This window comes from Ochlerotatus camptorhynchus, unplaced genomic scaffold, assembly GCF_037179485.1.
Source record: "Ochlerotatus camptorhynchus isolate MF236.1 unplaced genomic scaffold, CSIRO-AGI_Acam_v1.1 ptg000434l, whole genome shotgun sequence".
NCBI classification, from domain to species: domain Eukaryota; kingdom Metazoa; phylum Arthropoda; class Insecta; order Diptera; family Culicidae; genus Ochlerotatus; species Ochlerotatus camptorhynchus.
In genome coordinates, this window is record NW_027040920.1 from 1 (window position 1) to 103,035 (window position 103,035).

Below are 103,035 nucleotides of genomic sequence, written 5' to 3' on the forward strand. Positions count from 1 at the left end.
TGATCAAAATAACGTCAAGATAAAAATATTTGAAAATACTTAAAAATACTTAAGAAAGATTTAACAATACTTAATGAGTATTAGAGCTAAAGTTTAGAGTGGGATGCCCCTAGGCCAAAACGAAAACGACATAAGAAATTTAGTAGTTTAGTAGTAGTAGTTAGGCTTGTCAATGTTGAAAAAATCGAATTTTGCAAAGTATTGCACACACAATTTTTTGCACTCGAAAGAGTGTCGAAAAGTAGAACATTACGGCAGTGGATGCTGAAAAATAGTACTTTTCAACACTGTTGTGCTATGAAAAGTAGGCCATTATTCAAAACAGTGAAAGTGACACTTTTCAGTAATGAGTGCTAAAAAGGAAGTATACATGCATGAATGTTTGCATGCATTATTGATGTTTATCGTCACAAGAGAAAATCATACATTTTTTCTGTGTACCAAAATAAATAAAAAACCTCAAAACAAAACCTTATTAGTCATTTGACTTTTTAGAAAACTATGCATCACAACATACCGTTGTGACATGTGATATCGTTTGCTGTGTATACGTCTGATGAGAGTAACTCAGTAGTTGATTCGAATTCAACTCAACATTGAAAAAAAGTGTAGTTACTCAGTGAGTGAGTAACATTTTCTTCACTTTTCTGGGAAAAACTGCTTGAGTGTAAGGAAGATCGACCAAAATTTCACTCAGTCTAGGAGTATACAAGGGCCGTTCGCAATGCTGAGTTTCAAAATTGTTTCGAAATACTTGACAGTTCTAAAATTTAAAAAACTGTCACCAATGAAACTGCAACACGATATTCATCCCTACATATGTGAGCGTGTAGTCTGATAATTTTAAGTATGTTTGCTTCGGTGATTTTAGCACGAAAGAAGAAGGCGATTTTGATTCAAGAACATGTTTCCTGGAACAAGATGGTTACAACAACGTAATCCAGTGTCAGGTAACGTGTTCGAAACATGGAATAAAATCTGGAAGATGTGACTTTTGAAGATGATGTCTGATGTCTAGAAAAGATATCCAGAGAACTTTATAGAAATCTTCAAACAGATTTTTGGAATAATTTCTGTGCTTCCAGGTATTATATGAAAGAATATCTGAGAGATGTGATTTGGATTACTGGATAGATGGGAAGCTTCACGCATTATACATGATCAACCTGAAGTCTTGAAAAACGCACCCAGAGAAGTTTTTGTAGACCTGTGAGCACCTGAAGGTCTTTGCAATAATTTCTGCGGCACCTGATATCATGAGAGAATCTCTGAGCGACGTGATTGTAATTGTTGGACAGTTAAAGATCTTCAGAATAATACTTGATCATCCTGAAGTAATGAAAAAATATTCTGAGAAGTTTATAGAGACTGAGCTCTTAACGGTCTTTGCAATAATTTCTGAGTAATGGTAGGTACATGATTTAATCTTGCCTTCAACCCCTTCATTTGATTGTTGAAAAAAATGAGGCGATAGTTCGATCACAGACAAACAGACATAACACATTGAATAGTTTCCACTGTAAACCATCGTCACTAAAACACTACCGCCATCTGTTGAGAACACTGTCACAGGTAGCATGCTCAACAGGTGGCAGTAGTGTGTAAACGTCAAACGCAAGGAAATTTACTATGGGCGCCACCAGCCAGTGGATGTGCTATCAACTAATCGACCGTTAAATGCGTGTTCGATGTACACGATGCGAGTGTTCTGTCTGTTTGTCTGTGGTTCGATGAAGATTTGCAGGTTTTCAAAAGATATTGTTTTCGTTATTAGTGACCTTCATGGCCTATAAAATGCTGAATTTATTTTTCAAAGTGCTAATTTTATAAACGACGATTTCTTGTTCATTTCTTATTTTTTGTTGAACGTTTTTGAAATTTTCCCTGGGACATTCATTGTGCTTTTTGTGTGTTTTTTACCTTTATATTGCTCAAACGACTATTTTAGCGCTATTTTGATTTTGTTTAATGATACCTTTTTCAATGAGACCCACATTCGTTAATCTTCTTTATCGACATCGCCTTTGTTAGCCAAGACACAGTATCATTACTTATCCCTGTCTTGAAAATTGATCTGGGTTATTGGCTCATAAACTTTCAGTGTTCGTTTTTAATTGCTCATTTTTACTTTCCTTCATGAATTATTTTCTTTTCTTTAAGAACGATTCATATTTTACGATGGCTCATCCTCATGTTCAAGCATGCATTTATCTCCTGGTTTCTGGAACTTTTTCAGTTTTTAAAAGATATTTTCATTTTCTTTTTGGGATGCAACTTTTTTTTTTTTGTTTATTGGTGCACCCCTGTAGTATTTAGTGGCCAATTTGAGATTTTTTATTGCTTGTGCTTTGTTGATTAGGGTACGTATATATTTTAGTCATTTTTTTTTTAATTTCTGTGCAGTTTGGGATCTTCAGAATACTACCTGGACAACCGGTAGACTTGAGAAAATATTCTGAGTACTTTAAAGAGATCTCTGATTACCTGAAGGGTTATGAAACACTTTCTGAGTCGCTTGGTATCATATGAGGGATGTGATTTGGATTGATCATTATTTATGGAGATTATATGTAATATCACCTTATGGTCTTTGAAATATTTTTTAATCAAACTAGTATCGTGGGTGAATATCTGAGAGACGTGATTTGAATGATTGGACAGTTGAAGACCTTCAGAATAATACAGCCCTGCCAATTTAGAATCGGTACGCTTTCAATCGGGTGTATCTCAGAATATGTGTGGTTTTAATAAAACTTTATTTGAAGAAATTATTAAGTATTTATTGTAGTTTAAAGGTACAATATGGGTTTTGCGAATTCATGCTTTGGGCTTGATACGTGCCATCAACTTCTGTACAAGCCGCTGGCTATATCCTTCTGAAAAGAGCTGGGGAGTTAAATGGAGCTAGCTTTACTTTGATCAGACGTCAATAAGTGGTCCATTTTACCCGATTACCCGAAATTAAATACTTGGAAAGCAGAATTTGACGGACATAAAATTGAACTTTATCCACTTAACTATTGTACAATTATCCAAGGAATTGAATGCTGTGAAGTTCACCAAGTGGTGAACATTGTAAAACCCCATTTCATCCTATTTCCTCCCTCAAACTTGAACAAGCTCATATATCATGTGGTTTTATAGATAAGCGTCATAAATATTACACGCAGTTGCACTATACTTACGTAAAAATGTCCGGAGAATAGAATGATGATGGTTTAGAAAATCAGCGATGTGTTTTTTTTTTTCGTTTATAAGTTATATTTTTTGAAGTTATCAAAGTGTTTCAAAAAGTATGAATTCTATGAAAAAGGCTGAAAATTTTCAGAATTTTTCCTCATGACCAAAAATTACATTTTGCATCTTCAGACCAACCATTTTAAATCAAGTATTAATTTTTCGAGACGTAGTGGATTTAAAGTAGATTTTTTATAGTGTAGGAAGTTTTTGGCCATTTTTGAATGTATTTCGTGTACACAAAAATTTCTCTTGATGAATTTTTTTAGAGCGCAATTTTGTTTTCAAATAGTTCCAGATGTCCTCTACAACATTGCCAGAGGTACCAAACTGATATGACAAACATTTTTCGAGTAACAGTTTTCTGTAGATAAGCTTAACATTTTCTATAGGCCTTTTTAAATATTAAAGCTCGATTTAAAATGGTGATCTGAAGATGCAAAATGACACTTTTGGTCATGATAAACGTTTCTGAAAATTTTCAACCAAATAAAAAAAATACGAAAATGAAATCGTTTGTATTTGATATTGTTCAACAAATCATAACCCGAAAACGTCACTTCCTGTCGAAATGACGCGACACAAAGTTATAGGAAAAAATAATCGTTTTTCACAAAAAGTGTACTCAGTAAAAAGTTTCTAAAATGTTGGAAAAATATATATAAAGTGTCCAATATTTGAATAATTTAGGCTTCTCAAAAATACTATTTATGTATAAATATCAAGTTGGACACTACAAAAATCATAAAACAAAAAGTTTGGTTAAAAATCTTGAATTTTTTGATTTTTTTTTTGTTAATTTCTGCACAGATTTTTTTTAAATTCCGGAAAATGGGTTTCAAAGTAAAATTTAATAAAAAAAATCGTTTAAAAAAGTTAAAAAAATGTGTCTAACAGATGTTGCTCGACGATGAACTTGAAAATTTCACGGAAGATAAAAATTTTCATAAGGTTTAAAATGAAAAACATTTAAAAATATTCAAGAGGGTGATTTTTGGTTATTTAAGTTTTAAACACTTTTTTGGCTTTTTCCCTAAAATTATTTAAAATTTCATAAAAATGTATTTTCCTAAAAATAAAATTTTAGCTCAACCACAGAAGGTCACATCAGATCGATTCGTCATTTGGCGTGGAACTGTTCTAAAGCTATAATAACATATTGATTACTTATTTTGTTTGTTATTAACGAAATTACTAATATCAAATCGCAAACATGGATTTGTTATCAAGAAAACAACCTGAATACCTTATTAACTACATGGTTGCACTTACCTCCATTGTTGAAAGACATGCTTTTCTCACTTTTCGGATCTGCTACGGGAATGTTGAAAAAAAAACTTCACTTCACTATAAAAGGATTATTTTCTAAGTAATATGCGTTTAATGCAGCAAAACCGATCAATGTGTGACCAAACCTTGTTATATTATCACTGAGCCTACTTTGATTCAGTCTTTGTCAAATACGCGCTGTCACTGAACTACGACGACCGTTTAAAAATACAAAACAATCAACGAGGATACTAAAAGTGGCAAATTTTTCAAATGAATTTGAAATCACTTTTGAACAAGCTTTCATTGTATTCAAGATTCATCTGCCGGATTTTGCCGGATTTTTGTCTGTGAGGGCACAAAATATGTAAAAAAATTTTCTAAATTTGTTAATAACTCAGCTTGTGTGATCGATACCTTTTGGACGTCTTTAACAAAGTTTGGTATTTTGATAAAATACAAATATTTGCACAGCATTATAGTCTTCTAAAACCTATAGTTTTTGAAATATGTTTTAAAAACTGAAAAAAACTTGATTTTGTTGAACAGTCATATAAAACGCTACGTATCTCAAAAACTAAGGAATAAAGAGGATAAGTGTGTTTAGCAAAGATTTTTGAAGTATTTTTTTTTTTTTATCTTTATTAAGGAGACTTTTAGCCGTTGGCTGGCTCGTCTCCGATTTTTGAAGTAAAATTATCTACAACTATCTTGTAAATGTAAAAAGTTAGATTTTGCAGCGCCGCTTGTGGTGGAGTTCCGAACTAAAACCTGTCACTAGTCTTTGCGCCTTATTTTATACAAAAACTCTTTAAAATACATCATAGTGAAAAAAACCGACATTGAAGGCGCAAATAAAAAAGTTCGTGATATTGAGCATTCGAACCACTGTGCAACGGTGCCGCTATAGAATATTTTGAATTGAAATGGGGTAGTTTTTGACGTTGGGGGTTTTAGAGTTAAACAACCAAAGAAGAAAGGCCAGCTGCACTATGCCCTGAGTGATCTAGTTAACTCTCGTCCATGCTTTCGACCTATTCCGACTCTCTTCGTATGTACTTGCTCACATATAACTGATAATACATGTTTTCTCTTTCCCATTTCTTCTATTTCACGCTTTTCCTTCATTGTAAAAAAATCGACTTTCCAACACAAACAAACTGCTCCACACTACTCAACCTCAACTGCAATGATAACAACAATGACACCGACGACGGAAAACAAACGCACCACACTCGATTGGCGGGAATAAAAACAGCAGCAGCAGCAGCAGGATATCCTCTCAGCATAAAGGACGCAAGAATGCGAAAGCTGAAGGAGCGCAAACTAGCAAAGTCGACAACATCCTACAGCAACGGGAGTCCCAACCGTGGCCAAAACACCAGCACCAGCAGCAGTCCCAACCCCGGGAGCTGCGGGAGCAACAGTAGCAGCACCGATGCACGATTAAAATCGCTGGATGCACTCGCTGTAAGTACTAGACTCTATGTATGTATGCCTATATGCATCTACACTCACAAACCTACACCATCTGGGTTGGGGTCGCTCCTGAGCTTGGAAAATTATGATTTTTCCCACATTACTTTTTTTTTGTTGGTTCGCAACGTTTGCTCTGGGTAAACAAGGATTTTCTCCCGGGGAATCAAAAGTGGCTCGTTCCTTCTTGTTTTTTTTTTGGCCAAAATATCGATTAATTTCAACCAAACATACATACACACAACCCATTTCAACTCTTCCGAAAGCGAAAGAGTGTGTAGGGCGGGCGCCAACACTGCGTCAATGACACCGTGCCCGATGAGGGTGGCGCAACGGGGGAGGGAGCGCGAGCAGTTCTGGGCTCGGACGGATGATGGGTTTGTGCAAAATTCGATACGAAAAGTGTGAAGTAGGAACACCCTGAAAAGTTTTCTGTACCTACTACCAGTGTGACACAGCCAGCAGCAGTAGCATAGGCAGGAAAATTTTCCATGGATCCACCTACCACCGACCACCGCAGTAAATATTGATTTGTTTTCCTATGCCACCGACGACGAAGCTGCTGCTACTGCTGCTGCTTTGGATGGTACTGACTTCAGTTGGTGTCTCGAAAGTTTGGATAGGTACATAAGGCTCGAAAAGAGAGGTGACAAGGAGACTGTGACTGTGGAAGGTGGGACCAATGTGCTGGCGGTAAGCTGGGTATCCCCAATAACAAAGTTTTGATTGCAAAATTCCAATTTTGGATTTCATCAGCCAATTGGGAATTGAGCAGGTAAAAGTCAGAGCTGATTCATAGTCGAGCGATGAATTTTCTTCCGTGAGTCAAGTGAAGATCTTTCACGAAGGTTCTTGTACTTACAGAAATTTTTTTTAGACTTATACTCAGTTCCCTGAGCTCAAAAGAGGCTCCCCGAACTTCTTTCCAAAACGTTAATCCAAAGTTTCCTTAGCCTAGAAGAAGTTCCCTAAACATGTAAAATGCTCCATAAACTTCTACGGTTTTCCATAGCTCATGTAAAGTTTGTGGAAATTCACAACCAAGTTTGCAGAATTTAGTACGTAGAATTTAGAAGTTAGTACGAATTTATAGCGGCGCTGGTGGTGTAGTGGTAAACGTGATTGCCTCTCATCCCAAAGGCCTGGGTTCAATCCCAGTAGGCGCCGTCGGGATTTTCTGAAGCATATAATCTCTGATCACGCCTTCCTAATAGTAAAGTCGTTGGTCCCCGGTCTATAAGTTTATGGGTCGCAGTGTTGGAAAAGTTCGCGATATTTCACGAAGTTCTCCAAGGGAAAAGTTCTCGAGTCATAGTGATTTTTTGCGAACTTTTCCATCACTGATGGGTCGATAGGTAGGGTCCAGGTGTGGGAGCTGACTCTCTGGTGTCTATTATGTGAGGTGCCTGGGGGTACCCGGAACATGGCGTGGTCCTGAATGCTCCAAATTACTAACATTAAACTGGTTTTGAATTCTCATGTGATTTGAGACACCGCATGATGGATTTTGACCCTATTCAGAACTGGTCACTTCTGCGGGGGTACCGAAACATTTCCGAATATAGTCAGTGTAATCCTGGGCACTTCAAAAGACTACCATTAAACTGCATTCTGCATTCTCATGTTATTTGATGTGTCACATTATGGGTTTAATTCACTTCAGGTCGGATTTAGTAACAAAGCCCATACAAACTGGACGCATGCATAAATGACGTAGCATTTGTGGGGAGAGGGGGTTCAAAAGTTGTAATCAGCCATGTATTTGGTATAGCAAAATACGCTATATATACAGGTCTAAAATTGGTAATAAAATATGATACGTCATTTATGGATCGTCCCAAAATGTTTCGGCCATGTCTCCAGAAGCAGTTGACCGATTCCAAAACTATTCAAAAGGGTTCTATGAGACCATGATATCTTACATTTGATGGCTATTAAGTCCAGTTTGGTTCAGTGGTTGCTAATACATACGACTTATTTTCTGTAATCCGTATTCATTTGAACTTGTTCGGGCCATATCTTCAGATCCAGGTGTCCAGGTGTCTATGAGACCATTAACCTTTGATTTGATGGTTGTTACGTTCAATTCGGTTTAGTGGTTGCCAAAAAACATCAATTAAATCCCAAAATCCGTATTTTTCGGATTTTGTACCGACCATGTTTCCGGAACCGGATGTTCGATTATAAAACCATTCATTGCAGTTCTATGAGATTATTATACCTTTCATTTGATGGTTGTTGTGTCCAATTCGGATTAGTGGGTGCCGAGAAACACAACTTCATTCGCAAAATTCGTGTTTTACGGATCTTGTTCCATCCAAATCTCCGGAACCAGTTGACGGATTCCAAAAATATAAAAAAAAAGTCTTATGGGACCATGGAACCACAGACAAACCGACGTAACACTTAGTTCTGGATAATCGTTCACGCATTTAACGATTGATTTAAATATTATCATTTGCGCGAACTTCTCACCGCAGCGCAAGCATCGAAACACTTTGACGTTTCTATGTATTATGTTTACCTTGCATGCAACATTGTTAGCGACATAGCGAGAAAGCTTATTTTCCGCTAGAAGCTCGAGAGATGTTACTGGTGTCCTATTTATTGAGGTACAATGTTTTCAAGGAAAACTTATTCAAAGAGTTACTTCTGTTTGTCTGTGATGAAACCTTTCATTTGGTGGCCTCTGAGCCTCATGAAAGTCGGTTTTCTAAGCAATGTTCGCATACTAAAACGTTCCCTAATATTCTACCAAGTTGTGCACATTTGTACAAAGTTCTCACTTTTACGAAGTTCTTGATTTTTGTCAAAATTCCCTAAATTTTTACGAAGTTCTCTAAAGCTCTACGGAGCTCCTAGAATTTCTATGAAATTTCCTGAATTTTAACGATGTTTCCTGAACTTCCATAAAGTTCATGAAGTTTTACAAAATCGCCTGAAGTTGAAATAAAATCCCTGAACTTCAATTTCAACTAAATTCACTTCTCTAAAGTTCACCAAATGTCTACACAGGTCGATGAAGTTTTACAAAGTTTACTGAACTTCTACAACATTCAGCTACTGAAAAAAAAATCATCTTACTGGGGCTTAACTAAATCTATATTTTTTGACGGAGCTGGAGCACAAGAATAAATAACATTGTTTAACTAATCTATCCAACAAATTTCAGCAATCTCGTACTGAAACAACAGTAAATTTATTTTCATTCAGTTTCCACTGATAATTCAGTACTTTTCAGCTGTATATTGTTCAACCAGCAGCCAATTTTGCTTTTCAATAACATTTAAAAAATACTTTTCCGTCTACATTATTCAAACCAAACCTGCAAAATCATAAGATTGTTTCTATTAATCAAAACTTACCAAACAATGTCTTGAAATCCCAGCTGTCTGGCGTCAGTCTTTGGACACCAATTTACATTTCCCGCTCCAGTTTTACACAAAATTGTATAAGCTCATATAATTATTTAAAAAATACACACCGTGTTCAGCAGGGATGGATCGATTTTTGGAGCAACGTTCATTACTTTTTAACATCAAAAGACGAATGGTTCCGTTTTCAGGCCACAACTGCAAATCGCTTACCTAATCATGGCCTTCTTCACCAACTTGTCGGCAAACACGAACTTGAATCTTCCCGACACATCCCCACGTCCAGTCGCGATGTAAAACTTTTGACCGAGAAGCTGCTTAAAATCGAGTTTGACGTATGTTTCGTCATCGATCAAAGTGCAGCCCTTGTGTTTCGTCAAAACACGGTCGTACAAGATCCTTGCACGCTTTTCCATTTGTCCGAAAGTAATTTTTTTTTAAACTGAAGTAGTTGAAGTTCCAGCTCTAGTGTGAAGACAGAGTAGGATCAGGAATATTCAGCGGTAGCGTGCAGAGAACAATAGGCCTTCCGTCAATAATGCGATCAAATCGGCTGTTATCGGGGCGAGTACAATAAATGACCTGATCATTCTGTCCGACTCGACTAGCTGTCTTCAAGCAATAGAGAGTGGCAAATCGCAGCAACCTTGGATCCAAGAAATTGAATGTCTGCCTCGAAACCATCCGTGGCAACGAAGAAGCGAACCGACTCACCGGAGAAGCACGAAATTATCCGCCACTCAACATCGGTATTGCAGGAAAAGATGCCATTAAGGCAATGAACCAAGCCGTTCGTCAACAGTGGGAGGCACGATGGGCGCAACTTAAAGAAGTCAAGCTGAAAGATATAAAACGTGACACGAAAAAGTGGATCGATCAGAACAGTTCTGCCGACCAACGAGTACTCACTCGTCTGCGCATCGGTCATACCAGGCTGGCACACGAATTTCTATTGAAGAAATCATCGCCACCGACATTCGAATGCTGTGGAACGGTTATGGATGTCCGGCACGTAATTCTACACTGCAGGACGAAACATAGAATCGATCCAACTAGTCTTCACACGGCATTATGCAACGCTGATGACAGTGGAAAGCGATTGCATGAAGCTAATATTCTATCGAACATGGTGAAAATGGGGTAAAGAGAGAAGCGGATTCAGAGGACGTTACGGACAACAGAAGAAAACAGAGGATGATGGAGAAGAAACATACAAACTGGGAGCAGAAGAAGACATGAATGGAAAATAAGATTAATAAAGCGGGGCAAAAAATCAAGAAGACGAAGGAGAGGAGTTGCCGCTGCCTGATGACGTAGAGGGCGAAGCAAAACGAAAAGGGGTGAAAGAAAACGGAAAGGTGAAAACAGACTCAAGCACGGATGAAGAAGATGGCGACAAAAAAGGTGAAACCGGAAATCAAAAGAAGCGGAAAATCGGAAAATGAAAATCAGAAGTGGATGGAAATCCAAGAAGCAGGAAATATGAGATGACGAAGGGAATTAGCAGCAGGCGGAGAAGAAGAAAGTTTAAGATAATTTTATGGTGGCGAAATTAATGAAATGAAATTTAATCTGAAGTAATGAATATGTAGTAGAACGAAGCAAGAGAAGAAGATGCTGTATGTAGCAGAATCGATGAAATCTGGACCGGAGGGCGCACAGTCGCGGTGACACGGTGTATGGGATTACTGCTCTGCTGACGGCGTTAAAGGTGCCCTCATCTTGACACATTTCTTCGACCACATTCTCCGTGCTAAGGGCGAGCATCTCCTCTCGCACAGCATCAAATCTAGGACATTCGAAGACTACGTGCTCTGGTGATTCTTCCACATTCCCACACTCCGGACAGAAGGGTGACGTTGTGTGTCCGAACCGATGCGATGAAGGTACTTCCTGAAGCAGCCATGACCAGACAAGAACTGCGTCAAGTGGAAGTTGACTTCTCCATGCTTCCTGTTCATCCAGGTCGAAAGAATCGGTATTAGCCTGTGTGTCCATTAGACTGATGCAAAATTTGAAATTTTCGCTCCACAGTGTTCAAACGGTTTCAAATCGGGTCCTGATTAGCCTTCGAAAGTTTAAACTCATTTGATAAGAAACTGACTTGGCACAAACCATTTGAAGTTTGTATGGAAATTACTATGGAAAAACAAAACTTGTTGTTCATTGTCTTCTAGCCTTTTTACATATTGTACTGTTAACAAATTCTATTGCTATTGTCATGGGAATTTTAATAAGCTACAACTTCGCAGAAAATCGTTTTTAAAAGTCAAACGTCACATTAAATAGTTATTAATTGTTTAAGAGATTGATAATCTCAAGACCAACAATTGAAATGGCCCTAACTCCATTTTGTAAACAAACCTGGTAAGGCCATTTTCTCGCGGAACGAAGTCCGCAAAGGCAAACCAACATAATGAACAGGTAGGGGAAATTCTCCTCTACCCGATTGTGGTTTAGGTTTGCGAATGAAGGTTTCGTTTCGCGAGAGAATGGCCTTACAAGGTTTGTTTACAAAATTGAGTTAAGGCCATTTCAATTGTTGGTCTTGATCTTATGGCAACATTTAGCAACTATATTGTGGGCAACACTGTATTCTGCAGTGTGACATAGTAGCCATGATTTTTGTCCTCAATTCTACGCGAAAAGTGGTCTTGAACAAAGTTGTAGCTGAGAAAATTTTCAACAAGCTCAGCTATCATTTTCTAAAGAAGAGTGAACAGGTGAATTTTGAGATAGATATGAACCGAAATTATGGTTTCTCCATAGTAATTCCCATACAAACTTCAAATGGTTCGTGCCATGTCAGTTTCTCACTAAATGAGTTCCAATTTTGGGAGGCTAATCAGGGCCCAATTTGGAACCGTTTGAGCACTGTGGAGCGGAAATTTCAAATTTTACATCAGTCTAGTGTCCATCTACCGTTCTTTGCTGCATCTCACTCCTACTGCCACTTAGCCACCGTTCTCACCATGTTTCGTACTCCTCTGGTTTCTCTCGTCATATAGCACTACTAGTGCTATGCTCCGCCAAGGAGATGTCGATTGGGATCATACCGGCGATAACGCATACTGCCTCCATCGAAATGGTTCTGTACGCACTCACGACTCTCATGGCCATGAGCCGGAACGTACTGCTCAATTTCCTTTGGTTCTGCTTCGTTTTCAGCGCTTCAATCCAGGCTGGACCTCCGAACCTTAGTATCGATGAGGACACACTAGCCAGAAGACGCCTCTTGCTGCTGCTTGGACCAGAATTGTTCGGCATGATTCTGGCTATTGCGTTGATGACCTTCGCCGCCTTCTCGCAGGCATATTCGATGTGGCTGTTAAAGCTTAGCCGGTCGTCGATCATCACTCCCAGATACTTCAGCACGCGCTTCGAAACAATGGTGTGCTCTCGAACGGTGATTTCTGCCCACTGCATTACTTTGCAGTCACTGACCAACATCACTTCTGTTTTGTGGTGGGCTATCTGCAGCTTCGCTCCTTGTATCCAGTTACCAATCGTATCTATCGCCTCGGCCGCCATCATTTCCACTTCTTCCAGTGGCTCACCGGTTACCGTCAAGACGACATCGTCCGCAAAGCCAATGATCTCAACTCCCTTGGGCAGCTTGTGCGTCAGCACGCCATTGTACATTCCATTCCACAGCTTGGGACCTAGAATGGAGCCTTGTGGAAATCCCGCCTTGATACTAAGCGATTTCTGCCCCGTGTCTGTCTCGTAGACCAGGACCCGGTTCTGGAAGTAACTACTTAGAATCCTGCAGAGGTAGTCTGGAACCAAAGATATCTAATTAACAAGATATCCCACTAATCAATTTCTCATCCAAGGCATATAGTGACCACCCTTATGTGATGCAGTGCTATCTGTTGAGTGCGCATGGAAACTGTTGAGAGTTCCCCGCCAAATTTACCACCAGGGCTCAATAACTGACAGATGTCAGCATGACAGTTGTCAACGCGGACGTTGATGATCAGCTGAGGGAATAGGACGATATCATCCTTGAAGTCATCATCATTATATTGATGAATCTACGTTACGGTCGACCAGCAGATGGAAATGATGAGAAAATGAAAATGACGTTTTGCTACCTGTCAAATCGTATGGAATATTTTTTAGTACATCATCACTTTTGTGGTTTTGGATCTCGAACCTAGGTGTCGCATGCACTGGTGCAGTTTCGCGTTGATTCATCGATTGCGATAGTAAGATTCTTACTTGTTTGTGATTGCTTCGATTTTCAATCATTACCACTTTATACGCAACAGAAACACTTGAGAAGACAATCACACATCCAAGCGCGCATCATGATGTGCTTATAATATGTTTTGATTTCGAGCGAAAAAGTTTCCACTATACCACCCGTTTCAGTAAGATGCAAATCTCTAATAGTAATGATTTGTGGAGCTGTTGTTCAACATAATCTTAATAAGCATAGAAGTAAACATGGGAAAAACCTCTTCACTCTCTCTAAAGAATTATTCCACTGCCACTGGAAATACAACGTATCTACATCTACATCTAAACGTAATAAAATATGCCGTCTTCTTTGACTAACGCAGCACGCATTCTATTCAAAAATTACGTTGGAATAAACATTACTTTCCTATTTTTAATGAAGTATTTGACAAAGCCGCTGAAAACAAACGCAAACGAGAGTAGCTGAAGCTGAATGATGACGATGACAGATGACACCGCTTGGTGATTTGATTTGCGCTGTATCGTCCGCTCAGTTGTGTGGGTTCGTACATGTATAGATGTTGGTGTGTGTGTTTTCTTCCAACGCAGCAGTTCAACGTTGTCTCGTCACAAACCGTTTGGCGCTGTTATCTGTCTCTATAAGTTTCAAAGAGTGAAGGGGGTCTGCTGGAACCCTCATTCTAGGGAGCGCCTTGGTGATGGCCTCCCAGCTGGCGCTATTGAATGCATTCTTCACATCAATCGTAATCACGGCGCAGTATCGATTTCCTCTCCGCTTCTGTTTGGAAGCTTTTTCGGCTCTGTCAATCACTGTCCGAATTGCATCCACCGTCGATCTCCCTTTCCGGATTCCGAACTGCCTCTCCGACAACCCGTGTTCACTCTCCGTGCATTTCATCAGCCTATTCAGGATGATCCCCTCCAACAACTAACACTTACACCACATCATAAAACACACTGTACCAAGGGGTAATCAACTATGCACACTGTGCCGAAACACAGCATGGCACACTATTCGGCTCTTTAAGACAAACGTTGACAAGTAGGATACAATCAACATAATATAAAACGGCATCACTGTCGAGAGTTGACGTTTGGCAATCGTTGCTAAGGTTGACTTCTTTGTTTACTCCATTGGGCTTCACATTGGGTTCGGATTCCAAGGAAAAATGCTGTGATTATTGCCTGCACCTGTCTGCACCATGAAACTAATAGCGAGTTCGTTTACCAGTTCCAACCCAGTGCGAAACCGAACTTTTTGTCAGAGCGAACCTCAACCTGAGCTGGGTCCTAAAAACAAACGATCAAACTGACGTTTGTCAGAAAACAAGCAGACCCAATCTTGATACCCGATCCAGGTTGGAACTGAATAATAAACGAATTCGCTATAAGTTTATCTCATCCGATTCATAGTGAAAATCCCAGCGGCTCGTGGTTTCGTCCAGAATAGCTTCACGCCAACAGCGTTCTTCCACACCATGGTTGGTCCATCGACCATGGACAGTCAAGATGGCCAAAATGAGTTTCCTCCAGCAACGGTTGGTAAAATGCTTGTAAGATCATCCAATACGACGGTTCGGTGCGGAATACGATCGACGAACTGAATGGAAAAAAAAAAATCCTCTGAACGACGACAATATTGTGCCAGCTGCGGAGGATTTTTGTTTTGTTTTACAAGGTTGTTATGCAGAACGAACGATAAAGCTGGGTTTAGACTAGGCAAGTCAAATGATCAACTCAGTTGAATTTAATTGGCTTGAAAAGTTGAGTCTGATTCAACTTTTTTCAATTCAAGTGAGGTGATCGAGTCAGTTGAATGGCATGCTATACACGTTCAAGTCAGTTGAATTCAACTGACTTGATCAATTGACTTTCCCTGTCTAAGCCCAGCTTAAAGAAAAAAAACACATCATAGGGGGTGTGTGTGATGGGTTTTGTATTTCGGCCAGGTTTGAATCGCGGTCTTGCCAAGGGTCTTCCGGGATGAAATTTTTTTATCGTTTTCTCCTATATTTTTCCTTAGGTACACAGGACTTTATAGGGAAGTCTCAGTACTTACTGCGGGAAGTCGATACGTATTAACCCTAAATATTCCATCTGGTCTGGACGATTGCCTTAGCGAAACAGTATAGGATTTATAGGAACAGATCGATGCAATCAAAAATGCAATTACATTCTATTTCGTGAGTACACCCCATCACCAGCGATCCAATCTGCACTCTTCTGTTGAACTAGTTCGTCTCAAAAGGATCCGGTGCAATGGGTGGCCTACCAATCAATCAATTATAAGGCCTTGCGCAATCTCGAAAGTGCATGACGCATGGCGACACTAAGTAATTTGCTGTTCTGCAAGATCCAATGGGCGTGCAGATGAACAACAACAACCACAGGGTACAGTTGAACTGCAGATGCGAAGTTAATCTGGATCGTGCACCATTTCCGAGGTATCACAGATATGAAGTGGAGGGACATTTGATGGTTTTCACTGGTGGTACATTGGCCATTGGTTTTGATTGGTGGTACCTTGTGGAAGGTATCACATCTGCAAAGGATCGTGAACTTGATAGGCTTGAACGTGTGTAATTGGGTGATGGTAGGAGATATCACAATCTGCGATACGATAGGCTTGGGAGATGTCTTCGATGTTGCGTAGTTCTGGGTTCGATTTTGTCGGGGAGCATTTTACTGGCAGCTGGTGAAAATTTCGACCTCCGTCCGTTTCTTGTGGGTTGTATTGGGTTGCATTGCTTCCAGTTCCTCTTCACTGCCCAATCCGCTCTCATTCTAAAGAGAATGAAGCTTAATATTTGCCATGAACCATGGTCATGAATTAGATAAATTGAAAATGTAAACACAATCACAAAAGTCTAACATCAGGGTTGCCAAACTCATGGGATATTGATACCTTGATTGATGCACTTCGGCCAAATCCCAAACGGTTCGTTTTTCCAGACATGTTATTTCATTTTTATTCAATCTCTTAAAGAGAATAAATATGATTCTGAATAATACTAAGAGACCATGATAAAATTCTCGTATTATTTTAAGCATCGTAGGCATAGATAGTCAACTTTTAAAAGTGCCCAGACTTGGGGATTAAGTGTCAGAATTCGATTCTGTACGGTATCTGACTTTTCTTGTCATTAAGTCAAGAGCAAATTTTCATTACGTCGAATGCAACAAAGGTAAACAAAGTCGAGCTATCAGTGTCAATCGATGCTCCTGCTATTACTCTATAATACTGTCCGAATATAGGATCACATCCCATTTTTAAATTTATTTACCAGTCGAATTGCTTTTTGACGTAATCACCTTCCGATCAAAATAGTTTTCGATGTTACTTAAGTCACCCGATTTCTATGCAGATGCCGTTTGCCTTAAGTAACAGCACTGAGAAACCCGTGAAAAGTGTACACGCAAACCAAAAATCTATTACAATGAATGTTAGTTCCATTTCCTATCATCCTCTGTTCATGAACATCGCAGCGAATGTTAGAAGTTGACCTAGCAGGCGATGTAATGGTTTTTTGCCTTTTTTATTTCGTGTTCTGTCTGTGCTTTCACCTACACAAGCAAGCATTTGCCTTGATTTTTATGTATAACATGGTAGAACGACGCACACCCTTGCCTCAAATCTCTCCAGCAGAAAAAGCATACGAAGTGGAGTGTGAGAGGAAATGAGCGCTTCTTGTTTGCTTTTAGGCTATCCTTATTCAGAAGCATGGAGAGAGCAGTGGAGAAAGCACAGGTCTGATAATCGCAACGTTCGTTGTTCGAGTCCAGTCGGCAACATTTTTCCTATTTTTTTTTCGACATAATTAATTTACCTCACTAATACACTCTACATTTTTCGGTCTCCAATTTTCTTGCATTGGACCGCAGCTAGGTATATCGCATCCTCGGTTCATGCGGTCTCCACTTACATCCTCTGATGATGAATCCCACATAATTGTAAGCGAATCTTACATCCACCGGTTGGGTGTACTTTCGTCGTTTCGCTTTCTCATTATTAAAGTGAATAAATCGAACTGTTTGTTGCTAAGATGATTTCGGTGGTCCTAAAATGATGAATGGGCTGCACGTAAGGAGACGTGATGGATAATTCTCCCGAATATCCTGGTAAATACACTTTGACTTAAGTAACAATAGGGGCCACCAAACGAAGTATAATAACTTTTGACTCAAAAACCAGTATTTCTTAGCATGAAAGCTAGCGATTTGCCTTTGTATGATTAAAACCCGGCTAAATATGTTAAACATTGCTATCACTATGAGATTATATGTGTTTAATTGGAAATAGGAATAACTTTTCGGTCATCAAAACAAAACTTTATTTTTCTCGGATCGGTGCAAATGTTACTTACGACATAATGAAAATTTGCTCTTGAAGTGTCCTATATCTCAGACTTGGTTGATTAGTGATTAAACCATTCTCTGCAAAACAGCGAGATAGATATTCATCATCAATTTGCATCCGACTTTCGAATAAAAATCATTCAAAATCTTCGCTCCCCTCTGTAGGCTGTTGCTATTCTGCTGAAACGTCGTCGTGAACTCCCCAAGGGCAGCCTCGAAACCATCATCGACCCATCACTCTGGGCTGGGCGAACGCGATGCGATGCCACTAAGGCAGCATAGATGAGCGAGCATAGCATTAGATGAATGCCTCACACTCGCATAATCGCAACCATCCACCACCAGAAAGCACAAACCGAAACCGGGAGGTGGGAGATCATGTTGTGTGAATCGGAGAGGGACACGACACGCAGCCCCGGAGAAACAAGACTTTGGCCCATTTTTACTGCGCAGGATCGATAATGAATTGTCGATGGGTATCGTCGTCGTCGTCGTCGTCGTCCTCGCCACTGTCAAGCTAGATCGAAAGAAATACCTACGTAGGTAGTAGACACGGTGCAGACGGAAGGCGAAAAAAGACAAGTGTAAGCCTTTAGCTTGCCCTCGCAGCCGGCTTGGCCACTCACACAACCCTTGCTCTTGCTCCAACAGATGTCCACCATCCGGACGCACGCCAAAAAACTGTCTTGGTGTTGGTTTGGCGCTCGGTCCCCCTTTCCCAATGCCGGTTTCAGCTGGACAAACTACACGGCCGATTACACCAACTCAAATTTGAGTTTCGTTCACTCAAAGTCGCAAAAAACGTAGGTTGTTAATAGACTGAGTAGAGTTTCCCTCGAAAATCGAGAGAGGTTTCACTCAGTCTATTAGTATACGAGATAATGGGTTTTGCAACATTAAACCACAGAGAACAGACGTCCATGTTCGGTCAGAAACTTGCGTAAAGTTTAGTGGAAACGTCGCCGTTACGGAGCGCTAGGCTATCCTGATTTCCTCTATAAATTTTCCACTTTCGACCAATTTGGCGCTAGTATCGATTAGTTTTCTGTTGAAACTTGCCATTTGGTGCTACCAGCACTAGTGTACACAGAGAAAAAAAATTACCCTAAATTTAAGTTCTTTTTACTTAATTTTGGGTAATTTTGAGTTTTGCATCCCACTCTCACTTTTTGTTGTTGTCAAAAACGGAACGAGAGATTCGACTTTCTCATGACTATCGTTCAATAAGCTACTAATGAGTATATGAGATATTCTCAAATTTGAGTCAATTGAACATAATTTTAGATGGAAAATACTCACGAGTAAGTAATTATTTTTGCCGTAGTCAAATGCAAACTACTATAAGCAGTTTACTGAAAATTAGCTTATTGAACGGAACATGGGAGATGAGTGAAAAGAACTTAATTTAGGGTAATTTGTCGGTTCCGTGTAAGTTGTGCAACGCCAGCGCCATCAGGTTGTCCAAGAAGGTTTTTAAGTAGGGAAGTCGCCGTTAGTGGCGCTTAAGTCAAATTGGAATCTTTACACTAGTTTTTAGAGAAATTTTGTTCGAGCCTCAACGTCTGTTCTCTGTGAGTAAACGATGAAATAAAATATATTATATTAACAATATGATCCACTCTTTCGTTTAGTTGGCTAACCGAATTTTCAGCGATAAAAGCACCTCTGTGGCCAAAAGGGGCTGTCCATAAACTACGTAGACAGTTTAGGGGGGGGGGGGGGGGTTGAAAATTATCCACGGTCCATACAAATTTAAAAAAAATTGTATGGGCGATTGTCTACGCAGGGGGAGGGGGGGGGGGGTCAAGAATCCCAAAAAACTGTCTACGTAGTTTATGAACAGGCCCAAAAGGCTACCAATGTATTTGTTCATTGTCACGAGGGGTAAACCAAATGAAAGTTTGTTTAACATTTCAAATGAATATATTTCAGCATTTTATTTTATTTGATGACAACAGTGACATGTCAGACAAATTTTAAAGTAATATACACAATGTAATTAATGAAAATAATTTGACTCTTACTTTTGTAATAAGTGCTATAATCGCACCCCTCGATTATAATTGAATGATTGTTGCTGACCTTTTTCAACGCTAGATGATGCGTGAAGTAATATTTTGCGGGTCGCCATTGCAACATTTGGAAAAACATGAATGGATCATATTGTTAATATGATATATTTGATGAAATGCTCGTTAAACCTTGGAAATATGCTCTTTTACCAACAATCAATATGAAACTAACGATTTTTAAATTGGCTCACTACTTGACTAGCCTATTGGTCCCAAGCAAATCGATTGACGTACCCCATTCTAGCATACATTCCAGTACTACACTATGTTTGTTTTGATTCGCTATGAAAATTTGACAGATAAAATGAGGGGTTCGTGGATTTTCCTATGTTTCGGAGGTGCATCGATTAGCTTGGGACTGAAGATATTACAAGAGCTGAGCCAAAAAGTTGAGCTCGTTTCTTCGGGACCTTCTGGTCTTAGAGTTACCTCTATGCTTTTACTGCGTAGCTCCTCAGATGTACCACAGAGAACAGACGTTGCGGCTCGAACAAAATTTCTCTAAAAACTCGTTTAAAGATTCCTATTCGACTTAAGCGTCACTAACGTCGACTTCCCCACTTTAAAACCTTCTTTGACAACCTGATGGCGCTGGTGTTGCACAATTTAGTGGCAATTTTCAACAGAAAATGTATCGATACTAGCGCCAAATTGGTCGAAAGTTGAAAATTTATAGCGGAAATCAGGAGATGTTAGCGACGGGACTTGACAATCGGGTAGCGATTTCGAGCCAATTTTCTGTCAAATCCGATCTGATTACGGTCGATTTGACAGTAGCAATCGTGGAATGAAAAGGACAGAGGGATCGCATCAATCTGGCTGGCAGTGATGCCGGAATCAAGATTGACGTCAATGGCGTTGTTTATTATTTATATTTGCGAAAGGAAAGTTGGAAAATTGAGTGCACTGCGTGTTTTAAGCGATGCATATTGTTGTTTGTTTATGGTTGTTCTTAGTGTGTTGAGCAAAAATTAATTAGCGGTGCTGGTGGTGTAGTGGTAAGCGTGATTACCTCTCACCCCAGCAGGCCTGGGTTCAATCCCAGTCGGCGCCGCCGGGATGTTCTGAGGCATAACATCTCTGATCACGTCTTCCTTCGGAAGGGAAGTAAAGCCGTTGGTCCCCGGTTCATGAGTTGATGGGTCGATAGGTGGTAGGGTCCAGGTGTGGAAGCTGCCTTCCTGGCGTCGGTAGCATTGGTGCTCAGCACGGAAAACAAGATCGACGGATAACAAACCAATGGAAAAAAAAGCAAAAATTATGTACTGCTGGAGAAACTCCGAATAAAATCCAAATTAAAATAGAAAAAATATTGTACATTTTTGGCATCACTGGTCAACTCCGTCAAACACCACGCACAAGTTTCCGAAGGGCATTCTTCAAAAACATTAAGAAGAGTGAGAAGCTCGATTGTCAAACCCCGTCCCGGGTGTAAACTAACGATTTTAACTCACTACTTGACTAGCCTATTGGTCCCCATTACATTTTTAAGCGTACCCCATCCTAGTCGAAATCCTAGAACTACACTATGTATGTTTTGATTCGCTATGAAAGTTTGACAGATAAAATGAGGGGTTCGTGGATTTTCCTATGTTTCGAGGGGTGCATCGATTAGCTTGAGACCGAAGATAGTACCAGAGCTGAGCCAAAAAGTTAAGCACGTTTCTTTGGGACCTTCTGGTCTTAGAGTTACCTCTATGGATGTACTGTTCAGCAAATGTTTTTCAGTCAGAGGAGCGGAAGGACGAGCAAGCGTCTAGAATAAGCTTCTAAAAAAAGATCATAAAGGAAAAGCAAACTTCTAAAGAAACTTCTTAAGAAGATTGTATAAGAATCGTCCAGAAGAAGCATTTTAAAACGATTCAAAAAGAAGCTTCTTTTGAAAGCTCATTACAGACGCTTGTCCGTCGCTCAGCTCCTCTGATTAAAAAGTAAGAGGTTGTATCCAAAACACGACCGTAGATTTGACGTAGGAATACGTAAGGTAGTTTTGATGTCACAGTAAAAGTATAGTAAATATTAAATCGATTTCTTAAATCGTTATCACTGAAAAAGTTCGATAGGTTGAAATTCGGAAGAAGTTCTGTTTTTGAGGTGCTCTACCCAAGCAACAATTTTTGTTTTATTTAAGTTTTATAGCAGTTGATATAACCAAATTATAAAACCTTCACTGACGACCACATTGCTTTAACAATCTCCTGAGAACCGCAATACAGCCATGTCATGGCCAATTGGCCCAGTTTTAATGCAGTCATTAAAACTTGATATGCGAACTACTTTAGGAGCATAGGATTTATGTCAGTTTTATCACACTCTAGACGTGATTGTTAAAAATGAAAACATAAAACCTCCTCCAGGTCAGAAAGTTTTAACAGCCTTCTAATGACTACCATAAAACTATATTACAACCGCATAAATCGCTCCTGAAGAAGTTGATAAAACATGATACGCAAAACATTTTGACAACTTTGAAGGTTTTAAGTTGGGGTTTTTGGATGATAGTTAATATTGAGAAATATTTTATTGTGGTTTTATTCTTTCGATGTTTGATGTGAAATTATGATCCTTGTCAGTTGGTAATAATAGCTGATATTATTGTATATTGAAAATAAGACGACTTTATTATAATTTTAAACCAATCTGTATATGCTTCACAGCATGCCGTGCAATATTTATGGTGATTATTATACCAAATAGGAGCATAAATTTAGTGCGCCATATGAATACTAAAATATAGGGATATTTTTAATTTGTCTGCATTAGCACCATGCATTAAAGAGTCATTCAAAGATTATCTATTTAGTACAAAACTGTTACTACTGTTGAGCAATAACCAGTCACATATTATTTAATTATACATAGATGTATGAAAGTGTTTTATTGCCTATCAATTAAAGCGTAATTATTCATACTGTGTGAAATTTGTTCATACGGCGACATTTTTTTTCGTTATAACTTGCTACTCCTTAAAAATACCTCAATATAACATATTCTCCTAGATTGGAATTCTATAGCATAACATAAACCTATTGGTTGTATCTTAGCATTTCGTAGTCCAAATTGAGAGCGTTAAGTTATATTTAAGCTATATAACTAGCTTGCTGGTTTTATTCGGTACAGCGAATCAAAACAAAACAAAAACCATGACCACCTGTCAAAAAGTCAACATTCCAAGCGATCCTCCTATTTTCGCTTGTAATCAAGATGTTAGAAATGCTTATTGGATCCACGTGATGCCAATACTGGCCATCTCCAAACGGATTTAGTGAAACTGTCGGCGTTGCTTTAAGAAGGGTTCGTGGATCTTTCGAAAGTGTATCGGAAAGCCGCTTGTTCAATATTTTTAAGAGCTCCTTCACCGCACTGTGCCTTATGTACACTGAAAATGTATTTTCGTTATTTCTCTGAAAACCGTTTCGTAAAAATGAATATCGTTCATACAACACATCTTTCATAAATGGTACGAAACATTCGTTTTTCCTGTCATCTGGCGCAATGTCAATATTACGCCTTATTCGTATAATATACAAATACATCTTCGTACAATCAAACCAACGACTGCGCTTATTGTCTCCTAAAGTGCTGATTGTGTGTTGGAGATGGGATATTTTTTTTTAGAAATATTGTCAGTTTGACCAATACATGCAAGCTACCACAATAAATCATCGCGGTGGTTTTATGCTACAGAAAAAAAATACATGCAAGCAGCAGAAAAAGCAAGAGAAATCGAAGTACCGCTCCATGAGTGCTTCTTATTTGCCTTTAGCTTAACCACTTCTCATAGCACAGTTAGAGCGATGGATAAAGTACAGATCTAACGATCGCAAGGTTCATGAGTCGAGTCCAGTGTAAAGCCTAATTTTATTTTTTTTGTCATTTATTCCTTCCAATGATGAAGTTATTTTTACTCATCCTCACTAACACACTCCACATTTTTCGGTTTCCACAACCAACACTTGTGGACCGCTGGTTGAGTGTAGCGATAGCGAGTGTGGCAGTTCTAACGAAACTAACTTCATACAATGTACAAATCCATTTCGTTGCAGAAAACAACGAATAAATTCGTAGAACAAACGAGCGATTTCGTTGTATAAACGAAATTTTATTTTCAGTGTAGGGATCGTATAACTGTAGTTCCTCCAGGAGTTTCATATTGTCGATCGTCTCATCTTCATCGTGTTCAGAAGCACTGAAGGGGTTTTCATTTCATATATCTGAATAGATTTGTTTTTTTATAAAGACAAAAAATTTCAGAGTATTTTTTGTTGTAGCAGTATATTTCTTATCTGTGAATCTTAGGCCTCTGATAAAGATGATAGTTGTAATGAAGCTTTAATGAAGGTCTAAGACTGCTTCAAGTTTTATATCGGTCATAAAAAGTGTACCATAAAACATAATTGTATGTTTTGTTTTGGTTTTATTCTTCAGTTATAAGTAGTGATGCAGAACCACCTTACAGTTACCGTTAAAACTATGAAGTCTGAGTTTTAATTTAGTAGTCATAAAACAGTTTTATAGACGACTTGACGGCCTGATTTTATGACAAGCACACAAAACCGTAATACAACCACAGGCTGGAAGGGATGCTATGATAAAACAATGATAAAATAAGAATAAATCTTCCAAGCATTTAGATTGTTACTTGGGGTATGTTGTTTGGAACGAGGGTGACGCGCTTGGCATAGATGGCATAGATGGCGATTCATAAGAGCTATTGAATTCGGTCGCTAGCGGTGCGGCTTCTTGCTTATTCGGTAATTTGACGCTCATGTGGACTGCAGCTCGCTTCTTGCGGGCAGCCTTTCGTCAAATACTGGAGAAAAATCTACAATGGCACGCGCCGAAAGCACTGCTGGTGCTGCTGCTGCTAATGACGACCGACCGGACACCACTATAGTCGCTATACACTGAAGTCTTTTTTTACACGGTTTTTTTTTACGCGGTTTTTTTTACACGGTTTTTTTTACACGGTTTTCCACGATTTACACGGTACGTTTTTAACGATTTCTCGACAACGATACAACCTATCGACTTGATTCCAATCACATTATCCGTTTCAAGCTATTTGTAATCGAATGGCATACTTAAAAAAATTCACAATTTTTGGTGTAAATACAGAAATTTTTAAAATATGTCTATATGGACCATATCATGCTTTAATTACAAATGGCATCAAAATCCGATTTTTTAAAAACATTTAAGCATGCGAAAAATCAAAATCTCGTAGGTTTTTTTTACACGGTTTTTTTTTACACGGACCGTATCCCCCGTGTAAAAAAAGACCTGAGTGTATTCATAGTCTGGCGGATAGAATTTCGATATATCAAAAAGCGGAACCAATTCAATACCTTGTAGACCAACAATTGAAAAGGTACTATCAACTTTTATGAACAAAACGTTGATTATTCTTTCCTCGCCAATCGAAGGTAAATTACCAGCATCATCGGATAGGGGAACTTTCCACAACCTGAAGATGGTGTTAGTTTGTGTAGGCGAGCCTTGAATCACGAGAAAATGGTTTCCGAAGTTTTGTTCGCAATAGCTGATGTGCTCTTTTCTGCTGTTGGTCGTGATTTGCTCGATTGGTTCCGCTATTTGACAGCTCAATTGGTTCCCGAGATTCTATCCGCCAGACTATGAATATAGCGACTATAGACACCACCACACACAGTGATTGAATAAGCACCGTTCAGTGAGACCGGATGGAATGTGATTTTGAAATCTGTGTTAAGGAAAGTGGTTTTTGCAGGCAATCGGTGATCATTTTTATCACCATTGTAACAGTTTTACTTATGTGTCATTTTCAATAGTGACCTATTGAAAATTCATAAAGTGTTCATTTTTGCAGATTCGTAAAAAAAAATCCAATCGATTGGCTTGTTTAGAATTAATATTCATCCGCTATTGACAGAGTTATAAGTGGTCAAAACGCGGTCGATTTTGGTTTTTTTGAAATTGCACCCCCAATATGTTGCCGAAAGACGTAATCTTATGTCAAAACACGGGCAGGACAGTTAATCTGAGTAGCAACGTAATAAAAGAACATATAATATGTTTTAAGAAGCATTTAATCGTTTTAATATTGCGTTTCCATAGCTGCCTATACTCCTGGACTGAGTAAAAATTTCGTCGATTTTACTGGGTGTTGAGTGTTGTCCGTTGCCTAATGGTAAGTTTTCAGTCTGTGCAACCTCTGGTTGAAAACGGTGTCAATTGTCTTTTAACACTCCGAACGTAACGGCACATTGACAATGTTTGAAAAATCATTGTTCAGCAATTTATCGAAATTTTTTTTTTCTTTTTTTTTTTTAGTTGTTTATTTATTTATTTATTTTGTCAACCAACGTAGACTAGTACAACTAATACAGTTTTGTTTTCTTAAATATATATTTATATAAAAAAAAGTAGTGTCAGCTTTCTTGTCTTTTCTTTTATGAGTTATTTCTTATGGAATAAAAATATTGCTTTAGTTTATGCCGAGACATTGTAAAGTCAATGGTTTCGCAGTGTTTATTGTAAGAGGCCATCATGCGGTTTAATGGTCCATATTTTACATAATTTGTGCGATGATGTTTTATGGCAAATAAATTTCGATTTCGGAGTTGCCGAGTAGGTGCATGGAAATTTAATTTTGATAAAAGTTCTGTTGAGTCAATTCGCTGCGAAACGATATCATTTACAAATGAAACCATTGCATATTCACGACGCTCTTTTAATGTTTGTATGTTTATAAGCATGCAGCGTGCTTCATATGATGGAAGAGGAAATGAAGTCCAACCTAATTTACGAAGAGCGTATAATAGAAATTGTTTTTGTACTGATTCTAATCTTTCTTCGCGCGTGATTGAAAATGGAGACCATACAATGCTGCAATATTCCAGTATTGACCTCACATAGGCAATATATAGTGTTTTAATTGTGTAAGGGTCCTGAAAGTTATAGCAAAAGTGCTTGATAAAGCCTAGCATGTTATTTGCCCTGTGAATAATTGTATTGTAATGGTCTATGAAAGTTAGCTTAGAGTCTAAGATAATTCCTAAATCCCTAACTCTTTCACATTTGTCTACAGTTTGATTTCCTAATGCAATTGAAATGTTTGAAGTTCTTTTTCTACTAAATGATATTAAGTTACATTTTTTTACATTCAATTCTAGTAGACTTTTTTTGCACCATATGTAGAATATGTGTATTTCATTCCGGAATATATTGATGTCTTCTTCATTTCTTATTTCCAAAAAGAGCTTCATGTCGTCGGCATAAATAAGCAATTTAAGTTTTTTGAGAATGTAAGATATGTCGTTTACGTATAGAATAAAAAGGAGAGGTCCCAAATGAGAGCCTTGGGGGACGCCTGAAGTGACTTGAATTGGGCTCGATTTCTTTCCGTTGAATTTAATTATTTGTTGGCGGTTAGTTAAATATGATTCAAGCCATTTCAGGAGCCCTGACTTAATTCCAATTTTTTGCAGTTTAAAGAGTAACATTGGTATGTCAATGCGGTCAAATGCCTTGCTAAAGTCTGTATAGAGAGCTTCTACGTGGTTTCCATTATCCATTGCATTCAATGAATAGTCTATAAATTCAAGTAAGTTGGTCGAGGTCGAACGACCCTTGAAAAAGCCGTGTTGCATGTCAGTAATTCTATTTTTGATTTGGAGAAATAATTTTTCGTTGATAATTGACTCGAAAAGCTTAGGAATGCCAGAGATAATGGTTATACCACGATAATTACGTACGTCAGATTTTCGACCAGATTTAAAGATAGGTACTAGAAATAAACTTTTCCAAATTTTAGGGAAGGTTCCGGATTCCAGGGACATATTGAAAAGCCAAAACAATGGAGCGGTGAGTTCCATTGCTAGACATTTAATAAATACTGGAGGAATTCCGTCAGGTCCAGGACCTTTTGAGGCTTCTAAATTTTTTAAAGTCTGCAAAATGTCCTGCACTTGAAGTTGATTGAGGCCAATGTCCCTTGAAAATTCTGGATAAAATGCAAAATAATCGCGGTCACGATCTTCTTCAGAAAATGTCGTATAAATTTCTTGAAAAAATTTTGCGAATAGATTACAGTTTTTTTCCGAACTATCACCGACATTTTCGTCTAGATACATTATTGAAGGAAAATTGTCAGATTTAAATTTCGTTTTTACGTAATTAAAGAAGTTCTTCGGACAGGACTTTATTTCACGTTCAGTTTTTGCATTATATTCTTCAAATGCAGTATTCATAGCTAAATTCAGTTGATCGCATAGATCCAAATAAATTAATAAATTATTACTACTATTGTGTTTTTTATAAATTTTATGTGCTTTTTGCTTCCGATTTTTCAAGTTTTTTATTTGTCTGTTAAACCAGACTGGATTTTGTGTGTTTCTGTTACGTCTTTTTTTCTTCAAAGGTATTTCTTCCGAAATTATTTCTGTTAAAATTTTGTAGAACACGTCTATACCAATTTCGACATTTCCTACATTCCTTAAAATTAATTGCCAATTGACACTGTTTAATTTAAATTTTATTTTTTCGTAGTCTGCTAATTTGTATTCAAAGACTTCTTCGTATTCGCAGTCGTTGGGTCTTTGGTTTTCATGCATAAATAAAGAATATTCGATTGCTGTGTGAAACGCTTTATTTTTCCACAGTGGATTTAATGAAGCGTTTCACACAGCAATCAAAAAAATTAAATCTATCGATAGCGAATTACAGAATGTAGTTTCAAATGGCGCCAATAGATTTTAGATTCGTCAATAAATGCGTGAGCTATTATTTTTCAAACATTGCAAGTTTGCCGTTACTCATTTTACCGGAGGCATCGTGTTTGTAGTGTTAAATCGTATTTTAAAACAAATGAGGCATAGCGAGTAACCTTCGTTTTTGCGATGTTGAGTAAAAACCCACTCAATTTTGAGTCGATCTCATCGGCCGTGATGCTTTTGGAAAAGTTAAACAAAGTCCCTTTTTTGATTTAAAGTGGGGAGGGGGAGGATCTAAAGGTGGGATGAGGGTGAATGGCGCACGCTTTTCACAGTATATAAAAGTGCAATTATGTTCTGTTTGTCGTGCCGGAGTACACAGGAATGCTAGCTCTAAAAGGTGTACTACTAGCTGAAAACAACGAATGGAGATACATCCAACTACTCCCTAGTAAAACTGAGTGTATTGACGAATTGACTTTTCACCGTATTGCCAGGGTTACATGCCAACTAGCGTCTCCATCGGTAGGGATGTAACCCAATTGTCTCTAATCAATAAACTGGTAGCAGCGAAAGCACTCATCCTACGTAGGTAATAGAAGCCTGCTTCGCTTGAGAAACGATTACAACCAACGGAAGATCTTCTTCAACGCACGTAGAGCACTTCTGGCTCAGTGGTCAACTAACGGGCTTCTGTTTCAATTAGGTAAATTGCAATTTATTGCCCTTTTTATGGTCCATGCTCCCCATCAAGGATATCCTTCGTCGGTATTACGTCCATCCATAGACCCTATACTATAGATACATACATATGTGCGGGAAAAGGCGCGATAATGAAATCATCACACGATGCGATGCGTGTGTGGCACGGATGGTGGTCTTCGGTGGTATGGTGTGGATGGAGGTCGGTCTCGTTTCGGGTCCCTGGAGATCGCACTCGGCGAGAACCTCGTTACTGGATGCCTAATTGATTTGATATTGATCCGCGTGATGGTGATGATGATAATTCAATTGGATGGAGGATTATCGTGCAGAAGCCTTGGTCACCGTTTTCCGATGTTCGATGGGTGTTCAATTTCAATTTTTTCCATGTATATATTTTTCTATAAGGGCACAATACTCCTACACAACTTTGCCGGAGACACCATCTCGATAAAACAAATCTGGAGATATGTATTATTGTATTTATGCGTGTCAATTATACAACGGTGGATCTATGTGGTCTACGGGTGTATTTGGCTAATGAAATTTGAGTTTCAAATCCGTTTCCCCACCCTAGTCCTTTTGCACAAGCGCTCTCTAATAAACAACAATCGTCTATTATCGACGATATGTGCTTATACCGCAACCACTCAGTATCAGTCGAGCACAACACTTAAGCTGCCGGCCTCACCTCCGACCACCGGGCCGTAGTGATGAATATCATCAGTTACTTTTGTAAACTTATAGCGAATTCGTTTATTATTCAGTTCCAACCTGGATCGGGTATCAAGATTGAGTCTGCTTGTTTTCTGACAAACGTCAGTTTGCTCGTTTGTTTTTAAAACCTAGCTCAGGTTGAGGTTCACACTGACAAAAAGTTCGGTTTCGCACTGGGTTGGAACTGGTGTTAACCCCGATAATAAACGAATTCGCTATTAAATAACTCAATCTGCTCAAAATAAACTTTACTGAACTAGCCGAGCCCCGGCCTTTTCCTGAACACGACATACAACATTCCTGCTAAGGCTATCAACGTGATTCATCTGTCGTCCCGATCGGAACTTTAAATCGAACGAAAACTCTTAAATGGTTAACCACCAACGTGCAATTCAAGAGTTGAGCACCTTCTTGGCACTTGTTAAGACCAACGATTGACAGTCAGTATATACGGTGAAGTACTTTTTAAGCAGGTAATATCGGAACTTCTTCAGGCTTTCTACCACTGCTAACACTTCCAATTCATAGCTATAGTATCGAGATTCAGTGTCAGTCGTTGCTCTGCTGAAATACATTACAGGCTGGCCTTCGTGATTTTCATTGATCTGGATCAGTATCCCTGCCAATCCAAAGCTGCTTGCGTCACAATGAACTTCATGTTCGAGCGTGGGGCTGTATAGTGCCAAAACAGGCCATCGGGTTAACGCAAACTTGAGGCTTTCGAACGCCTTCTGCTCAGCTTCACCCCAAACAAACTGCACCTTTTCTGTAAGTCGTGTAAGATGTGCCGCAATTTGTCCGTAGTTTTGTACAAAGTGACGGAAGTATCCAGTAATACCTAAAAATTGCCTAACAGATCGCGCATCTTCGGGTGTAGGGAACTTCTCAGCAGCCACATCATTCGGCGACGACATGCCCTAGATACACGATTGATCTTTTGAAAAACTCGCATTAACCATAAGCGTCATCCCGGATTTCGACACCTCAATCTGGAAACGTTCCAGCAATGCCAAGTTTTCTTCCTCCGTTTCTGTGGCAACCACACAACGTCCATGTGGAATGAAATTCCTTGATTTTTCAGCGGTTCTACAAGTTTGTTCATTACTCGACAAAAGACATTGGCGGAATTTGAAAGCCCAAATGTGTACCGTTTATATTGGTACCGTTCATCCGGCGTGACGAAAGCGGTGTATTTTCTGGAATCCTCAGCCACACCAATCTGAAAATAACCGCTCATCATATCCAGCATGGAGAATACGCGTTTCCCACTCAAGTTGTGACTCTCTTCCTCGACACGATTAGTAGGAAAGTACTCTTTTTGGATAACAGCGTTCAGCATACGATAACCGACACACATTCGTTAGCTACCTGAACGCTTCGGGACGATCACCACGGGACTAGTGAACTCTGACGCCGACTCTTCAATGACGTTGTTTTTCAGGAGATCTTTTATTTCATCCTGCAAGTATTTCCGCTGACCAAAAGCTACTCTGTAAGGAACATGCCGAACAACTTTATCTTCCTTCAACGTAATGTGCATAGTCTCAAGGTCTGTGTAACCAAGCTCACTTGAATCGGCATCTTGATAGGGTCTTTTTTTGCTTCCATATTCATGATTACACGATCGTCCCATCTGGTGGTTATCGTATTTGACGTCTTCACAATGAAAACACCTTTCTTACAGAAATAGTCGTCTCCTACAAACAGGTCATGTTTCATCACGTCAACCAAAATCCTTAACTCAATGGCGAATTCGTCTATTTGAATCATTGCTGTCACAATACCAATTGTCTTGCACTCACCTCCACCAAATCCTTTTAATATCGACGCATCACTTTTGATGTCCAATCCCAAGCTTCTCGCTACCTTCTCTCCTATAAGTGTTCGCTCGCTGCCCAGATCGATAAAAGCGGTCAATTGAACGTCTTTGATGATAGCTATTTTCGAGTGAATCACATTATTTAACACTGCCTTTTCTGGTTGACTACTATTGAAGCAGTGCTTCTGGAAGGACTTGGTTCCGGTCCCGCTTTTGCTAGAGTCTTGTTACAAGGATACATATTCAAACGTTGCCTGTTGTACAAGGACTTTCTGCTAAGCGTTTTATTAGTTCCAAACCGTCCGTGCACTTCGGAGTCTTGTTTTTCGTTGTCTTTCGTTACACGTTCCACCCGAATCAACGCATTCAGGAACTGCGGCAAAGTATCAGCAGGATTTTGTGCCATGACTGCACGGGTAGAAGCATATGAAAGGCCCTTAATCAGCTTGATTAGCTCATCTGATAACCTTCTTTTTCGGCCCAAGGCAACCGTTTCATGGAAATACGATTCCACTGATTTTTCAGGCTTACGCTTCAAGTTGATAAGCTTTTTGTGGATCCCAGCCGTGTCAATGACACTGGGAAAATTTTCCATGAACTTCTCTTTGAACAGTTCCCAGCTACGAAGCTCCCGCTTACATCCATCGAACCAAAACTGTGCAGGTCCTTTAAGCCGCATACAGGCATACAACAATGTCCGTCTGGGATCCCAACCGAAGATTTCAGCCATCGAATCTATTTCCTTTAGCCATTCCTCTGCAGATATATCTTGCTGGTAGTGAATGTGTACCCACAATATCATTTACCTTTTTTTATAAATTTCCTGGCGCTATACGTTTACATGTGCAAAAAAAAAACTACTCGAAGCTTACCGCCAGGAACATCATATTTGAACTGCAACACTCTGACGTAGTTTATCCCACTTCTGAAATGTAAACTTAAATAACTCAATCTGCTCAAAATAAACTTTACTGAACTAGCCGAGTCCCGGCCTCTTCCAACCACGACTTGTTCAGACAACGAATCACCAACCAAAAGCTTGATGATGGTTCCTCGATTTTCCTCAGTAGTGCTAAATAGTAGACTGAGCGACGATTTAACACCAGTGACCAGCTACAGCGGAGCAGTTCCACATATCCTAATTGGCTTAGACAATACCGACTTGATGGTGACACTGAAGAAGCGGATTGGCAAACCTCTGGAGCCAGTTGCGACGAAAACGAAGCTAGGATAGACAGTCTATGGGAACATGGAAGGCCTTGATGATCCACTAGAACATCGCCTTCTGCACGTTTGCTCGGGATCAACCCATCGTGAACTACATGACCTCGTCGAGGAGTTCTTCACCGTTGAGAGTACTGGTGTGAAGGTCGCACCGATAGTCGAAGCAGATGATGATCGTCGGGCACGGGAAATAATGGAGAAAACCACGATTCGTACACCATCTGGGAGATTTGAAGCGGGTTTGTTATGGCGTTATGACTGTATCGAGTTTCCTGAAAGCCGCCCGATGGCAGAGCGGCGGCTTAAGTGTCTCGAGCGTAAACTGACTACAGATGCGGAACTTTACAACAAAGTGAAGTTACACATCGCTGACCTGGAGGCAAAATGATACATCCATAAGGCGACACCGGTGAAACTGGCGAACTTTGATCCGTGGAGAACCTGGTTCCTTCCGTTGGGATTGGTTATCAACCCAAACAAACCAGGAAAGATCTGTATGGTGTGGGATGCGGCAGCGAAGGTGGAAGGCGTGTCATTTAACTCCATGCTTCTGAAAGAACCCGATCTTCTAACATCCCTCAAGTCAGTTCTACACCGTTTCCGACAGCGACAGGTGGCTGTGGTAGGGGATGTTAAAGAACTGTTTTTCCAACTTCTCATTCGCGCCTGGGATCGTCAATCGCAATGCTTCGTATGGCATGATGATTCATCACTACTAGTCGAAGTCTACGTGATCGATTCATCGGTTCAACGTGCTCACCATGCTTGGCGCAGTACGTAAATAACCGGAATGCTGAGAAGAACAGAACAGAATTTCCAGAAGCCGTCGAAGCAATAGTCAACAACCACTACGTCGATGACTACCTCGACAGTAGGGACACCGAAGAAGAGGCAATCCGAATAGCGTCAGAGGTTAAACAAGTTCATGCAAAGGCTGGGTTCGAGCTCCGTAACTGGTTGTCGAAGTCGGAAGAAGTTGTTCGACGGGTCGGGGAAAGCTCTGCAAGCGAATGCAAAAGCTTCGCGACGGACAAGTGTACAGGGATCAAAAGAGCCCTCGGCATGTGATGGCAGCCCATCAACGACGAATTCACATTCAAACTTTGCTTGCGGGAAGACGTCATGAGCGTCTTTGATCCACTGGGACTAGTAGCAGCATACATTGTTCACGGGAAATGTTTGGTGCAAGACATATGGAGAAGCAAGATAGGATGGGATCAGCGAATTCTAGAGGAAATCTGCAGTCGATGGCGTCAGTGGGTGCAAGCACTTAAAGGACTGGATCGAGAAACAGTGCCGCGATGCTACTTCTCAGGATAAAGCAGTGCCGGCTTAGACAACATAGAATTACATGTCTTCGTGGATACAAGTCTGGTGGCATTTTCTTGCGTTGCATACTTTCGCATCATCGATGAAGGACAAGTACGCTGCGCATTGGTGGCAGCAAAGTCCAAGGTAGCCCCGTTGAAACCACTGTCCATTCCACGGCTGGAACTGCAAGCGGCAGTTCTTGGCAGTCGCCTAATGAAGTCTGTTCAAGAGAGCCACACCTTACCTATACGACGTCGAATGATCTGGAGCGATTCAAGCACGGTATTGTCTTGGTTATTGTCGGTGAAATCCTGAGCGAAACCTGTGTAGGCGAATGGCGGGAAGTTCCTGGAAAGCTGAACGTGGCTGACGAGGTGACAAAATGGGGAGAAGGTCCATGCTTCAAAAATGGTTCTCGGTGGTTTACGGGTCCGGAGTTCCTCTACAAGGCTGAATCGGAATGGCCACCGGCCTTATCTTGAACTGGTATCATCGACAATACGGTCACGGCAGCTCTGAGACTGTGGTGAACGAGGTGAGACAGAGGTTCCATGTCTCCAGTTTGCGGAATGCTGTCCGGAAAGTAGCAGAGACGTGCAAATGGTGCGTCGTTCGAACACACTAAGATTATTTTACAGATTTCTGTAAAATTTTACCGAAATCTCAACAGCTGAACGTTCGGTAAACAATTTTACAGTTTTCCTGTAATTATTTACAGATATCTGTGAAAAATTCACAGATATTTGTGAAAAATTACAGGAAATCTGCGAAACTATTTACCGAACGTTCAGCTGTTGAGATTTCGGTAAAATTTTACAGATTTCTGTAAAAATTTCTAAGTGTGAAAGGCAACTCCTCAAGCTCCTCGTATGGCATCGCTTCCAGAACGCAGGCTAGCAGCGTACATTCGACCGTTCACCTTCGTGGGTGTGGATTATTGTGGACCGTTCCATATCCGGATTGGCAGAGCAAGTGCCAAGAGATGGGTTGCTCTGTTTGTTTGCCAAACGGTACGAGCCATCCACCTTGAAGTAGCGAACTCATTGTCTACAGAATCCTGCAAAATGGCGGTGAGGCGGTTTATTGCTCGCAGAGGTGCTCCGCAAGAGATCTATAGTGATCAGGGCACGAACTTTCAAGGTGAAAGTAACGATTTGAAGCGGGAGATAGCACAAATCAACATTTCATTGGCCAATACCTTCACCAATCGAAATACGTCGTGGCGGTTCAATCCACCGCTAGCCCCAAACATAGGTGACTCGTGGGAACGCTTAGTTCGGTCCGTCAAGGTCGGTCTAGGCACTCTCTCTACCTCCAGGAACCCGGACGAGGAATCCTTTGGCACTATATTGGTCGAAGTAGAAGCGATGGTCAACTCCAGGCCATTGACGTACGTTCCCGTGAGCGCAGAACATGAGGAAGCTCTGACTCTCAACCATTTTCTGATGTTGAGTTCCAGTGGTGTCGTACAACCAGCAAAGCAGCCTGTGGACGTTGCAACTACACTCCGAACCAACTGCGGACACGTTCAGGCTTGTTTGGACAGGTTTTGGACAAGGTGGATTAGAGAATACCTCCCTACCCTCAGCCGCCGCACAAAGTGGTTCATCGAAGTCAAACCAGTGCAAGCGGGAGATTTGGTGATCGTCATGGATGAAGCTATACGGAACAGCTGGATTCGTGGCAGGGTCCTCAAGACACATCCAGGGAAAGATGGAAGGATTCGAAGCGTTGATGTGAAGACAGGCGGTGGCGTGTTCCAACGACCAGTAACAAAGCTGGAAGTGTTGGACGTGATGGATGGAGGTATAGCTGATGGAAGTCTGCAGCAATACGGGTCGGGGGATGTTCGCGACAGTCCTCATCTTGCAAGCACACACCTTGCACCGTCGATCCGTAACGTTAGGCATTGGGTACGGATAACGGATAGCTTTGACGTTGATGTAAACCTTCAATCCGGACAAAGAGCACAAGTGGACAATGACTGTTTACAAGTGAACAAAGACACAAAGTAGACGAATTAAAATGTGCGTTCACAAAACTTTATCCTAAATTGTACTATTAAAATTCTAGTTTACGAAGTTAAAATTACTTATATTAATTGAATTGGAGGTAAACTTATATGATATTTGATTAATTAAACTTATAATCTAATGTACAATACGATAAAATTTAGACACCAACAGCAAACACAAACAATCAGCTACGACGTGAATTCTTAAATATTAATGGACTAAAATCTGTAAGTTTCATGCAATTTATTATTATAATCTAGCTAATAAAAATCACAATTTGTAGCATAAAGCTTACTCTACGGAAAAACCAGAGTTTGCTATAAAGAGGTCCGAAAAACCAAGTGGAATTCACACCAGTGGCAACACGAGTCTTCGTGGAACTGCTCAACTATCAACTCTATACTCTCCAACTATCGAAAATTTGTTTATTTTTTTCGCTATTTGGCCTGGAACTGCTCTTCTGTATATGGCTTTTAGGTGGCGGTGGGAGAACACAACTGATAAGAAGAACGCTATATTCCAGACTAAATTGCCTCTGGGCAGCTAATAAATACCCGCGTAAACAATAACCATAAGAAGCGCCTAACCACCACTTCGGGATATCATCCCAACTTTATGTGGTATGGTGGTACCAATTATGATACTGTTAGTGTATGATATTCGTTTATTAGGGTATGTATTCAAATTAGCGAAAATCACAGCTACTGCATCTTCATACACAGTATCTGTTGTAGACTTTGCACTCGATTACCTTAGTGTACCGAATGCCGAATGGTTTATTAATCCGGACAGTTATTTTTTTTTATAAATACAATAAAGGAGACGATTTTGTCAGCGCATCAGTCTTTTATCTTTCAATAATTTCACATAACCGTAATTCCAAACCGTTCTCATTTATCTTCAAGATGGATGTTTAAGGTATACTTTGACGCAATAAGACCACTGTAAAAGCACATGGGTTTCGTAGAACCTTAGAGAAGATTTGTATTACTGTATTACAACCACTTTGCAGCAATATAAATAGGCCAGTGTGAGATGGATTGTATATAAAACACATATCGCAGCATAATAAATACAGAAATACATGTATGTGTGATAAATATAAACGATTAAAAATTAGCTATTAAAAGTGTCCGGAATTGAGAACTAAGTGCATTACGGTACATGCGACAAAAGTTAAGCTATGACCTACTAGGTACTGATACGAACTAATAAGCTTGTAAACTGCTGAGCTACAAGGAGATTTATATCTTAGTTATTTCTTCGTCCACCGTCGTAGACCGCGATTAGAACCGGAAATCTTTCCCCACCATGGGAAAATCCCTTACCTCGCAGTATAGCTGTTATTCATGTCACGGTCGATATGCGGTGAAATGTTAATCATACTTTAATCAATCTCACAATCTCACGATGGATAGAGACAAAGCCTGACTGACTCGCCTTCACCATTGAGTGCGGTCACCGACACAATCAGTGGCACTCATTCTCCAAGGGCTCTCACTCTCTTTCTCCGCTAGGTAGTGTGATTGTATGTGAGAAAATTCCTCCCCTACACGCCGAACCGGCAAGAACACCTTGAATGGTAATTTGTTTACAACCAGAAAACACCGGAAAATTCACCTGGATAAGCGATGGGTATTCAGTTCAATGCGGGACGATAAGAGTTCACGAAGAAAAGCTGGTTGTGTGGCAAATTGAGCGATTAACTAGAAAATGGAGCGTCTCCGAGCATCCCCAATAGGGAGAAGAGCGTTGGTTTCTCCCATTTCATCTGTGTTTGCTCCGGTTGGGATTTTCCCTTGTTTTGGTAACGGACGAAAGCACACTTGTTGCTTTGCTTCTATTAAATTGATTGATGGTCGTGGCGGTGAAGTTGATGTTGTTGATGAAATACTCGTTGTTGTGATAACATTAGTTACCGTCCCTGGGGGTGGCGGAATTCTACGATGCACGAGGTGTAAATATTTACACTATTTGATAAATGTCAGGTAATCATGATACTTGATTTTCGAAAACAACGTGAAAAAAAAGAAACAATGCGTCATGATTATAGTTTGGCGACTAGAATTTCGATCTATCAAAAAGCGGAACCAATTCAATATATTGTAGACCAACAATTGAAAACGTACTATCAAATTTTATAAACAAAACGTAGATGGTTCTTTTCTTGCCAATCGAACGCAAATTACCAGCATCATCGGATAGGGGAAACTTTCCCCAACCCAAAGTTGTTGTTAGTTTGCGTAGGCGAGCCTTGAGTCATGAAAAAAGGGTTTCCGAAGTTTTGTTCGCAATTGCTAATGTGCTGTTTTCTGTTGTTGGTCATGATTTGCTCGATTGTTTCCGCTATTTGACAGCTCAATTTGTTCCCGAGATTCTATCCGCCAGACAATTAATGTAGGGTAAATGTACCAGTTATGGCTATACGTTCGTATTATGATGTGTTCCAAGTATGATCTATGGGAATTATATAGGCCATAACTGGAACACACCATAATAGGAACATATGACCATAACTGGTACACCTACCCTATAGCGACTATAGTCATGATTACCTGATATTTGTCAAATAACGTAAATATTTACTTCGCTCGCACCGAAGAATAACTTGGTTGGATTATAGATACTATAGATTCCATAGAACAAATGAATCAATAAGTGGTTTGCGTAATATTTCCTTCTTCCGTTTTCCGCGAAAAATTCAGAATGTGGAGTGTGGAAAGCGTTTTGTACTCATAATATTACAATACTTCCCCCGCTAAACCCACCATGATGGCGTCATGCTCGTTTGGCTACACTAACTGACAGTTCGATTGGCTACATTCTACTTCCGGAGAACTTCGAGATTAGGGCGTAATTGCTTTTACAAACAAATACGACAATCATGCTTGCAATTGCTCATTACAGCTAAAATGCTAATTTTTGGAATTATAAAACTATGAGATACTATAATGATAATTTTTATTTGTAAGAAGGAAGAATGGGTGGTAAAGTTTGTTTATGACATACACAATTTATCAATTTTGCTTTCAGAAGGTCACAACTAACGATTTTATGATCTTTGATTGCTCGCTCATCACGTTGCTCATCGTTACAGCTAATCGCTATTGTGACCCTCTGAAAGCTAAACTAACATACTTTGACTATATGTTTTTAGTATTACTTCTACGTGAAGTCAACGATTTACATAGTTGAAGATGCTAATTTCAAATAACAGACTGTAGTGGTAATTTTTATACGATAGATGGAGTAGATGAAAGCATAGAGTTGATAGTTCCGTTAGAGTACGGCAGTGAGACAAGCGAGCTAGGACAACTTTTAAGGAAGGTACAAATCGGTTTTTTCATCTCTCTTTACCAAACTCCCCCTTTGGAGAGGGATGGTGAGGGGTGTCCCCCCCCCCCCCGCCACCACTGGCAAAAAGAGATGAAAACCGACCCGCTCATGTACCAACTGTGTGTTTGAAACAGTTCTACCGATTTTTTACCGCACTTCAGTTGTTATTTGAAGGAAGGCATCCAGTCGTAGGTTTGGAAATTGCAACTATTGTTTACCCCTACCACGATATGTGCTCCTGTCATCGTCGACTTGACGATCTCGAGGGGACACGGGTGGGGTAGGTGCTGCTACTGTACCTTTCGACCATTGACAGTAATTGATGGTACGCTCCCATCCAGAGTTATGTACTTTGACTATATGTTTTTAGTATTACTTACTCGTAATAAGCAAAACTTCATATAAGTTGAAGATGCTTATTTCAAATAACAGACTAAAGTGGTAATGATTATACGATCGATGAGGAGATGAAAGTATAGAGTTGATAGTTTCGTTAGAGTACGGCAATGTGAAAATTGTATATAGAGAGTAGAAAGCGAGCAAGGACAACTTTATTAGGAAGGTACAAATCGGTTTGATCATCTCTCTTTACCAAACTCCCCCCCCCCCCCCGGAGAGAGATGGTGAGAGGTATCCCCTCCCCCCAGCACCACTGGCAAAAAGAGATGATCACCGACTCGCTCATATGCCAACGGTTTGCTTGAAACAGTTCTATCGATTGTACCGCACTCAAGTTTTTATCTCAAAGAAGGCATCCAGTCGAAGGTTTGGCAATAGCAGCTATTGTTACCTCTACCACGGTATGTAAAAATAAATTTATTAATTATCAAGTTAAATAAACTTTAAATGAATCCGGAAATTCCGTTAAAATTCATTAAACATTGTAGAACTGCAACGAATTTCACAGAAAATCAACAAAATTCTTAAAAGTTCAATGAAAGGAGTGCAGCGAAGTTAATAGGATTTATAAGAACTTTGTCAAGTGAATTAATTACATAGCCCTTCGAGAAACTTTAAAGTGCTGAATTTCTTTATAAATTTTTAAATTAACTTCTTAGAAACTCTTCCAAATTTGTAAAAGTTTAGGGAATTTAGATATTTAAGACGTTCAGTATAATTGTTAAAACTTTAGGGTTTGACTTAAGAGCTTCCTGGAAGTTTTGGGATCATTGTTTCGAGGTTCAGAGTCATTTCTGAACTTTGGAGAAAGGCATAGCCCAACATTTTAAGTTTTATGGAATACTACAAAGCAACTATAAAACAACATTCATAAAACCCTGGTCAAGGCTATTTTGTCATTAATGCATACACCAAAAACTCGTTAAGACTTGAATATGTCTAGTTGGCTCACCTTGGAAAAGGTTCTGAAAGATGTATTCTCGGAGCTCTTCAAGATTGATTTACTGCAAAACGCATTGAGAACCATTTGAAAACCGTATTTAAGCTACAATAAAAGCTATTTAGCAACAATAAAAACCCTTTCCGAGCCATTTACCCTAACCGCATGCTAAATCCATTAGGAAAGCATCAATCAAGATAGAAAAGGATTTATGAATCCAATCTTATCAAAATAATTAAAACAGTAACTGATGGTATAAAAATCTTGTTGAATATCCAAATGTATTACAATAGTTCTCATTAAGTGGCCTAGTTTTAAGTGCCATATTAAATTTTATGTGAAATGTACGTGAAAACATCGAAAAAAAATAAGTCCACCCTCGTGAAACGTCGATTTAACTAATTATTTAACATTGAAAAAAAAATTATTCTTCAGATCGAGCTTGGCCGAGAATTTTTTTTTTATTATTTACATAGTTATATTTAAGGAAATATAGATTGAAAATCGAAGATTGTAAAAAACAAGCAAACTAATTGTAACATGGCGGTGGCATAAAAGTTGATTTTGAGTTTCAAGAATTCCTTAACGAATTTCTAAGGTTTTAAAATGGCTTTTATGAAGAAAACTTGCAGGCTGAATTGTATTTATCTAAAGCCATTTTGCTTGATCCTAACCCGTTCAGATTTATGGCAGCATTTATGGAGGCAAAGTTGCCTGCAAAAAGTTAAACGTCAAAGTTTGTTTATCTTTCGATAGTTGCGCTGTGGGAGCCAGTGTTCTTCTAGGTGGTTTTTACCCGATGGATTCGGAGCAGTTACTCAGATAGTTTGCGATACTGTTTTACAACATTTCGCATTTCGAACAGCTGCAAGCGCAATCGTTCCCGAAAAAGATCCCCTTCTTCCGGATGGTTACAGAAGTGCACCATCCAACGATGCAGGGATGTACGCTTGAATGAAATTTTTAAAGAGTTGATTCTTTCGCTGAATAAAATCGTTTCTATGGATCGGAAACCAGCTAGTCTCCGCTAACTATAAGTTTCAGTGGTTTGCTGTCGGTTGTCATCTATTCGCAAGATCTGGAGAAGACTGGTATGTTTTTTAAACTTTCGACGATGTTTTATGAATTCGAGGGGCCCGCTCAGTTTACTCTTCTCCGCCAGATGGTATGCTGGTTCTTCTAAAGAAGTAAATTTTGCTGAAATCGACTTGAATTTTTCATCCTACTTCGTTTATCCTTCGAGATTTCCTTGTCATAAATTTGGCTTTTATTAACTATGATGAACCATCTTTTAAGCTCAATTTGTAAACAGAGTAATTGGGGAGTTCATGATGCACTTTAAAAAGCCTAAAAAGCAACAATAAATGCTTTTTGCTCGTATGCAAAACCTTAAAACGATTAGGGTTGCTTTTAGAATGATAGAACACGTTTATAAAGTATTTTATCAAGACATTAATAAACAACCCAACAAACATTGAATGTTGAATAAGAGCTTATTCAGACAAAAATAAGCTTCTTCAGCTAAAAAATTGCTTATTCAGCTGTTGATCAACTCAAATTGTTTGCTGGGAATTGCTAATGAGATTTATGCTTGAATTACAGAACAGTTTTAAGGAGGGATTAAGAACTGATTTAAATTTATTTTTAAAACAAGACAGTTTTTGACTTTCTTGCCAGCCTATAAAAGGTTTTTAAAACAGCAAAAAGCTAAATTACTAAGTAGTTTACACTTTGAAATGCTATATTTAAACTAAATAGATTATTCATTACCGTTATAAAATCATCATAAATCAGAGTTGATGCCAAATGGTTACTGAATTGTTACTTGGGAGATGTTCTATGATCTTGGGTGAATTGAGAGAACGTGTTAAAATAATAATTATGAAACATGGAAGAAGTTGATGGACCTACAATTTATTGAAAAATTTCATAGACGCCATTTTGTAAAAAAAAATACAATAGCCAAAATGGACGATTTTTGCCAAGATGTGAATGATTGCCCATAACACACAGTTATGCAAAGTTTTATGCAAATAGGAGAAAGTCGAGAATTTTCGATTAGTCGTTTGGCGTGGAACTGCTCTCTAGGGAAAATGATTGGAGATCTCGGAGTAATGAAATGTTTGAACCCTCTGTAGTTTGTACAAACAGAAATCTTAAAAAATAGGATTAAGAAAATTTCCATGATTCTGAGTCTTGACGTTTGTAAGGTGCATTAGGATATATTTTTTTCAGAGACTTGCAATTTACAAAAACCTTCAAGGTCCTAAAATTTAGAATTTTTTTATATGGGACTTAAAATGTGTAACTATGGACAATTACAAGATCCCTGATTTAAAAAATCACTTAGTCCTGGAAAGTTTTCAAGGCCTGAAACTTGGAAAAATGTTCTGGGTTCCATTATTTAAAAAAAAAATGAAACTGAGAAGAATTACCACAACACTCTGGCAAACATCCTACACTCATGAAATTCGACACATTTTTATTGACGAATTTCCATGTAAAATTCCACATGATTTTCATGTGTCCACACAGAAGAATACATGAAATTTATGAGTCAAATCAATAGTATGTGTGATTACACACGAATTTTATGTGTCCGACACATATATATGATTTGTTTATCACATTGCAAAAAATCATGTGTGGGACACATAAAAATAATTATTGAATTTTGCTTAGTGTAAGGGACTTCTAACCAGGATTCCAAGATGGTTCTGATATAATGTTCTAAGAAATTCTGAGATGAATTCAAAGAAATTTCTAGGGAGATGAAAGGAAGTTCTGAATTAAGTGCCTTGGTAATTTTTGGAATAATTCCATGGTAGTTGTGAAAATACACTCAAGGAGAATTTTAGATGATTCTGAGGAGAATTTTATGGGGATCGTGAGGAGAAAATCAAGTTAATTGTAATGATAGCTACAAGAGAATTGTAAACAGAAATTAAAGGGAGTTCTGAGGAAAATTTCAAAAGAAATAGCATAATCTAGTCTACATGGAGCTGTGTCATTTCGTCAAAAGACGTTTCGCCGAGGGAAGTTTCACCAAAGGAAGATTCGCCGAAGGACGTTTCGCCGAATGGGACATTTTACCGAATTTTAATCATGAATCAATATACAATAAAAAATAATTTGGAACGCATTTAAATTAACGATATTCTCATGTAAAGCAACCCTATTGATGTTTGTTAATGCTATTGCCAGAAAAGGGATAATAATTAGAAACAACTCGAAAGAAATGGTCATGTTAAGAAGAAGGAAACATTTCTAAAAATGTAATACATTGATTGTTTAAAAATTTCCGAAATTAGTACAACTAGAAAGAACTGCTCATGTTTAAAAGAAGGAAGCATTCCTATAAATAAAAAATATCTATTATTTGAAAATTTCTGTAATCAGTACAACTCATAAGAACTGCTCATGTTCAAAAGAAGGAAGCATTACATTTGAATAGCTTGCCAGGTTGAAAAAATCGAAACTTCTTAATTTTTTTTCGAGACTGATTTCAAAATTTACTGAATTTACTGATCTTCGAGAAAAGTTCAAAACCATAGAAAATGGCTTGCTCTTCGACGAAATAACACATTCGGTGAAATGACCTTCGGCGAAACGTCCTTCGGAGAATATATCCCGCTCCCAGGATTTCTAAGGGAAGTTTTGATTAAAATTTTAAGATAATTTTCTGTGCAATAGAATTTTTATAACGAGGAGGAGGGTTTAGACTCTCACGTAACAAATGTAGGTTCTTGTGATTTATTTTTTGAAAGCAATTGAAATATGGAGTTATGTATAAAACTTCACATAGAAAAAATAGTCAATATCAATGAGATTTCAATACTCATGCAGCAAGAAAACAAATTGGTTCTATTTTGACTCTCTTAGCACGAAAGCCATTTTGTCTCCCTCAGAACCAATTTTTATTGTAAAGCATATTCATCCAAAAAAATTAAAAACAGAACAGAAGTTTAATTAATCGACAAAAAATATACGACGATCATCGCATATTGGAAATTCACAATGCACAAACTAAAACAAAAACTTGTTGGATTCCACAGATTTTACTATCGCGGACACTTGCATCGCAAAACACACTTTCCAGCTGCATTCCGTACGTATCCATCCTTGCAGAACCAACCTGATTTACACACTGCAATACACACCATCGGCTCCCGTTTGATTGACTCACATGTAGCGGGACATGCAGTGCCACAGTCTTTGTATTCTTCATTTTGGTGCGAGTTTCCTGCTGAAATCAGTTGAAAGTTAGAACGCTGCCGAGCCATGATTAGTGGTATGAATAAATTATACCTTGTTGAGCGCCAACAATAGCCACTATGATGGCCATACAGAGAAATAAGGTTGAAATGAATCTCATTTTTTTTTTGGGTCAATTAGATACACTGGGATTGCTGGTTGTAATCGTACTGGATGTGAAATGATCTTTTGCGGTAGTTTTTATATGGGAATTTTATATTAGGGGAATCACCTCAGTGGTGTTGGTTTTCGCAGGTGTTGATGATGTTTTTGGAAGCGGAATGCGCCAGTATCATCTCTGTACCGTATGCGTGATAATGTTTGCACCATTAAGCAATGTCAAAATTTAAAAAAAAAAATCTCAAAAATTTCGTTTTCGAGTTTTTTTTTATTTATTCAAAGGGGGGGATGTTTCTCAGAGTCTTAAACTATGTTAATTATCGATCGAGTTTCCACTTTCTGCAATTACGGCCTCCATACGCTTCCGGAATGCACGGCAGGTTCTAATAATGTAGTCTGGATCCATTTCTCTCCAGGTACGGGTCAATGTTTGTCTGAGGCTTGATGTACTCGGGTGGCGTTTAGAACATCCACGGAAAAACATACTTACTTAAAATCCCGATGTAGACCTCCGTGATTTTCTTGCATCGTTCGACTCGTAGCTCCCGGATGCGGTTGGTAATCATGTGAGTTTTTTTCCGTGCCCTCGACTTCGCCCCGCAATCTTCCTTTACAATCTTCAGTGCCGTGTTCCTTTGCCATTTTCCTTATGGAACGCACTGGATTCACCCAAATCTTCCTTTTGATAGCAGCGATAACCCTCGGAACCCGAGCTGACCTCGGACGACCTGTGGCCACCTTCGCGGATAGTTGTCCTTTCTTTTCTCGGTCTAAAAACCTTTTGACGGTCCACCGGGACACGCCCACGGCGATTGAAATGTCTTTTTGCGACATTTGCGCGTGGGACAAATCACAAATCCACTGCCACTTTGTCATGGTGCAACTGTCTAACTAAGTAAATCATTTTCTTTTATACACAGCCTACTACGGTATGAGCTAAAGGTTACATGCATGCAAAGAAAACCAAGGCATTGTATGCACAGGTGAAACGAGAACCTTATTTGTACGATGGTGCAAACATTATCACGCATACGGTACACATTGACTACTGAGAGATTTCGGAAATCCCTTGGTGCTAGCGATCGGGTTATCAAGGGTTACCGTTACGTGAAAAAAAACAAAACCTGTTGTTGGTCGCCACAACGTTGGTTTAGCTTTCTGAATGTTGTGACGGTGGGCATTTACGCGTACCTAAGGGAGAGTAAAGTATTTCACTCAACATAAACTCTGGGTGAAGCTCTGGGTGTATCATTTAGTAGATTGGTTATCGTATTTTCATTAACCGAGCGGTGATTTAAGCGGTGTTTGTAATTCCGCTCATTAATGCACCTAATTCCTCGCAGTTTATAATTTAAGCCCTATGCTGGTTTTCAGTTTTCTTGAAAGTCTTCCTTCAAGGATACTATTTTTCATTGTAAGGCCCTGAAAAGTGGTGGGAGAAATTTTCCATTTCTGTAAATAAGAAGAGAAAATAACAAAACTTTTCTGAAGTCTGCTGCAAATAACACGAAGACTTCTTCCTTTAGCGGAAATACCTGTGTCATCAGCGAACAAATATTTGTGGCATCCCTGAGGCAAATCAGGGAGCTCCAAAGTGAAAATGTTGTACAATATAGGCCCAAGAATGCTACCCTGAGGAACCTCTGCTCTAACAGATAATCTATTAGATTTGCAATTTTGATAATTTACCTGCAGCGTTCTGTCAATTAAATAAGTTTAATCTAATGTCATAATATAGAGTGGAAAATTAAACTTTTTCAATTTCAGTCCGCATCGTGCTCTCTTGCCGAGCGGATCTATTTGCTTTTTGCTGAAGGAAGTGTTACTACTACCTAAAGCTACAACAAATTTAAACAGCACTTTTCAGTGCTCAACCTGTAAAAAAAAATTTCTACCTTGTTCAACTCTTATTCCTCTTCGATCCTTGTTTGGACCCTACCAGAAGTAATCCTTCTTGGATATCGATTTGGAAAATTCCTCTTCGATCCTTCAGATTCTTATAGTAATCTGCTTGGAAGTCGATTTGGATAAAAATTTACTGCCGCCATGGCGCCTAAACGCAAAAGAAAGGGACAAACTCTTGACCCCCCCTTCTGATGAAATTAATTTGAGTAATCAATTTGATTTGCTCACGGATGATGAGAATGATCCATCATCCAAGAAAAATTCTAGTAAACTTTCCCGGCTTAATGCCAAGAAGGAAAAGATTCCCCCTATTGTGATAACCACTTCCGATTTCCATGCTCTTCGCATGGAACTTTTGAACTTCGTGAAAGTTAAGTTTTCTCTACAAATTGGACGTCGGGGTGAATGCCGTGTATTGGCTGAAACCTTGGACGGATTTAAATGTCTTCTCAAGTATCTTACTGAGAAGAAGCACACATTTTTTACTTACGACACCAAAACTGAACGTGTGTTCAAGGTTGTCATGAAAGAACTGCCCAGTGGTGAATCCCTGGATCAGACCAAAGATGAACTGGCAAAATTACTTGGAGTTGTGCCACTCCAAGTAATCAAAATGAAAATGAGATCCCGTCCTGGCGATTCGCGCAACGGGATTTCTAATGATTTTTATTTAGTTCACTTCAAGTCTAGTGAACTAAACAACCTTAAGGCCTTAGAAAAAGCTAGCCTTATGCTCCATGTCCGAGTGAAGTGGGAACACTTCAGGAAGACTGGAGGAAATTTCCAAAACCTCACTCAGTGCCGTAAGTGCCAGGGATGGGGTCACGGAACTAAAAATTGCTACATGCCAGCTAAATGCATGAATTGTGATGATTCCTCTTACGCAAAGGACGACTGTCCTGTGAAGGAAGATCCTAAGAAATTAAAATGTTCAAATTGTGGTGAAAACCACAAATCCAATTTTTGGGTATGTAAGACTCGCAAATCTCGTTCTAACCGTCAGGTAGGAAACGCTCCACGTTTCCGACCAGGTACAAATTCCTCTGCTGTTAACAACGATCAGCGAGGAAGAAATTCTACATTCGTACCCGTAGGTACAAATATCACCCCTGCTTCAAATGTTTCATCTGTACCTACTCCCCTCGCTGCTAACAATGTTCAGCGAGTTAATGGAGCTACCTATGCTGCTATTGCACCGGGTAGAAATCAAAATACTAACCAACGTTCTAACGGAAATTTTGACAATTTTGACTTAGGAAGCATTACTGCCCCCAAAATGGAATTTTTACAGAATTCATTAATTGACATGATTTCTGATATGCTTAAATCTAACTCCATGTTTGATGCTATTCAAACTGGAGTAAAATTTGCAAATAATATTGACATGACTTTAAAATTCAGTAATGGATTTTAAAGCATTAAATATTGTAAATTGGAATGCTCGATCTCTTAAAGATAATGAAGACGAGCTATTTAACTTTTTGAGAGTTCATAACGTGCATATTGCCGTTATAACTGAAACGTTCCTTAAACCTGACCATAAGGTTAAGAAGGACGCAAATTACTTGATTTATAAAAATGATCGTCTTGATGGACCCTGTGGTGGCGTTGCCATCATTATTCATAGACGAATCAAACATAAAATTCTTTCTTCATTTGAAACCAAAGTTTTTGAAACTTTGGGAGTTTCTGTTGAAACAAAATTTGGACAAGTTACGTTTATAGCTGCCTATTTGCCATTCCAATGCGTAGGACAGAAAAAGAATTTTCTCAATGGTGACCTCCAGAAACTTACCCGTCATAGGTCTAAATTCTTCATTATTGGTGATTTTAATGCAAAACATCGCTCATGGAATAATGCTCAAAGCAATTCCAATGGTAATATTCTGTTTGATGATTGTTCTGCAGGTTATTACACTATTCAATATCCAAACAGCCCAACATGCTTTTCTTCTGCAAGAAATCCCTCAACTATTGATTTGGTCTTAACTGATTCATGTCAACTTTGTAGCCAATTGGTTACCCATGCTGACTTCGGTTCTGATCACCTTCCAGTAACTTTTGAAATATCCCAAGAAATAATTTCTAATCCCAACAGCTCTACTTTCAATTACCATAGAGCTGATTGGGAGCAGTATCGAACATTAATGGAATATAACTTCGATCCAAACATTCCTTTGCAAACCAAAGATGAAATTAATTATGCTCTTGAATCTCTGACTACTTCTATAGTTGCAGCAAGAGCTGCCTCAGTACCAAAATGCGAGGTTAAATTTGATTCAATTATAATAGACGACGATCTTCAGCTCTTGATCCGTCTTAAAAATGTCCGTAGGAGACAATATCAAAGAACTCGTGATCCTGCCATAAAAGTTATCTGGCGGGATTTGCAAAAACAAATTAAAAAGCGATTCTCTGCCCTGAGGAACAAAACTTTTGAAAATAATATTTCTAAATTAGACTCGAGTTCCAAACCCCAAAATTTTGAAAAAACCTCAAAAGCCTATTCCAGCGCTTAAAGAAGGTGGTAAAATTTTGATCACAAATTTGGAAAAAGCTCAGAAACTTGCTAAGCAATTCGAGAGTTCCCATAATTTCAGTTTGGGTCTTACTAGTCCTATTGAGAATCAGGTTGCTCGGGATTTTCTGAATATTTTCTCTCGGGAAAATATTTTTGATGATTCCTGGGGGACTGATTTGGACGAAGTAAGGTCTATAACTAAAAAGTTTCAAAATATGAAAGCTCCAGGTGATGATGGAATTTTCTATATCCTCATCAAAAAACTCCCAGAGAGTACCTTGTCTTTTGTGGTAAAATTATTTAACAGATGTCTCCATTTGGCATACTTTCCTGATAAATGGAAAAATGCAAAAGTTTTTCCAATTTTGAAGCCGGATAAAAATCCAGCTGAAGCTTCTAGCTACCGCTCAATAAGTTTGCTTTCTTCAATAAGTAAACTTTTTGAAAGGATATTTTTAAATACAATGATGCTTCACATCAATACGAACTCAATTTTTGCAGATGAGCAGTTTGGATTTCGCCATGGGCATTCAACTACTCATCAACTCTTAAGAGTTACCAATTTAATTCGTTCAAACAAATCGGAAGGCCACTCAACTGGAGTTGCTCTTCTAGACATAGAAAAAGCATTCGACAGTGCACCCTACTGTACATCGCCTGCCTCGCAGTCTGCAACCTGGTCGATCCACCGTGCTCGGTGCTTGCCTCTTCATCTCGTTCCAGTCGGTTCGTTATCGAGAACCATTTTCACCGTATTGTTGTCCGACATTCTTACGATGTGCACAGCCTACCGTCGTCGCCCGATGTTTGCGGCGTGGACGATGGATGGTTCTCCCAGCAGCTGGTACAATTCACGGTTCATTCACCTTCTCCACGTTCCATTTTCCATCTGCAATCCACCGTAGATGGTACGCAACACCTTCCGTTCAAAAACACCAAAAACTTTATGCGACCGGAGCGTTCTTCGGAGTCCAAAGCAAACAAGATTCCCTGCCATAACGCGTCTTTGAATTTCTCTGATGGTGTCGTTTTCGGCGGTCACCAGTGAGCCCACGTACACAGACCCCACAATTATGGATAACCCATAATTATGGATCACTTCCAGTTGATTAACATGCTAGACTGACTTGACTACCACCTCGATTTCACCACCGGCAATCCGAACTCACGGTGGGAGGCTAATATTATCTTCAATTGAACGAATTTCAATCCGATTGGCTTGAGCCTTTAGTCTGATGAACGTTTCCGCCATCGTCTCAAAGTTACGCGCCATGATGTCAATGTCATTGGCGAAGCTAAGAAGCTGGATGGACTTCCTGAAAATCATAACACTCGTGGCTATCCCCACTTTTTGCATCACACCGTGATTACCCAGGCCAAATCACGTACAGATCTATCATAGTTGTTATGTGACGAACTGTCACCAATATTTGTTTTTATTAAAAGAAATCTCACATCTCAATTTCAGACAAAATTTAGGTCTTAGTTCTATAGTTAATATATAATGTTATACATTCATAGGATAAAGCAATTTCTACTAGCACTTTATTTGTAGGTAAAACACAAATTTCATTGAAACGGACACTCGAATCTCAGAACACACTTTCCATCTGCATTCCGCACGTATCCGTCTATGCAGAACCATCCATTGACGCAGTCTGTATCGCACATCACCGGTCCGTCAAATTTAATCGAGTCACATGTTTCAGGGCACGCGGTACCACAGTCATTGTAAACCTCATTTGGTTGGTAGCAATTTTTTACTGCAATCAGTTCAATACAATATCAGATACTGTCGTTGCGATATGAATAAAGCAATACTTGGTTCTGCTCCAACCATCGCCAGTACCAAAGTGAAACAGAAAAACAGGGTTGAAATGAATAGCATGTTTTATTTTTTTTTGCTTTATTTAGATATACAGTTGGATCGCGGCTGGTTGCGAAAGTACTGGATGAGAAACGGTCTGTTCCGGTTGTTTATATAGCTAACCATACCGGAATGGAAGTTTTAAGTTTTTGCTTATGTTTACAGTAAGTGAGGGTTTGAACACATTACACAAAGTAGCGGATTACGCATGATTATTTTTTTTATAGTAAAGCAAATATGATAGCATAGCAATGTTGGAGTGCTTATTATGATTAATTATGGAAAAAAAATGCCTTCTCCATCGGCCAACATTACACCAGCGGATCTGGACACTCCGATGGATAAACGCAACGATCGTTAGGATCTAGTATCAATCCAGAGCGGCAGAAGCATCCCTCGGCGCAAACAGGGGGACAGGTCACATTGGAATCCTGTGTTTCACATGTTACCGGGCAGGCACTTCCACATCGGTCGTAAACTTTATCCGGTCCACAGGAGTCTAGCAGGAATATGTTTTTTTTTTAAGATGCATGTAATGCAAAACTATAACTTTCACCATATCTTACCGGGATCGACCGGATCCGCAACTGCTACAGCTATCAAGGTTGAAAGTAGGAGCACTGTCACAGCGAACTTCATTTTTCCGTCTGTGGTTTGAATTCATCACCATATGGATCTTATATAGTGGCAGTTGATAATGATAATTGAGTGCTACTCAAATTGATAACAGCTCTGATGTCACATCCAAGGCTCTACATTTTCGAAGCTCTAAAATGAACTCGTTTCTTTCACACAACGTGCTTAAACTTGGTCTAAATTTGCATAGATTTCTAAATTCAATTTTGCTTCACGAACATTATTTCTCAATCTTTTCCTGCACAACAAGTTTGATTTTGTCGGGAATCTATTGGAGTTTTTAAATTCGTCTGGAGAAATTAGGATACATACATAGTTCCGGAGCTATTCCGGTTTCCGTTGGGGTTCCTCTGGGACGGCATTCGGCTGTTACACAACGGGTTCTGATTCTTTTCGAGAAATGGACACTTCCCCGGGGGTACCAGAACATTTCTGGGGGAACTGAAACATGCCCAGAAGGGCTAGTAGGACCGTGGACTGTCAAAATGCCATAACCGGCCGAGTTTTGCAAAATCATGAAGTTTGATGGATCACACGACGAGTTTTAATTTTCTTGTTGAGAATTGGCCACGAGGCGTCGCGTGCCTCATTTGTTTACCTGTGCACCAAACTTTTTTCGTTATAGTTTACCACCACATATTAGTTTTTGTTTTATTTGTAAATGCTCCATGAATTCGAGGGACATATTCTCAATTACTATATTAATCACTACCTAGCGTAACATTTAAAGGGCCTAGATGGTAAACAAACCGAAGTAGGAGGAATTGCAAAAGTTAACCAATTCAAGCTGAACATTGCATTAGGTCCTAAGTTATATTGATCGATTCTCTTCGTCGACTTTCTCTTTAGTTAATAACTTGAGCACATAACCATTTCTTGTTGTGTTTGTCGTATTAGATACTAGATAAAAGCTTCTTTTATCGATCTGTGTGCTGAAAATACCTGGGCATGTCTTTACATGGCCGCGAAGATACAAACAGAAAGTCAACGGAGAGAATCTGTCCATGTTACTTTGGACCTAATGCAATGTTCAGCTTGAATTCTCGTTTTTATCACAAGGCTAACTCTTTCGACGCCCAAATCAAGGAGTGGTGGAAAAAAGGAGACTTCTTCTCCTCCTGGATTCCGCAGAACTGATTATACCCAGGATTTTCCACCTCTTCCGGGGACATCCAAAACCCCTGATGCCCCAATTTTAAGAACAGAAACCCCTTCTTCATCTGGGCTGTTCTCATTTGATGACATTGTGGACGGTATTCTCAAATACCTCAACATTTCTGATCCTCTGAAAAGCATTGTCCTCACATTGCTTCCGACTGTGAAATCCTTCTTGAAGCAATTGACTTCAAAATGGCCCCTTCTTGCAGCTATCATCTCCTTCGATGGATAATTTTCCAAACGAGGTCGGGGATTTGATCACTGTTCTACAGTGGAATTGTCGAAGTCTTATTCCGAAATTAGATTCGTTCAAGTATTTAGTCCATAACAATAATTGCGATGCATTTGCCCTCTGTGAAACATGGCTCTCTTCAGAAATTGATCTCCCTTTTTTTGATTTTAACATTATTCGATTGGATCGTGAGGATTCACGTGGAGGAGGGGTACTTTTGGGGATCAAAAAGTGCCATTCCTTCTATAGAGTGAATCTTCCCGAATTCCCCGGTATTGAAGTTGTCGCATGTCAGGCTACCATTAAAGGTAAGAGCCTTTGTATTGCTTCTGTATATATTGCTCCTAGAGTCTCTGTTAATCGCAAACAACTTTTCGACATATGTGCGGTACTTCCCGCTCCATGGTTGATCATGGGAGATTTTAACTCCCACGGTACAGGCTGGGGGGAGCTGTACGACAACTTCAACATGACAATCCTTAACAATGGAGAAGTAACACGTTTGGCTGGTCCATCCTCTAATGGTAGCAGATTAGACCTCACCTTTTGCTCCAATTCACTATCGTTGGATTGCACTTGGCATGTAATCCAGGATCCGCACGGTAGTGATCATCTGCCGATCAAAATTTCGATTGCCAGTGGGTTCAACTCGTCAGAATCCGTTAACGTCGCGTATGATCTAACCCGTAACATTGTTTGGACTAAGTTCCAATCCGCGATAGACGATACAGTATCGTCAGTGGAAGAGCTTCCGCCGTTGGAGGAATATAATTTCCTCTCTAATCTCATCGTCGACAGCGCACTTCAAGCTCAAACACGACCGGTGCCGCGATCGTCAATTCGTAAGAAAACACCATCGCTCTGGTGGGATCAACAATGCACGGAGGTTTACCGTAAAAAGTCCGACGCGTTTAAACTTTTTCGGAAACGCGGAACACGCGAGCATTTCGACGCATACACATCTCTTGAACGCGAACTCAAGAGCCTCATCAAGGCCAAAAAACGGGGTTACTGGCGGCAGTTTGTAGACGGATTGTCGCGCGAAACGTCTATGAATACGCTTTGGAGTACGGCGCGAAGAATGCGTAACCGGTCTACTATCAACGAAAGCGAGGAATGCTCGGATCAATGGATTCTTAAATTCGCGCGAAAAGTGTGTCCGGATTCCGTGCCGTCGCAGTTGATTCCTCGCGAAACCTCGAATTCGGTAGACGAAATCAGTCAGCCTTTTTCAACGGTGGAACTTTCACTCGCTCTCCTTTCGTGTGGCAATTCTGCCCCGGGATCTGATAGAATCAAGTTCAACTTGCTGAAAAACCTCCCAGACGTCGCTAAGAGGCGCATGTTGAACTTGTACAATCAGTTCTTGGAGCTCAATATTGTTCCCGACGATTGGAGACGAGTAAGGGTGATAGCCATTAAAAAGCCTGATAAACCCGCGTCGGATCACAATTCGTATCGGCCCATCGCGATGCTGTCGTGTATTCGGAAATTGATGGAGAAAATGATCCTTTTTCGCCTCGACAAATGGGTTGATACTTTCAGATACTCAATTTGGTTTCCGTAGGGGTAAGGGAACGAACGACTGTCTCGCGTTGCTTTCCTCGGAAATTCAGTTGGCTTTTGCAAAGAAAGAGCAAATGGCTTCTGTGTTCTTGGATATCAAGGGGGCTTTTGATTCAGTATCCGTTGAAGTTCTTTCAGAGAACTTCCACGCTTGTGGATTGTCTCCATTAATGAATAATTTTTTGTACAATTTGCTGTCAGAAAAACATATGAGCTTTTCTCATGGAAACTCTACAGCTTTTCGATTTAGCTACATGGGTCTCCCCCAAGGCTCATGTTTAAGCCCCCTTTTGTACAATTTCTACGTTAGAGAAATTGATGTATGTCTTAGTGACAATTGCACGTTGAGACAACTTGCAGATGACGGCGTAGTGTCTATCACAGGGCCAAAAGAGGTTGACCTGCAAGGACCCTTACAGGATACCTTGGACAATTTGTCTACTTGGGCTATTCAGCTAGGTATCGAATTCTCCACGGAGAAAACTGAGTTGGTCGTTTTTTCTAGGAAGCATAGCCCAGCACAACCGAAGCTTCAACTTTTGGGTAAACCGATCACTCATTCCATGTCTTTCAAATATCTCGGGGTCTGGTTCGATTCCAAATGCACCTGGAGATCCCACATTGAGTATCTGAGACGAAAATGCCAACTAAGAATCAATTTCCTTCGATCAATTACCGGAACGTGGTGGGGAGCCCATCCACAAGATCTTCTGACGTTGTACCGGACAACGATTTTATCGGTTCTAGAATATGGTAGTTTTTGTTTCCAGTCGGCAGCTAAAACGCACATCATCAAGCTGGAACGGATCCAGTATCGTTGTCTTCGTATCGCGTTAGGATGCATGCACTCGACTCATACTATGAGTCTCGAAGTGCTGGCAGGCATGTTGCCATTATCCGTCCGTTTTTCAGAGTTATCTCTGAGGCTCCTCACCCGTTGCGAAGTAATGAACCCACTGGTGATCGAAAACTTTGAGAAGCTTCTGGAGCTAAATCCTCAAACATGTTTTATGTCTTATTGTACTACCTATATTTAACACAGGATGTCAGCCCTTCAAGAAATATTCCCAATCGTGTAATCTTCTCCGATTTCGGCAATTCAGTGAATTTTGATTTATCTATGACGCAGGAAATCCGCGGAATTCCAGAGCATCATCGTCCTATGATTGCTCCGTCATTATACGCTGCAAAGTTTGGCCATGTTGATTCTGCAAGAACGTTTTTCACAGATGGATCTCTAATAGAGGAGTCCGCTGGTTTTGGTGTATTTAATGAATTTCATAGCGCCTTCTCGTATTTACTCTTGAAAATACGAGAACTGCTTAGTACTTTATCCGTGCGCTCTTTCATCATCACCTTTGCGTGGGTCCCTTCGCATTGCTCAATTTTGGGCAATGAGAAGGCGGATTCACTTGCGAAGGTGGGCGCTATGGAAGGCGACATTTATGATCGACAAATCGCCTATAGTGAATTTTTCTCTATTTATCGTCAGCAGTCGCTCGTTAGCTGGCAACATCAATGGAGTGAAGGGAGCTTGGGACGATGGCTACATTCAATTATCCCTAAGGTGTCGAAGTTTGCATGGTTCAAAGGGTTGGACTTAAGTCGAGACTTCATACGCGTGATGTCTCGTCTCATGTCCAATCACTATTGTCTAAACGCTCACTTGTTCCGTGTGGGGTTGGGAGACAGCAATCTCTGTGAATGTGGACAAGGTTACCAGGACGCTGATCACATCCTTTGGTCTTGTGTGGAGTATCGTGGAGTCAGATCACATTTTTATGATTCCCTTCGGGCTCGAGGTAGACAACCTAATGTTCCAGTTCGGGATATTTTGGCTAGACGCGATCTGGAGTTTATGAAACTCATATATGTTTACTTTAAGGATATTAGATTGTAAGTTTGATTAACCTTGTGTTTAGTTTGTATTTTGTACGTGTGGGTTTTTTTTTTTTCAATGTTTGTTTTCAAGATGAATAGAAATAATTTCATGCTTTACGATTAATTAAATAGTTGTATCGTAAACCACATTTCAAACCTCCTTCTTCCCTTTTCCCATCCAAAAAATTGTAAATCTCCACTAACCTCGAGACAACCGCGAGTACTCGGTCCAGTTCCTTTAACTTTAAATTTAAGACAGTAATAATGTATAACGCAAAGGATAACTCGGCTCTGTAAAGTTTATTCGATTGAGCCTGTACAAATAAAGTAATTATAAAAAAAACTCTTTCGACTAAAGTGTAATGAAGAAAATCCGTCAAACACTTCCAAAAACGTTTTTTGATACAAAACAGTGTCAAAATCTAGAGAAAATTCATGAAGTCCCCTGGCCCTGGGTAGTAAACTCGAATTAATCAATTCTTTATTCTTCTTCTTCTTCTTTCTCGATGCTCATTGTATTTTGACACATGAGCCTAGGGAGGGCACAGCTGTATAACCATAGAGGTAACTCTAAGACCAGAAGGTCCCGAAATAACGTGCTCAACTTTTTGGCTCAGCTCTGGTACTCTCTTCGGTCCCAAGCTAATCGATTCACCCCTCGAAACATAGGAAAATCCACTAACCCCTCATTTTATCTGTCAAACTTTCATAGCGAATCAAAACAAACATTGTGTAGTACTAGAATTTCGACTAGAATGGGGCACGTTAATCGATTTGCTTGGGACGAATAGGCTAGTCAAGTAGTGAGCCAATTTAAAATCGTTAGTTTCGTATTGATTGTTGGTATAACCACAGACAAACAGACGTAACTCTTCATTGTGTATCTTCGTTCACGCATTTAACGGTTGATTTGAATATTATCAGTTCCGCGAACTACTCGCCGCAGCGCTGGCATCGGATCACTTTGACGTTTCTATACATTCTATAGATCTTTTATGCAATATTGTTTGCGAGTTAGCGAACAAGCTTGTTTTCCGCGAGAAGCCTGAAAGATGTCGCTACTGAGGTCCTATGTTTTGAGATACTATGTTTTCAAGAAAAACTTTTTCAAAGAGTTACGTCTGTTTGTCTGTGGTATAACGCTGTATTGCCAGCGAGTTTTGTTTATAGTCGCATCGACTTCACTAACAGTTTGCTCAGAGACTTAGCACATTTACCTGTTATTACAGTTTGTTTTGTATGATTTATATACCTAGATTTGTTTGTTTATCTCTCGTAGGAAGGCTACTACATTACTAGGAGTGTTGGATTATTTGTATTGAAAATTTGATAAATATTGCAGTAATTATCTAATTCGTATCTACTTCTGGTCTGTGCATACTTTGCACAAAAGAAAATAATATGTTCCGCATTTTCAACAACGTCGCAACTTTCGCATATACAATCAGTCTGGATTCTCATATTGAACAGCCAATAACTAGAATAGTCATGACCGGCCAAGAGACGATTTAGAGTACGAGTTTCAAAATTATTGAGCTGTGTTTTGTAATACCAGGGCTTAACCGGAATCGTATTCTGGAACTGAAAATATTTACAGCCTTTTCCGCTTACTGCTGCATATTCAAGGTACCACTGTTGAGCATCGTTATCCTCCAAGCGATGGAAATAGTTTTCAACGTCATGATTAAACATTTTGTTGTTTTATTTTTTAATTTTTTATTATTATTATAGTCCATCTGACTTGATAGTCTCAATGAAACACTTAAATCTAAATGTAGTAACTCATTAAAAATTAAAAATTGGCCAACAGCAAACGATGACGAAACATCGAGGCATTGATGTCAAAGTCAAATAGGTCAGAGGCTTCGTTGAATTGATGAATCATGGCGACAAAGGAACTGTTTGCAGCATAGTTGGTTGCATGTACTACTTCATGTAGCAAGGTTCTCGGACGGAGTGTTCGGGCAGGAGCATACAGATTAATTTTGGCCAGTAACTCAGGAACATCATATTCTGCGAGTAAAACTTTAGCAACGAAGACGACCTGCGATATGTTTCGTCGCTTAGCAAGAGTATCCAAAACCAGTAAACGACAGTGGTCAATTCAGCGGGTCACTCCATGGAAGATAGCGCAGTGCGTATCTGACGAATTTGCGTTGAACAGCTTCGAATCGTCCACTCCATACAGCTTGGTAGGGATTCCAGACTACACTCGCGAATTCCAGTAGTGAGCGTACCAATGAACAGTAAAGGGCTTTAAAACACAGAGGATCACGAAATTCCTTAGATATCTTGAACATGAATCCAAGCTGTCGATTAGCTTTGTCGAACGTGGTTGAGAAGTGGCGAGTGTATGTGAGCTTTTCATCCAACATGACACCGAGGTCTTTAACGTGATCGACACGTTAAACTGCAGTTCCAGCAACGTTATAATCAAACAAAATGGCAGTCCTAGTTCGACGGAAACTAATTACGCAGCACTTTGAGACGCACAGGACCATAAAATTACGTTCACACCAATCATTAAAGATTTCAAGAAGGTTTTGTAGTTCTAAACAGTCGGCATAGCCTCGAACGACTAGATAAATCTTCAAGTCATCGGCAAAAAACAATTAACCTCCACGTAGTAGAATAAACGTTACATCGTTCACAAATAAAGAGAAGAGCATTGGTCCCAAAGTGCTACCCTGTGGAACTCCTGATCTGTTCGAGAAACAGTACGATGAGTAGTTTCCAATGCATACAGTAACTTCACGTTGCACGAGGTACGATCTAAGCCAACTGCAGAAGGAAACAGAACATCCAATTTTTTCAAGCTTTGCTAGCAGAACGTCGTGCACAACTCTATCAAACGCAGCTTTAAGATCAGTGTAGATGGCATCCACTTGAAGTTTCTTGCATACATTTTCCATACAGAACGACGTAAAGTTGACGAGATTAGTTTCCACGGAGCGGCCAGGAAAGAAACCATGTTGACATGTACTTATGTAATGCTTGCAGGAAGCAAACAATCTCTCATTTATCAGCGACTCAAACACCTTAGATTCAACCCCAAGCGAGGTAATCCCACGGTAGTTTTCCACATTGCGTTTGTCTCCTTTCTTGAAAACAGGGAACATAGTAGACCGTTTCCATAGTGCGGGAAATTTCTGTTGACGAAGTGACAGGTTGAAGAGCAAGGACAACGGAGCAGCTAAGATATCGGAGCATTTTTTTAGGACTGCAGATGGAATAACACTCGGACCTGGTGAAAATGATGATTTGGTTTTACTCATCACAGAGAGAACCATTTGTATATCTACGGCAAAAACATCCATGTTTACGACGTCGGTTGGCACATCACGGACGGCTCGCTCAATTTCTGCTTGCGATGGGGAGTCATTCGAGAAGACGCTTAAGAAGTGCCTAGCAAATAGGCTGCATTTGTCCTCAGTTGTCAATGCTACGTCATTGTCGAGAAACATTTTTGACGGCAGTCCAGTTTCCTTCCTCTTAGTATTCACAAACGACCAGAATCCCTTGGGGTGGCATTGCAGATTATGTTGAGTACGAATTACATACCTCTTGTAAAGAAGCCTGTTGTAGTGGCGATAATCATTGCTGGCAATTGAAAAATTTCGCTTGGTAAGGGTACATCGTCGATGAGTGAGAGCACGGAGAGCTCTAGATCGCACTCGTTTCAGGTTGCGGAGAGTAGCGTTAGACCAAGGCGGATTTCTTGGAGGTTGGCACTTCGGTACTGAAGCACAAACACAGTCGCGCAAAAGGCTATTATAGCGAGCGGCTGCTGTATCGATATCAAGGTCATTCAACACGTTCCAGTTGATCGGGGACAAGGAACGTCTCAGCAAACGGAAATCGGTCTTCCGGAAATTGAGCCGAGTGGTAGTCATGGTTTCATCAAAACGAATTTGAGATCCGTTCGCGATAGATATATCCAAAGCAGGGTGGAAATTGTCAAGAGGAACGATGACATCAGGCGCTTCAACGACGACACAGTCCAGAAGTGCACTTTCGCTAACAAAAACCAAGTCAAGAAAACGAGACTGGAAATTGGGAACAAGGTTTATCTGGCTCAGTCTATGAAAAGCCGTGCCGTCAACAAGCAAGCGGCTGGCAGGAGTAGTTGAAGATGCAATCGGATCTGGAAACGCATAACCCTGGCCTGAGGGTGACCAGCTAAGCCCAGGCTGATTAAAATCACCAAGCAGAAGAAGCACATCCGTTATATCAGCCATTAACGATGCAAATTCTGTAGCATCCAGATGAAGCTACATTGTGGTGCAGTCATGTCGACGTTCAGGGGGAATATACACCGCTCCAAAGAGGATGTCCCGCGAAGTGAGGCTGACCTTAACCCAAACCGCTTCAATTGTAGTAAATAGTTCGTTGAAGATTACGCAGGAGGCGAATTCGTTGGAAACAGCGATGAGCACACCACCACCGCGAGTATGAATGCTGTTGGATGAATTACGGTCTAATCTGTAGACAGTAAAAGAGTCACCAAACAGTTGCACTGAATTGATCCTCCCATCGAGCCAAGTTTCCGTGAATACATAAACGTCATATTCCTCTTCAAGTGCAGCCAGATAAACATCGTCCAATTTAGTCATGAGCCCCCTGGTGTTCTGATAGTAGACACGTAAACCGCTAGAGGGTTCGGTGCGAGCCGTGTCAATGATAACTTGTCCAGGATCCGCACGAGAGAACGGTGAACTATCAGGCAGCGAAAGATCACCTGACGTAGAAAGGCTCGAAGTGGTGGCCATAGTATGCAGATAGTATGCTGTTCTGGTTGCTCCAAAGCTGCTTTTGCTAACTGGTCCGCAATCTCGTTCCCATGAGTTCCAGCATGTCCGGGAATCCACTGCAAACTGGTGTGTGTTTCAGCTGCCATTGTTAGTAGTTTCTCAACGATCTCATCCCGAAGACGATTCTCAATATTCAGCTTGATGAATACCTGATTTTGAATCGATCATGATAACTGCATTTGAAAGTCCAGAGCGTTGAATAAATTGAAGAGCAACATAAACAGCCTCCAGCTCAGCAGACATGATGCATACATAATTCTCCAATTTCGCAGATGTCAAAATTTTCGGAATTTTTAAATCTTAATCTTGCACATTTCCTAAGTCCTAAATGCATAAAATTTATTCCGTGTGCACTTTGCTATGTTTAAAATTCAAACTCCTAGAAGTTAATGTTGGTTCCTAGGTCTGAGATTTCACTGATAATGAAATAATCAGAATATAAAAAAAAAGCTAGTTACAAAATTGATGGAATTACCTAACTCTGAGCATTTTATTAATTTGAGATGCTTAAATTTATGACATACGGACGTTATGCGATTTCATTACAAAAAGCATGAACAAAGGATCATTGTTTGTTCAAATTCAGTCAGCTTTTAAGGCTCCCCCAATCAAGCTCCAATGTTTTTGCAATGGAATAAGTACACTGAAGTCTTGTTTTACACGGTTTTTTTTTACACGGTTTTTTTTTACACGGTTTTTTTTACACGGTTTTTTTTACACGGTTTTCCACGATTTACACGGTACTTTTTTAACGATTTCTCGACAACGATACAACCTATCGACTTGATTTCAATTATAAATTATCCGTTTCAAGCTATTTGTAATCGAATGGCATACTTAAAAAAAAATCACAATTTTTGGTGTAAATACAGAAATTTTTAAAATATGTCTATATGGACCATATCATGCTTTAATTACAAATGGCATCAAAATCCGATTTTTTAAAAACATTTAAGCATGCGAAAAATCAAAATCTCGTAGGTTTTTTTTACACGGTTTTTTTTTTACACGGACCGTATCCCCCGTGTAAAAAAAGACCTGAGTGTATAATCAAATAAATTGCTTCACCATTAAAATAAAAGCAAGGCTCAATGCCATATTATTGTTCACAGAAAAAATGTATCCAAAACAAGCATTTTTCGCGAATTTTTATTTAACCGTAGTTTAGCAAAATAAAAATAAATGCAACAGGCCCCCTCCTAGGCTCCCTCCAGATAAATTTTCTAGCTACGCCAATGCACAGCAGTTATGTATGCATACGAGTGGAGTAGAAATATTTTGGCGACATAAAACTTGAAAAATGAGCTTCTCCTTAAACAGACTCATAATTTATGGGCAGGGACCAATTTATCCCTATCTTCCATATGGGTTTGTAAATTTCAGGATTTCAACAAAATGTTAAGTTCTGAATATCAGAAAACAATACGAGATCTTGATAAATGTGATCAGTGCTGCAAAATCTCGACAACTAACGGCGATATTCAAAATTCTGCTTTGGTCACTCATTTGAGCTAACAGTCATCGTCAAAGCAACCCATGTCTATAATTATTGTCAGTTGAAATTCTATCAGTGACGAACATGTCCAGATTTGTTTATTAGTTAAATTTGAATTGAAAATAAATTGAGCAAAACAATTACATAGAGCCGTTAAAGTGAACAAGCATATGCTTGGATATCAATAATTTGAAAAAAATAATAAGATTTTGACAAAGGTTTTTTTGAAGATCAGGTCTGTCAGTGACTTTGTGAAAAACTATTTTGCCAATATTGCGCAAAAATCTGTCAGTGACAATGAAGAACCTCAGCACTGCTCTTAACTTTTTCGCACAGACTTTGAAAATATATTTTTTACACTTGAAAAATAGTTTTTTGGGCCATAGAATCCTATAACATTTTATACAGATCAGACATTTGGGTCTGGAGAAATGGCTAAAATAAAATGAACTTGGCAAACTATTTCCTATACGCAACAGGGCCTTTGTCATCGCGAGGTAAATCAATCTGTATTCTCATATAATTTATTGTATAGAATTACAATGAAATACGACGAAAGACGCTCACGAAAACAGAATAAAACTTAAATTAACCTTAATGTACTAAACTAATGCGAAAACAACACTGCGTACACATATCCTGAGGTGAACCCCTCAACCATCTATTTATGAGCGTCCAATACTCCACTCACCCCAATTCAGTAAGCATAGGTAGTGGCATTGTTCGGACAATCTTCCGGTTCGACACAATTGTTATCCGGATCCAAAACGTAGCCTTCCCGGCAGAAGCATCCCCTCACACATTTTTCGATACATTGAACCGGTTCCTCCTGTTCAAGCGTATCACACGACTCAGGGCACGCCGATCCACATATCTGGAACACCTTATGGTCACCACAGCAATCTGAAGAACGATCGAGAAAAAAAAGTAACTTGTTTCTTAAACCATACGTTTGCAACGCAAAGTTTTCAAATTCTTACGTGGCCTGCCGAAAGTGGTGGCAAATAGTGCCACCGACAAAATAGCAACTACTATGAAACGCATTCTACGAGATGCTCAGCGTTCGATTTACAATTGGTACAACACGTCGATAGCAATTATTTGTAACTGATTACCGATTCATGTCCGGGCTGTCTTATATAAAGAGTAAAGCACGCACCTCAGCAGCCATTGCGTAATGTTTACATATGAATCATTGTGCCAAACATAATTGATTGAAATGACGAATTGTTTACTGGATTGGAACATGCTCTAGGATACACTGAAAACATGATAATACATCACATTAAAATTGCTTGGTATTTTAGAAACATTTTCATTGGAAAGGCCTTGTAGATTCAATAATACCACATCTTAATATTGTATCAAATGTCTTTGAATCATAAAAACTACGTTCTAGATGTGTTATAATCAAGCAAAGGTGTTTCATTTGTAACGCACTTTCATTTAAAGTGTCCACCATCCTAAACATATTTACGAATACGTATCTCAATCAGATGCTGGTGATAAGATTGCATAGAGAACGATTTGTAACTGGTATGCAATGGAACCAAAACTGGTTCAAACTCAAAATAGCGCTAGATTAAATGGAAGGTAAACTGATGATGACGGAAAACGTAAACATCGTGCAATTTTTGATGTTTATAACGAACAGTTTATGAATAACAAATGCTCCCGCTGAAAAACCGATCTAATCACATTTTGATTGGAATATCTACATCATACGACTTACAAAGCTTATTCATAACTTTGATAACTTTTCCATATTTCAGGAAAAAGAAAAAAAATAACATACAGCTTCATTTGACCACACTGGGAATTTACAGATAAGAGAGAATAATAAGATAAACTTGTTTACGGCTTTGCTTCACAGAAACAAAGGCAGGTAGACGGAAAAATATAAATTTAGATCGGCACATAAAATCTTTCCGGTGTTTTTGAGTAATAAGGTAAATATATCGAATTTTGGGTCTACTAAGCACAACCCACCCTTTGCCTCTGTTTTATCGAGTGATTTTTTTAAAAACATATAATGTTTTCGCTGCAAATGACTTCTAAATTTATTTACCTTTCCGTACGTACCGTAAGATTTGATAAAGAGAAACAAATTGGTGAGATATTGATTGTTAAAAATCTGACACTGCTTCTTAACCCCAAACTCAGCCTACGGATTCTAAATTAGGCTCAACAGGTTATAACACATTGAAACGTCTTTCAAACGCCATTGAATTCACTTCAGCCTATCGGATTAAGATAAAAATAGATTCGGTGGTAGCGCTTCTTTTGTTTTTCAGAATAATTGGTGCAAACATTCATATCACGCGTTCTCATTGACTTCGTTGGGTAGCTTTAGAACTAAAGTATCGTACCGAATACATAATTGACATGTTAACTCTAAAATCATGGAATTATTCGATGTTTTCTGCTCGATAGACCCAAAATGGGCGATTATGCCGAAGTATTTCTTTACCCTACTTGGCAGGAGCAACGCATCAGTTTTTTAACAACTTGCTTATTATTTAAAGGCCTAAAATACAGGGTGCGTGACGAATTTTTGCTGTAAATTTCAAATAGTAATTTCTCATGCTTGTGCATCATGATTTAGATACATTTGGCAGCACTGGATAGCTTATACTGTTAGGTGTAAGATTTAAACAAACAATGTTGAGTAAACGTAAAGATGTCGAAACAAGAGAGCAATCTGTCAGCCGTTGTCGCTTTGTTGCGCGCCGGAGTATGCATGAAAGAAATAATTCGGTCGGTAAATGTGTCTGAAAGAACAGTGTATAATATTAAAAAAAGGCTTGGGAAAGTGATAAGACGGAGCACCTGCTCATACTGCTAATAAAGCACAGAAATGGCTTACGGAAAATATTTCGTAAATTTGGGAGGAAGAAATTTGGCCCCCAAGCAGTCCCGATATCAATCCGTTGGATTATTTTGTATAGGGCGTCCTCCAACGGGATACCAATAGAACCCCTCACACCACATTTAAGTCGCTAAAAGCTAAAATCAAGGCAGTGATTTTTTTTTTTTTTTTTTTTTCCTTTGGTTTGTTTTTTCCGTCGATCTTGTTTTCCGTGCTGAGCACCAATGCTACCGACGTGCCAGGAAGGCAGCTCCCACACCTGGACCCTACCTATCGACCCATCAACTCATGAACCGGGGACCAACGGCTTTACTTCCCATCCGAAGGAAGGCGTGATCAGAGATGTTATGCCTCAGAACATCCCAGCGGCGCCGACTGGGATTGAACCCAGGCCTGCTGGGGTGAGAGGTAATCACGCTTACCACTACACCACCGGCGCCGTTCAAGGCAGTGATGACATCTATGGATAGAAACATTTTAAAACGTGCATACTGCAGTTTCCGGAAGCGTCTAACTACAGTCGTCGAAAGGGAAGGCAATTTTTTTGAATAAATTTACTTACAACTTCCATATGTTGCGAAAGAAAATAAATCGCACAAAATTCATTGCTAGAATAACTAACTGGTGTATTTTTTTCTCAAATATGCCATTTACTGCAAAAATTCGTCACGCACCATGTAGTAGAAAACGGTGATACACATATTATGATACTAAGGGGGAAGTGACTAAGCACACGGGATATACTACAATAGATCAAATTACTGGTCGCAGTTGTGTTAAAAGGGTGTCCCACATCAAATTGCATCACGGAAAAAAAAACGCTGCAGAAAATTACCCATTGGGTATTTCCTCTTGAAAATTTGGGTAGAAGTAATTTAGAATGTATTGTTAACACTGTATTTTTATCGCTGTCAGTTTTTCGAAAGTTGAATAAAATGGCGTCACCCGAAAAACAACGCCGGGAATTCATTTTGCGCAAGCACCTGGAAAATCCTCAACTCTCTCATCGGGACATCGGAAAACAACTCGAAATCGTGCAGTCAACGGTGAGGCGTGTGATTAAACGTTACTACGAAACTCTGAGCATCGAATGGAAGGAGGAATGCGGTTAGAACGGATTTTCTATTAGTGATCAGGATAACAAGCGTGTCGTGAAAGCGTTTAAGCGGAATCTCAATGCTTCGGTCAGGGATGTGGCCAAAAAGTTGAATCTGTCCAAGTCTTTTGTTCAGAGAGCCAAGGACCAGGAGGGCCTGCATACGTACAAAGTGCAGAAGGCTCCAAATCGTGACGAACGGCAAAATACGATGGGAAAGTCACGGGTCCGGAAACTGTACACGTCAGTAGCCTCATTGTCTCATAATGGATGATGAGACTTACGTCAATGCGGACTTCTGGCAGCTTCCGGGGCTACTATTTCACCGCTCAGCATAAGTTTGATGTTCCGGAGGAAGTAAGAAAGCAGGCAAACGGAATGCACCGTTCGTGACTACCGGGACTGTAAACGGGGAGATCTACCTCAAGGAGTGTCTACAGAAGCGTCTGCTTCCTCTGTTGAAGCAACACGAGGGTCCTACGATCTGCTGGCCGGATCTAGCTTCGTGGCACTATTCAAATGTTGTCCTGGAGTGGTACTTTCAAGATTCCATGATGGCGGCATCCGGTTAGAAAAAACTGGGAAATACGGTCAAATACCCAACAATAGAGTATCTTTGGAATCGGGAGCAAGTGTAGGGACCGTAATCGATGTCTGGCGCCATTTTGAAATTGAAGATGGTGGCTTCCGGTTACAAAAAATACTGCTAAATACCCCTCAGAAAGAAAAACTGAAAAATACAATCAAATACCCCTCAATATGAATATTTTTGGAACCGGGGAGACGATTAGGGACTGGAAATCTATTTCTGACTCCATTTTGATATCCAAGATGGTGGTTTCCAATTAGAGAAAAACTGTGATACACTGCCAAATACCCCACGATATGAGAATTTTTGAAATCTGGGTGACGTGTAGGGACCAGAAATCATCTATGTCTAACGCCACTTTGAAATCCAAGATGTCCGCTTCTGGTTACAGAAAAATCTGAGAAATACTGTAAAGCAATCCACAATATGGGTATTTTTGGTATCGGCGTGACGTGTAGAGACCGGAAATCCATGCAACCCCGATTCCAAAAATACTTATACTGTATTTGATATTTGACAGCATTTTTCAGGCTTCAAACATGGCTTCCCAGTCTCTACACGTAAGCACAAAACCAAGAATACTCATATTGAGGAGAATTTCACAGAATTTTCCAGTTTTTCTGTAACCGGAAGCGGCTACCTTGGATTTACGGTCCCTACACGTCACTCAGATTTCAAAATATTTATATTGTGGGGTATTTGACAGTGTATTACAGTTTTTCTCTAGCCAGAAGCCGCCATCTTGGATTTCAAAATGGCATCAAACATGGATTTCCGGTCCCTTCACGTCAACCTGATTCCAAAAATACTCATATTGTTGGGTATATGACAGTATTTCCCAATTTCCCAGAATCGCAAAAAAACGCGATGTTTATGATGACGATTACGATGAAATCCTTGTTATTTGGGATTTACTTCGTTAAGATGCTACGATACCTCACGCTTTTTCTCTCTTCTTTCGATGTGTCGGTGAATTGATTATCATTGATACTGTAGTGGTGTGAGTGTACATCATGCACTACCACAACTACCGTAAACATAGCTGCTAGAGTTCGTTATTATTTCATTTTCATCTTCATTTTGCAGCGTTTGGTGGGGCAATGCGAGCGCAAGTCAATCCAAAGCCGAGGATAAAGGACGGGTAATGGCTGAATAGTCTATGCGGACCACTTGAACGCCATGGGAAAAAGAAGGGATTGAAGAGGCCGGTTATTGGGGGGTTTTGAGGAAATGATAGTGATGCTAAATGTAATGTCACTGAAGTTATCCAGTACCATACCATCCAGCATGTACTACTTTGTAGGACAGAAAGCTATCCAGTACCATACCATCCAGAATGCATCATAAATCAACTATTGCATACTTCACGGCGTAAATGGAGCAATTGTGCTAAATTAACTTTTAAATCAAAATTTACAACCATTAATGATATTACATATAATTTATCCATGTATGGTGGGAAAACCAGTGACAAACCATTCCAGTTCTTCACCTAGAATATTCTAGAATATCTAAACAAGACATTTAAACATTTAGACATCATGGCTAATTGTTTTGAAATTGTTTGATTGATTTTTTTACTTCAAAGAGGAGTTCTGCAAAGAAATTTGAATTTTTTTCTACAAATACTTGCTGGATGGGAATACTGAGTCAAATATAATTAAAGTGATTTATTCAGAGTATTCAGTAATATCTTAAGAAGACATTTGCATACTTAAACATCATGGCTAATTGTTTTGAAATAGTTTGATTGATTTTTTTACTTCAAAGAGGAGTTTTTCAAAGAAATTTGAAAATTTTTCTACAAATACTTGCTGGATGGGAATACTCCAACAACCCCGAAAAACACCTGCAACGCCGAAAGGTTGAGTGCCCGCAAGAGAAAATTACTAGCACCGACACCAGCTCCTCCAGCTAAATTGACGCCATCATCAGCTCTTACAACGCCGAAAAACACCACAGAGATTACGCATGACGACCTGAACAGGGTACAATCGCAGTGGAAGAGAACGGCAAATTGTACAAGTACACCTCGGACTTCAAAAATAAATGTTAAAAAAAGGGCCAAACGTCTTTTTGTCAAGAATTTTCATGATATTGATCCAAGCGATCAGTACAAAAGGATGCACCAACATAACATGAGTGGAAGGCGGCTTTATATTGGTCATGTACAATACGAGGGCAGAGTACTTAACCTAGACATCAAAGATATCTGCAGTTTGCTTCATGGACAAAAACTTTACGACTCATTGGTGGAATGGGTGCTTATTCAAATGTTTGCCGAAAATCCCAAATACTACATCGTAGATTCGATACTCACCAATATTTTATTCGAAAGTGAATGTAACGATTGGACTCTGGAAAGATTGGCATTGCTAGAAAGCTACATCAGTACACTGACAAACCATGTGCATCAAATTTTGATAATGCCTCTATGCGATGGTCGGCATTATTACCTTATATCATTGGATATAAATGGCAAAAAATCGACCGTTCTCGATTCACTGCGCAGAGCATCATCCAAAACTGCGAAACAGTTTGTTAACCGACTACTGGATGTAGTAGCGCTTTTGAAAACTGGTGGATTTGGCGATACAGAAGAGTGGCAGGCTTATGATATTCCCTGCACACAACAAAACGACGATCATAGCTGCGGAGTATTTCTTCTGACTTTTGCGGGGAAACTCAAGTCAGGAGTGTCATCATATACGGACCCAGTGAACGAAAAATTGCGAAACAATGCAGCATTCAAAAAATATGCATGATTTGTGGGCACTTGATAATTAGGAATGATGAAAAATCCGTACAGTGCGCCAAATGTAAGTTTGAAAGTAACGAGCCAGACGGGCTACGTTCAAAAACCCCTAACCCCTGGTCAAGCCACGGAGGTCGTCTGGGGTGGGCTTCATCCGCCTCTTTTATGGGTTAGCTCACCTTTTAATTCTCAGGGTCGGCCACCGACCTCGGGAGGACTCAGAACCAACCGATCACTTACCTTACACATCAACAACTAACCACCGAACGGACTACAAAACCCTCATCTGCCGAACAGGCTGGCTCTTTCGAAAAAGGGAATACTAATCAATAGAGGGAGAATTTGATTTCAAATGTTTATTTGAGCCGTTCTGTATAACCGTTGCAGCGCTGGGTCTCGTTGGTGGTGGGAGTCGGAAGGATGGATGGGTGATGAAACGTACCTTTCGCAGGGTTAGCCGAATAGTGCTGGCGGGCTTCGACGGGTGATACAAGCGGCGACGGCGGCGGTACTTTCAGCAGCGGCGGCCGCAGGGATGCTACGGCGGAGATGTGTGCCGTCCGTATTTTTGCCACGTGGGTTCCACGTACAGTGGAGTCGGTCGAATCCGCTCTGAGACCGTTAACGGTAGGTCCCCAGCGGAGGTGGTCGGGTTACGGTTAATCTGCCTACACGCTAGGAAACGGCGTGGCGTGCAGCAGAACGGGCGCGTGAGTATCGGTGGATCTTCTGCTATGACACCGTATAGCGTGGTGTATAGTAGACCTCACAATTGCGGACACGACGATCCAATAACTCACGATTTAGCTCCTCGGAGCGTCACTTGCACCAAATCGACCGAACTTTAATCACTTTTTGTGAGGAATTTGTATATATAGACTTAATTGTTTCCTGGTCCCGACAAGAGTGGTCGAGGCCTTGCCAATCCACTCCTATCCAAGCCATCCATCTCCTATTCCTTTTCTCTTCCATCCCATCCTCTTCTTATCACTCCCGGATCCAGTGCTGATGTGATGACTCCAATTCCCTTTTTGATCCGCATTACTCCAACAACGGTTTTATACCACTTCATCTCTGACGGTGGCTCCATAGTAGAATTTATTTTGAATTTATTTTAACAATACTAGGTATCATATTTATGTTTTTATATTTATGTTTTACTCACAGTGTTCTATTATTTACAAGAACCAGCCCAAAAGGAAAAGTTTTAATTAAAATCAAAATTCAAGAATACTTAATAAACAAAATGTAACTATAAATTCGGACAGATGACGGTTTATTGTTCCGGATTCTGTGAATCGGTAACAAGTTGCACATTGAAAGACGTTGTCAGCTTTACGCAAGCGATATGTGCGTAGTGTGCGAAGAAGGATGTCATTGAAACTATTGAAAAAATATCATCAAAGAGTGAACGTTTATCAACCAACCGACAATCACCAACCACAAAGAAAAAATTAAAAAGAAATAGGTTACTTAGGTTACAGGTATTGGTACTTACTTCATTTGGATATAGACTAGTCCCACTGAGAATGCAAATTTAAATCACAGCAAAATCAAGAAAGACACAAACTGTTCGGTAAGATATCAATAATCAGTCAAATCAAATGTAAGTAACTTCTATATCCTCCATCCTAGGCGCTCGTTAGAGAGAAAGTCGCTTCCACACATCATGGCAGACATAAAATACTGGAGGAACTTTCCAAAACCTCACTCAGTGCCGTAAGTGCCAGCCCAAGAAACAATTCAGTAACCATTTAGCATCCACTCTGATTTATGATGGTTTTATAACGGAAATGAACAATCCATTTAGTTTAAATATGGCATTTCAAAGTGTAATACATTCCTGCTTAGTAATTCAGCTTTTTGCTGTTTTAAAAACCTTTTATAGTCTGGCAAGAAAGTCAGAAACTGTCTTGTTTTAAAAATAAATTTAAAACAGTAATCAATCCCTCCTTAAAACTGTTCTGTAATTCAAGCATAAACGTCATTAGCAATTGTTTATTAATGTCATGATAAAATACTTTATAAACGTGTTCTATCATTATAAAAGCAACCACTAAACAATTAGGTCTTGCATTAGAGAAAAAAAGCATTTATTGTTGCTTTTTAGCCTTTTTAAAAACATCACTAACTCACCAATTACTTTGTTTACAAATTGAGCTTAAAAGATGGTTCCTCATAGTTAATAAATGCCAAATTTATGACAAGGAAATCTGGAAGGATAGACGAAGTAGGATGAAAAATTCAAGTCGATTTCAGCAAAATTTTCTTCTCTAGAAGAACCAGCACACCATCACCGACTGACCATCTGGCAAAGAAGAGTAAAGTGAGCGGGGCTCTCGAATTCATAAAACATTGTCGAAAGATTAAAAACATACCAGCCTTCTCCAGATCTTGCGAATAGATGACACTCGAAATAACATCCGACAGCAAACCACTGAAATTGTTAGTTAGCGGAGATTAGGTGGTTTCCGATCCATAGCAGCGATTTTATTCGGCGAAAGAATCAACTCTTCGCAAATTTCATTCAAGCGTACATCCCTGCATCGTTGGATGGTGCACTTCTATAACCATCCGGAAGAAGAGGATCTTTTTCGGGATCGATTACGCTTCCAGCTGTTCGAAATCCGAAATGTTGCAATAAACAAACTATCTGAGTAACTGCTCCCAATCCATCGGGAGAAAACCGCCTGAAAGAACACTGGATCCCACAGCGCAACTAAATATCGAAAGATAAACAAACTTTGACGTTTAACTTTTTGCAGCCAACTTTGCCTCCATAAATGCTGCCATAAATCTGAACGGGTTAGGATCAAGCGAAATGGCTTTAGATAAATACAATTCAGCCTGCAAATGTTCTTCATAAAAGCCATTTTAAAACCTTATTAATTTGTTAAGGAATTCTTGACAGCAAAACAACTTTTTCACAAATGACCCTTGAAAATCAACTTTTATGCCACCGCCATGTTATAATTAGTTTGCTTGTTTTTTACAAGCTTCGATTTTCAATCTATATTTCCTTAGATATAACTAGATGTTGGTAAATTTAGCAATGAGCGAACATTTAAATGCGAAAATAATAAAAAAAATCTCGGCCAAGCTCGATCTGAAGAATATATTTTATTTTTCAATGTTAAATAATTAGTGAAATCGACGTTTTACGAGGGTGGACCTAATTTTTTCGATGTTTTCACGTAAATTTTACATAAAATTTAATATGGCACTTGAAACTAGCCCACTTAATGAGAACTATTGTAATAAATTTGGATAGTCAACAAGATTTTTATACCATCAGTTTCTATTTTAATTATTTTGATAAGATCGGATTCATAAATCCTTTTCTATCTTGATTGATGCTTTCGTAGTGGATTCAGCATGCGGCTAGGGGAAATGGCTCTGAAAGGGTTTTTATTGTTGCTAAATAGCTTTTATTGTAGCTTTCAAATGGTTCTCAATGCGTTCGTCATACAACTTTTTGCAGTAAATCAATCTTGAAGAGCTTCGAGAATACACCCTTCAGAACCTTCTCCAGGGTGGGCCAACTAGACATATTCTAGTCTTAATGAGGTTTTGGTGGATGCATTAATGACAAAATAGCCTTGACCAGGGTTTTATGAATGTTGTTTTGTAGTTGCTTTGTAGTATTTCATAAAACTTGAAATGTTACTTGGGAGGGATGGGGTCACGGAACTAAAAATTGCTACATGCCAGCTAAATGCATGAATTGTGGTGATTCCTCTCACGCAAAGGACGACTGTCCTGTGAAGGAAGATCCTAAGAAATTTAAATGTTCAAATTGTGGTGAAAACCACAAATCCAGTTTTTGGGAATGTAAGACTCGCAAAGCGATCCTACAATCTCGTTCTAACCGTCAGGTAGGAAACGCTCCACGTTTCCGAACAGGTACAGGGGGAGGGATTCTCTGCTGTTAACAACGGTCAGCAAGGAACAAATTCTACATTCGTACCCGTAGGTACAAATATCACCCCTGCTTCAAATGTTTCATCTGTACCTACTACCCTCGCTGCTAACAAAGTTCAACAAGTTAATGGAGCTACCTATGCTGCGATTGCAGCGGGTAGAAATCAAAATACTAACCAAAGTAATTCTAACGGAAATTTTGACAATTTTGACTTAGGAAGCATTAATGTCCCTAAAATGGATTTTTTACAGAGTTCATTAATTGACATGATTTCTGATATGCTTAAATCTAACTCCATGTTTGATGCTATTCAAACTGAAGTAAAATTTGCTAATAATATTGTCATGACTTTAAAATTCAGTAATGGCCTTTAAAGCATTAAACATTTTAAATTGGAATGCTCGATCTCAAAAAGATAATGAAGACGAGCTATTTAACTTTTTGAGAGTTCATAACGTGCATATTGCCGTTATAACTGAAACGTTCCTTAAACCTGACCATAAGGTTAAGAAGGACGCAAATTACTTGATTTATAGAAATGATCGTCTTGATGGACCCTGTGGTGGCGTTGCCATCATTATTCATAGACGAATCAAACATAAAATTCTTTCTTCATTTGAAACCAAAGTTTTTGAAACTTTGGGAGTTTCTGTTGAAACAAAATTTGGACAACTTACGTTTATAGCTGCCTATTTGCCATTCCAATGCGTAGGCCAGCAAAAGAATTTTCTCAAGGGTGACCTCCAGAAACTTACCCGTCATAGGTCTAAATTCTTAATTATTGGTGATTTTAATGCAAAACATCGCTCATGGAATAATGCTCAAAGCAATTCCTATGGTAATGTTCTGTTTGATGATTGTTCTGCAGGTTATTACACTATTCAATATCCAAACAGCCCAACATGCTTTTCTTCTGCAAGAAATCCCTCAACTATTGATTTGGTCTTAACTGATTCATGTCAACTTTGTAGCCAATTGGTTACCCATGCTGACTTCGGTTCTGATCACCTTCCAGTAACTTTTGAAATATCCCAAGAAATAATTTGTAATCCCAACAGCTCTACTTTCAATTACCATAGAGCTGATTGGGAGCAATATCGAACATTTATGGAATATAACTTCGATCCAAACATTCCTTTGCAAACCAAAGATGAAATTAATTATGCTCTTGAATCTCTGACTACTTCTATAGTTGAAGCAAGAGCTGCCTCAGTACCAAAATGCGAGGTTAAATTCGATTCAATTATAATAGACGACGATCTTCAGCTCTTGATCCGTCTTAAAAATGTCCGTAGGAGACAATATCAAAGAACACGCGATCCTGCCATGAAAGTTATTTGGCGGGATTTACAAAAACAAATTAAAAAGCGATTCTCTGCCCTGAGGAACAAAACTTTTGAAAATAATGTTTCTAAATTAGACCTGAGTTCCAAACCCTTTTGGAAACTCACAAAAATTTTGAAAAAACCTCAAGAGCCTATTCCAGCGCTTAAAGAAGGTGGTAAAATTTTGATCACAAATTTGGAAGAAGCTCAGAAACTTGCTAAGCAATTTGAGAGTTCCCATAATTTCATTTTGGGTCTTACTAGTCCTATTGAGAATCAGGTTGCTCGGGATTTTCTGAATATTTTCTCTCGGGAAAATATTTTTGATGATTCCTGGGGGACTGATTTGGACGAAGTAAGGTCTATAACTAAAAAGTTTCAAAATATGAAAGCTCCAGGTGATGATGGAATTTTCTACACCCTCATCAAAAAAAACTCCCAGAGAGTACCTTGTCTTTCTTGGTAAAATTATTTAACAGATGTTTCCATTTGGCATACTTTCCTGATAAATGGAAAAATGCAAAAGTTGTTCCAATTTTGAAGCCGGATAAAAATCCAGCTGAAGCTTCTAGCTACCGCCCAATAAGTTTGCTTTCTTCAATAAGTAAACTTTTTGAAAAGATAATTTTGAATAGAATGATGCTTCACATCAATACGAACTCAATTTTTGCAGATGAGCAGTTTGGATTTCGCCATGGGCATTCAACTACTCATCAACTCTTAAGAGTTACCAATTTAATTCGTTCAAACAAATCTGAAGGCCACTCAACTGGAGTTGCTCTTCTAGACATAGAAAAAGCATTTGACAGTGTTTGGCATGAAGGTTTGATTGCTAAATTGAAAAAGTTTAATTTTCCACTTTACATTATGAAATTAGTTCAAAATTATTTAACTGACAGAACTCTGCAGGTAAATCTAATATACTACCTGTTAGAGCAGAAGTTCCTCAGGGTAGCATTCTTGGGCCTATATTGTATAACATTTTCACTTCGGACCTCCCTGGTTTGCCTCAGGGTTGCCACAAATCTTTGTTCGCTGATGACACAGGCATTTCCGCTAAAGGAAGAAGTCTTCGTGTTATTTGCAGCAGACTGCAGAAAAGTTTAGATATTTTCTCTTCCTACTTACAAAAATGCAAGATTTCTCCCAACGCTTCCAAAACTCAACTTATAATATTTCCACATAAGCCTAGAGCTTCCTTTTTGAAACCTAGTAGTAGTCACATAGTCACTATGAACGGAGTTCCTATTTCCTGGTCAAACCAAGTGAAATATCTTGGACTAATACTTGACCAAAAATTTACTTTTAAAGATCACATTGAGGGCATTCAAGCCAAATGTAATAAATATATAAAATGTTTGTATCCTCTTATAAACAGGAAATCCAAACGTTGCCTGACGAATAAACTTCTAATATTTAAACAAGTTTTTAGACCGGCCATGCTTTACGCTGTGCCAATATGGTCTTGTTGTTTCACTACCAGGAAAAAAGCACTTCAAAGGATTCAGAACAAAATTCTGAAGATGATTTTGAAGTTGCCTCCCTGGTACAGTACTACCGAAGTACATAGAATTTCGAATGTTGAGACTTTAGCACAAATGTCCAACAAAATAATTAATAATTTCCGGCAAAAATCGTTGCAATCCTCAATTGCAACGATTAATTCCCTTTATACTTAGATAAGATTTAGTTTTAGTTTTTAGTTTTAAGATATCAATTGTTATACTGACATGTAGGTTTAAAAAACCTGTTTAAAATACTGAATTGCCAAGACAGGAACAATGTAAAAACACTTAGATATATATCATAACAGTTAGGGCTGGTAGGTTTCTTTAGTAACTGGAGCACCTAGGTTAAAAATGAAATGTAATTTATTTTGAATTTGGAACAAATAAAGAGTTAAAAAAAAATGGCAGACATAAACTCCGATGCCCCACCATGATTGAACCGGATTTGATTAGTGGTATTCTGTGACAGTGCCAACACTGCATTTCAAGCAGCTCCTGATCAGTATATTCACTTCTATGCCTCCTATATCTTCGCCCAGAATAGACCATGATAAACACGATACAAAGAACGTACCAAAATTTAAGATGATTTCACCCAACTAGGTCCTATACTGCGGGAAGCCAAAAGTAAGTAAGTTTCTTTGAAGAACTCCTCTTTGAAGTAAAAAAAATCAATCAAACAATTTCAAAACAATTAGCCATGATGTTGAAGTATGCAAATGTCATCTTAAGATATTACTGAATACTCTGAATAAATCACTTTAATTATATTTGACTCAGTATTCCCATCCAGCAAGTATTTGTAGAAAAAATTTCAAATTTCTTTGAAGAACTCCTCTTTGAAGTAAAAAAATCAATCAAACAATTTCAAAACAATTAGCCATGATGTCTAAATGTTTAAATGTCTTGTTTAGATATTCTAGAATATTCTAGGTGAAGAACTGGAATGGTTTGTCACTGGTTTTCCCACCATACATGGATAAATTATATGTAATATCATTAATGGTTGTAAATTTTGATTTAAAAGTTAATTTAGCACAATTGCTCCATTTACGCCGTGAAGTATGCAATAGTTGATTTATGGTGCATTCTGGATGGTATGGTACTGGATGGCTTCATGTACTACAAATTAGTACATGCTGTATGGTATGGTACTGGATAACTTCAATGACATTTGAATCCGAATGGTTTTATAGTTGCATTTATGGAGTATTTTGTCGTGACATCAATAAAAAAAAATGCCGAGCAGGTTTATGATTGATTTATTGTGCAGTTTAATAAAAGGATTGAATGCTGCATTAAATTTATTTTTGAAACCAGACATTTTTTGACTTAAACGTCATACAATGTCTGTGGTCATACTTTCAAAGGTTTTTAAATCAGTATAAAGCTGAACTACTAATCGAGAATATTTTGCACTTTTAATGAAAACTAAAAAGTTTGCTTGTAGCCATTACAAAATCACACTAAATCAGAGTGAAACAATTGTTAAATTGTTACGTGTCAAACGTAAGCAGTTTCAAAGCCTTGTTAAAAATTCCTTCGAATTTTCTACCTGGAGTTGAAGGACCATCTCCAGCCTCCCAACCAATAGATGGTGACGCATTACCTCTGACTGTTTTTATGTTGGCCCGAAAACACCGAGCTCTCTCTGCACCGGTCTTGGGTCGTTTTGGAGAACCATCTGCCTGATGATCCTTCGCGCGCTTCCGGGAATTACGCATGTATTTTGCAGCCATATGTTGAGACATAGAACTGATTATCACTGTTGTACGATTTCAGAACAATCGCTTCTTTTACTTCCAAGAAGTATTTGTAGAACGCGGGTTCGTAATCACACAAGCACTCCTGAGTAATATCGAGTTTAGATTAACATACGAAATCCCTCCTTTATGTTCTGCACAAAACATACTTTCTAAGCCCCACCTGTAACAGTATTTTCCACCGTTTTTATGAATGGCTTTAAAATGTCTTAACTGCGCAGAATTTGATACCTTCACGGTGCAGCGATTCCTGTTTTATCTAAATACTCTCTTGATTAAATACCTTTTACACGCATAGGAACCTAATCTTCAAACCGAAAAACATCAAGTTTATTACCTCAAAGTTATCACCTCCCCCCAGAAACACGCCACCTCAATTCCGAGCCGGAAACATCAAACATTTATCGATTGTTTCTCGCATTCATTTCTAATCATTTTTTTCAAATTTCTTCCATTCTGTCATTTCCGGTCCCGCAAAACAGGCTGATAATTACGAGCACGATCACCCGAACAACTCCCCAGCCAGCCGGCACCCATCTCCGGGCGGACGTGGCGCAGGACCCAAAAGTAACTCACCTGGTGGTGGGGCAGCAGCGGGCGTAAGTCCACCGAAACGATCGAAAAAGCAAAGCACGAAACACCGGGCGGAACACGACAAACAACATTCGACGGCAGCCAAACCCGGTGACCCTGGTAACAACGCGTCATCGATACTTGCCGGGGGCGTGGGTGGCGTCACCGCAGACAGGGTAAGACTATTAACGCGGCCATCACTGCAGGTAGTGTGTTGTGCAAGGAAGCGACGCGAAACTATTTATAAGCATATCGATTCCAATCGCAATAATGGGTGCCCTTTTCGTCTGTATTTCGCCGGGAAATGGATCAAAGTACGAAAGTTTCTTTGATTAATTGCAACAAATTAAGTTGAAACAGTATAAACGTATAGTTATTTGTCATTACAAGCATTTATCTGAAGTATAACTTAAATTGGCAACTATATAATCCTTACCCTATAAGAATCGTTACGCATTGCAGTGAATTGTCGAAATCGCTCACACCCACTCTGTTTCTCTATTTTTAGAACGTAACCCCGCTACCCGGCTTCCAGCAAGCATTCGGTTCAACGGAAATTGGAAAATTTTCCGAAGCGTTTTTCAACAGCAACAGCCCCGGCCCAAACGAGCTCCATCCCGACGGACAGCTGCCGCCAAACCATCACCACCATCACCCGCATCCGCATCAGCACCCGCATCAAATGATGATGATGGACTCGCTGACGGCGTGCGAGTCCGACGTGGACACCCTCAGCCCGCAACCGTGGGAACCGACGGGACCGGGGGATCCCTACGAGGCCCGGCCGAGCACGGCCACGGCATTTAACCTGCAAATTGGCACAAGCTTCCATCCGTCTTACTACGAATCTTCGCCCTACTCGTCGTCGGATCACGCGGTGGATTCACCCTTGGGTAACTACTTTCGGGAGATGACTTGCAACGAGTATGTGAACTAGGCCGGGCGTCCGAAGGAGAAATAAAAAAAAGGAAGGCAGTGGGGATGGTGCTTTATAGGCGTAATTGAGTGATTGGTTAAAGGGGTGGGGGTGTACACGCTCACTTGAAAGTACACATTAATGAGTAAAATTTTTATGGGTAACAGATTGTCACTAAATGGATAAAAAAATTACCACCTAATAAGTTAAGCCAATTTATGTACAAAATGGAAGAAATTTTACTCATTGATGGGTACTTTCAAGTTAGTGTGTATGGCATTTAAGGTGACGCTTTATTTGGAAGATCACAAATTGCGATGCATTGCATATTAGAGTAGTTCAAATTATCAATTTGCTCCACCTAGTTCAATAGACTTCAAATCAGGTCCTGGCAGTTCTCCCAAAATTTGAGCTCATTACGATGCGAACTCAAACTGCACTGACGCTTTGAAGTTTAATGAGAATTAGTAGAATTAGTTGAATTAGTAGAAAAGTGAAGTTTTTATTCTCATCGTTCTAGCCCTTCGCTGTGATGAACTGCGGAGAAGTGTGCTACCTGTACTAATGTGAAATTTTTATCAGCTGCAACTTTGCTCAATACCACATTTGGATTGAGCGTCATGATAATAAGTTAATAATTAATTAGGAAGATGATATTCTTCTGACATGGATGCTCCATAAAGTGCCCAGCAGGCAACATTGATGTGCTTGGTGCGAAGAATAGGCTAAAAACCCAGGCTACTATGCCATAAGTGCAAGATGCAGTGTTGCCCTGAAATCAATCGATTAAGCATATCAGAAAGTTATCCACTTCTAAATCAATTAATAACTTCAAAAAGTGATCTTCAGTAAAATTTAAGCTTATAAAATTTAACATATGAGCTGATAGCAAGTTTTAGTGCTAGGGTGTGCTAAGACGTTGAGAACTTAAAGTTCACTTTTCCCATAAGGACTGTTAATTAAAGTAGACACCTGTTTCTCAAAGGAAAATATTTATTTTCGAACAAATTCATAAGTTTACTTTACACTGAGGCAAATAGACTTAAGAATTTCATAAGGCTCGACTTATGAACAACACATATGAATTTCAAAAGCGAGACTGATTTTCGGGTAAGATGAGGTAGCTCTTATACGCCTTTAATCATTACATTTCCCAAGCGTTGAAAGAAAAGTGGTCAACACACGGGCCCCGTAAGCACAACGTCCATGGTTCGGTTCCAGTCTGCTCCGAATTATTATTTTTTGTCAACATTATTTTTCATAAGGCAAATCAATGAAATTCATACTGATTTCTTGTGGCTAAAATTCATAAGTGTTTCTTATGGAATTCTTACGTTCTTTTGCCTGCGTGTATATATAAATGAAAATCAACATACATATGACCGATTTCACGTGAGTTTGAATGTTTACTTCTCATTTCTGAAGAACGCTCGGACTTTTTTCTTGATACCGCCCATTAGATTCTGCACAACTCTCGCGTAAAATTTGAAAAGGGCCAGTCCTCGTTGATCGATTCTCTTCATCGACTTTTTCTTTGGTTTACCACGGCAACATAAACGAATTTTTCGCTATGCTCGCAGCATAGTTCGACAAAGACGATGTTAGCTTGTGCCTGAAACAACACACTCAATAGAAAAGGCAATTGCAGTCGGGTTATTCGCAAAACAGAAAATCGATGAAGAGAATCGATCAACAATGATAGGCCCTTTTCTCGTGTTGCGGGAGAACTTTCCTCTTAACTTTTCGTTGTGCTGCAGACTAAATTTTCTTGAAGCAGTCAGTTTTGCTTCTCTTCCATCTTTCTTAATACCCCGTTCACATTACAGCGTATATCACGTAATAGGGTAACCAACTGATTTTGGACCCCTAGAGGAAGTGAGATCACGTTTATGTCAAAATAATATTATTTGTTTATTATTATTATGCAATTTACATGCGGTTGTGTTCGAAAGCTACTCATCTTGGATGTAAAATGTCACTAGATGTTTTATTTATTGATATATACTCGAAAAATAATTCTTTTCACATCATGATATTCACATATTTTAGACCCTTCCACTTGATTTTGGACAGTGTCCATAATATATTTTGGACACACTGAATGGGAACGAATATATTTTGGACATGCTGAATTCTTTCAACCTATGAGCCTAAAATTAATTACGACGGTCACTTCTTCCTATCTCGCATTTGTTAGGTCCGTCTAGGTGGGAAAATTTTCAAAGAAGGTGCCGTAAAACGGGGTGAAATTGATCAGCGGGGTAAATTTGATCGCTGAGTATACCCAATATTGTACTTATGCATAATATTTTTACAATGTATACAAAGATACATTCGTACGCTTAGTAACGAAAAACATGTTACAAATGAAAAAATATCACGAGAAATTTCAGCGATCAATTTTGCCCCGCTGATCAATTACACCCCGTTTTACGGTATGCATAAAAGTTAACCCCCCGTTACTCGCGCTGTTGTACTTTGTACAACACATATGAGTTTTCCATTGCCATTTTGTTGCTGCCAATCGATCTGAAACCAACTTGTATTCCTCAAAAAACTTGTTTTGAACTAAAAAAGCTAAACTTTGATTACAATTAACCCCCAAAATGCGGATAATAGAGAAAATGTAAATGGAAACCGCGTAAACGGTGTCCATACTACGTGGGATTGACTTAATTGGTTACAACATGGAATATCTCGAGATTCTGACCAGATAGAAAGTTACTGTCTTGCGCAAAGTTGTTCAGGAGGTCAAAGCCTATTTCTTAGTGTACAATAGTTCAGAATTATCTCACTTCGTGGTGCTAGTATACATGTGAAATTCTCGTGTATAAAATATCTCTAGATCCTGACCAGATATAAAGTAAATGCCTTCAGCAAAGTTGTTCAGGAAGTCAAGCTCTTTTCGTTGGTGGAGTAGTTCAGAAATTTCACACTACGAGGCGCTAGTATATACGTGTAATTCTCGCATATACAATAGCTCGAGTTCTTGACCAGCTAGAAAGTTACTGTATTGGGCAAACTTGTTCAGGGGGTCAAGACTTTTCGACTGGTAGACAGTAGTTCAGAATTTTCTCACCACGTGGCGTTTGTATACATATACACTTCTCGCATATGATATATCTCGAGATCCTGACCAAATAGAAAGTTACTGTCTTTGAAAAAGTTGTTCAGGAGGTGCTTGGTGTAGAATAGTTAAGAATTTTCTCACTATGTAGTTCTAGTATACACGTTAAAATCTCTCATATAAAATATCTAGATAGCATGACTAGATAGAATGTTACTGTCTTGGGCAAAGTTGTTCAGGGGATCAAGGCCTTTTGGCTAGTGGACGGTAGTTTAGAATATTTCACTTCATGGTACTAGTATATACGTGCAATTCTCGCATATGATATATCTCAAGACCTGCTAAAAATGTACTGTAATCGGCAAAGTTGTCCAGGAGATCAGACCCTATCGTTGGTGGAAAGTACATAATTTTCTCACTAGGTGACGTTGAAAGACACGTGAAATCCTTGCATATAAAATATCTCTGAATGACCCGCATACTAGTGCCACGTAAAGGGAAAATTCTGAATTACTGTACACCAACGAAAAGATCCTAACATCCTGAACAACTTTGCCGAAGACAGTAACTTTCTGTCTGGTCAGGATCTAGAGATATTTTATATGCGAGAATTCCTCATGTATACTAGCGTTGCAAAGTGAGAAAACTCTGAACTTAAGTCCACCAGCAAAAAGGCCTTGACTTCCTGAACAACTTTGCCGAAGACAGTAACTTTTTATATGATCAGGATTTCGAGATATTTTATACGAGAATTTCACGTATATACTAGCACCATATAGTGAAAAAATTCTGAACTATAGGCTTTGAACTCCTGAACAACTTTTTCGAAGACAGTAACTTTCTATCTGGTCAGGATTTCGAGATATATCACATGCGAGAACTTCACATGTATACTAGCGCTATGTAGTGAGTAAATTTTGAACTACTGTCCACCAGCAAAAAGGTTATGATCTCTAGAACTACTTTGGCAAAGACAGTAACTTTCTATCTGGTCAGGATCTCCAGATATTCCATGTTGTAACCAGTTAAGTCAGAACCCTCGTAGTATGGACACCATTTACGCGGTTTCCATTTACATTTTCGCTTTATTTTCCGCATATTTTGGGGGTTAACTGTAATAAATATTTAGCTTGTTTAGTTAAAAGCAAGTTTTTTGAGGAATACTCGTTGATTTCAGATCGATTGGAAAACTCACACTGTTGTACAAAGTACAACGCGTGAGTACTCGTGTTACAAAAGTTGGCGCGAGTAACGGAGGAAATATAATATAACATAAGGAAACAACTGATAATACCATAAATACCATATACCATACCATAATACCAATAATATCTTAATACGGAGACCTGACTCTATGCTTGCAGTCCATATTATTTTTTGTATGGGCTGTTCATAAACTACGTAGACGGTTGTTGAGAGATTTCAACCCCCCCCCCCTTCCGTAGAAGACAGTCTCAAACACAAAATTTAAAAAATTGTATGGACCGTAGACATCTGCCAAGCGCTCCCACCCCCCTAAAGCGTCTACGTAGTTTATGAACAGTCCCTTAGTTAAATGCGTTTGGGAGATAGGAAAACTTTTGTGGAAAACTAGGAACTAGGAAAACTAGGAAAACTCAGAGTGGACCACTCTACGTGTTTTGCTGTTTTTCCCATTTTGAATCGCCTGATAAACAAGAAATATATTTAAAAACAATGAATTCATATAATTTTGATTGATTTACTTACCAATTTAATCAGAAATCTGAGATAATAGCACGATCGACCAACCGGATTTTTTTTTGTCGCTCTTTTGATGATTCTCATTTGATAAGTGTCCAAAATAAGTTGGTAACATTTTTTTTACGATCTTTTTTGGACACTTTTTATTTAATACTTTTTAAGTAAAATCTTAAGGTGAAATCTTTATAAACACGTGAAATACATCTTCCAAAGTCAGATAAACTGATTTGATAAAAAAAATCATTGAATTGTATATTTTAGACCAAATTTAAAACAAGTACACTAACGCCGATTCCTCTTGACAAACGTCGAAACATGAAACTTTTTCGATAATATTTTCTAAAACTGCATAAATTGAGCAATTGTGAGCAATTTTAGGTGAACTAATGATCTTGAGACATAGCAAGTAATTGAAAGAATGTAATTACAACATCAACCCAGATGAATTTGAAGAAACTAGACAGTAAGCGAGAAAAATATATGAAAAGGGTCCAAAATATGTAGGGGTCCAATTCAAGTTGGTTACCCTATAGGCTGTCTTGCAATGAGCACTCATACATCTTATATTCACTGGAAATCTTATGTATGAGTGCTCCTTGCAAGACAGCCTATATTACGTGATATAGGCTGTAATGTGAACGGGGTATAAGATGCCGTTTAATTATTGCCCAGTATCTTTCGATAGAACGCAGTTCCGGGCAGTTTTTTGGAATTTTTCGACAAAATCGACTTTTTCCTTCTTGAGCATCTCTAACGTAGTGTGAGCAGATGTCAGATCCGGCCAAAACAATGGAAGATCCGTATGCTTTAGGTAGATGGTGATGCATTCTTTTCTGTAATTTTCAACATTGATTGTACCCGTTGTGAAAAACGAAGAACTCTTCAAGCCACAGGAGCAAATGGCTTGCCACACCAAATCATTTTTTCCAAATTTTTCGGTTCGGCTGTGTTATATACTCAATTTCTCATGGGCATGCTTGGCATACACAGTTGTACCCACCAACTGCTCACTTGCTAATAACTTCGCATACAGTTGACGTAACATAGTTCTTTTTGAAGCAGTAGATAGAATAGAGTTTGAGCTTGCTATAGATATGTTAAAACAAGTAGATTTTATTTCTAGTAATAAACTGTATTTGTTTTTGCGTTGTAAAAATGAAGTGAGAAATGCTCGCTGCACATCTCGTACTTTACGTGTAAAAAATCATCAGCGTTGATTCAAATGTTAAGATTTACCTACTCTTTGCATGTCTAAAGTAAACTATGATCCTAATCTATCAACTGCTTTATAGAAAAACAAATTTCAACAACTGAGTGAAAAGTTATTAACAAATGAGCAGTTGGTGTGTACAACTGTGTATGCCAAGCATGCTCATGGGGTAGATTCGTTGCACTTACCTCAACAGCACAGACGAAGGCCTACCTTGCGATCGAGCCACCGACAGCTATGCACTTCATAGCCACCAGTGAAAGGATCGAAGTCACCGTAGGCTGTACACGCTACATCCACCAGTGAAAGGATGCCTCTCTCGAACGAAGGACCATGACACAACTCGTGATCAAGCCACTGACAGCTGTGCACACCACAGCTACCAGCGAAGGGACGATGCACCGTTGGATGCGCACACCACAGCGGACAGCGTAGGAACGATGGGTCGCCGATAGCGCTTCACATTTCAGCCACCAGTCGTTGAGCTGCCAACAGTTGTAACCACTACAGCCACCAGCGGAGTAAACCTCTCTCTTTCGAAGGACCACGACAAAACTGCCGAACACAAGGCTCCGATGAGCACGGAAACAGGAAATTTCAACTCTTTTAAAAGTGTCCACTAGGTGGAACTTATGGAAGATGAATCGATCACCACAGCAACCAGTGGATGAACGAACAGGAACTGGACGAAACACGAATGCTCGGGAAATCTTCGTTCTCGGACGAAAAGAATAAGACACTGTTTTCAACTCTGCCTTTTTATTCGCTGGATGCGCCATTCGATGACGTCGTTCATTTTCCTACTGGAAGCGTTCATCGCTTACAGGCTGTATCGCACATCATCAGGCACATCTGTCCTCTGCTCAGCGTTGAAAAATTGAGGCCCGGGAAGTGTACTGGTATCCAATTTGACGTACGTCTCGTCGTCCATCAAAATGCATCGGTTCGTCTTTTGAAGGAGAACGTCATACAAGTTCCGTTACCGTATTTTCGAAGAAGCTTTCTGTGAATCCGTCCTTTTGGGTGCTTTTTGCTTCTTGTAGATTCTGATATTGTTACGTTTTTTGATATTTTGCACAGTTACGACGCTAATGTCCATTTTTTTGGAAATTTCACGAACGGAACACGGTTTATGCGATTTCAAAAGACGTACTACTGCCAGCTCCTTTTTCTGGTCTGATGCCTCCTTTTTGCACGCAGATTTCGGTAAATCTTCAAGAGAACACGTTTCACCAAACTTCTTAACAATCTTGAACACTGTAGATTTACTGCACTTCACGCTTTTTGCCAATTCTTGAAACGACAACTTTTCGGAAAACCATTTGTGCAGAATTAATCTGCGAGTTGATAAGCTGATCCGACCCATTGTTCGAAATTTCTCACTTCTATTTTTATTTTTCAGGTGTGTTGCCAAAATAAACAATGTTTTTACACACTGAGCGAAAATTCACAATTTTTCGCTACGTTTTAACCCTAAACCATTGATATAGCCTGGTACACAGCTTAAAAGAAAACGGAAAAGTAATTTTTGAGGAATATTTCCAAAAGTAAATTTGACAGCTATAGGGAGGTGTTTTTTGCTAAATTTTGAGATCATAGGTAGGTGTCGTCTAATTTTAAAATCAACAATTATCAATTTTTATGTTGTTAAATGCATCCAAAACATCATTTTTACAACAAACGTTAAAATTACCTAACGGAATAATTGGTCAGACCATTATTCCGCAAGCAAAATGAAATTGCATTCAGAATGCGCCACCTTCATGTCGATCACGATACTAATGTAATCGATCTTTCCTTTACCGATTTCTTTTGAACTGCGTGCTGGGTCAAGAAATGCTAATTAAAAGAAATTTCTTTAGCATTCCGTGTCCTATCCCGTAGCACGTAAAAACGTCATTAATTTTCAGCTGCGTACCAGGCTTAAACAGGTGTCCACTTTCTTTAATGAACAGTCCTTACTAATTCCCATATAAACTTCAAAGGGTCAGTACAGTATGAGTTCGCATCCAAATAAACTCAAATTTTGTGAGAATTATCATAACCTGATTTAGAATCAATTTAGCCTGGGGGAGCAAAATCGACCCGGCGCGCCGTATTGCGTTTAAAATTTGTATGGGAAACCTATTTTTTGGTATTCTCATTCCTAGGGACCATGATTTTGCTTGAACCATGCAACTAATCATGTAAAAGTATAGTCCAAGAAGTGCATAGCAACTTTGCCCAAAGATGTATGGTCCTACTGTGTTACCTGACCTATAACGAATATACGTTGCATACGAATACCCCGAATACAACGTATAGTTCGTCTAATTTTACATTGCAAATGCTATGCAAAATTAGACGAGTCATTCGTTCTATTCGGGGTACTCGTATACAACGTATATTCGTTATAAGTCAGGTAACACAGTAGGATGTATCTAAAAAAAAGTTATAGCTGTTCATAGATCGATGTTTTGAATTTAATGCCAAAAATCACTTTTCCTGCCAACACTGCCAGTGTACCAATGAATGTCAGATTGCAAATTGAAATAACTTCGGAGTTTATTATCTTATCGATTTGGTACGTTCAGATGAATTATTCAAAAACAATTGCTCTATCTCATATGCGAAGAAGGAGATGGGGGGAGGACGGCCTTACTACAACCTCCCCAGCCCACTCAGTCCATCATTGGAAGTAACGTTTCAAACTGCGATAACTTAGGAGTCTCGTATCTTATCGGTTTGGTACGTTCAGATGAATTATTGATGAGAGAGGGAGTGTTTACTAAATTTTCCGCTACCCTCACTCATATGAATGGAAGTAAAACTTCAAACTGAAATAACTTCGGTGTTTCTCATCTTGTTCAGATCAGATGAGTTATTCAAAAATATTATATCTTATAGGCGTAGTTGGCAGTGTTGGTAGTGTTGGCAAAATCATCAATCAAATGATTTTTTCCGCTCGCATACGCTCTCAATATCACGCGTGATGTTGGAACAAAATATCATGCTTCATATTGATTTTACAAGCCCCTTTGATATTGAGAAACTATTCATAACGTGCAAAAATCAAGCCGATAGTTGACTCGACACAAAAATGATTCAGTTGCACATCGTCTTCTTAGAAAGAGAAAATATAGTTTGCTATCCCTTTTTACTCTTCACCGATGGCAAACTCGAAGTGACTACTGCCAGCCGTTATAGAAGCTTTGGTTGCGTTCGAGTGTAAAGCAAAAATCATAAAACTCAATCTCTCCACAGTTTGTTGAGATTCGCTGCTGGTGAGTTTTGTTAGCTTGATATTCTGAGGTGCGATATCACAGCTTGCAAAATCAACCACAGTTGTTTGCTTATTGATTTTTGTCTACGAAAATCAAGCGTGATCTTGGGCATTGGAGAGATTTGATTTTTTGATATATTCCCAACACTGATCGAGAGGTTAAGCTAATTTCTGACTTCAACAAGAAATCCACCCGAGACCCAGTTCAACAGCAATTTTTGCTTCAGGTGATCGAACAGCATCGAAAAGAGTACCCTAAGAAACCGTAGAATATATTCAACTGATATAGGGGAAGTGTACCAGTGGTCAGCCCTAAAAGCTCAACATTATTATTGAATTCCAAATTTCTTCCACAAGACGTTATTTTCAATGCTGTTCTGCATGCCTAAATAGAAAGATTTGAAAAAATATTTGGAACATGATTTAGTACGTATTAGGGCAGCACTATTGCCATAACTGACAAACTTCTCCTGTAATTATTAAAATCCTATGACTGTGTGTGAAAACGTATGCCATTGTACCGTATGCGTGATAATACTGATAATGTTTGCACCATCGTACAAATAAAGTTCCCGTTTCACCTGTGCATACAATGCCTTGGTTTTCTTTGAATGCACATAACTTATAGCTTATACCGTAGTAGGCTGTGTATAAAAGAAAATGATTTACTTAGTTTGACCACCATGACGAAGTGGCAGCGTATTCATGATTTTTCCCACGCGCAAATGTCGCAAAAAGACATTTCAATCGCCGTGGGAGTGTCCCGGTGGACCGTCAAAAAGGTTTTAGACCCAGAAAAGAAAGGACAACTATCCGCGAAGGTGGCCACAGGTCGTCCGAGATCAGCTCGGGTTCCGATGGTTATCGCTGCTATCAAAAAGAAGATTCGGGTGAATCCAGTGCGTTCAATAAGGAAAATGGCAAAGAAGATCGTAAAGTAAGATTTCCGGGGAAGTCGAGAGCACGGAAAAAACTCACATGATTACCAACCGCATCCGGGAGCTACGAGTCGAACGATGCAAGAAAATCTTGAACTTCCTTAAGCGAAAAAATCCGGTAATCCTGTTCACCGACGAGAGCATGTTTACCGTCGATCCCGTATCAAATTCCAGAACCAACCGGTATATTAGTTCTCTTCCGGTAAAAGACGTGGCCGACGAGCACAAGAACGTGTATCTGACCAAGCATCCTGCTAGCGTTATGGTGTTTGGATTGGTGGCTTCCGTAACCCCCTCTCTTACTACGACTATGAGATTTAGCAATGGATTTTGAATAATTCATCTGGACATAGCCAATCGGTAAGAAATTCCGAAATAATTTCAGTCTTGAATCTCACTTGGCCACCGGCAGTGTTGGCAGAAAATGTGAATTTTGATAATTCAAACCATAAATATTCAAACAATTATATCTTTTTTTAAGATCCATTTTAGCACCATACTTCTATGGGAAAAATTGTTATGCACTTCCTGGACTATAATTGTACCTAGCAAGTTGCATGGTTCCAGAAAAATTGTGGTCTCTAGGGATGAAAATGCGAAAAAGTAGGTTTTCCATGCTAACTTCCATACAAATTTCAAACGCAATGTGGAAAGCCGGACTACAATCAATCGTCCCCAAATTTTGCACAGTTGTTTGGAGCCCCAAATGGATCCCAAAAAGGGTTGTTCTCGCTTGATGAGGTCAATTCTACGTTTTTATATACAGGGTGTTCGGTTCCTTAGTGTAAATAATTTAAGGGGCGATAGAAGATCATATTTGAAGTAAAAAAATTGTTCTACTCATATGATCATATCTCAAAGATTACTGAGTTATTGAACTTTTTCTGTTTTGGTCTATGCTTGCCATAAACTGGCTCTAACTGGACGCCGTTTAGCACAAAACTCTTGCCTCCATTGAACAGCTTGGTAAATTTCCTACTTAATAGTGTCAATCCTACATTAAGTAAGCTGCATTAAGACACATTTTAGGGATAAACGAGACGGGTTTTCCCTTCTTATTTAAAAAAATACTTAATAAAGTGTTTTGTTTTGTCAAACCAAAAGATGCCTCTTAATGCGCTCTACAACTCTCTGTTTGACACCAATTTTCTATCTTGTTTAGTTTTGTCGCAATTTCGTACTAAACACATCATGTTGGGTCGTTAATTAACGGTTGCGTAAAACACGAATTCAACCCCACCGTGCGTTGCTGTTGACGTCTGTTTGCAGCGCGCATAGCACACTTGGTTGCCACGCGAAGTGACGGTCTGATAAGTGCGATAAGTGAGACCAAGAAGAAAAATCAAAACAGACACTTACAGTTTGCAGAAAACAAACATGTATTCTCCAGAAGAGCTGGTGGATATTCATCTCTGCTACGGTTTTGCCAACTGTGTGGCAACGACAGCCGAGCAAGAATATGGTCGCAGGTTCCTCAGTATTTTTTGAAATAATAAGGGAAAACCCGTAGGAAAGCACAAGTTTTAGACTCGTTTGTCTCTAATATGTGTTTAAATGCATTTGTGTCATTCTTTTTTCAGTGTGCCGCAAGTGTGCTGCAGGTATGCCGATTGTGCCGGTCATAGAGCAAACTGCGATTGTTTGTAAAATATCCATCCCGGCAGCCTGGTATTTCTGACACCTTAAATGTTTTGATTTGAAATCGCAAGGATAAATCGGTCTAGCGGCATTTCGGATTTAAATCTATAAGTGAACTGAGAAGTGAACTGCTGGTTTGAGTTCCTCTGATATATTTAATAAGAGGATGTTCCTGAATATACAGCCAAACAGCACGTAGTGTTGTGAACAGCTTCAGTGACCAGCAGTGCTCCCATTTTATTTACAACAGTCAAATGCCTACGAGATTGTGCCGAAGGTGTGCCGATGGATGTGCCCAAGCTGTGCCAAATCTAATTTCGGCACAATGTGCTGAGTGACTTACCTCTTGGCTGCTTACTTAGAGTAGAAATGACACTATTAAATAGGAAATTTACCAAGCTGTCCAATGGAGGCAAGACCAAAACAAAAAAAATCAATTACTCAGTAATCTTTGAGATTTGATCATATGCGTAGATCGCCCCTTAAATTATTTGAACTAAGGAACCGAACACCCTGTATAACGGAGACCCATCCTACTATTGTATATATATGATGTCGTCATACCATAAAATTACAACCAGACTATACACAGAGAAAAAAATACCCTAAATTTAAGTTCTTTTTACTTAGTTTTGGGTAATTTTGAGTTTTGCATCCCACTCTCACTTTTTGTTGTTGTCAAAAACGGAACGAGAGATTCGACTTTCTCATGACTATCGTTCAATAAGCTCCTAGTGAGTATATGAGATATACTCAAATTTGAGTCATTTGAACTTAATTTTGGGTAGAAAATACTCACGAGTAAGTAATTATTTTTGCCGTATTCAAATGTAAACTTCTGTAAGCGGTTTACTGAAAATTAGCTTATTGAACGGAACATGGTAGATGAGTGAAAAGAACTTAATTTTTGGTAATTTTTCGGTTCCGTGTAGTGAGCTGATGATTGAAAACGCAAAGTTAGGTAAACTCTATATCCGGGTGACTCAGGTTTATTTTCCAGCCCTTGATTTTATCGTTAAAGGAGCGTAGCGATGGGTTAGTGGAAAAAGTTTAATACGCATATACAACTAGTTTTGAATGCCAAACCTCGCTATGTTTTGCACCGCCGTCCAGCTCGTCAAAAAGTTTGAGCCAGGGGTGTCAACTACCTGTCCTAACCTGAAAAACCAGAAATTTTCAGGGAATTAAATTTTTCCTGAAAAAAAAACTGGATTTCTTAGAGAATTTTGAAATTTTCATAACAAGTGTCATGCAGTTCTTCAAAATTAGAATACAAATAAATTGAACTCAAGAATTTCAAAACATTCTATATTACAACCAACTTTATTAGCCTCGTTATTTGCATTTACTGCTCATTGAATATAATTATTTTTGAGTGAATTTATCAACAGTAACAACATCAATTATGAACCTTGAATTGATATTTACACTGAAAAAAGTTTTCACTTAGTTTCTATTAGGAACGCACATAGTATTTTTCCAAAAACAAAAACAATGATTTTTACCTGAATATCACATAGCATTAGAAATTCTATATGAGAAATCATATAGATTTCATTGAACACATAACGTTCATGTGATTTAGTGGTGCAATTTCCAATTATGGGATCACATGAAAGTTATGTGAAATTCACATGGATATTTTCCACTGATTATATGATTTATTTTATGAGTGTAGGGTGATGAATCATGGATGGTTGTGGGACAACTGGTCGAAAGACAAAAAGGTCGAATGACAAAAGTTCGAAGACTAGGGGCAAGACAGCTCTTTTTCGTTAATTAATTTATTTGGTATTGAACCTTATTAACTTTACAGAGCTGAGGATTCTTGTTCACTATACAAAACATCTTAAAACTATAGTCAAAATGTACATCACGATAAACATTTTATCTTCCGCTATCCAAAAAGCCTCATCCATCAGACCGGGATCCACTTCCAGTGGTTTAATTGTATGGCACACACTAAGATTTTTTTACAGGAGTCAGTATTTTTTTACTGGGTTTTTGAATTGCTGAAAAAGTCGGTAAAAATTCAAATGACCGTTATCCGTAAGGAATCAATGAAATCGACCAATTTTTTTAAAATCATTAAATGGGGTTAACATAACTAAGTATGTACAAGTTCAGAAATTTTTTTCTCATTCATAATTTTCTACAGATTTTTAAACTTTTACCGAACAGTTCCGCAATTCAAAAAATCAGTAAAACCGTACTGACTCGATTAGTGTGCAGTATCGCCAACGGGGGGCAGAGCACTTCCATTGCAGCAATGAACGCAAAACGTGGTCAGCACTCACACACTCATCACGAAACGGTTGCTTTTCAAAGTCGACGACGCATCGACCGAAAGAACTGCTGATGACGAACAATGAGGAGGGCTACACTATGGTTGCTGCCGAGTAAACAGACAATCGCGTGACACACATCGAAAGTGGCTTGCTTCTGTCGACAGCCGAGTGAACACTGGGCAAGACAGCTGTACTCAGAGTAAATATTATTTGCAGCGCGTAAATTTGAGTTACTCTCATTTATTCAAAAATAATCAAAGTAGCTTCTATTTTCTGATCCAAGAAAATATCGTCTGACAGCATATTAAGGCTGTGAACCATTTGCTGAGTTAAATTTAACTCGTGGTTAAAAGTGACATTTCGAAAGTTATTTTCTATGTTCGAAAATCCCCGTGCTGTCGATCGACCTGTTTTCGAGCCACGGTGGTCAAAATTTAACTTCTTGTTTGTCAGAAATAGCCATGCTCAGATAGCAGGATTAATCAATAACTTTCCATTTGTCAAATTTTAACCAAAAGTTATTAAAAAATCGCCAAATGGTTCAGAGCCTAAATATGCTGGGTTTGGTTTCAATATACACACAGTTCATAAGCATTAAAAGATCCAATATAGATTACTCTTGGCCAGACCAGAGATCGATTGGTTAAAGTGATGTCGTCGAAAATTGTTGGTGATGTGGTTGTGTTATTTCAGAACCATGCATGTTGATACACGACCAGAGATTTGAAAAGCTCCTGCCTTGTGAGTTGTGACGGTAGCAGTAAATCCGACATAAAAGTTGAGTCTTGCCTCCATGATGGCCCAACACTTCCTAATCGGGCGAATTTCCGGCGAGTTCGGTGGGTTGACGTCTTTTGGTACAAAAACAAATATTGCTGTCTCTGTACCGGCCAAAACAGCGGCTCGCCTCCGTGAGACTTCTGGAGGCACTCATCTTGCCGCACCCACAACCTAGAACTTGTTGGCGAATTTGTCCACCTTCTTCCTCCTCGTCCTTATCTCCTTAGGAACGGTCAAGGCCAACCTTGATGTGGCAACGTAAAACTCCTGTCCCGGAAACTGCTTTGTGTCTGCCTTGATGTGTGTCTCGTCGTCCATCACGACACACCTCGGTTTCGTCTGTCACTCCCGGTATAGCTTCCTGGCGCAGGTTTTGGCCACCGTGTTTTGTTTGTCGTTTCGGTTCGGTGCCTTCCGGACCTTGTAGACGTGGATGCCGGCACGTTTCATCGTTTTTTCGACAAATCAGATGGAAACATCCGCCTTCTTCGTCGCATTGCGGATCGAAAGATTCGGCTGCCGCTTGAACAGACTCAACACGTTCCTGTCCTTCACTGGGTCAGCTGTCTTCGATTTTCTAGCGGCCTGTCCACCCTGCTGGGTCGTCTGGGTCTCCTTGAATGACTTCACCACCCGGGAAATCGTCGAATGATGGATTCTCAGGTGTTTCCCGATTCATCTGTGGGACGCAGTCGGATTTTCCACGACGGCGCTCAAGATTTTTTGGCGGAACTGCTCTTGCTCCGATGCCATCTCGATAACCACTTGACAGATAGTGATGAAATTCTGCCAGCGTCAACATTACACTCTTATCTAGTGTCAGACAAAATGTCATCAATGTTTACGCACACGTTAAAAAGTTATTAACTAATCAATGTGTCTCTTTTTTTAATACAGTCTTTATTCAGAGAAATAAATGTTTCTCTAACTAAGAAATGGCAAATTCAGCATTTAATTAGCTCTAATGGTATGTTGGGATATACGAGATACCCTGATGATGCATCAATTTCCAAACAATCCGTCGTAAGTTGTGATCTTCCATGACATCGCCAACGCCAACGTATACTTGTAAATATTAGAACTATTCCTAGTCTTAGCTGTCCGAATATCAACTTTTAAACTCAAATCCACAAATCTCTGTGCTCCAAGCATGATATAACGTCTGAGTGAAAACAGTACGCCAAAGTTAGTAGACAAAAATATAGTTAAATAATATTTAAGAAGTGGAACAACATCTCTTTTAATCTTCAATGGTGTAAATAATGTTTTCAACTAGCTTATAGCAACCAACCATTTGAACCATATTTTTAAGGTAATTGTGCCACGTCTTCAACTGCTATCTGCTAAATCAGCCCCATAACATAATTATCCGTATTGAAATGTAATACTAAAATACTCTCTCCCAACTCGATCCCACTTTCGCTACAACATAGTTGCAGTTCACATGTAAATAACTTCTGTCCACAAATGCCACTGACCCGATTGGCAATGGAAAACAAGTGCATGCACACATTAATATTTAATAAGCCAACAAAAAAAAGATCGTACATTGTAAGTGTTATTGTTGTTAAATGGGTGTGAAATTGAAAAAAAGAAGCAGCAAAAGTAAAAGCAACTTATTACGATTGAACTTCATTCAGCGAGCACAGAATCGATCGACGTTAAATGAATTTTTATTATTAATAAATGTGCCTTAACAAGAATCACATTGACGAAGGAGTGGATATTATAAGTAAATTAAAACGAAAAAAACCAACACAGTCATCAAATTTAGTTGCAACAGCTTTCCATGCGGGGAAAAACATTATTAGAAACACTACCAGCCATAGACAAGTTCAGTTCCAAGTGAAACATGCTTCCGTTCAATAGATCTCATACTCTTCCTTAGTTAATTGAATGAACACATGAATAAATGAAACGAACGTTTTAAGTGAAGTTAAAAATTAAAAACACGATACCAGTCTACTTATACCAAAGTTTGTATACATTAGTGATTTTGAAACGTTTTATGGCATAAATTGACGAAGAAAAAAAAGAGATGAATTCAACGGTTTCCGGTATTTAAAATTGAAAACAAAATTGTATTTTTAAAGATCATGATTTGTACGGAAAGTTAGTGGAAAAATAAATTAATCAAAATTTTTAAAAATTCATGTTTGTAACATTCCCAATGATCTGTAAAATAATACAAACACAAACTGAAAGAATTTATTAAATTAATGAAAACATTTCAATAAAACATAAAACCAAATGAAAATCCAACATTTATACTCATAGAATGGAAACATTTAGACAAGGAACATGTTTGTGAGTTAAGTGAAGTCAAACACAACACATTTGAAGATATATTTTTGTAGTTGTAACGAACGTTCAAACGCTGCGTTGAAAGGGCACTAGGTAATATAGGAAAGCAACCCGGATGGTTGAAAAATGACATAAACGAAATCCAATAATTCTACATCCCGCATAAAATCTGAAGAGAACATTTCCCCCTCTAAACCCTATAAACAGTGAAACCAAATTTCCCCTTGAAGAAAACGACAAAGTCGAACAATACCGTATAAATCTTTCAATCTGCTGAAACTAAAACTGTCCGTTAGTAATCTTTAAATTCTGTAACTGAAAAAAAAGCAACAGTTGAAGAAGAGATAAATAAATCAATAGACGAAGAGCGGCAGCCGGTGGCGATGTAAGCATAATAAAAGAACAGCAGCAGAAGAAAAAAGAAGAAGATGGAAAAACAAAACTAAAGTTCAAAAAAATCTCTAACAAGTCTAGTCAAGTAGTATAACATGATATTCAATCAAAACTAGTCAAATACAGAGTTGAATAAACAATATTGCTGAATGAAAAGTGAATCGAATGTGGTGCTTTTATTGTCCCTTCCCCTCAATAAAGCATTGGTCCAGTTTTGGAAACTGTTACTAGGGGGTCAGAAGGACCCTCCTACAATGCCCTCGATCCCTGGTCTAGCCACAGGGACCATTGAAGGTGGGCTCACAAGGCCTCTTTTGATTGCTCCCGGCAAGCTCGAGCTTGAGGCCCTTTTGCGCACAGGGACGGCTTTTATCAAGGGAATCTCCCGATCCACGAAAAAGTTCTCTATCGGAAATGTCTTCCGATTTGCATCGCATCTTAACTTCCTTAAGAAATTCAGACAACCGTCGTCCCTGATCCTTTCATTCAAAAACTGGAATTCTTTTCAAACTACTCCTAAACTTCCTCTCCCTTCCATTTTTTCTCCTACTGTGCTTTTCAGCTACACTCGAGCTCGAAGAGCTTTCCGAGATTGAAAACCTTGAACCTTCTGAACTGTTACTTTCAGGTGAGCTACTCGTAGAAACTGATGAAAAGTTTTTTTTCCTTGCGGTGACGCTTTTTCCTTTTCCTTGTTTTTCAGAAAGCTTCGTTTCTCTAAATCCTCTGGAGTACTCTCAGCCGAGCTTACTTCCGACGAAGACTGGCAACTCTGCCAAAAATCAGGTAACATTAACGGCAACGCCTATTCTGAGCAAAAGTGGAACCTGTGTATGATGGTGTGTGTTAATTAACGAGTGCATTCACACATATAGGTAGAAATAAATAGCTGTCAATTGTTGGTTTTATTTATGATTGTTGTAAAAAGTGAAGCGTTTCTTTTTTTGCTTTATGCTGACAACGAGTAAAATTCCAGCTGAAAGTGAACAGATGCGCAAGTAAATTTGTTTTGAAAATTAAAACTATGGCAATTATGCCATTCACAATGATGGTGGGACCTTCCTCGATCATTACTTTGCTATCTCATAATTATCTTCCACTTGGCACAGTACCAACTTGGCACAGTACTCGCTGACCATTTGAATGTCACTGGCCAATCCGACACTATTTTTATCATTCTCTGGAAGGGGTCGGTCGATTCCAAGAATTTGTTAAAGCATACAGAGGATCACTATCCGGTGGTTTCATGTTCTGACAACATCTAAAATGGAAATATATTCTTTATCAATACGTATCGTTTGGGATTGTAGTCCTTCAAGCTTTCATTTTGATTTCTCCACCATATGATCCTGCTACGCCTTCCGTTGGATCGTGATGTAGGCACCAGATCTTTCTTCTTTTTGAACCTTGAAAGCAGCTTCCGAAAGACTTATTATTGATTGCTTCCAACAGGCAAAATAAACAATATTTCGGTTCCTCGTTCACAAGTAAAAGTTACTTTCACTAGGTATCGATCCGAGTTTCAATCCTCTACTTGATCCAACATGACAAGTTTTTTGGTTTGGAGATGGAAAACCACCGGCTTGCTGGGATTAGGATACAAAAATACACACACTTATGCTTCAAAGTTCCACCAACAATCGATACAAAACTTTCGATTTGAAATTAGCTCACTACTTGATTAGCCTATTGGTCCCAAGCAAATCGATTAACGTACCCCATTCTAGACGAAATTCTAGTACTACACTATGTTTGTTTTGATTCGCTTTGAAAGTTTGACAGATGAAATGAGGGGTTCGGGGATTTTCCTATGTTGCGAGGGGTGCTTCGATTAGCTTGGGACCGAAGATAGTACCAGAGCTGAGCCAAAAAGTTGAGCACGTTTCTTCGGGACCTTCTGGTCTTAGAGTTACCTCTACACGGAAATAGAAAACTACCTAATATTAAGTTCAAAAGAACCTAAAATTGGCTTTTTCCGATTGAACTAAACGATTGGGTAAATATCGCTTTCGTTATTAGGTTCTTTTTACCTAACGTTTAGGTACTTTCAAAAGAACTCATTAATAGGTTTAAAAAAAACTTTGATTTGACAGAAAAATGTTAATGATCGTAAATATCCTGCAAAATATAACTAGGTATCACTCATGTTCATTTTCACGTTCGAATAGTATTCCACACTTAACACGAACGTTGGTGTATTTATTTGAACTTTTTGTAAAACGTTTCCTGCAAATCTGCTCCATAATATTGTTGGATTCCGCACAACACATTCGCGAAACTCAACTGTTCTTTTTTAATTTTAAACAATTAAATGCAAATTAAATTAAACCCCTTATTAACTGAGATAATCATTTTCTCTATCTTGCATTCACGTCCAATTCAAATCGGATCCCTGATCAAATCTCAAAAAAATTTCAAGTTTCAAATAACTCAAAATTACGTAGAAATTACTCAACGTGTTGTGTACTTGAGCGAACTTGACGTTGGGTAGTTTAAACTTAATTTTGGATGAAAAAATTGTGCCCGCTCAGTTGACAGCAAACTTTCGTTGAAGTCGGTCGCGTCACGTTTTCAGTCGAAGTTGTCGAAGTGTTTCCGTGTTCAATTATAATAGTAATTTATATCGGTGAAAGGTACTTTGTGTGTGGCAGGATTTTTAGCTTCTTCCGTGAGGCCGCTCTCAATATTCCGTAAGTAAAATCTTCTTCGTTATATGGCATTCCCCCCATCAGCAAAATCGGCGTTCCAACTAATTTGAAGGTTATGTTTTTCCTCGTTTCTTTGCAGGATCCGGGTTTCCCGATCAGAGCCAGATATCACTGTCCCTCGAAATCGGTCCAACGGCATATACCGCCCGACAAGTTTTCGGACTTGTCGTGACTGCATCCAGAAATACAGTGAAACCAACAATCAATACGAAACTAACGATTTTAAATTGGCTCACCACTTTAGTAGCCTATTGGTCCCAAACAAACGATTAACGTACCCTATTCTAGTTGAAATTCTATTACTACACTATGTTTGTTTTGATTCGCTATGAAAGTTTGACAGATAACATCAGGGGTGTGTGGATTCATGCAGAACATGCAGGGGTGAGTGAAATAGCTTGGGACTGCTTGGGACCGTTGTTCTGGTACTGAGTGAGCCAAAAATAATAATGATTTTCTTCGGGACCCAGTGGTCTTAGAGTTACCTCTATGGTGAAACTACCGGTTGGTCGGTGGTAGTTGTGCGGCTCCGTCGAACGTATAAAGACCAGAACGAGGTGTAGCAGTGTGGCTCCATCGAGCGTTACCAGCAGTTCCGTAATCCTGCTGATTTCATATCCCGTCCGCGGAGCACCCGGAGTGCGTATTCGAGACCACGTTCAAAGTAAAGCGCCACCAACGACGAAGTGCCTCGTCGATATCCGGTCAGCAGAAAGAGGAGTACCAGTGCGGCTTCGGCGGAAGAAAATTGCAGGGGGAAGATTAACCGTGGTGATTTCAGTGGTTGTTTGGATACGTTTACACTACGGAGGTGGCACGCAATCGTAAGTTTGTACTGATATTTTTTAGTTAATTAAATGCTCAATGGTTTTGTTTTTGATTGCAGAAGTTGAACGTGATTGAACGAATCGTACTTGACGGTCCGTCGTACGCTGCATACAGTCAGTCACAGTTGAACCAACGGTGTATCCCATTTGTGGAGCGTCAGGAGTGCGTAGTCGTGATCACGCCTAGAAGTCAGAAGAAAAAGCTCCGATTTTTACAACCGAGTACACCTTAGTTTATTTGTCGGGTGTGTCCGTTGTTACGATCCGCTCACCAGAACGAGGTGTGATTGTTTGGCTCCATCAAGCGTTAAGAGGAGTAGCCAGATCCGTGCTGATTTTAGCGGTTGCGTAAGTTTGTTCGGGTATTTGAGTGTAAATTCAGTGTAAAATGTTATTTTTTTCATTGCAGAAATTGAATGAACCGAACTTAACAGTTCGTCGAACGCAGCACGCAGAATCACAGTCGCAGTCGAACCAACAACGTATCCTGTCCGTGGACCGTTCGGAGTGCGTAGTCGAGACTTCATCCGAAGTAAAGTGTCACCAACGACGAAGTGCCTCGTTGTTGTCCGCTCACTGGAAAGAGGTGGACCAGTGCGGCTCCGTCGGGAGTAGAGAGCAGTTGGCAGATTAACCTTGTTGAGTTCAGTGGTTGTTTGGATACGTTTTCACGTGTTGAACGTGGTTGAACAAACCAAAGTTGATAGTCCGTCGAACGCCGTATAAGCTAAGTCCGAGTCGAACCAACGGTGTATCCCGTCCGTGGAGCGTCAGGATTGCGAAGTCGAGACCACATCCAAAGTGCCACGTTGCTTTTCGCTCACCGATACGAGGTGTAGCAGTGCGGCGTAAAGAGCGGTTGTTTTCATTCGTTTTCCCTACGGAGGTTGCATGCAATCGTAAGTTTGCAAGAATATTTTTCCTTAAATTCAGTTCTAAATCGATTTTTCATTGCAGAACTTGAACGAACCAAACTCGACAGAAAAGGGA

General features: G+C 39.2%; 1 protein-coding gene across 1 annotated transcript; it reads left to right on the forward strand.

The window, feature by feature from the left end:
* The first annotated feature begins 5,772 nt into the window (after window positions 1–5,772).
* Window positions 5,773–81,372, forward strand: LOC135711723 (uncharacterized). The gene is made up of 3 exons (XM_065234691.1): window positions 5,773–5,976; window positions 79,902–80,168; window positions 80,501–81,372. The coding sequence occupies exons 1-3, from the start codon at window positions 5,809–5,811 to the stop codon at window positions 80,927–80,929; spliced, it is 864 nt and encodes a 287-aa protein (XP_065090763.1). The 5' UTR covers window positions 5,773–5,808; the 3' UTR covers window positions 80,930–81,372.
* Window positions 81,373–103,035: the final 21,663 nt, after the last annotated feature.

Bases quoted from the DNA above. Each gene is read 5' to 3' on its own strand.
- LOC135711723 (XM_065234691.1), top strand. From the start codon at position 5,809: ATGCGAAAGCTGAAGGAGCGCAAACTAGCAAAGTCGACAACATCCTAC. The intron at 5,977-79,901 runs GTAAGTACTAGA...CCCGCAAAACAG, and splicing joins AATCGCTGGATGCACTCGCT to GCTGATAATTACGAGCACGA. The intron at 80,169-80,500 runs GTAAGACTATTA...CTCTATTTTTAG, and splicing joins GTGGCGTCACCGCAGACAGG to AACGTAACCCCGCTACCCGG.